Below are 144,179 nucleotides of genomic sequence, written 5' to 3' on the forward strand. Positions count from 1 at the left end.
GTGTGTGAGGAATGTTTCCTGAAAGTTTGGCCATACCTTTTTGTAACACCCTGTATATAGTACTTAACTGATTGTACAGGATTCTTCTTGGCTGCATACATAAAATTATAAACAGATAGCTATTGAGGCCTCACTTAGGCCATATATTATTAAGTGCCTTGTTGCAGGTTGCTTCCAATCAGCTGAAGGCTATGCTACTTTACTACTTGGCATTCCGACCCAGAGTGGACTTGTGCTCACTATAAACTTGATACAAGCCGCAGAGCAATGCTGGTCGCAGGTCCAACGATACTAATACGGACCGCGCTCGGTAACTGCAGCCCCTAACAAGTGTGGTATCGAACGTTGATACCACACAGACACGAGTGGCTGGATGACTGCTTAGAAATAATGGGTGACAAACACACTATGACACATTAAAATCTCACACCCAATATTCTGCGAACAATTCCAGGCATCACAAAATCTTAAAACAGAAACCACACTCACCTCATTATCAGTTAAAATAGTGGGCAATACCCGTGGGAGATCCAGATCAGCCCTAAGACTGTCATACACTAAAGAGCCAAAGAAACTGGTACACCTGCTTTCTATTACAACTACATTTAAGATTATGCACTTATACAAAAGGATAAATACACGATTCAAAATAATTAGGAGCACACATGTATCAACCTCCAGTTTGTTAAATCTGTTTTGACACAGCCGGTACCCGTCGTCTTATTGCATAGCTTGAGATCTTCACTTTCAATGTAAACAACAATTAATATCATCTGCAATCTATTGGCTGTACCTCTGTCATAGTGTTTTCTAGTGGAATGCACAGATGGTAGTCGTTATTTGCAGACTTTATATTCAACCAAGCACATGCAATGGAAAACATCAAAGCAGCCCAAGTTTCAAGAGCATTCTGTTTGATCCAAAACGGATGGACTTATGGTTGTGTTGCTGCAGATATCAATCGCACTCTATGTGTCAGCCATAGGTTGTGGACAAGCTACAGGGAGACAAGTCTGTATACAAGACGAGTTGGACAAGGTTGCTGACGCATTACAACCCCGTGTGAAGACATTTCTGGCCACCTCCATGTTGCAGTGTCATGCAGATATTGCCAGAACACTGCAATATGGTCTCTGAAGGCCCATTGAAGCCACTGCGTCCAATGACTGTAATAAACAAGTTAAGAGAATGGACCTTAAAACCCAAACATCCTGTTTGAGTATTCCACTTCACATGACATCTTGCAACTCTCCTCCATTTCTGCCATTTCCATGTCAACTGGCAACTTTGTCATTGACAAAATGTGTTATTCACATATGAGTCCAGGGATCCTCTGATTAAAGGTGATGGCCACGTTCATGTGCAGAGACCTGTGATGAGCAATACCTGCCAAATCCTGCCCAGGGAATTGAAAGATTTCCAAAGTGGGGGGAAGTAATAGTGCTGACAGCCATATGGATCTGGTCATCATCCATGGTTGCCTTACTGCCAGGCAGTACATCAAATAGATCCTGTTTGACCATGTGGTGGCTAATGTATATGGCAGCAGCCTGAATTCCTTCAAATGCCAGAGCTTATGTCATGGGCATTAGCAGGGAAGTCTTGAGAAGCCTTAGACATTGAAGTAATGGAATGGCTGGTGGCGAGTCTCAATCTAAACCCCAGCAAGCCTATGTGGGACATGCTTAACAGATGTGTTCGTGGTGGTCCTGTTCCACCAAAGACTTACCAAGGGCCATCATAGAAGGATGAAAACTGATACCACACAACGACCTCCGTAAACTTATATGGAGCATGCCACATATGTGTCAGGCAGTGACGAATGCTCATGCAGGGCATAAATGTTATTTAAGCTCTCAAAGCCCAATGAAATGCACCCAGGATGATGGGAAGAAAGACTGTCTCCACTTTGTGTTTTTTTTTTATTTTTAATTTTTATGTAAACGACCAGGGATGTAATAATGATGTCTGGTTGTGTACTTAATTTGTGAAAGATAAAGGTATAATTTGGTAACATAACCACACCTCAATTATTGCTCAATGAAGAACAGCAGTTGAGCAAAGCAATGTTTCCATAATTCTGTTGAGCAGTGTATAATGGTTGTGTGTTTGGATCTAGGTGTTCTCCTGAAGATTTGGTTGTAGTGCCACAAAAGCAGTCATGAGTCCAATAAAAAGGATTTTCATACAGATGAAATAGTTTTCTAATTTTCAAGATGCTTCATGGACATGTTTCCAATCACAGAAATACAAATTACATGAAATTTTTTCCTTATGGTTGTATCAAATTTCTGAATCCAAAATGTTGTTCATTCAATAACTCATAATTGGTTTGGTATGTAAGTATGATGCAATTACTAGGTAAAGTGAATTCCTGGTGTTGTGAGTGTTAAGGTGAATACATTATCATGTGTGTTGATCACTGACTTGTACAATATTGTGATATACTTACAACAAAACCATTTAGAGCAGCTTAGATGCAACCAGAATGGTGAAGGATTATTATGTGCAGATGGCAGTAGCTACAATGACTTTTTAAGTGTAAAGTGTGAGTGGTGAACATTGTGGTGTGAAGTATGTGCTATAATGTGTTACTCCAAATAGAGATACTGGTAGCAGAGAAAATAAAGAATTGCTTTATAATTTAATTTCATTTTGTCTGGAAAAGTACTGTAAATAGATTCACTTCAAAAATTATTTTAGGATTGGTACTTCAGCAGGAGCATGTGGAGACAGAGTTCCCAGATCCCACATGAAACACGCAAGTGACCTTGCATTTCATTTAAACTTGTGACCTATTAAATGTACAAAGATGGAACTGATATCAGTGTGTTCTGAAAGAGATGCACTGTGTTTCCATTTTAGTTTATTTTTGGCAAAAATGTTTCACTCTTTCGCAGGCGCTTTTTTTGTAGCAACTCAGCGAAGATAATTTTTTTGGTATCCTATTAGAATTTTGATCAACTAATAATATTTATTTTTTGATAATTTTATTCTGTGGTTTACGGCAAAAAACTGAGGTGGTACATATACCACCATGGCACCTTTGGGGGTATTAAAACTGTGGGAGTAAATGGATATCCCACTTACCTTTTGTGAGCTGTTAAGTGTTGCCATTACATGTAAAAAAATTAATGAACCATGTTTTCTGTTTTTATTTAATGTTTTCTTTTACTTTGTTTAAAAAATATTTGTTACCGATATTAAAGTTTACTTACCACAATGTGAAAACTATTCTTGAAACTTTATTTCACAGTAAAGATATGAGCTGATGCAGGTCATAATAATGTATATTGCAGAAGTGAAGCAATGTGTTACAACAACAGTAGTGATTCCGTGACAAACAGACACTGGTTGTTGTGGAAGTTTTCATAGACCTGGTGCAGTATACTACCACAAAATGTCAGACATAAACAGAGGTGGTAAGACACATTCCCAAAAGCTTTGGAATACCCCTAAGTTGGTGGCAACTATGCTTCTCAAGGACCACAAATGACAGCATAATTTTTTGGTAAATATTCTTCCCAGGCCTCTTCCAGAAACTACACTGGTGGTACCCATACTTCCCAGTAACCATTAAAACACTGTTATTTTGCGGGATATATACTTCTCACAGTCCTGAAGGCTGGTGCAGCACACTGCCACTAGATGCCAGGAGCAAACAGAAGTGGTAACACATATTCCCATAAACACTGTACAGAAATATATTTAGAGGGAAGTATATCCCCCATGGCCCATGAAAGGGTTAAGATGGCATACAGTAAGTTTACAAACATGCATTTTTTATGATGTTGAAGAATAAACCAAATTTTCATCTATTCTAAATTGAAATTCTTTAAGAGAGTTCTAACATGAGATAATTTGAGCTACTCATGACAAATACGGTTTTTCTGGTGCATCAAGAGCACAGGGTCACCAGTTTGATTTTCTTATGAGAAAGTGATAGTTAGGTTTACAGTTGACCTTTACTACATCTTCTGATCAGCCTATTCATTTATAAAACTACCTACAAATTAAAATTTTTGCATGTTAATCAAGATGCAAAAATGTATCTTAAATAAGTCTACTGGTATAGGAAGAAAGAAGAACAGTGACACCAGAACACTGACTAAGTGTTGCAGCAATTATATTATAAGCAGTGAGAGATTTCCTTAATAACACTGAATACTGAGATAACATCATTTCGCCTCAGTTGTCAATAATTGTCATCTTATTGCAATTTTAACATTTGCAAAGATATATTTTTGCTACACAACTACTTACCATTGTTGACCATATACTGCAAACATTCAGCTGAATCTGCCTGTGCAACATTTCTGTGACGACAATGGAAAAACTCCATAAACATGACTTTCGTCGCTATTATAAATGCTGGGAGTGTCACATTCACAGTCGTCATTTAATGAAATGATCACTATTTTTGTTTATTATTTTTTTTCACTGACTTTTCTACAATTGCTTTACTTTGAGACATTTTTCCAGAATGCACCAAATAGGAATGATAGTTGACAAGTCTTTAGATGTGACTTTCCTAACTGTTTCATTGGAAAGTGCTCAAATTATAGACAGGATAAACTATTATTATTGCGCATAATGTAACCTTTAATTTAGATACAGATCAATTATAACTGAATAAAATGGAAATGATAAGCCTAGTGACTGTACGCCTGTATGTTTTTGCCACTTCACCTATTTTATATTTGGGGAACAGTGGTTTATAGGGTGATATTACATCTACGAGAAGCACATTTTTAAAATTCTCACTTACTTTGACATTCCAATGTTGAAGCCAAAACAAAGACCTCCTCCTCTTGCTTTACCACAGTAGGTAGCTTAACAACACCAAAACAATGGTAAAGAGCATTTTCAATAATACCTGTTAATGTTTCTTTTTCCTTATTTGGGATTAGCGAATTAGTGAACTTATCACAATTCATTCCTTCAAGAGTGTCTCTGTTTTCTTCTTTAAAAAACAGGAGACAGTTTGGGAGAAAACCTAGCAAGCTGTCTGCAAGCAGAACATTACATCTGCCTCCCTTTCTGGAAGGCATTACCATTATTCCTCTTGTTATGGCATCTGTCTAACTTTGCTTGAGAATGTGGGTGGAACAGATCCATGTTTCATCAAGGAGGAACACTTCTGTTATTCATCATCTGGATCTGTCTTAAAAATTGACATCGAGAAAAATATACCATGCAGCCACATCATCTTTCTTCATTGACAGCTTACATCCACAGAAATGTTCATAACGAAATTCCAGGTTGTGAAAAACTGCATATAACAATGTGCTATACTTCTGTAAGGGTGGCCAACAATCTGCCAAGTCTCAGATATTCCCTTCTGTGACGATAATTATAGAATTGACACCACATCATATTCTCAGTAAATGAATGTATTTGGTAATCTGCTTATCCATACAACATTTCTTTTTTTTTTTTTTTTTTTTTCCATCAGAGTTACCAACTTTCACAATTTTCTAGCTTCTTCATCTTTCTCTAACATTCTCTTGGCATGTTTTACATGTTTCTATCTTCATTCAAAACCGCAGCAACTTTTCTTCCTTGAAATAGCTATCCTGACACACAAACAATTTCTCACTGTAAAGCAGCACCTTGGCCAAGAGAGTGACATTGAACTTTCTCACTCATTACATTTGATGATCTTGCTTCTGACACAATGGACAATAAACATTAGCAGTTTCAAATAAAATACTAACTCCAGTAACCATATGAAATGAAAGAAAGAGAATCACAGGAAACTGATCGAAACTGAAGCATTGTGTGAGCATGGAAAGTACATTAGTCCCTTTATATTTATTCTTTACAGTCAGAGAAAAACACATTAATGAAGATGGATGCAAGCATATGCTTTGAATGTGGAAATAATGATGTTTCAGTGATTGGATCGAGATCATATTAGATTTTCATGTTTTGTGAAAACATGTTCAAAATGCAATTAAGAAACTGAAAAAAACAAAGCTAACACTTGTGAAATGTGAAAGATCTTGTAAAACTCTGGTAAATTTAATTCACAAATTTCCAGAGAAGTTGTAAGGATCCTTTCTTGACAAACATGCTTAAAGTAAGTTTCCATGCCAGGCAAAACAGAACTGTTGACATTGACTATTAAGAGATTGCATGAAATGTAGCTGGCTGATTGAAGTAGTAAGGTGAAATTGCCTCTGTATATAGATAAAACACCCATAATAAAAACAGCATTTGATAACAGCTGTCAAGGTAAAGAACTCTGATAGTTGTAATGTAAGGTATGGTTTGCAGAATCTAAGTCCAATAGGTTTCCTTCTGATGAACACTTATATGTGCAGCAAGACTGAATCAAGACAACAACTACAACTGGATTATAAAGTATGTGAAACATAGTGATGGTCATCTAATTGTTTGCTTGCTGGTCTTTGAGATCCAATTTCTAATTAATTCCATAATGAATTCATGTGTGAGTTAACGTATTTGACAAAATATTCCACTACAGTATTTCTAGAGCAGAATCTTACTCATAGAAAAATGTGTGCACAGCAACAATCCAAAAAATATGCTATGCTAAGATTGTAAAGAACACCGAGAAGGGGGAAAAATAGAATTTTGTGCTGGCTAATGGCAAAGGCCATTGAAAATCTACAGAATATGAGGGTAGGCTGAAAAGTAATGCCTACAAATTTACATGAAAACTCTTAAAGATTTTTAAATAAAACAAGCTTCATTAGCATACTACAGCTTTCCTGCTTAATGTCAAATATTTAATTCTCAACATAGTCAGCCTGGAGACACACATTTCTCCCAAAGAGAGACCAGTTTGTTGATACCATCACTGTAGAATGTTTCACTTTGTTGATGGAACCGTAATGTCTCCTGTACCTAAACTGCTTCATCACTATCAAAATGAAGTCTTCCAATGTGTTCTTCAAGTTCTGGAAACAGACGAAAATTGGAAGGGGCTAAGTAAGGATTCAATGGAGAATGATCAATTACAGTGAATCCAAGGCATCACATTGTTGCAAATGTTGCTGTGCTTGAGTGTGTTCTGGCATTGTCATGACAGAGAGGATGCTCTGTGTGTGTGGACAGACTCTTCGAATTCAAAACTTGATTACAACAAGCTGTTTCTCATGCACTGACATAGTTAAGTTACACCCCGCCATGTTACATGCTACAATTTGGAGCCCTCCATCAGCAGGGGGCTGCAAACATGTGGACATGTACAATAAAGATGTAGAATGTTAATAATGTTTGTTTTATTTAAAAACCTTTAATAGTTTTCACATAAAAAAATTGGAGGAATTACTTTTCAGCATGCCCTCATAGTATCAGCAGGAGAAATGATTGCTGTAAGGTAGGGTGTCCATCTGTTCCATTTTTCCTGGGACAGTCCAGTTTTTTCCCCCCATGATGTCCCACAGTCCCAAAAGTTTTATTGAGGGCAATCAAATGTCCCACTTTTTTGTGATTCTGCATGGCTAAAGTGTTTTATAATAACAATTTACTACACAAGTATATACACTAGGAAGTGACACTTGTACAACTTGCTCTACATTCTTTATTTACTGTTAATGTTTTGCACTGTTGATCATACCATTTCATGTTAAGTTGCATTTTTGATTGGTTTAGATAGTAAGAACTCCCATTTCCATTGTGGTAAGCACTCTTAAGACATTATTTTGGATATGAGACTTTTAAATCTATGCCATCACTGTTTGATTATGCCAAAACGAAAGTGTAATTTTAACAATAATCTAAAAAGTGAACTTGTTTTTACCATCAGTAATGGAGAAATTATGGAATGTCTGAGTGTTTTCCTTAGTGAACTCACTGTGATCAGATGGGCAAAAAGGAATGAAAGTTGAAACAATAAAGGCATGGCTCTTTCTCAAAATGATGGCTCTTTGATGGCATATCATGTGCTCACTTTTATGAAAAAATGTCAAAACAATATACACTTCTTGGTAAAATACTTAAAACGTGAAAAGGGTACAGAACAATGACTGTAAAGTTTTTTGGGTACAGAACAATGACTGTAAAGTTTTTTGGAATCATCTGAGTGCATGATGCAAAGGTGTTCATTAATTTCTGCAAAGGCAATTTGCATCCCATTTTCTCCTTAATTGTCCAAGGTTTTTTCTAAATTTTTTAAATGTTCGATTTTATAATAAAAATGAAATGGACACCCTTATCTAAGGCCAAAATCATGCTCTACAGGAGAAATCCAAAGCTTGAAATTCAACTCTTTGAGAGAAGCGTATAGTGCATTCAACTGTAGAAAATAAGAAAATAATAAAGATTCCATATGATAAAATGTGGTGAAACATAGTAAACAGACAATTTCTTTATGTGGTTCCTTAATTTTTTGTCCAAAACCAGGAACATCACTTAGAGTTCACTTTGATTTAATGTATAGGGTTTATCAAAGTTAGTAAAAGAAACACATGCAAAAAAGTTATGAAATAAACAAACTAATTAATTAAAATGCATAATTTGAAGCACTGTAATTTAATTAACATTATAGGTTCTTTGGCTGATCATCACTGTATATTGCAAAATTTATGCCAAAACAGTGAGTATAGCTTTTGCTTGGAATTTATAATTAACTCTGAATAAATTTTTTTCCTGTGCTTTTATTTTTGGTTAAATCGATGCATTTATAAACATATTCTGCACTGATATGTTAAGCACAATGATATGACTTAGATCACAGCCAAATGCCCATATTACTAAAGTCACCAAGGATGAAACATCAGATGTGGAAGCCTGGATTTTACGACAGGAAGGAAGAAATATGTTAACAAACAGTCTGATATAATGTACTATCCTGGCATATCAGTATAATTCAAACAATAATAGTTGCTAAAAGTCTACAAAATGAATGATAAACAGACACTACAACTTTAATCACAAGTCAAGAATAGAAATTTAAGCACAGCAACTACGAACATTCATAAACTGCCAACAGAAGGAAAACGGGGGGGGGGGGGGGGGGGGGGGGGGGGTCAAAATGAAGAAATATGTTTGGGGTGAGAAAGGATTCAAGGCAGTATGGAAGAATGAGTACGTCATGAAGAACTGAATTCAACGAAAGCCATCCAAACGGACACGACAGAATGACTGATACACTCCTGGAAATGGAAAAAAGAACACATTGACACCGGTGTGTCAGACCCACCATATTTGCTCCGGACACTGCGAGAGGGCTGTACAAGCAATCATCACACGAACGGCACAGTGGACACACCAGGAACCGCGGTGTTGGCCGTCGAATGGCGCTAGCTGCGCAGCATTTGTGCACCGCCGCCGTCAGTGTCAGCCAGTTTGCCGTGGCATACGGAGCTCCATCGCAGTCTTTAACACTGGTAGCATGCCGCGACAGTGTGGACGTGAACCGTATGCGCAGTTGTCGGACTTTGAGCGAGGGCGTATAGTGGGCATGCGGGAGGCCGGGTGGACGTACCGCCGAATTGCTCAACACGTGGGGCGTGAGGTCTCCACAGTACATCGATGTTGTCGCCAGTGGTCGGCGGAAGGTGCACGTGCCCGTCGACCTGGGACCGGACCGCAGCGACGCACGGATGCACGCCAAGACCGTAGGATCCTACGCAGTGCCGTAGGGGACCGCACCGCCACTTCCCAGCAAATTAGGGACACTGTTGCTCCTGGGGTATCGGCGAGGACCATTCGCAACCGTCTCCATGAAGCTGGGCTACGGTCCCGCACACCGTTAGGCCGTCTTCTGCTCACGGCCCAACATCGTGCAGCCCGCCTCCAGTGGTGTCGCGGCAGGCGCCAATGGAGGGACGAATGGAGACGTGTCGTCTTCAGCGATGAGAGTCGCTTCTGCCTTGGTGCCAATGATGGTCATACGCGTGTTTGGCGCCGTGCAGGTGAGCGCCACAATCAGGACTGCATACGACCGAGGCACACAGGGCCAACACCCGGCATCATGGTGTGGGGAGCGATCTCCTACACTGGCCGTACGCTACTGGTGATCGTCGAGGGGACACTGAATAGTGCACGGTACATCCAAACCGTCATCGAACCCATCATTCTACCATTCCTAGACCGGCAAGGGAACTTGCTGTTCCAACAGGACAATGCACGTCCGCATGTATCCCGTGCCACCCAACGTGCTCTAGAAGGTGTAAGTCAACTACCCTGGCCAGTAATATCTCCGGATCTGTCCCCCATTGAGCATGTTTGGGACTGGATGAAGCGTCGTCTCACGCGGTCTGCACGTCCAGCACGAATGCTGGTCCAACTGAGGCGCCAGGTGGAAATGGCATGGCAAGCCGTTCCACAGGACTACATCCAGCATCTCTACGATCGTCTCCATGGGAGAATAGCAGCCTGCATTGCTGCGAAAGGCGGATATACACTGTACTAGAGCCGACATTGTGCATGCTCTGTTGCCTGTGTCTATGTGCCTGTGGTTCTGTCAGTGTGATCATGTGATGTATCTGACCCCAGGAATGTGTCAATAAAGTTTCCCCTTCCTGGGACAATGAATTCACGGTGTTCTTATTTCAATTTCCAGGAGTGTATAATGTAATATGATAGTGTTATTCCTACTCTTTTTACATAAATTTATAATTTGGAGACAACAGTTTCACAGAATGCTATGGTTTTATAACAGGAGAGTAAACAGGAGTGGTTGTAAGAAAAGCAAAACTAAATTCAACAGAATAACAAATTTTATTTTTTTCATTTTTATCTGCAATGTGTACACACTCTACCCATGCGCAGTAGAGCTACTGAAAATTTAATATAAAGTAATTTACTTTAGGAATTTATGACTAACTCACACTGAATATTATTTCTAAATTCAGTCAACTTCAGTAAATGAGCAGTCATTTGTGTCAGCCAATTAATATCGAAAATATGGCTTAATCTGTATGCTAAAAGGTATCTTCAAACCTTAGGTGAGGGTCGTGCTTATCTTCAGTTACATGGGTGTGAAAAAACTTTGGACTTGAACTGACAGAGCTTGATGGTGTGGAATGGAGGAAAGTTGGTGATCCAGATTGTAAAGACTCTTCAAGAGATCCCCGTCGCTGAGTTCCTTGTGAAATACTCATCCCTGCTCTGAGTAAAGGTGTTGGGGCAGGCTGGAAATAGTAACCAGTAGGACCTACTGCAGAAATTAGCTGAGGTGGGCCATGTGCCAAGTGAAGAAGATTTCCAGAAGCAGAAGACACTCTCCTGAATCCTGGAAGCCCTATTCCCAATCCTGTCTGGATTTGGAAAGCCTGGCCTGAAGATGACTGTGTATTATCCACAGGAACCCAATAATGTCCAGAGTCCACATAACACTGTTGCAGTTCACCATGTTCATGTGTAAACCCTGAAGCACTTTCAGTTTGAGTACTATCACTAACATGATCACCAATTGTAAAATAAACACCACCAGCCTCTGATAAATTAACAGGGTGGAAATTACGACCAGTAACAAGAAGTGGATTTGTATGTGAGACTGGGCTACCTTGGGGTGTAATACGTGATGAGCTTTGGGCTGTGTCTGCTCTTACACCAACAGGTTTATAAAGGGGGCCATGATGAGCATGTAAATCATGCCTTCGATGACTTGGAAATTCTAAAATAGGAGGGCTCATCGTAACTGGAGAAGAAAGTTGATGTTCATGATAATCAGAGTCAACCGGAGATTGTGGAGCTGTGCTGTAGTAGAAATCATCCAAATTTCTAGCAGCTCGCCTTGGGGGATACACTGAAAAAAAAATGAAGAAGACAATCAATTACCAGAAAATATTCATAATATAGGACAATAGCTGTAACATATTAAAATTCACACACACACACACACACACACTCAAATTATATAAATGAATACATAAACAGAATAATATTTACAGTTGACTGAGCAGTATATTAATAATCATCACGCCCAGCATTAGTGTAAATAGCAGCAATGACACTGCAAGTCCTCTTTTATATTAGTGAACTCATGATGTCCCTCTCCCCTTGCTACACTGCAATAGTCCACTTGAATCTGACAGCAGATTCAAGTGGCGCATTTTCAGTTACACAGGCAGCCATGGAAATGGTGAGTTGAGCCTCCGGGCGTAAAGAGACGGTGAGTTTGGAGATGACGTCACAGGACCCACTGGCGAGTTCAAATGTGGCATACACAGCTCCTTTCTAATCTCTAGTTCACACCCCTTGTATACCTTACAACGCCTAGTCCCAACACTACTAAATGCAAGCACTATTAATGCACTCTGGTCGCCATTCCAACTGTCACAGAGAATAGCAACTCTAATCATTTCATACCCACTGGTGGTGTGCACTTGTACAAATCTTCTGGATGATTTGCCATTTTTGTCAGTCAGTGTATAATGACTGTAGTTTTCTCATTTTTTTCAGAAATTTGCCGTATCAACATAGAAAGACCATGCTGGCTAATGTTTCAAGGCAAAATCATTGAATTACCCACGCCATTGACTCTGCAACTACTGAAAAGGCTGCTGCCCCTTTAAAGAAACCATAAGTTAGTCAGGACTCTGCACAGATACCCCCTCACTGTGATTGCTCTCAGTATCGTTGAGACATGGAAGCCACACCACATCGGTAAGGTCCTTTGTTCACAGGGGCAGGGGTTCCAACATATGAAATATGCCTGAAGAATATCAAGGAAAATTAACTGTGATTAATTAAAATAATGAATCTGAAATAGTGGCTGACTAATCCCTATACAGTTGCTCGGTGAGCCAGTCACCATGAGTAAACACTTGAGAACTTTAGTACAGAGATGAAACATAACATAAAATCTTAAAGCCTATACCACACTCGGCCAAAACAGAAAGCATCTCAATTAACAGCAAATGTGGCATGCTGTAAGTAGTACACAAGTATCACATACTGGTGGGTGCTCTACCCACAGAAAGAATTTATGCATCAGGAAATTTCCATTTTAAAGCAGTGGGCTGAAAAAGATACACTGTGAGATTGGCACAAAGTAGGCAATTCCATGCTCGTTAAGGGAACAGTGATGGACAGGATGCTTGGCCAGCATTAAAAACTGAAACTTCTGTTATGTTAACACCATCTCAACAGATGTTGTAGCAAACTGTAGCATTGCATTTCAGTTATCGGCTGTGAATGCTAAACAGCCAGAATCAATCCATTATTAAGTTATAGCATAGACGTAGTGCACAGCAGTGTCAGATAATCATGTTCTCCGCATGAACACAATCAGTGAATCCAGCATGATACTTTCATCATCAACCATCCATGCATTCTAGTTATTAATTATTTCTTTAATACCACACTGTGCAGATGTACACTATTAATTATTTATAATAAATTATTGGATGTAATATTCATGTTGTCTGGTACCATTCTGATGTACCTTCACTCACAATGCAAAATTGTGATAGGCGTAGAATTTTACCGTTGTCAAAAATTCCCAAATCAACCTAACAAATCATGGGTTGCAGAATAACACAAGCTGGGCCGTCATTGTGAATTTGTCACTAGTACCCACCACGAATCCTACACTGTTAAAAGTAACACTGTTGTTATTCGTCTAGCTCCAGATAAGGAAGTCTTTGAAAATGCACTTCAATGTGAGAATCTGACCCTTACGGATGTGCTCAATGTAGCACTGTCCTTCAAAGTATCATGGGCTGCAGGCAATCAGATTGCTGTGTGGAGGGGAGGTATCAGAAGTTGCTCAGTCAACCCGTTAGGCACACTGCAGGTGTTCAGGATGACAGGGAAGCCATTCCACAGTACAACTTTCAACTCACCATTGCATGGGGCAGCGTCGTTAAAGACCACAGCGGCAACAGGCCACATCACATCAGCGGCCACGTGGCCTCCCTTCTGTCTTGCTCGTATTGCTTTGTCCAACATGAGTGTGTTGCATGCCCTACACATTGGGCAGTTTGCAACAAGTGTTGAAGAAAGGCTTCGCTGCATCGGTGCATGGTTCCTCATAAAACGTGGTGGACACAGTAGTACCAATGGGCATTAACTGTATCTATACAATGACTGTTCCCCCAAACAAATTATTTATTGACTTGTGTATGTTTAATAAACCCCAAAAAATGCAAATGGACACAGGAGCTGCAGTGACTTTAGTAAACGCACAAACATACATGGACTTGGGCCCCCTCCCCTCACATAGGTTTCATGGAAGTTTGTTAGCTACAATAAACAGCAGATTTTGAGCCTAGGTCAGTTCCCCGATCCTGTCTCTCACAAACCTGTTGTTTGCCCTTGCAGCTTCCTTGTTGTGGATCATTCCTGTAACACAGACCTGTTCAGGTTAGATGTGTTTAATACTTTTGGTTTCTCCATTGCCAAAGAGGTAAATTTAGTGTCAGATCAAGTTCTGTATCAGCAACTGAAGCCCCTCTGCTCATAGTTTTCATCACCATTTTCTTCAGGACTAGGTTGTGCTAGTGAGTTTCAGGCCCAAATTACCATGAAAGAGTCAGTCTGCTTTCTTTTTTTTGGGTGCAACAGGTGCCTGTCAAACTGCATGTCTCTGTCAAGGTTGTATTAGAACATTTGACATTGATCACCATCATTCAGCCTATTTCTTCCCCTCTTCGTTAAGAAGCAGATGGGTAAGCTTTGTCTCTGCAGCAAATTTAGTGTCAAGATTAATGCATGGTCAGTGATAGATACATACTCTTTGCCCGCCATGATGACTATCTAACGAAACTGTCAGGCAGCCACTACTTTTTCATAACTGATTTGCCAGAAGCATACCTCTAGCTCCCCTTGTATGAGGCCACTGGACACCTTCTTGGTGTCAATACACCTTTTGGCCTATACCAATATCAACCCTTGTCTTTTGGCAGCACTAGTGCACCTGCAATTTTTCAGCATTTTTTAGAACAGCTGACAGCAGCTATACCCAGTGATATCGTCATTTCAGGTTCTTCCACCGAAGACCACCTTAGCAATCTCCAATCGTCGTTTCTGGTTTTGCAGTCTGCGGGCCTCAAGTGTAATCTTGCCAAATCTAAATTTTTTCAGCTGTCAACTGAGTTCCTAGGTTTTGAGGTTTCTCACACAGGGGTCGAGCTGTTGCAAGACTGAGTTCTGTTAAGGCACTGCAGGCATTTCTACGTAAAGTTGCATACTACCATAAGTTTTTACTGGATGCATCCACTGTTGCTCAGCCACCGTAAGAGCCTTAGTGTAAAAATATCCCCAGCTTGTGACCAAGTGTTCACTTTGCTTCAATCTGCCCCATGTCTGGGTACTTTTCAGCCAGTTTAGCATCTCATGTTGGCTACAGATGCCTCTCAGCATGGTCTTGGTGCAGTGCTGGCAAACAAATATGCTACTGGGTCTGAACGACCAACTGCTTACGCTTCTAAGACTTTAACTCCCACTCAGCAGTGATATTTTCATATTGAAAAAAGGGACTTTGTTGATTGTGTTTGCCCTCAAGAAATTTCACATCTTCTTGTATGGTTCTAAGTTCCATTGAATCATGGATCACAAGCCACTGGTTGCTCTTTTTAACCCTTCAGCTTCTGTGCCAGACAAGGCAGCACGTTGTTTGCAGTGGTGGGATCTCTTCCTCACCCGTTATCATTATCAGATCCATTACTGGTTGACAGCGAAAGACACAAACATCAATACCTTTTCTTGCATTCCGATCAGCTGGACCTGGTGTTTGATCAGGATGAGTTAATTTGTTTCCATGTATATACTGAGAACTAAAATGCAATCAATAGTTTTCCCATCACTAGTGCCACAACAGCATTGGCCGTCACCTTGGATCCTGTACTTAATCGGGTCCTCTTTTGTGCAGCACGGTTGACAAGAAAAACGCCCGGGCTGTGCCGCAGATCCCTTGCATAACTCTTTCTCCCTCCAACACTGCCTTTCTGGATTTGATGGGGTTTTATTTTAGCTACGAAGGATACTGCTCCCCAGGTTGGGACTCTCACTTCCTTGTACCGTAATTACTGCTGCTTCTGCATGTCGGTCATTGGGAGACCTCTCACACCAAAGGTTCTGCCTGCTGACGTGTGTATTGGCAGAGCACAGATCATTACATCACTGTGTCTTTTTTTCCCCTGACCAACATCACAGTGCCCGTGGGAGCATTTACATGTTGATTTTGCTGGGCCCTTCCTAAATCGGTATTGGCTCATTTTGCTGGATGCCTATTCCATGTTTCCCTATGTGGCACGTTGCCCGGCCACATCCATGGTGGTCACTATTTTGGCCCTGTCTAAGCTTTCTGTAAATTAGGGACTTCCGTGTACCAGGGGTTGTTGACAACGGACCCCAGTTTGTTTCTTGAGAATTTGCATCTTTTTGTCAGGTTACTGGTGTTTACCATCTCGCAGCTCACCTGTTTCATCCTCAGTCTAAAGGTGGGGCAATATGCATGGTTTGGACATTTAAAACTCAGATGCGGAAGTATGTATCTGACAAGTCCCCTGAAGCTGCTTTAACCCTTTTTTTAGTTCATAAAGTTTCATTCCAGTGGGGGACAAAAGCCCGTGGATGCCAACCATGGACACTCCTTCACCTGCTGCATCCGCCACCACATCCGCTTGTGTTGCTACCTCCGCAACGGTTTCATCCGGGTGCAGCTGTTTGGGCTTGTGGTTTCGGCTGTCGGCCGAACTGTGTTCCAGCCATCATTGAGCATCGCTGGAGCTGGTGTCTGCGTGTCGTTGGCAGCCCTGACGGGTGTACGTCCCATCACTTTGACTGGCTGGGGTTGTGGATGGCAGAGCCTGTTCCGGATGATCCACCGCCTCCCTCATCCCCATCATTGCCAACGCTTGTTTCTGTGTGTCTGACGGTCTGGTTCACACAGCAGATGGGGTCACTGTCTGGGGTTCTTGACTTAGCCCACACTCTGACTGCTGTCACCGCGGCAGCCCCCACTGCAGTCTTCATTGCTGGATCTTGTGAGGTTGTTGTCTTAGACGTCCTCAACGATGCCAACCTCAAAGAGGGCGTTGCTATGGAGATGCTGTCCCCAGTCCCACCTTATTGCCTCTCATGATCTCATGAGTGGGGGATGGCGTGCAGAGCAACCCACTCACGACTTCCGCCCCTACTTGCCAATGCCTGCCTGCCACAGAGTACATCAACTCCCGTTGTTGGGCTATGAAGGATTTCAGTGCTGTCATTGGTGTTTTCTGTGGCTTGTAATCTCTGCCAGTGCTTTTTATGTATGTGGTTTTCCCATCCACTAGATGGGATGAGTAATGCACCTTCATTAATGACGCACTTGATTTCTGAGAGCGTGTGTCCATACAGTTCACAGGCCCACTTATATAGGCCACCTGGGTTGGCCCTTGGTACGAGTGCTTGGACTATTCTTTACGCTGTATTATTGTTGTCCAGTCAATGTGTTCACTTATACTCACAACCTGCATCTTACATGTTGGTCTATAAAGTACTATGTTCCATGAATCGTGTTTGTTCTTGCTATAACATGTTTGAAACTGAAAGAAATGAACTTTTATATTGTTTAAATACTTTTATTTTAATACTATAGGGCAAATGTAGAGGTCCATATTGTTAAACATTCCATTTTATTACGTGTTAGATTTAAGAAAAACTGTAATTGGAAGGGAGACAGACTGTTGCCCACTGGCATGGACCTATAAGCGGTCGCATACGTCTAGAAACCAGCTGAAAGTGTACGGTGTGAAAAGGCGAATTCAAGTTGGATGAGTGAAGAAATAGTACGTTTGGGGAGTTGTAAGAACAGTTTTCAAGTGATGGTTTAACGTGTTCAGCATGCGGTCTCATTAAATACTTTAACAATTGTTGTGACTTTGAAAATGTTCATGTGATGTGGAACTCCAGTACTTGAGATGTGTTGTTGAGCTGAGCTTTACGAAGTTAGTATTGGAGAATATGATACATTTTCATATAAATGCACTATAGCAAGATGCACTGTGAGATTTATTTTATATTAATTATTTAAATAATTTATGTATGACCAACAGATTTAATTATCTGAAAGAGCTACTGAATGAATAAACCAATCGCTTCAGTTAAAATTTTCTTAGTCAACTACATCATTTAATTGTGATATCACCAGATATCATTTATTTTATTTAATGCAACCAGTTGCACTTTACATTATTTATTATTCATAATGACTAGCCAATTTCTGATAAATTAGGCTGTAAGATCACTGGCAACTGATGTATATTATGCAATCAAGCTAATACAGGGCATTACAGATGACATTTAGGGCTCATCCTCTATGTCAATAGCGAGCCAAATATCTAATCTGAGACAGAAATTGCCTAATACCAGTCTTCACCATATTCTTTAGTCACTATAATCTTTTTGACATTCAAAATTACTTTGGGCATCTGAAGCAACCTAGGGTTGGAACTACACATTTATTAAGAAAATTAACTAGAAGCACACATTTGGCTGCTCCATCGTACTGTGCGTGAATCTGAAAAGGCTTTGGTGCTTATGTACAATTAGCAAAATTTCATTTCATGAACAGGTGAGCAAATTTACAGTATATGGATGAATTTTGTAAAGGTAACATACTTTACAGTGTTATTACATTTAAATAAATATGTGACAAGTTGCATCTCAGGAGCCACAGTGCAGAGTCTAAGTATTTGGCTGGAATTAGTAGCAGCCATTGTAAACCTATACACTGTTTCTTAACCATGAATGGTCTTAAGATAAGATCTGTCTGCTCACCAAGACCTGTGGCTGGTTATCATAGGTTAAAAGCATAGAAAAATGTGTGAAATCAACATAAAGCATCTTACATGGAAAGCAACTACTATCTAGTAGTTGCTTTTCAATCCTTCAGCCTCCTAACCATCATGAATTTTTAGTCTTATGGCTGCTAATACTGTTCCAAGATTGGACAAGCCTTGTTTTGTATGGGGCACACTAATATGGACAGTATAGCACTTATAACAACAGGAAACAAATACACACTTAAGAGGGGGCCTTGAGGGATACTATTCTCTTGTTCCAATAGGTATGACAAGACAGAGCCGATACATACTACGAAAAAGGACTTGAGGGAACAACAATGTAAAACTCTGGAAGTATCCACTAAATGCCCAGCTGTGAAGTTATTTCAGACTATTATATCTCCAGATAGTATTATTATTCCTCCCGAAATAGACTAAAACAATAAAAACTATCAAATGTTGCCTGCATAAGAATGCCTGCTGTGTAGTCATTTCCAGTTGGGTAAGATTATTGGGTGAAGATCTTATTGAAAACAGCTAAGGAGCTGACCTAGACAAAGCACTGGTTCATCCATTACATTTCATGCATGCATATGCAGAAAATCCATTTCTTCAACTAATATTTCAGCTGTATACTTTTTGGCCATCTTCAATTGAACAAACAAAGGCTATAGTGCTTGTGTGTATCCTTTGAAATGTGAGGGCTGTGCTACTGTGCAAGCAACCACAGATGAACAATGGCCAGAAATGATGTTCAGTGGCAAAGAACTTTGTATGAATTGACTGTGTGGTCAATACATGTGAGGATATTGATGCATCAATAGGATCTACACTGCAGCAACATCAGTTGATCAGAGAAAATACTGGATTCCATGCTATGGCTACAATGAAACTATGATATATATATTAATTACCTCATTTGCCAAATGAATTTACACTGCTTCCTTTCTACCGAGTCCTAGATTGATGAAACTGCATCAAGAATTTTGACATTCACACAACACAGAGTGGCCACTGCCACTGAAGTTCTCTGCCACAGCTGATTCATTGGTCTGCAAGAGCCTGGTGTACTTACAATGTTCTGTGCATCTCTCTCATGAACTATACTTGTTAGGTGACCTATGTATGAAATGCCTCAGTCAAAGATTATCTTGTAAATCCTAGCCTTGTGGGGCGTAAACTCATCCGTGACAAGAACAAAATGTGCTGGTGTCTTCACAGAACAGTTGAAGATGGCATTAACTTAAAGCTTGGTGAGTATCTCCCCAATTTATCGCAATATACTTCCCACATACGGCAGGAAAGCTGTGGATTTAAATCTCTCTACTTCAACTTCTTATTCCATAAGTTCACCTTAAGTTTTATCTATAGCACATAGTGTATTTGTTGTGGGGATTACCCATTTGCTCCAAAAACAACTTTTAAATGAAAAAGCTATTCCTGCAGACCGCCATCATCAACAATGTTATATGCCCTATGAACCAAAGTTCAAGAAACAGTCACCACTTGGGAAGAATGGTGGCAGCTATTTGCATGTAGATACAGGTCTGTATGAGTCGGCTCGCAACAAGCTGCATGTCCCAGGTGGCATCATTTTTGTGATGAACCAAAACTTCCTGTATGCAAGGCAGCTCTCCTTTCCAATTTCTTACAGTCCAAGAGACTTGTTGGACATCAGAGGTACATACAGCTCTTAAAGAGTAATAAATTGGCTGTGGCGGAGCACTGTATCGATACTGGCCACTCTATGGTAACTGATAATGTTGAACTTCTATTGTTCATTTCATGATTCTTGCACAGATCTAAAGAAAGCAGAGGAAATGCATGTGGTGAAGGATTTAATTAACAGACAGTGGTCTCAGTGTGAACAAATCAGGGAATCTGGCACTTTCTTTAATCAACTTGCAAATACACCACCATGGTGCAGTTCATACTGATGCATTGATATCCCATGGACTAAGCATCTATCCACAATTCAGTTCATATAATTTGTCACCAATCATCATCTCTGGCTCTAGCATATCTGGGATCACGTGCGCAGTGGCTTGGCTATAAAAGGATGGATATGAGTGCTGTAGTCTCACTCTCAAGATGGCTGGAAAGGTATAAGGCCAAAATATCAGTTGAAGAAATTGAGGTCCTGTGGTTGCATGTTGAGAATCTAATGGATCATTCAACATGCTGTGAAAACACAAAGACGCAAAGTAAAGGGTATGGTTCCCTGTGGGCTCCGTGGACCTTCCCAGTTTTTAGTGTGACTTCATGATAGTTTGTAGGATATGTGATGTTTTCCCCTGGCACTAAAAGTGGGATTAAAATTGTATCCTCTATGATTTGGGGAATTGTCTTGCGAGCCAAATCTCTCACATTAGCTGCTCCTATAGAAATGCTGGCTCATTCTATAGTCTGAGTTGTCTTTAGAGGTTACTACTAAATACACATGCATTCGTATTGTAGTTATAAATGATATAGAAACTGTCAAGAGATGCTCCTTAAAGACATCCACACTTTTTAACTGATTACATCAATTGCCTATTGTGACAAGAAATTACTCAAGATCAGCAGTGGATTACAAATTTTTGATAAAATTTTCATTATCTAATGGCTGCAGTACATGAGTGAAATGAATTACTAATTACCTGTTGCATGTTCTTGTGCACCATGGTGTCACTGAAATCTTTAGGGGGAAAAACGAGGAGTTTCCAAAAAACAAATACAGAATTCCTGCCTGTGACACTGTGTAAATTCAACTGCTTATCAGTTGCGAGCTGAAGTGAATTTGACAGGAAGGCACCTGGCCGATTTGAGGGTAAAACCAGACAGTGAACAGTTCTCAAGATAAGGAACAAGAGTGGCTCTGTAAGAGGTGGCAAGCTTCTGCAAGCGAATTCACACATGGGCTCACGAAGACTAACTGTCAACCATATCAAGGTTATGCCATTCCGTCTCCCAAAGCCAAAAAATCTTGCATCGTAATACTGAACAAAGGTCAGTTACAGGGATGCCGATCTCCAGAAATGATTTCCGTGTAGCCTGTTTGGCCAGCCTGTCAACAAGTTCATTACCTGGGATTTTGATGTCTTCTGGGGTCCAGAAAAACATCACTGAATGTCTGGACCATTCCAGAACATAAATGGACTCCTGTATGGTCGCTACCAAAGGATGGCAAGGATAGCACTGGTCAATAGCTTGTAGGCTGCTCAAGGAGTCACTACAGAGAATAAACAACTTGCCCGAGCATGAACGGATGTGTTCAAGAGCATGAGATATGGCCACCAGCTCTGCAATGAAACACTGCAGCCATCTGGCAAGGAGTGCTGTTCAGTATGTCCTCCGTGAACATAGGTAAAGCCAACGTGACCATCAGGCATCAAGCTGTCTGTGTAAACTACTTCAGCGTTCTGGGACACACCAAGAATCGAGAGGAAGTGACAGTGGAGAGCCACAGGATTAACTGAGCCCTTAGGGCCATGCAAAAGATCCAAAGCTGCAGCCTAGGTTTACACCATGGAGGTGTATGTGGAAGGACCTCAAGTAGATGTGTAAAGGGAAGGACTCCAGTTCAGACAGAAGGGATTGGACATGAACCACCGCGTTTGGGAAAAGAAGACAGTAATCTGGATGCTCAGGAGAGCTATGGATGTGCGCAACGTAACTGGTGAGCAGTTGTGCAGGCCTGATTTGCAAATGAGGTATTAAAGCCTCCACCAGTATGCTGGTCAACGGACTCATCCTAAAAGCTCCTGTCACTAGTCTAACTCTACAGCGGTGCACTGGGTCTAGTAACCGCGATGCTGGGGGTGGCACAGAACCATAAACCAGACTCCCATAGTCAAGGCGGGATTGAAAAGGGGCTCTGTAGAGCTGCAGCAGTGTAGACCGATCTGCACCCCAGTTGATATTGCTCAGGCAGCGGAGGGCCTTGAGGTGATGCCAGCACTTCCGCTCAAGCTGATGATGGAGAGGAAGCCAAGTCAATCGGGGTTGAAAACCAATCCTAAGAATCGATATGTCTCTACTACAGTGAGTGGATCATCATTAAGGTGAAGTTCTGGTTTCGGGTGAATGGTACGATGCTGACAGAAGTACACGACACAAGAGTTTGCGGCTGAAAACTGGAAGCTGTGGGCTAGAGCCCATGACTGCGCCTTGTGGATGGTTCCCTGTAGGCGCCGCTCAGCAACACCAGTACTGCAGGAACAGTAGGAAATGCAAAAGTCGTCTGCATACAGAGAAGGTGAGACAGACAGCCCTACAGCTGCTGCTAGACCATTAACAGCTACCAAAAATAGAGCGACACTCAATACAGAGCCCTGTGGGACTCCATTCTACTAGATACGGAGGGAACTATGGGAGGCACCACCTTGGACATGGAGAGTAAGGAGTAACAGGAAGTTTTGAATAAAAATCGGAAATGGGCCCTGGACACCCCACTCATATAATGTAGCAAGGATATGATGTTGCCAGGTCGTGTCATAAGCTTTTCTTAAATCGAAAAACATGGCAATCAGGTGTTGGTATCTGGAAAAAGCTGTTCACACGGCAGACTCGAGGGACACTAGATTCTCAGTGGTAGAGCGGCCCTGGCACCAACTGCCCTGGCATAGAGCCAGTAGGCCTCACGGCTCCAGGAGCCAACATAACCTCCAACTCACTACACGTTCTACCAGCTTACAAAGAACATTGGTGAGGCTGATGGGCCGATAGCTACCCACATCAAGCGGGTTTTTACCAGGTTTAAGCACTGGAATGATGGTGCTTCCCCACCATTGTGATGGGAATACGCGATCACACCAGATGCCACTGAAGATGGCAATGATATTTCGTTAGTAGTGCGACGATAGATGCTTGAGCATCTGAGTGTGGATCCGATCTGGCCCAGAAGCTGTGTCGGGGCAATGTGCAATGGCGCTGATGAGCTCCCACTCAGTAAATGGAGTGGTTCACTGTGGTGTACAGTGAATGAGAGGAGTTTCTTTTATATCCACCATTTGAGGGTGCGAAAGGCTGTGGTGTAATTCTTCGACTCAGAGGCTCGAGCACAGTGCTCGGCAACTGCGTCCGCATCGGAAGATAACATGCCACTGATGCTAATGTCAGGGACACCTGTTGGGGTCTGGTACCCAAAAACACATTTGATCTTCATCCAGACCTGTGAAGGCGACGCACTGTACCCAATGGTTGTGACATAACCCTCACAACACTCCTGTTTCTGTCTTTTTATAAGGTGGCAACCACAAGCACGGAGCTGTTTAAAAGCTGTTAAGTGTGCTTATGTCGCTGTAGAGTCTGCCTACGCTCTTTAATGGCCTCAGCGATTTTCAGCAACCCTTAATGCACTGCCTTTCGCCGGGGGCACCCCAAGGCACAAGGGATCGCGTTTTCCGCCACAGAAACGATCGTTGTGGTGAGCCGTTCAACTACTACATCAATGTTACCATGTGGGAGGGATTCAACAGTGATGACAGAGGTACAAGCTTCCCAGTCTGCCTTGTTTAAAGCCTATCTGGGTAGGCATCTGGGTGAATGATGCCCGGGGAGTGACAGGAAGATGGGAAAGTGATCACAACCACCCAAGTTATCGTGGGCTCTCCAGTGGACAGATGGGAGACGTCCTGGGCTGCAAAGTGGTAAATCAATGGCCGAGTAAGTATAATGAGACAAACTGAAATGTGTGGGGGCCCCAGTATTTAAGAGACAGAGGTCGAGTTGAGACAGTAAATTTTCGACATCTCTACCATGACCAGTAAGCATGGTGCCACCCCACAAGGGGTTATGAGCACTAAAATCTCCCAAAAGCAGGAAAGGTTTAGGGAGTTGATGAATCAGTGCAGCCAATATGTTCAGGTGTACTGCACCATCTGGAGGAAGATATACTTTGTAGATGGTTATTTCCTGTGTCATCCTTTTTCTGACAGCCACAGCTTCAAGAGGGATTTGAAGGGGCTCAGGTTCACTACAGACTGAGTTGAGGACATAAACACAAACACCACCTGACACTCGATTACCTTATAGCCACAGAGGGCAGGGGTCTGCATTGCCGGGAACCACGTTTCCTGAAGGGCAATGCAGAAAGCAGGTGTAAAGCTTAACAGTTGTTGTGGCTCATTCAGGTGGTGGAAAAAACCGCCACAATTCCACAGGAGGATGACATCATCGTCAGGCTGGGAGGCATGAAGTGATAAAATAGGCAGTTTACACCTCATGGTCACCTACTGCCACAGACTGATTACTGGAGCATTATGTATCCATTGTGTCTGAGGCTCCAGAGAGATATAGGTCCTCAGCAGATGCTAGAATCTCCACCTCATCCTCAGATGCAGAGCTAGTAGGTATGGTGTGGGTGCCACCACAATTTCCTTGTTCTTGGGGGGGGTCTTCTTTTTAGATTTCTCTCACTGCTCCTTGGGTTTCTCTGGCTGAGAGGGCTTCCCTGATTCAGTCTCCAGGACTTAGGAGGATCTTGAAGCCCTATGACCAGGTGCCTTTGGGAGCTTCAGCCACTGGCGGGTGTCCTCCTTCCCACTGGTAGGATCCTGGAAAGGGTGGGACTCAAGGGACCCCTTCCTAGTGAGAGGAGCCAAAACAGACTGGCACTTCTCCGGCTGAGAAGTGGGGACTGATGTTCCCGATGGTTGGGGGGCATTACTCCCGAAGTAGGTGGTGCGGGAGCAACAGGGACAGGAGTGCCCCCAACAACAAAAGAGTGGGTGTAGTCTTGCAACTCTGAGGGCTAACCGTCAATAGCTGAACGGATGGGAATTGGAACCGTTGTTGTAGTGGCAGCGTAAGATGATGTCATGCACACAGGATGGAGCCGTTCAAATTTCCTCTTAGCCTCGGTGTAGATCAGTCGGTCCGGAGTATTGTATTCCATGATTTTCCATTCTTTCTGTAGAATCCTGCAGTATGGCGAGCAAGGGGAATGTTGCTCGCCACAGTTGACACGGATGGGAGGCGGGGCACACGAAGTATTGGGATGTGATGGACTTCAACAGTCGTGACATAAAATGCTGGAAGTACTGCGGGAAGACATATACCCGAACTTCCTGAGTTTAATGCACCACATTGGGTGAGGGATATATGGCTTTACATCACAGTGGTATACCATCTCCTTGATGTTCTCGGGTAATGTATCACCCTCAAAGGCCGAGATGAAGGCACTGGCGGCCACACACCTCGTTGCTCTAAGTTGGCGTGCAGCTTTTCATCTGACTACAAAACAAGGTCCCTGTGGAATATAATACTCTGGACCACATTTAAGCTTTTATGGGGCATGATGGAAACAGAAACATCTCGCAGCTAGTTACAGGTGAGTAATGCCCATGACTGGGCAGAGGATGCTGTTTTTATCAAAACTGACCCATATCGCATTTTGGACAATCCCTTTTACCTCCCCAATCTCATCCTCTAAATGCTCCACAAAAAACTGAGGCTTCATCAACCTGAAGGATTTCCCATCAGCTCTCGAACATATGAGGTACAGGGGCAAATAAGATTCGCTGCCACCCTTAACCTGGCATTCCTCCCATGGTGTGGCCAGGGAGGGGAATGATTTGGGGTCATACTTCTTCACATTAAAGTTATACTTTGACCACTTAGAGACTGATGGTGTTGGACCACCAGCAAGAGATGAAGTATGTTTCATGGCTTGTCATCCACCTGATGATACCCACTCCGACCAGGGGCCCTCCCCACGGGCGATACCCAGCCTCAGCAAAGGCCACCTGGCAGGATGGCCATTGCTTGGAGTCCCGATGCCCCAGGGAGATGGGCTACCATGCTGGATATGAGGTGCAAAGAAGTCCATGATCATTGTTGGTGCAGAAAACGACACTGCTCAGTGGGAGGAGGAAAACGCGTCCACGAAGGTGTCTTCACCGAACAGCTGGAGAATGAGCGGAACTGCAAAGCTATGACGATAAAGAATGCTGAAGGTCTCAGTGCACAATGGACACAATGCATCATGTAAGGTGCCCTTCCCCAACTGGCTCGTTCTTCGGAAGAATTTTGGAGAATGGAGGTCATACCTTACAGGGGACGATCACAGGAGGCCAAAACATTCGAGACTCCTTTTAATCATCTCTTACGACAGGCAGGAGTAACTCAGGCCTATTCTAACCCCTGGACCCACAAGGGGAGGGGAGGGGAGGGGGGGGGGTGTTCTGTGATTTTTACTGAAAAATTCATAAATGAATGAAGCATAACTTTGCTACTCTCTGCATGCTGCTTAAGAACAATACAGCATGGTTGTGGAATGATTAATGTAAGTATGATTTAAGGACAACAAAGAATTGTCTGTGCAGAAACTGGTTGTTACATTACTCTGAGATGTCACCACTATTCTGCCTTGCCACTGATAGTTCATGTTACATGGCTGCAACTTAACTATTCCTAGAGGAAGTTGTGGAAGATATAAAGGAGCATTAGAACATGACTCTTGCAAGCCACATTATATCCAAGCATGAGTGCAAGCATGGTATTTTGAAGAAAAAACAGGTTGTGATTATGTTTGGATATCAAAAGTTCCACATGTATATTCAGAGATGAAAGATAATGGTACTCTCTGATCACAAAGCTCTTGGATACTTGCATGAATATAAGGCCGGCCGGAGTGGCCGAGCAGTTCTAGGCGCTTCAGTTTGGAACCATGTGACCGCTACAGTCGCAGGTTCGAATCCTGACTCGGGCATGGATGTGTGTGATGTTCTTAGGTTGGTTAGGTTTAAGTAGGTCTAAGTTCTAGGGGACTGATGACCTCAGATGTTAAGTCCCATAGTGCTCAGAGCCATTTGAACCATGAATATAAACTGCTAAATGGATGGCTCATGTAGTGGGCTATGTACCTACAGCAATTCAGTTATTATATTTAATGTATAGAAGCGAGTGACAACAGTGTTTCAGACACATTATCTTGACTCCAGTTCGAAAAAAAGAGAGTTTCAAATGGCTCTGAGCACTATGGGACTTAACATCTGAGGTCATCAGTCCCTTAGAACCTAGAACTACTTAAACCTAACTAACCTAAGGACATTACACACATCCATGCCCGAGGCAGGATTCGAACCTGTGACTGTAGCGGTCTCGCGGTTCCAGACTGTAGCGCCTATAATCTCTCGGCCACTCTGGCCGGCAGGAATAATACATACAGGGAGAAACAGAAGAGCAGGAACATCAGCTACTCTCCATGAAAGAGAGAAGGAAATTCATGGGATGTGCAAAGATGTGTGTAGAGCACAGAATGCTAATTCAGAACTAAATGAATAAAACTTAACTTTGGTAGCAAAGGTTTAAAGAAGATAGCCTGCTACTACAAAACAAACAAACACATATTATTTTGTAGAATGGACAATACTGCTCTGTATTTAAGACTGTGCTTCCCAGAGGACTACGCCAAGGCACTGATTGAGTACACTCATTTGTTCTATGGTCATTAAGGAGCACAAAAATGCACAGAAATTTTGGCAGATGTGCACATCAATAAGTCTGCTCGGTGAGTTTTATACACATTTTCAGGACATATGTTAAGTGCAAAGCACTCCAACTGGGTGGAATACACACATTTGGATGCATACTGCATAGCGTGAAAAGCAATGCCATGGTCCCCACCACCACCACCACCACCACCACAAAGTAATGGCTCATAGCAAGCCCACTTGCTGATGAAGGTTATTTCAAGCAATATGTATTGAGAAATAATAAAGCTCTTTGAGCTACATCACGGATTGCTTGCAGTCTTAGAGTGTCCACATCTTAATGCATATAGATTTAACTATTCTGTATCTAGGAAGCCATTGGGACTAAAGAATGTATCCGAATTACAGTGATATGTCCACAAGTGAACTATTCATATGTGGTATATGACACTTTTATGTCAGACAAAAGTTTAGTTTAGAGCATTATTATTACTATTATTATTCTTTCTTTCTTTTCTCAGACGTTATGTCTGCTCAAAAATGGAAAGTGACGCGGACCTTGATCAAGCATGACTTCCTTTTAACTGTACGGTATATGTTATATTGCATTTAGGAACTTTCAGGTAATTGAACATGTATCAATAATTACAGATTTCTGTAGTTGTATATATAAGTTTGGATGTAGCTGTATTGCATTGATGTACTGGTGGATATTGTGTGGTATGACTCCTGTAGTTGATAGTATAATTGGTATAATGTCAACTTTATCCTGATGCCCAATGTCCTTGACTTCCTCAGCCAGTTGGATGTATTTTTCAATTTTTTCTCCTGTTTTCTTTTGTATATTTGTTGTATTGGGTATGGATATTTCGATTAGTTGTGTTAATTTCTTCTTTTTATTGGTGAATATGATGTCAGGTGTGTTATGTGGTGTTGTTTTATCTGTTATAATGGTTCTGTTCCAGTATAATTTGTATTCATCATTCTCCAGTACATTTTGTGGTGCATACTTGTATGTGGGAATGTGTTGTTTTATAAGTTTATGTTGTAAGGCAAGCTGTTGATGTATTATTTTTGCTACATTGTCATGTCTTCTGGGGTATTCTGTATTTGCTAGTATTGTACACCCGCTCGTGATGTGATCTACTGTTTCTATTTGTTGTATGCAAAGTCTGCATTTATCTGTTGTGGTATTGGGATCTTTAATAATATGCTTACTGTAATATCTGGTGTATATTATTTGATCCTGTATTGCAATCATGAATCCTTCCGTCTCACTGTATATATTGCCTTTTCTTAGCCATGTATTGGATGCGTCTTGATCGATGTGTGGCTGTGTTAGATGATATGGGTGCTTGCCATGTAGTGTTTTCTTTTTCCAATTAACTTTCTTCGTATCTGTTGATGTTATGTGATCTAAAGGGTTGTAGAAGTGGTTATGAAATTGCAGTGGTGTAGCCGATGTATTTATATGAGTGATTGCTTTGTGTATTTTGCTAGTTTCTGCTCGTTCTAGAAAGAATTTTCTTAAATTGTCTACCTGTCCATAATGTAGGTTTTTTATGTCAATAAATCCCCTTCCGCCTTCCTTTCTGCTTAATGTGAATCTTTCAGTTGCTGAATGTATGTGATGTATTCTATATTTGTGGCATTGTGATCGTGTAAGTGTATTGAGTGCTTCTAGGTCTGTGTTACTCCATTTCACTACTCCAAACGAGTAGGTCAATATTTGTATAGCATAAGTATTTATAGCTTTTGTCTTGTTTCTTGCTGTCAATTCTGTTTTCGGTATTTTTGATAGTCTTTGTCTATATTTTTCTTTTAGTTCTTCTTTAATATTTGTATTATCTATTCCTATTTTTTGTCTGTATCCTAGATATTTATAGGCATCTGTTTTTTCCAACGCTTCTATGCAGTCGCTGTGGTTATCCAATACGTAATCTTCCTCTTTAGTGTGTTTTCCCTTGACTATGCTATTTTTCTTACATTTGTCTGTTCCAAAAGCCATATTTATATCATTGCTGAATACTTCTGTTATCTTTAGTAATTGGTTGAGTTGTTGAATTGTTGCTGCCAGTAGTTTTAGAACATCCATATACAGCAAATGTGTGATTTTGTGTTGGTATGTTCCAGTAATATTATATCCATAATTTGTATTATTTAGCATGTTGGATAGTGGGTTCACAGCAAGGCAGAACCAGAAAGGACTTAATGAGTCTCCTTGGTATATTCCACGCTTAATCTGTATTGGCTGTGATGTGATATTATTTGAATTTGTTTGGATATTAAGTGTGGTTTTCCAATTTTTCATTACTATGTTTAGGAACTGTGTCAATTTAGGATCTACTTTGTATATTTCCAATATTTGTAGTAACCATGAGTGGGGTACACTATCAAAAGCTTTTTGGTAATCAATGTATGCGTAGTGTAGCGACCTTTGTTTAGTTTTAGCTTGATATATCACCTCTGCATCTATTATCAGTTGCTCTTTACATCCTCATGCTCCTTTGCAACAGCCTTTTTGTTCTTCATTTATAATTTTGTTCTGTGTTGTATGTGTCATTAATTTCTGTGTAATGACTGAAGTTAATATTTTGTATATTGTTGGTAGGCATGTTATAGGGCGATATTTAGCTGGGTTTGCTGTGTCTGCTTGATCTTTAGGTTTCAGATAAGTGATTCCATGTGTATCAGGGAATGTGTATGGGTCTGCAATGTAACTGTTAAATAATTTAGTTAGATGTGAATGTGTTGAGGTGAACTACTTCAGCCAGAAATTTGCTATTTTATCTTTTCCAGGGGCTTTCCAATTGTGAGTAGAATTAATTGCTTGGGTGACTTCATGTTGCAAAATTATCACTTCAGGCATTTGTGGTATCATCTTGTATGTATCTGTTTCTGCTTGTATCCACCGTGCATGCCTGTTATGTTGTACCGGGTTTGACCATATGTTGCTCCAGAAGTGTTCCATGTCTGTTATGTTTGGTGGATTGTCTATTTTAATGTGTGTGTTATCTATTGTCTGGTAAAATCTCTTTTGGTTTGTGTTGAATGTTTGGTTTTGTTTCCTTCTATTTTCACATTTTTTGTATCTTCTACGTCGTTTGGCCAATGGTTGTAATTTCTGCTTCTTTTCATCTAATTGCTCTATCGCTTCTTGTTGTGAGATTTTACCTAACCTTTTTCGTTTTTTTTCTAACATTTCATTTTCTATAAATTGTGTTAGCTGTCCGATGTCTTTTCTCAGTTTTTCTATTCTGATCTGTAGCCTGTGTTGCCATGCTGGTTTTGTGGGTTTCTTCTGTGTGTTGGTTGGTTCTGATCTCTGCCTAGTGTGTATATTTAGTGTAGTGAGTGCTCCTATACAAACCAGTATTTGTAACTCTTTCATAGTTGTGTTTTCATTTATTTTGTTGTGTATGATTGTGTTGATAGTTTTTATTGTTGTTTTGACTTGTGGGTTATTTGGCAGTCTATGCAAGAATGGTCTAATGTCTGTATTTGTGTTTTTGTATTCTATATATGTCAGCTGAAATTTTTCTTCTATATGTAACATGTGTGTTACTTCAAGTTCTATTTGTGCTTGTTCTGGTGGCTGTCTTAAGATTTCGTTTTCCTCTGATTGTTTAATTGATGCGTGTTGTTCTTTGTTTGTTTGCTCTGGGATGTTTGAGTCCATTACTATATTTTCTTCTTCTTCTGATTGCACATTATTTTGTTCCAGTATTATTATTATTATTATTCTCTTTCCTGTCTCAGACGTTATGTCTGGTTAAAAATGGAAAGTGACGCGGACCTCGATCAAGCGTGACTTCCTTTTAAGTGTACGGTTTTCTTCCAGATATTTATATTTATTTAATCGTGTGTGGTTTTATTTCACTGTGATTGCTAGGTTGTATTATTTGTTTATGTAATATATGTAAAATCACGTAGATTTGACGCATGTGCGTTGAAATGAGAGGAGAGGAATTGTCTTGTGTAACAGAGGGTCAGCTGGGTGACATGTTTGTGTCAAGCAGCGTGCTGTATTTCTGTTTTTTTTGTTGATTCACTATGAGTGATTTGTCATTTTGGTGTTGGAGAATTACTTTTGAGGATATATTATCATGTAGAAGTTGACGAGTTGGTATTGCTTGAGAAAGGTTGGATTAATTATTTGTTCTGTGTGGGTTACAATACAGCCAGTGTTATTTATTTGTTTAATTTCTGTAGAACTGCATTTAATTAGCACCTGTAACTAGACTAATTAAATAGTAAGCTGTTGTGGGATGCAAACTGTCATCTCAATTTGTGCCTACAGTATTGCTGTACATCAATGATTCTGTGTGCTCAAAAAGGTTCAAAAATTCTCTCTGATATAGATTGAAGTACACGAGGTAGATTAGTTTAAATTTCCTTTGGCAACATAATCTAACACTTAAAAGGAAAAGATGCTACGATATTTTTTTTTTTCAAATCAATAGCCCCAAGGTTTACTTCACTTGTCTACAAATTTACATTTGCATATTGTTATAGATTTGCACTTTGGAAGATGTCACCACCGGAATTTTGTGGATGGATTGCACAAAGGTAATAGGGAATCATGGTATGATGGTATTTTAACAGATCGTGACAATCCACCTTGAGGAATGGCTGGAGAGAAGCACAAATTTGGTGAAAAAGTGTGCAAACTGGTAATGCAGAGAGACAAGGGCTTGTGTTAAAGGAATTCTAAGATGGATGTCAGCAGTTATTGCTGAGATGATGACAAACAGTGAATTGTGAGCGAGTACAAGTGCAAAATGTACATGCTGAACAATCCTTAATTTTCGATTGAGTAAGCTCTTTTAAGGTTTAACTAATAAACATACGTAAACTCTTATTTTTAATTGTTTAATAGGTGAGAGTAAAAGGAGAAATGCGAAGAGCGTCTCCACAATCTCAATGTTGAATTCAGGGCCTGTAAGCATTCCAATGTGCTAACTGTTGTGCTATTTAGTTATGGTTGATTACGCGTTTAGTTAAGGAATTGGATACTTATTTGTTTGTTCCTTTAAAAGTCAGACTGCTTCATTTTGCCACGATGTATATACTTTTCTGACAGTGACCTGATATAACATGTTGAATTTCAATGTTGAGAGTGCTGATGCTACTTAACGTGACAATTACCAGTTAAGTGCCGATGTGATGCCAGGGCCTGGTGAGATTACACCCATTTGGCATTGTACAAATTGCTGGCTGACGGAAGAGCACACAGTGAGCCATGTTAATGGCCAGGTAGCAAGCTGAAAGTGGTGCACATTTGTTGCCACATAAAAGGAACAGGAGTGGCTCTGTAAGAGGTTGCGAACTCCCACAGGCAAATTCATATGTGGCTACGGAAGTCCAGCCCATAACAGTGGAGTGGGATACAGGAAACAAGATATTGACTGTAAAATTGATCTACATGTTCTCCACAACCAACATTAAAATTAAGTAGCCTACATCAAACTCTGTGTCAACAAGACAAATTCATTGCACCTTTGTATTCACCTGCAGGACCAAAATTGTAGAAACTGGACTAAGTTTTGTGATTGCTGCAATTATTCAAAATTAGTTAAAGGACTGGTGTATGTAAAGGCACAGAGCTCTGAACTACATCCAAACAAATAATGGTAGCAGACTGTGGTAGCTGAGGTTGCTAGACATCACAACTCAGATTTGTACTACATATATAGTTTTGGTTAGAAAGCCATTTTAATTAACATGAAATCAATTACTCAAGACACTAAAAACATATATAGTGATCAACAAGTATTATGAAAGCATATCTGTGAAGACTTAGTCTAACATTTGTACCCTTTACAATGATTCAGACTTTTAATATTTTTGATAGTTTGCAATTTGGACTCTTATTCCATCTGGCTATGTGGTTGCAGGACTTGTCAACTAGAATGCATTCAGGCTTTGTATTTATGCACTTATGTGAAATGAGAATAGAGATTCAGTTTGTATCCTATTAAACTTTATTGCATGCTGATTTGAATATGGGAATTTGTGGTGTAGTTCTCTCCCATGCTTGTGATTTTGGAATGGGCACCAGTAATTAATTGCTCTTGTTCACTGAATAAAAAACATTTGATTCAATTTAGGTTATCTTTCTTTCACTGATTTTTTTAAAGCAAACTGCCTCTGATGAATCATCTGGATACAAACAAATATAGCAAAGCTTAGTGAAAGAGTGATGCAATCCACCCTTCAGGCACCAAATATGAGGCAAGTTTACTCACAGTCTCAAACTTGGCTGCTTTCATCCGAAATTTCTTTTTAGTTTACCCCAACAGCTGGATAATGATGAGGAATTGATATTAGATAAAGAAAGGCTGGAGTATTTGGTGCATGTCTGACTTAGAACATTTGTATTAGCCTGAGTAAAAAAGCAGTTATTAAGAAAAATAAATACAGCAGGAGATCCAACTGCAGTGACACTTTTCCTGATGGTTTATTGCTGATGAACCACATACTTTGGAGAGGAACTGTGAAGCAACTAATTGAAACTGAAGGATGAGTACAATAATGACTGGTTCAGATTAAGTGCTGGAAACAGCAATCAATGTAAGTATTTTGATGATTTAAGTTGCTTTTGAGGAGAATAGTAACTATTCAATAAAGTTTAATTTTGATTCCAGAATAAATGAGAAACTTTCAATTTCCTACATTTGAGAAATTATTTTAGGATAACTGCTAGTTGGTGATTTTCCAAGAATTACTGTTTTTTTGCTACTGCTGTTTTTCTTAAGAGTTTACTTGAACTGGAATGTGAAAATGCATTCATCATCCTGAATCTAATGTGCACAACAATATCTGCAACAGATGATCCTATAATTTTCCTGTGCCTAAGCTTCGTGTAAGCACTGAGGATATGTTTAATGTCCAGCTCATGAATTTCCACGACATCTCCAGATTGTTGAATCAAACTGTACTTATTTATGTTCTTTGTTGGACAGATCATCAAGAATGAATTATGTAATATTTCAAGAATGTGTGATAATGGTGAATATTTAAAGAAATTTCCACCTACCAAGTTTAAAATTCTCATACAGGCCGAATTATCGACTTTTGATCATAAAATTATCAAGCAGGTTGTTTGGGCTTATTCAAAATGTCAAGTCTGCAAGTTTTTGTTTTACTGAATCTACTATTGTTTCAACAAATATGTTACACAAATTATTTTTTTATTTCAATCAACTCATATAATTATAGCTTGCTGTTTTTGTGCACACCTATTCATTTTTGTGTGATATAATTAAGGATGGTTACTATTGTGTGGACTTGTGAATCTGATACTGTATGGTGAGTTTACATCAGGGAGAGTTAGGTTTTGACTATAAATAGCTATCACATGCTAACAACAGAGATTGGGGTGGACTGTAGTACAAATGTCAGATAGACAGTGCTCCAATTTGCTGTTACAGTAGCTGCAAGAAACTTACATGCACTGTGCCAGGATTTTCAGTTTCTTCATTTGAGTCTTACTCCTGGTCAGGTCCCGGCACACCATGAGAGCCATTTTAATGCAGATCTTCCCTCTCTAGCGATAAAATTCTCTCAGGCTTCCAGCAATGTCAATTGGTTTAAACCACTTGACACCACTGGAAACCTGAGAAAATTTTATCAGTATATTTCACAGAGAAACTATGCATTTGTATATTCTCTTTATCTTTCCATATTTGTTGAGGAAACAGGAGTTGCTACTAAGCCCATTAAAATACATAAAGGATGATTCTTATTAGATTTTAAAAACCTCGAAGCGATGCAGATGATGCTGGGAAAAGTAATTTAATATAAGACACACAGGGCTGCAAATGATGTGAAATGGCAGATGTTGAACATCATGTGATGTCACCAGATGACACACCTTGTCACAAGTGCAGGAGTTTAGCCTATTGGTCTGTCACACATGATCATCCCAACCATAGCCAAGTATTCATGATGGTGTGTGTGTGTGTGTGTGTGTGTGTGTGTGTGTGTGTGTGTGTGTGTTGGGGCTTATGGGTGCTCAACACTGAGGTTATCAACACCCTGACACACACATTGGTGTGGCTCTGCACCTACGTGCAAGCAGTTTTTTTCCCCATTGTGTTAGAAAATTGTGTGTTTAAACAGCGCAAAGATTTAATACTTTATTTACCAATCTCACTGTTACCAACGGTTTATACCAAAGTATAGTACAACAAAAACCTGGCGTATTGCTTCACTAGTAAATGAGTATAAGCTTTTAAATTTCATCATAACCAGAAAATAATCTACGTTTTCTTTACTAAATGAAGTACATAAACAAAACCAGAAGGAAGAAAAGGACAGAAACACAAAATAAGAACAGCTTCTGCTTTGTTACAGCGAGGACAATAGCTTTTTAACTTCTACATTTACAACAGGTCGCATATAGAAAAGGTGTATTAAAAAAATATTTGTAGCCTAGAGGAGCAATGTGCAGCACTGCTCCTTAATGGTTCAAATGGCTCTGAGCACTATAGGACTTAACATCTGAGGTCATCAGTCTACTGCTCCGTACCAGAGGGTAGGATCAACAAGTCCAACCACTGCACTGCACTGCAATGCACATGTGGCAAAGGACATCATCTGGTGATGTCACATGTTCAACAACTGTTGTCCACTTCTTGGGTATTTCCCGACATTCACGGCCTCATGTGTCTTACATTAAATTACTTGTCTCAGCATCATCTACATCGTTTCAGGAGTTTTTAAATGTTTATAATAATCACTCTGTGTATCCACCAGAACATATATCCAGGAGCATCATCATCATCATCATCATCATCATCATCCAAATCAGACATGATTGGTGTTGTCAACTCTAATGGTTAGAAACCTGCTCCATTGTATTTGAGGTTTCTAAATGAATTTTTTGCCTTTAGGTGAAATGGGTGGTAAATACCACACTCTTTTAGCCATAGCTTCTTGTTACTGTTTGTATGCTGGATAATATATTTTCTAGAACACACATTACGTTTAGTGGCGTTCATAAGTTAAACAACTGGTGTACTTTTTTGAAGTAGAGTGTAGGTGCCAGTGCTAAATGTATGGGTATTTACTGACCTACCAAGCTACAGAAGTGTCCTCACACATGATACAGAAAATTTGCAGCTATTGTGATTTTTTTACTTTGTTGTATAGTACTCACAAAGTAATTTTCATTCCATGAAACCATTTCTCCAAAGTACACACATTACAATCAGAATGCAAGGCAGTGAAGTTGCCAGAACAGTGCAGAAACGAAAGCACTTTAGACACCTCCACGAGTCTGGTATTCTGGGCCAAACTTAATAAAGCACCCGATTCCAACTAATACATACTCAGGAATTCAGGGCATTTTAGATTCAATACCAATGCCATTTTATGCACTCCACCACCACCACTACCACCACCACCAAACACTTCTATAGGACATTTCACACCATGTTTATATCAGTCTCCCTTTCATCTTGATGTTTTCTAGGAAGTAAAAGGTATGGAGTGAGTAAGAGTAATGATAAAAAAGAATACAGATCAAGGTATACTGAAGTTTTTAAACAAAAAAGTAACCATTGTCTATCACTAACCTTTAACTACGGATGAAGTATCTGAAGCTAAGAATGTTTTCCAGCAGCATTTCAAAGTGAAATAAAAGCCTTTCCAATAAGAGAGTCTGGATTATTTAACTTGACAATGAAAGGAAAAATAAAGCAACAGGGAATATTCTTGAGTGTGGTCTCAGATGTGTTGTCAACTTTTGAATCTGAATTCTGGTGGTTGCACAAATAAATAAGAGTGATAAGGGGAAAATCTGCAGTGAGAAGTCTAAATTAGAAAATACTGGCACTGATTTCGGACAAAAGGTATTTTCTTCGCAAGTAAAACCAGTCAAAAGAAAGATGATTTACAAAAATCTGGCAAAGAGAACTTTCTTACAGATTTTGTAGCAACATATTAAGTAATAATTAGAGATCAGTAAATGAATCTTAAGCAGCCAGCCAGATGCAACAAAAGATTGTTTTATTCAACCTTTAACAATGGTTTTGGTGGATGAAACCCTGTCTTCTTCAGAAATAAAATTGTTGTTGTTGTGGTCTTCAGTCCCGAGACTGGTTTCATGCAGCTCTCCATGATACTCTATCCTGTACACGCTTCTTCATCTCCCAGTACCTACTGCAGGATACATCCTTCTGAATCTGCCTAGGGTATTCATCTCTTGGTCACCCTCTACAATTTTTACCCTCCACACTGCCCTCCAGTACTAAATTGGTGATCCCTTGATGCCTCAGAACATGTCCTACCAACCGATCACTTCTTCTAGTCAAGTTGTGCCACAAACTCCTCTTCTCCCCAATTCTATTCAATACCTCCTCATTAGTTATGTGATCTACCCATCTAATCTTCAGCATTCTTCTGTAGCACCACATCTTGAAAGCTTCTATTCTCTTCTTGTCCAAACTATTTATCGTCCATGTTTCACTTCCATACATGGCTACACTCCATACAAATACTTTCAGAAACGACTTCCTGACACTTAAATCAATACTCGATGTTAAAAAATTTCTCTTCTTCAGAAACGCTTTCCTTGGCGTTGGCAGTCTACATTTTATATCCTCTCTACTTCGACCATCATCAGTTATTTTGCTCCCCAAATAGCAAAACTCCTTTACTACATTAAGTGTTTCATTTCCTAATCTAATTCCCTCAGCATCACCCGACTTAATTCGACTACATTCCATTATCCTCGTTTTGCTTTTGTTGATGTTCATCTTATACCCGCCTTTCAAGACACTGTCCATTCCGTTCAACTGCTCTTCCAAGTCCTTTGCTGTCTCTGACAGAATTACAATGTCATCGGCGAGCCTCAAAGTTTTTATTTCTTCTCCATGGATTTTAATACCTACTCCAAATTTTTCTTTTGTTTCCTTTACTGCTTGCTCAATATACAGATTGAATAGCATTGGGGAGAGGCTACAACCCTGTCTCACTCCCTTCCCAACCATTGCTTCCCTTTCATGTCCCTTGACTCTTATAACTGCCATCTGCTTTCTGTACAAATTGTAAATAGCCTTTCGTTCCCTGTATTTTACCCTTTCCACCTTGAGAAGTTGAAAGAGAGTATTCGAGTCAACATTGTCAAAAGCTTTCTCTAAGTTTACAAATGCTAGAAACATAGGTTTGCCTTTTCTTAATCTATCTTCTAAGATAAGTCGTAGGGTCAGTATTGCTTCACGTGTTCCAACATTTCTACGGAATCCAAACTGATCTTCCCCCAGCTCGGCTTCTACCAGTTTTTCCATTCGTCTGTAAAGAATTCGTGTTAGTAGTTTGCAGCTGTGACTTGTTAAACTGATAGTTCGGTAATTTTCACATCTGTCAACACCTGCTTTCTTTGGGATTGGAACTATTATATTCTTCTTGAAGTCTAAGGGTATTTCGCCTGTCTCATACATCTTGCTCACCAGATGGTAGAGTTTTGTCAGGACTGGCTCTCCCAAGGCCGTCAGTAGTTGTAATGGAATGTTGTCTACTCCCGGGGCTTTGTTTCAACTTAGGTCTTTCAGTGCTCTGTCAAACTCTTCACGCACTATCGTATCTCCCATTTCATCTTCATCTACATCCTCTTCCATTTCCATAATATTGTCCTCAAGTACATCGCCCTTGTATAGTCCCTCTATATACTCCTTCCACCTTTCTGCTTTCCCTTCTTTGCTGAGAACTGGGTTTCCATCTGAGCTCTTGATATTCATACAAGTGGTTCTCTTTTCTCCAAAGTTCTCTTTAATTTTCCTGTAGGCAGTATCTATCTTACCCCTAGTGAGATAAGCCTCTACATCCTTACATTTGTCCTCTAGCCATCCCTGGTTAGCCATTTTGCACTTCCAGTCGACCTCATTTTTGAGACGTTTGTATTCCTTTTTGCCTGCTTCATTTACTGCATTTTTGTATTCTCTCCTTTCATCAATTAAATTCAGTATCTCTTCTGTTACCCATGGACTTTTACTAGCCCTCGTCTTTTTACCTGCTTGATCCTCTGCTGCATTCATTATTTCATCCATCAAAACTACCCATTCTTCTTCTACTGTATTTCTTTCCCCCATTCCTGTCAATTGTTCCCTTATGCTCTCCCTGAAACTCTGTACAACCTCTGGTTTAGTCAGTTTATCCAGGTCCCATCTCCATAAATTCCTACCTTTTTGCAGTTTCTTCAGTTTTAATCTACAGTTCATAACCAATAGATTGTGGTCAGAGTCCACATCTGCCCCTGGAAATGTCTCACAATTTAAAACCTGGTTCCTAAATCTCTGGCTTACCATCTGAAGCCTTCTAGTATCTCCAGGGTTCTTCCATGTATACAACCTTCTTTCATATTTCTTGAACCAAGTGTTAGCTATGATTAAGTCATGCTCTGTGCAAAATTCTACCAGGCGGCTTCCTCTATCATTTCTTAGCTCCAATCCATATTCGCCTACTACGTTTCCTTCTCTTCCTTTTCCTACTGTCGAATTCCAGTCACCCATGACTATTAAATTCTCATCTCCCTTCACTACCTGAATAATTTCTTTTACCTCCTCATACATTTCTTCATCATCTGCAGAGCTAGTTGGCATATAAACTTGTACTACTGTAGTAGGCGTGGGCTTCGTGTCTATCTTGGCCACAATAGTGCGTTCACTATGCTGTTTGTAGTAGCTTACCCGCACTCCTATTTTTTTTATTCATTATTAAACCTACTCCTGCATTACCCCTATTTGATTTTGTATTTATAACCATGTATTCACCTGACCAAAAGTCTTGTTCCTCCTGCCACCGAACTTCACTAATTCCCACTATATCTAACTTTAACCTATCCATTTCCCTTTTTAAATTTTCTAACCTACCTGCCCAATTGAGGGAGCTGACATTCCACGCTCCGATCCGTAGAACGCCAGTTTTCTTTCTCCTGATAATGACATCCTCTTGAGTAGCCCTGCCCGGAGATCCGAATGGGGGACTATTTTACCTCCGGAATATTTTACCCAAAAGGACGCCCCATCATTTAATCATACAGTAAAGCTGCATGCCCTAGGGAAAAATGACGGCTGTAGTTTCCCCTTGCTTTCAGCTGTTCGCAGTACCACAACAGCAAGGCCGTTTTGGTTAGTGTAACAAGGCCAGATCAGTCAGTCAATCATCCAGACTGTTGCCCCTGCAACTACTGAAAAGGCTGCTGCCCCTCTTCAGGAACCACACGTTTGTCTGGCCTCTCAACAGATACCCCTCCGTTTTGATTGCACTTACGGTACGCTATCTGTATCATTGAGGCACGCAAGCTTCCCACCAACGGCAAGCTCCATGGTTCATGGGGGGGAAATAGTGTATAGCCCTCGTTTTATGTTCCTGCCATTTAAGACTTTTTTTTCATTGCTCCCATCAAATTTCCTATGTTCACAATGTTAATTCTTAACTAATTTTGCATTAACATATTTATTACTTTCCCACAATTTACTACTCAGCAGATCTGCATTTGTAAAAGTTGGAACAATTCATGATTTTATCTCCTGCCACTGTCACGCTCTACTTGGGATAGTGGCTGTGAGTAAGTTTTCTCAAATAAAGGTACCATAAAACTGTCCCTACTGCACATGTGCATCTTTGTGATCATCGTCATCATTGCAAAACCTTTGCATTAACTCGAACGCAAATGTGAGGCTATTTCATGTGTTGACACCTTTGCACTGTTGAAATGTTTTTTGTTTAAACAGCACAATTTGTATTTTTTCATGTTTTGCAAGACTCATTTGGAGAATTTATTCTTGTTTTCAAGTGCAAATATTTATGTAAGTATTATTTTTATGTTTAACAAACAGTGTTAGTGTTTGTTTGTTTGTCTGTTGTTGTTGTTTGCAGCCTAATGGAGGAGACACAGTACTTTGTAACCTCAAAATGATGACTACAGTACAAGAGACGGAGAACAACATATACACATACACCATACAAAATACGTAAATATTTGTACAATGAGAATAAATTCTTGAAACTCGTGCTAAGCATGAAAAAATATGTAACTGGGGCAGTGGTTCATTATTTAAATAACAGATGTCAAAGGTCTTCCAAAAACATTGATTATGATGTGTAAAATTGTCACATGTTTGTACTTCCCTGACAGTTACAAGGTCCAGTTACATCAATGGCGGAACATATTAGAAAATTCACATAACCTTTATTATTTAAAAAAAAGTCCCTGACAATTATTTTGATGCCTATTATGTACATATATCATACATCAAGTGCAAAAATGAAAGAGGAGATCCTATACATAACTTTCTCTGCTTGAAATGTTATTTCCCACATTTTACAGCATTTTTGTAAAGATCCTTGAAAAGTCGGAGAGTGGAGTCTCACTGGACATGTAACCTGATGACATTTTAGTTATTGCTGTTACACTGTCTTCGTTATTACTGTTAGACTGTCTCCAGGTTACATGAATTTCTGAAGACAGGTTTACATGCACCAAAACCATGGTCAAAGGTTTATTAATACCATCTTTTGTTGCAGCTGGTTGGCTGCTTTGGATTCATTTATCCATTATGGTAAAATTTATCCTCTTCTTGAAAAATGCTGTTCTAGGGGCTGATGCTAATACACTGTTCAATGGGGAGAGCTTTAATTCATCTTGCTTTCAGTATTTAATTTAGTAAATAAAATAAGTAGCTATGTTTTAATCTATTTATCTTAACACTATTTTACATCAAGTTCTAGACACTGGATAATGATGAAAATCCAACATGACGACCACATGGCATATGGGGAAGTGGCTATTAATTTAGATCATGCAGTCTTGTTTAATTATCAATCAGGATCAACAGGCAAAATAGTCATTTGAGTAATACTGAGCTACATAAGTGTTACTGACCTGGGTGTAGCTGATAGAACACCATTGGATCTCTTGCTTGTGGGTAATCATCCACACGAGAACACCGCACACGTTTGAAGTACTCTAGTTCTGCCATGTGGTGTAGCTGTAAGGCCTTAATTTCTCGTTGTTGCCTAAAAATTAAGAAAGAGAAGAAGCTCATATTTTATTTTTTGGAATGATTCCACAAGGAATTACAAAATGAGGACTCTACTGATCTGTTTAATACTATACAATGTTCAAGTGTTATTCACTGCTGTTATTGACAACTTTACAGCCTTTGAGCTTGTGGTTTAGGCACTCAACAAAGAGACTAAATATTATTTTCTAAAATCTAGTTCACTCTCTGCCACACAGTCACATTTATCCACATATAACCATCAGAAACTGAAATCTTTTAATAGTCTGCATATAAACATTTTCTTTAAAAGGCAAGTAAAAAATTAAATGTTTAAAACAATGATTCAGAAAAAGGAAACTAAAAACTGGATGATGGATGTGGTAGTCACATTACATACATAACTAAACAAACTCCTCTAAAAGAGGAGGCAACCACATATCACATAAAATGTGTGTAAGGTGTAAGGTTGAGCCATATAGTAGGGGATTCTATCTTTATTTTCTTTAAAAAGGTTTATTTCATTTTCTTGTTACAGTCAAGCATTAGCCGACAGCTTCAGCTGCCTGTAATTTTCTCGTCCCATGGTCTGGCAGCAGCAAGTCAGCACCGAGGTGGGCAATCTCGATCATGCTCCTCCCGCGTGTGCTGATGAGGTAACACTGCTTACGTGAAGCTGGCCAGGCCATGCTTCAGAACTTTCCATGCCCGCCCCCCCCCCCCCCCCCCCCCCCCCCCCTGTTTTCTCGGCTCCTGGCCAATCAGGGAGGAGGAAATCGCATGGCTGTGCTGGAGGTTCCCTGCCACCCGTTGGCCGAAAACACTCTCTCTGCTATGCGCTCGGTGGCTGTGAACATCATCATCTTTTCCCAGTGCTGTGGCACCGAGGACTTTGTTTCTGTAGCTGCCATGCCATTCCGACTTGCCTGAATGGCAGCCACCACTTTTCTTTAACTTCGCCTAAGTTTGCTGCGAACTATGTTTCACCCACGTCTTGGCTCACCCTCGCCTCCCCAGGCCTGACTCATGCTGTCCATTTGAATTCACATCTGTTGCTTTCTCTGCCAATAAATGGCCTCATCTCAAGCAAAGGTGTCACAACAATTTCTTTCAACACATTTGCCCATTTCCTTAGCTGCTCATAACAGTCGTTTCTGCACTAACTGGCGTCAGAATCGGGGTTTGTTCCCATAGCAACTTTGTCGCTAATTTAAATTCTTCTGGCGAGGGTATATTACCAGTAGCCCCATGCCATAACATCATTAGCACTTTTCTATTGGCAATGAGTGGTAAGCTGTGGCGGGACACTTCCATTTCATTATGATTTTAGCACCGAGCATTTCACTTGTATAAAATGCGCCAGCCGGCCGCCATGTCCGCACCGCACGGGATGTGGCTGTGTCAGTAGACACACACAGGGCGTGTGCTGCAGTGCTGCAGCCACCTGAGCCAGAGATCTGAGCCAGAGAAAACCAGTGATGTGAGAGAGTCGTCATCACGCCATCTGCCGCTGATGTGAGGGGCATGCAGCCAAGTTCCAGGCGAGCCACCGTCATTGGCCACCAACACATCCACCGCCACCTGAGGGTCCAGCAGAAGCCAGCCTGCATCTATGACAGCTGCTGACGATCCTGCCATCTACCACTTCACCACGCTGTCGCCGCCGTCAGCACATCACGCCGACTCAACTTTAACGCAAGTCACAGCGTTACTTCAAACCTTAACATCGCGGGCCATCCACCGCTGGACTAGGTTATTTTGTGGCCCCTCTTTTTTTTTGTAACATTCATTTCATGGTCACTAGAGCCCCCTAATTTTGTAAACATGCCAACAGGGACTTGAGCAACAGAACGGGATACTCTCAGAGAGGCAGCTGCCTTACAAGACCCGCAAGAGGCTATCGATGCTAGAATGAACCAATTGTTCATACAAAATCAAGAGGTGATCAAGCAAAACTGCATCTTGAAACAGACGCTGGAAGTCAGCATGCAAACTTCTGTACCTATGGTTAGCTCCACACCCGTAACAACCCATGACAGCTAATACTAATTTTGTCACTAATACAACTACCACAACCTCAGCTAACATGGCAAGTGCAAGCAATTTTCCTGCGGCTTCTTTCATTTCCACCTTTCTGGAAAGTCCCATGAAAATGTGGTTATGTTCGTACAGAATATTCGTGATGTGGGTCATACTTGTGCCTGGCCGTATGATCTATTGGTTAATGTAGCCAGATTGAAGTTGACAGGGAAAGCAAGAATGTCCATAGAGACAGTGGAGGAATTGCATGATATGCGTGATTTTGAAGTTTTGGCCTGCGGATTAATTACGCGTTATTCCAACACCAGAGGTATCAGATACTACCGAGATCAGTTATCAACTCTTAGGCAGAAGCCTAACGAGGATTTTGATGCTTTTGCAGATCACATATGGGCCATATCTTGCCGTACCTACAAGCTCGGGAAAAACGCCAGTGAGAATGGGATTTTGCACTCGAAAGCAGAAGCCCATGCTATTGTTGTGTTTATTCGTGGTATTGACCCCCGAATTGGTGGAGAAGTTAAAGTGGCCTCCCCCACCTCTCTGTTTTATGATGTTCGTTTGGCAATAGTACGTAAAGATGTATTGCGCTTCTGCGTTGCCGCACCACATCTGCCGGAACCATTACCAGTATTAGCAAGGGAAGTAATTTGTCAGCATTGTGGGAGACCTAACCACATGGCAATGCGCTGTTGCGCATCTCTCTGCACTATTTGCCAGACTGTAGGTCATCTCAATAACATTTGCCCATCAAAGTCGCTATTTTCTTATCAGATGCGCGGTCAACGCCCCAATGCAAGGTCTAATCAGGTAAACGAGCAGGGGCAGGCTCTGCCACCCACACTCACCCCCGACTAGAATAATTCACCCAGTGAGGACCAGAGAGAGTGAAGAGGTGGAACATATTAGTGTAAGTGGCATATTCAGGAACAAATTAGTTAAGATTCTAATTGATGCTGGTGCACAAGTTAGTGTGTTATATGTAGATAAAAATAATCAAAGGGTGCTGTAGCCACCCCTATTTCATATTAGTGGTCTTGGAGAAGAAACAATTGTCGTTGCAGGTACGTGTGTGGTGAACCTGCAAATGGATGAGAATAGTTACAGTCAGGAGATAGAAGTAGTGAGGCTAAGGAAACGCGATTTTGACATCATATTAGGGAATGACTTCATGCACCATTATCAGGGGATAGTGAATTATCAAAAGCGAACTGTGCAGTTAGGTGAAGCAATTCATCATTTTAGCAGTGCACCAACCCATAAGACGTGAGGAAGCTGTGAAAGGCACCGTTCACAGTCTCCCATAAAACCACGAATGTGGGCGATAAGAACCACTGACCCCGTAAGGATAAGAGGCGAAAGTGTAAAAATTCTTTGGATAGATGTCAAGAAGCGGGGCCAGCCGAAGACAGACATTCTGGGGGATCCGCTCACCCAGAATGATGTGTTAGATCATCAAGTTCATGTTAAGAGAAGTATTTGTCGACTGTAAAGAAAACACAAAGGTTTTGCAATACCTGTGAGTATAGATAATTTTGCGTGAAAGATGTTATAATACCGAAAGGTACTATTGTCGCTAGTGGACAGGAGATTTTGGAAGAAGTAGGATGAGTTGAGATTCAACAAAGTAAAGACGAGAAGGGACGGAAGAAAAAGAAATTTCTAGTTAGAGAAGTGCGTTATGTAGCATCACCATTACGAAATCAGTTGTCAGAGAAGTTAAGTCATTTATGTATCAAGGTGAAAAAGATGTTACAGCCAGTGTTAGATGAGTTTTCTTGGTTGTTTGAAGAGAGGCAGTTTCTACCAGCTACGGATTTGGTTCAGCATGAAATTCCAACCGGTGAAGCTTGGCCAATTGCGCAAAAGCCATATCATTTAGCGTATCATTTGCAATCAGTAGTCGAAAATATGATTCAGCAGCAGTTAGCAGCAGAAATTATTCAGCCTTCCTCAAGCTCGTGGGTGTCTCCTGTGGTTGTCGTGCCAAAGAAGTCAGTAAATGGTGAGAAAGCCTATTGTCTGTGTTTCGATATGAGGGCTGTGAACCAAGTAAGTACTCCGGACACATATCCCCTACCGTGTATCTATGAAACCTTGGACTGACTAGGCAACTGTAAGTTTTTCACCACCCTTTATTTGCGCTCTGGATATTATCAGATCCCTGTTGCATCTCAGGATTGCCATAAAACTTGTTTCGTTGTACCTATGGGACTATATGAATTTGTAAGAATGCCATTTGGTTTGAGGAATGCATCCACCACTTTTCAAAGATTTGTAGACTTCTTGTTGCATGGACTGAAACCCACGACATGTTTAGTATATTTAGACAACATTATCATTTTTTTTAAGACCACAAAGGAACCGGCAGAGAGATTGAGGGATGTAATGGAAAGTTTGAAAGGAGCCCACCTGAGTGTGAAACTGGAGAAACTTTGCCCAATCGCAGGTACAATATTTAGGACATATAATAAGTGACGAAGATGTCAAACCGGATCCCCATTTGACCACAGCAGTAAAGGACTTTCCAACACCAACAAGTACCAAATAATTACAGTCATTCTTACGCCTTGCAAATTATTATAGACGTTTTGTGAACAATTATGCTACCATTTTTAAGCCCCTAACTAAACTATTGAAGAAGGGAGTTAGTGTCACCTAGACCAAGGAATGTGATGAAGCGATGCAACAAATTCAACTTGTTTTGACTAGAGCCCCTGTACTAGCCTACCCAGATTTTGAAAAAGCATTTATTCTGTCGGTAGATGCCTAATATTATGCCGTAGGAGTCATTTTGTCACAAGAAATCGATGGAGAGGAACAACCAATTGGTTATGCATCTTTACAGCTTAACAACGCGGAATTGAATTACAGTACAACTGAGAAGGAACTTTTAGCACTCATTTTGATGTAACCTACTTTCAACGCTATTTGTATGGGAGGAAGTTTATTGTCATCACGGGTCACGTCGCATTACAGTGGATGTTAAGTTTGAAAGATCCCAGCAGCAGGTTAGCTCATTGGGCTTTAAAACTGAACGAATTTGAATACGAGGTAAAACATAAGCCAGACAAGTTGCATCAAAACGCCAATGAGTTAAGCCAGAAGGTTAGAGTAATCATTGCCAATGATATTTCTATTGAAGAATTGAGGGAAGCGCAGCAAAGAGATGTTGAATGCCAGACATATGAAACTTTGCCCGGAATTTTGTATCGAAAAACCCCACTGGGTAAACGAGTATTAATCCCGAAAGAATTACGTCCTAAGGTAATAGCACAATGTCATGATAGCCTGCAAGCGTGTCATAATGGTCTTTGTGCCACCAATTGTCAAATAGCCACCCATTATTTCTGGAAAGGCAGATGGTGCGATGTGCAAAAGTATATACAAAATTGTTTGCCCTGTGTTAGAAGGTCATTGCCACCTCGAACGTAGGTACCTTTACAATAAGTGCCAGAAGCCACTTGCTCCCGCGTCTTAATAGCAGCAGATATTGTCGGTCCTTTCCCTTTGAGTCCTCAGGATAACAGATACATATTGTCAATTATAGATCATTTTTCCAGATTCCTAATTCTTGTCCCCATACTGGACATGTCAGCAGAAACCATAGCTCAAGCATTTGTCACCCACTTGGTGTTACCATACGGAAGTCCTGAAGCTGTACCTACAGATCAAGGCATGAACTTTATTTCAGCATTATTTACAGAAGTTTATCGACTACTGCAAATCAAAAAGTGGAGAACGACCCCGTTTCACTCTAAGGCTAACAGACAATTAGAGCGAGTCCACCACACAGTTACGCTTATGCTTTCTTATTATGTCAATAAAAACCATTCTGATTGGGACAAGTACGTCCAATACATCACGTCAACATATAATAGCCATGTCCATGAGGCCACTGGGTACTCCCCCGATGAGGCAGCATATGGCTGACCCATGAATTCACCTTCTGAAATTGACAAACTGCTCCCAGGTATTATATCCACGGACGTGAAAGCTTTGGTGCGACGTTTAAAAGCTATTTGGAAGTAAGTAAGAGGAAACAATGCAAAAGCTGCAGTTTGTCACTTAACAAGGAGTAATGAGAGAGCAATAATGCCCGAGTACAAGGTAGGAGATTTAGTGATGTTGGGCAATCCAGTAGTTAAGAAGGGAAGGACAAATAAGTTTACTCCTATGTATGAAGGTCCATAACCCATCATGCAGCTTACTTCACCGATAAATGCTGAAATTCAGTTAGCAGCATGGAAAGTGATCGTTCATTTTGACAAGTTAAAGTTGCATAAGGGTTCTGAGCCACCTCCACTTGACAGTGAAGCAGAGCCTGTTACACAAGTAGCTCCAGCCAAGAGGACATGAAAGAAAGTAGTGCAACCGCCTATAGCGTGACCCAGATATGCTCTAAGGTCAAAACTCCCCTATGTATTCTGATCCAGGTACTAGGTCCAGCATGCCATGTATTTAATTTGAAGAGTCTTTAGTGAAGCAAAAAAAATTAACTGATGGGAAACTGCAGTAATTGCAATGTATTCATTTAAGTTGTGCATGTTATTTGTAAGTATTCATAAGTATTGGCAACCATTTGTAATAGAAGTTAGGAGTCATATGTTAATGGGAAGGGATTGGAGTCTCCAGTAACGCCATTGTAGCGGTAAAGAGATGGAAACACAATCACTCATTAGTAATGGAATTAAGGGGAAAAGTTGGTCTTGTCAGTAGAATACACAAAGTAAGAATCAATTAATCTTTTATATGTCAAATGGAATGACACTTCACATGTTGGTTTAGTGAACGGTGAACAGGAACAGCTGTTAAAGCTTTGCCATAAAAGCATGTTATTAGCATGTATTTGTAACTGCCATTAGCACAAGATCATTGACAACCTGCCGCCCTCTAATTACAGTTTGGGATACACCACATTACGTGTATGTTTATGCCAAGAGCTCAGACACACATAATAACAATGTTAAAAAGGGGAAAAAAAAAACAATTCGAATATCAGGCTTGAGGGTCAGTGTCTTCAATTAACAAGAATACATATGTTCAAGTTAAACATCAAATATGTTACTTTAAAAGTAAAAGGAGCCCTCCCTAAGTGCTATTATATCGTTTCTTAATATGCCGCTGGAGAGACGACAAGGTAAGTTTTCATAATGCCAGGCAAGATAGATGCACGCAGTTTGTTTACAAACTGCAAGTCTTGCCCTCCCCGCCAAGCAAGCGGACATTAGGATTCCACCCCTCCCCACTGCCTTGTGACGCGCTCCCTCCTCCCCACAGGCCACGTGTGTCTGCCGTGGTGGAGTAAGCCCCCATGTTACACTTCCGCACCTTCCACCATATGGTTGCAATGTAACCAACAGACCCGAAGAAGATAGTTATAAAAATAAACTCACCAGCCTAATATTGCCTTACAGATTCTACTAGTTTTACTCTAGGCCAGAAATCTATTCATGTCACTTATTTGAATTTTCAGTATGGGAAAAAAGTTTTTTTTGTTTTTGTAAACATCACTTAATCCACTAAAATAGGAGACGTTGGGGTCTCAAATTGGTCTCTAGCTATGTTGTATTGCCACTCTCATGGCTAATAAACAGAGCTATATGGCGTCAAGGAAGCTGACCCTTGCCGTGGTATTTATTCCGTAAAGTGACCGCTGTGTGGGAAACATGTCAGCCAAAAGGATCGAGTTTGAAATGCCATCGTAAAATAAAGTACAGTAAAAACCAAGTTAATACCAATCCAGAATAAGAGTCCTAACTACATACCCCACTGCTAATTCCAGAAGTGATTAGCTCCGAGTTTCAAGTAAACGATATTTAAGAGAGTCAAGTCGTCATCACAGTTCATGCAGAAATATAAAATCTATCAACTACGTACATTTTAGAAGAACAGAGTGTCCAAGTGAGTAAATTAATCGTGACAGTTCTGTGAATTTTAACGATTGAGTTGTCTGCGTCCCTTAAAAAGAAGACCCTCCATTAATAAATGTCGTGAATGACAAAGTAAGCCTGGAAGAAATTTAGTAACTGCCCAGAGGAATGTAACTCAGCGTGTAGCAAGGAAAGCTACCCTGCCTCCACATACAGAGGCCCTTTTCTGCTCTCCATCACCGCCCCCGCCCCACCCCCTGTTGGGATGAAGCCCAGCCATCTGTTTTGTATCCAGCACAGGCAAGAGAAACAACTGCTAAGAAAGCACACACTCCTGCATTCCCGAAGCATCTAAGCTGTGTCACCTAGTGCAGTATACAACGATCGCTATGATAAACGCTAGCAAAAGCAAGAAGTACACGAAACATCTACACCTTATATGAGACCATTTTAACCTTCGCTAATACTACTATTACTACTACTGCTGCTGCTGCTGCTGCTGCTGAAGTAAATCTTTAATCTGTTGCAAAAGTATCACTGAGAGTGTTTTATGTATGTACTAATCAGGAGTTGTAAAGAAGGGAGCGATAAAAGCTCCAATTGAACACCATACAAGTAACTTTCAACAGAGTAATAGTCAAACTAAAATATAAAACTGTCACACACTTCAGTTGGGAAAGAGACAGTTCCTACTAGCATCGAACACATGACCTGCAAAGAGTTACTTGAGAAGTCATTTATGCCTCTATCTACAAGATTAGGTATACAAGTTACATTGGTAGTCACAATCACTGAACCCGCCTTTCACAGAGAATTATTCTGGAGTTATTTAGCGCTCGACGTCCTGCCCATAGGACGGGCCCCTACGCCGCGCATGCCAGCGTTGCTCCCGCACCAGTTAGATCCAGCCACATCCACAATGTCAGCACTCTGCAATCTTGCGAGTGCGACACCTGCTGCACCCTAGAGCCTCAAGCAGCACTGATTCTCAACATAGAATTATTAACCACTATAAGACGAATATTTTGTATAACTTTACGCTCATTTTCAACACTAAGGAAATTACCTTCCCTCCTACACACTCTACAAATGGCAAATGGACTCTGATTTTATTCAAAAACAAAAACGCTGACAGGCAAGTTATGTAGATGTCATCGAGAGGCAACCAGTATCGATGAACCGTCGTCAACGAGTATTAGGGAGCAGGCAGGTGAGAGAGTCAACATAAGAAACGACAATTATAACTCAGCTCAATTGGTTAGGAGGCTGCCAACAACCAACATTATGTAGTTACGAGACAAGGAGTACAAATTAAAGCAGGAGATATCATAAAAAAGAGGTTAACGTTTAATAATATCAAGGAGGGTAACGGCAATTATCGATCTGAAAACTGAAGGAGACGTGAAAACACTTTAAACTAAAACATTGCTAAAGGAGGAATTAACTTGACACTGTACTATTATACAGCATTACTAATAACATTGGCACACAGCATTCATGTAGGTAGACATACCAAAGACATATCAATCAGTATGGAGATATAAACAATAGCATAAAGAGAATACTAGAGAATACTTATTTTGCTACAAAATATAACTGGAGAATATGGGAGTTTTGTGTAAGGGAGATTGTATTTTGTACTTTTGCTTCTATCGCGGTTTTGCCACTACATGTGTCACTGTGATGGGTTGCCAATTACTTACGTCTATATACTATTTTAAGTATTCATTTTGTCTATGTTTTATTATCAATTATTTACCAAGGCAATCCCCTAGTTTTGCCAGCACCAGTAATTTAGTGTTTGTGTCAATGAGCCTAATGTTTCCATGTGTTAATTTGTTGCCAGAGTTATGAAGATAGCTATTTATTTTGTGTGATTTCAATTATGCCAGAGTAGGTTCCCAAGTATTGCCCATTATTTAAGTGTTTACTAATAATGTTCTAGATAAGAAACTATTTTGGAAGAGTAACTTAAGATTTAATCATGCTTTATTTAATTTATGTTTGAATGCTTATTTGGAGGGACATGACACATGCCTCCCTACTGTAGGTAATGTAAACAGAATAAATAACTCCCACAGGTCAAAAGGTTTAGGCCGTACATCTTGTTCGTTAGATAAACCAGCGGGCAATCAATCCCCTCCGGCTCTTGTGTCAAGTTACTATGTTCCCCTCTTGATGTTCATTGAATAATGAAGGCACCCTCTGCAATTTTCCACCTGAAAGTTCATTCATGGTTCCTTTGTCAACTAAATTACCTGTTCTATCTAATATATCGAATGATCACCTTTTAACGTTAATCGATGTCCTTTTAAAATGAGAGAGAGGATAAATTTCTTACGATTACCTTTTAGCACATTTAAGTGAATGGCAGTCAGCCACTAATCTACATACAACTATTATACCAAGTGTTACAGTAACCCCGGTCACTGCTATTTTTATTATTGTACTGATATGGCTATTGTATAAAAAGGGATCTTGCAAATGGTTATGACCGTCCCCTCCAATAGTTCCAGAGCCCCAGCCTTCTGGCGAATATTGCCCACAATTCGAAAGAGAAGCCTATCAAGGCATGTGCCATCCTTTAGTTTTAAGAGTTCAACTGTGTTATTAACTAATGTGAAAACTGGTGTGCCGAGGATAACGCAGCGCGCTGTGTCACACACTCAGCCTTGCCTGTAACTTCAGTGGTGATACGTATATGCTTTTAAATTCATTTAAGAAACAAAGGCTCCTGATTCAGACTATTACCTTTCAATGTGTTTTATTCACACTTGTTAACTGATGTAATTTTGTTCTGATGTTTTACAATATTTATTCCTTGTACTTGTGTAAACACAATATTCTTGAAGTGTGTAACACCCTTTGTGACCCCCTAAGAGGTCTTCAAAGTCTCTACACCCATCCGTAGTTTAATACCCCTGCCGTCTTTCGTGGGAACCTTTAACAATCAAAGAATGTCATTTTCTTTTTGCAAACTAAAATTTCCAACATTTAAATAACAATCGCGTTGAGCGAAATCACATACTTTTCCGCACCCACAGAAGGGGGAGGAGTGTAAGGTTGAGCCAGATAGTAGGGGAGTCTATCTTTATTTTCTTTCAAAAGGTTTATTTCATTTTCTTGTAATGGTCAAGTATTAGCCAGTAGCTCCAGCCGCCTGTAATTTTCTCGTCCCATGGTCTGGCGGCAGCAAGTCAGCACCGAGGTGGGCAATCTCAATCACACGCCTCCCACGTGTGCTGACGAAGTAACGCCGCTTAGACAAAGCTGATCAGGCCACGCTTCGGAACTTTCCATGCAACCCCCATGGTTTTCTCGGCTCCAGGCCAATCAGGGCAGAGGAAATCTTGTGGCTGTGCTAGAGGTACCCTGTCACCCGTCGGCCAAAAATGCTTTCTCTGCCGCGTGCCTGGTGACTGTGAACATCATCCTCTCTTCCTGGTACTGTGGTGCTGAGGACTTCGTTTCTCTAGCTGCCACGCCATTCAGACTTGCCCGAATGGCAGCCACCACTTTTCTTTTTTGCCAGTCTTGTGCCAGTTGTCAAGACATATCTACACTACTGGCCATTAAAATTGCTACACCACGAAGAAATGCAGATGATAAATAGGCATTCATTGGACGAATATATTATACTAGAACTGACATGAGATTACATTTTCACACAATTTGGGTGCATAGATCCTGAGAAATCAGTACCCAGAACAACCACCTTTGGCCGTAATAATGGCCTTGATGCGCCTGGGCATTGAGTCAAACAGAGTTTGGATGGTGTGTACCAGTACTTGCTGCCTATACAGCTTCAACATGATACCACAGTTCATCAAGAGTAGTGACTGGCGTACTGTGATGAGACAGTTGCTTGGCCACCATTGACCAGATGTTTTCAATTGGTGAGAAATCTGGAGAATGTGCTGGCCAGGGCACCATCGAACGTTTTCTGTACCCAGAAAGGCCCGTACAGGACCTGCAACATGTGGTCGTGCATTATCCTGCTGAAATGTAGGGTTTCGCAGGGATCAAATGAAGGATAGAGCCACAGGTCGTAACACATCTGAAATGTAACGTCCACTGTTCAAAGTGCTGTCAATGCAAACAAGAGGTGTAACCAATGGCACCCCATACCATCACGCCGGGCAATATGCCAGTATGGTGATGTTGAATACACACTTCCAATGTGCGTTCACCGTGATGTCACCAAACACAGATGTGACCATCACGATGCTGTAAATAGAACTTTGATTCATCCGAGAAAAATGACGTTTTGCCATTCGTGCACCTACATTAATCGTTGAGTACACCATTGCAAGCGCTCCTGTCTGCGATGCAGCGTCAAGGGTAACCGCAGCCAACGTCTCCGAGCTGATAGTCCATGCTGCTGCAAACGTCGTCGAACTGTTCGTGCTGATGGTTGTTGTCCTGCAAACGTGCCCATCTGTTGACTCAGGGATCGAGACTTGGCTGCACGATCCGTTACAGCCATGCAGATAAGATGCCTGTCATCTCAACTGCTAGTGATACGAGGCCATTGGGATCCAGCACGATGTTCCATATTACCCTTCTGACCACACCGATTCCATATTCTGCTAACAGTCATTGGATCTCGACCAACGCGAGCAGCAATGTCGCGATACGATAAACTGCAATCGCAATAGGCTACAACACGACCTTTATCAAAGTAGGAAACATGATGGTACACATTTCTCCTCCTTACACGAGGCATCACAACAACATTTCACCTGGCAACGCCGGTCAACTGCTGTTTGTGTATGAGAAATTGGTTGGAAACTTTCCTCATGTCAGCACGTTTTAGGTGTCACCACCGATGCCAACCTTGTGTGAATGCTCTGAAAAGCTAATCATTTGCATATCACAGCATCTTCTTCCTGTCGGTTAAATTTTGCGTCTGTAGCACGTCATCTTCGTGGTGTAGCAATTTTAATGGGCAGTAGTGTAGATATAATGGAGCACCAGATTATGGACAAAAGCTCACAATGTATAGTGCAATGTGTCTATAACAAAAACCAACTTTTAAAAAAAAGATTGTATACAGATCACAAATTTATAGAACTACTGTAAATAAACTGAAAAAATGTTGCACACTGTAGTTTGCATACCACAGCCCTACTGCTAACTGGTGAATTCTCTTCTTGGAGAGAGAATGCATATGTCATCATCATCATCATCATCATCATCATCATCATCATCATCATCATATTTAAATGTGGTTCGACTTACATCACGCCATCTGAGTGATTAGAATGAAGTTGGGAGGAGCCAATTGGTAGATATCACCATGCATCCTTTTATCCTGCAATCTAAGTCACTTTCCCTCCTATATACATATGGTACACTACCTTGACTGTGAAATCATGAATTGCATGGGTAGAGCTCACTGTCATATCCTGATTAAAAGCTTAGACAGGTGGTGCATCTGCTAACACATTTTCCTGAATTTCCATCCACCACACTACCCAGCACAATACAACCCCCCCCCCTCCCCCTCTGTCTTCTGTCTTTGTAGAAGGAGAAAGTCACTGTGAATATCTAGGATCTGCTTCACTCCTATGTACATGTATGGAACATAAAATTTTAAACTTCTCCGGTATTCCATAAAATTTCGGGTGAACTGCCGGGTGTCAATAACCTGCTGCCACATGTATGTACCTGAAGATGACCAGAAGAATGTGTGCTGAACTATTGTGGCAGCAAGTTACTGACATCAAGCAGCTTGCCTGAAATTTAAGGGAACACTGCATAGAATAGTTTGAGACTGCAATGACTCAGAGAAAATAAAGAACCCTTATGAAGGACTACTTCTTGTGTACAGTGCTGTCTTCTAAGCAAATTTAGTTCTCCACCAAAGACGGTGCGTGCATTTCATGTGTGTACCTTGACAGAAAATAAAAACAGCAGTCTTCTGCTTTTATCCATAGGTATAGACTATATAATTGCAAAGGTTAATACAAATTAAAAAGACAAATTCAAAACTACCTGTTGGAGTACGATATTATTTTTTATTTCAATTAATATAAAATTACTCAGCCATAGTGCCATGCAAGGCATCCAACAACCAACAGTGTAACACACTGGTGGTTGTAGGACAGATAAAATGTCATTATGAACAACATATCATGAAGGCAAGTGGCAGTTCAACAGCCTCAACCAGAGGCTGAGTATAGCACTGGCCCTATACGAGTGTTGTCAGCCTAATATCCTCAGAGTGAGCAGCATCATGGCAGACTTTTCTAGCTCACAGACAGCAGTTTGCAAACAGCCATTGCACAGATGGCCAGGCCACACCTTACATGCAGTACTATGCTGGATGAGCATGATAGGGCAACCTAGGCCATAATACCTACATCTCATCACAGGCGAGCTGACAGGCATTTGCAGGTGCTTGTGCCCCCATGGGGCAAAGATGAAGCAGCTTGATCTACAGTCTGAAATCCTCACTGACAAGTTGGTCTTATGGACTGGCACTCTTCCAAAGTCTTCATACTCCAAGGATTTGGTAGTCAGTGTGCGGACATCAATTTCTTAAAGCAATACATCGCAATTGTCAAAAACGCTTCAAAAAATTTACTCTGGAAAATTCCACACACTGTTAAATATAAAACGTGTTGAGATTTTTAACAGAGCCATCCATAGCTATGTGCATTGCATTCTGGCCATGTTATCGTGAGGTGGTTGGGCTGATTGTCAGTAGATGCAATATCTTTTTTAACTTTTCTTTGAATGTTATATTATTAAAGTTCATCAACTTTTCTTTTTATTACAAAATTGTTATACAATAATCCCCAGCAGATTGAAAATTGTGTGCCACACCAGGACCTGAACCATGGGCATTTGCTTTCGTGGCCAAGTGCTCTACCAACTGAGCTACCCGAAAACAACTCATGATCCATCCTCACAGCTTAACTTCCATCAGTACCTCAACTCCTACCCTCCAAACTTCACAGAAGTTCTCCTATGAAACTCGCAGGACTAGCACTCCTGGTAGAAAGGATATTGTTGAGACATGCATTAGCAACAGCCTGGGGGTGGTTTCCAGAATGAATTTTTATGCTGCAGCAGAGTGTGCACCAATATGAAACGACCTGGCGAACTAAAACAGTGCGCTGGACTGGGACTCAAACCTGAGACTTTCACTTACTTCCTGGCAGAACACTTGTCCACAAAAGGCAAGGAACCCAGGTTAAAGTCATTGTTTGGCACACATTTTTATCTGTCAGGAAGGTTCATATCAGCACACACACTGCTGAGGAATGAAAATTCACTGTGAATACAATATTTGTTAATTAAGGAATCAGTGTAACACTTACTCCTAAAATTGAAGTGAAAAAGAAGTTGTGCCCACCACAATGTCTCCTCATGAGAAACACCATCATGCGTGCACTGACCAGTTGAGAAACCTCAGTGGCCTTGCAGAATTGTGTACAGATATTTTAAGATGTCAAAATGTAGAAATGTCTTGCCTTCGGATCTCTCATGTGTTGCAAGCAATTTAGTTTCTTTTCAAAGAATTAGCACAGAAAATTCACTAATATTTTGACAGTGTTTCTGTTACGCAGTTAGTTCAAACAAATTAGAAAATATTTTGTTGAGCCCAACCTACATAGGTAGGAATGATCATCAAAATAAAATAAGAGAAATCAGAGCTCGAACAGAAAGGTTTAGGTGTTCGTTCTTCCCGCGCGCTGTTCGAGAGTGGAACGGTAGAGAGATAGTATGATTGTGGTTCGATGAACCCTCTGCCAAGCACTTAAATGTGAATTGCAGAGTATTCATGTAGTGTAGATGTAGAAACATTGTAAGCAGAGTTAAACCTCAACAAAATAGTATCCTCTGGAGAGAATCTAAAAAAGTGCAAGAACCTGAAAATTTTTTATGAGTAAAGAGAAATGCATGACACACTAGCAAGTAAATTGTTTCACCAAAGGCAAGTACTTTTAAAACAGAATCATGAGGGATTAATTTGTTTGTAAACATTCTGCAACTACATAATCAAGCTGGTAACTAAAATCAAGTGGAAAGAAGAACCTAACAATGACGACGGAAAATCCCAATACCAAGGTGTCTCCAAATATTATATCTTCTGGTAGTTTTTTGCACTTTCATAGGGTCAAAAACAATGTTCAATAAGTGATGTCTACACGGAAAGCCCTACTGTACAGCTGCTTATATGAGGTATGACCAAAAAGTAATGGGAATTTTTGTTTTTCTTGAAGCATCTTTATTTATTTATCAACATCAACTTTGTCCCCTTCATATATAATACACATGTGCCAGCTTTTTTCCAATCTTGGAAGCACTTCTGGAACTTACTTTTCATTACGGTGTTCAGCTCCTTTAGGAATTCTGTTTTCATTTCATCAGTGGTGGCAAAACAATGTCTTTTCATAGTTCTCTTCAGCGTTAGGAATAGAAAGAAATTGCAGGGGGCCATGTTCAGCAAATACAGTGGCCGGACCAACATAACAGTTTTATATTATCAAAGTTCATCAACTTTTCTTTTTATTACAAAATTATAATTTCCCAGCTGATTAAAGCTGTGTGCCACACCAGGTCCTGAACCATGGGCCTTTGCCTTTTGTGGCCAAGTGCTCTACCAACTGAGCTACCCAAAAAATCACGAACAAGCATTGAGGTGTCAGTGGGGGCATTATTGTGATGCAATTTCCCTTAGTGGTTTTGCCACAATTCTGGTTTTTCTTTGGATTGCTTCACGCAAATGGCACATAACTTCTAAGTAGTATTTTTTTATGACTATATGCAGGAACTCATGATCATGATGCACTATCCCATTGTAATCAAAGGAAACAGTGAGAAGAATCTTCAAATGTGATCGAAGTGGTCAAATTTTTTGGTATTGGTTCTTCAGGCAGTTTCCATTGGGACGGCTGGGCCTTGGTTTCAACGTCATACCCATATACCCATGTTTTGTCACCTGTTATAACCGCCTTTAGAATTTCTGGATCACCAACGACTTCATTTAGCAATTCCCAAGCAATGTCTCCACAATGTTGTTTTTGGTCAAAGTTCAACAATTTCGAAAAAAACTTCACTGCCACACGTTTCATGCCCAAAACATCCAAAAATACTGCTTGGCATGAGCCAAAAAATATGCTCACATCATCAGCAATATCTCTGATGGTGATTCAGTTATTTTCCAGAACAGTTTTCTTTACTACTTCCACATTTTCATCAGTAACTGGTGTGCTAGAGCATCCAGGATGTGTCTTCAACATCTTCTCCCCCTCTTTGAAATGTTTGTATCACTTGTAAACTCTCATCTTACTAATAGTAAATTAGCCAAACACCACCGTCAACACTTCAAATACAGTGCTGCACTTTATTCCATTTTCCAAGCAAAATTTAAAGCAAATTCTTTGGTCCATCTTTTTAGTACATAAAATTCACTGAGCACTCTAAAAGATGTATAACCTTTTCGACTGTCAACAATAAACCAAACATTCCAAACAGCTGAAAATGCAAGCACACATAAGAAACATGTGTACAAACTATATATAAAAATGTTTTGAAAATCAGATGTATAAAGCCTGTAAAGAATTTCCATTTCTTTTTTATCACACTTCCTATGTGGGAAGGAGTAGTGGTAGATATCTACTAAATTACAGTGGCAGCAACTTAGAGGCATTCTGATCCAATAAACTTAAACAATGCACAGTATGGCTGTACACCCAAGGGGTTTTCCACTCAATGGGCTTTCTAATACAGCTTTTTACTGTGACAGTAAAGTGCTACAGAAGCATAGTAAAGTAGCTACACCATAGTAAAGTAGCTACACAACCATAGTAAAGTAGCTACACAACCACAGTAAAGTATCTACACAAGCATATACACCCTTACCCTGGTTAACATTTAATTTGGGAACATATACTGTCAGATTAATCTGTTTAACACGTATGAAGCTGGTAGGTTAGGATAGGATAGGTTAGGTTAGGTTATGTTAGGTTATGTTCACATGACACTCATCTTTGTTTCCCCAAACTTTTTGTAAATTTCCTGTCCCAGAAAGCTGTTCCACATGAACACCATTACTGAAGGTCACAATACTGCATAGCTGTATAGTGAGTGCATATTTCACTTTTTGTACGGAAAAGACAGAAATATATGTTTAAGCAATGTGTGCCTTAACACACAGTTGCTTTACTGATTTGAAAGTGTAATGTATTTATAAACTGAGTGTCACTCAAATAGTTTTCAGACTGCTTTTTTTTTTATTAAAATAGACAGCTTACAACACACAACTTGTGTTCTATGACAGAAATATTAAATTCAGAATTGCATAACAGCAAAATAACCTCCCATCTTACAGTTGCACAATTAATTTACCTGTTTCTGGCCTAACTGCACTGCAATTACTGAAGAACTCTTCACAGGTTACAAACATTTTTAAAATTAAATGTTTGCACGGACAGCAGAGTCCACATTGCAAACACCTGTTGTCAAAATCAGAAGTTTGAGGAAGTGATATAAGTGTACCCACTCCAATTTTATTTGAAGGAATTTTCAGTAGAATGGTCCAGAATAATAGTTAAATACCAGAGATATATGAATTACATAATGGGAAATTAATTCACACAGAAACAGTATGTCATAATTATGGAATCTTACGTGGAACAATAGGCAAATCTAAGTCCCCAGCAGGCACAAATGATCAGTCAGAGCTGATCAGCCACAAAGTGATTTATCTTGAGGATGCAAATTTTTTTTATGGCAGTATCTTCTTTATAGCTTGGTTTATTTGAGGTGGGGACCAACCAGCAAGGTCACCGGTCCAACTTTATTGCACTTACGCTTCATTATACTTCTACCATTTCTTTATAGTTTTTTGTCTTTTCTAATATCACTAAGGAGGCATTAAAACACTTGTTAAATTGTACTGAGTGAAGGAAGTGGTTCTCTCCTTACCACAGATTTTGCTAAAGAACATGATTATGTATCACGATAGCTTCAATAATTGTAATTTCAAGACTAAATGAACACCATTTTCCTATTTAATAGCATATTTCAACCAGAAATTTGGTGTTTTTTGCAAGTTAAAATTTTTATACCAATGTAGGCATAATTTTCAATAAGCTACCAATGATGCTTGTTTGACTGTTACTCATAACAGAAAACTCACAAAAATTGCTGACACGTCTTCTGTGACTTTCACAATGTGTGACCCCAATTTCTCTCATTTGCTTACATTAACACTCCATTAGATGTTTCTATTAGTCACCCCCAGATAATAAAAATCTAATGTAACACATTCCACTGACGTATGTGGAGACACGTGATCATAGAAAGAACTAAAGTTATTGATGGCATTTTTCAAAACCGAATTTCACGACTTCTGAGCTCTACTTTATAAGAAGCAGAAAATTGAAACATGCCCCCCCCCCCACCCCACCCCCCACAGGGCAGAGGGGGAGGGAGATGGGGGTGGAGAGAGAGAGGGAGAGGGAGAGGGAGAGGGAGAGGGAGAGGGAGAGGGAGAGGGAGAGGGAGAGGGAGAGGGAGAGGGAGAGAGAGAGAGAGAGAGAGAGAGAGAGAGAGAGAGAGAGAGAGAGAGGGGCAGTTCACTCTACTAACAAACCAATGAGCACAATTTGCGTTGCAGCTTTTAAACTCACCTTTCAAGCAATCGTTGTAGGGCAATATTATCATCTTCTCTTAGAATTTGAGGTTCACTGGCTGCTGGACCCTATAAAAACACCACCAACACAATTTCAATAACAATTTGTGATTAATAAATCAGCTGATTTAAATGTATAACTTAAAAATATGGTGACTCACATTCCTAGTGGATAAATAACAGAGGGAAGATTAGAGTTCGATGAAACACCAAAACCAAAGGTCATCTGATACTGACCACAAGCTCAAATTGCACAAAGATAGAGAAGGAAAAATGTCATGACATTTTCAAAGTATCCATCCATATATTTTCTGACCAATGATGAAATATGTGTTAGATGTGATTGTACTCTGATATATGCCACATAATACAACAACTTACATCTTGTTTCAACAAGCATGAACACTTCATAATGACATTTAAGCCTTTAAACTAATTGTGATTAAGATATTAAAGAGTACTGTGGCAATATTATTTCCTGAAATCCAGACATTTGTTTTAAAGGATTAAGGAGACTCACAGAAAATGTAAATCTGGATGGTCAAACAAGGGGCATTAAACCCACTCATTCCAAATGCTAGTGCATTGTCTTAATCACTGCTCTAGATAGACCGTCAGTGACAGAGCACCCCGTGTTCCTGAAGCTAAGAAGGCAAGTACACCATGTGTTTGTTGTATATTTTTTACGAGCTTCCAGCAGGAGTGACTTATTTATTTACAGGTACCTGTGTAGTTACTAGATTATTTTTGTAATTTCTTGCGCGTTCGAGTGCCTACTAGGCACAAGCTTTTATTTTAATAACAGTGTAGCGTACTGTGCCGCCGTTGCTACTGACCCTTATATTGACCCTCAGATCGAACAGGCTTTTGTTTGTTTTGGTTAGGGTATCTCTGTGTCATTTAGACCATTAGTGAGAGAGCACTTCGAATTCCTGCTGCTAATAAGCCAAGTACATCGTTCATTTGTTGTATATTTTTACAAGCTTCAAACGAGAGCACCTGCAGTAATGGATAAACACTGTGATTGCTGTGTACAGATGCGAGCTGAGTTGGTGACCCTTCGCTCACAGCTTGAGGCTGCTGCCAAGGGGATCATTGTGGGCGGTCAGATGCGGGGATGTGAGAGACGTCGAGCACGTCCCATGTGTCACCCGATCAGTTCACTGCTGTGGCCGCCCCAGGTACTGCCTGCACTGAGGTTGACCCCTCACCTGTGGTCGAGTGGAATATTATTCCAAAGTCTGGCAGGCACCAAAAAACTTTCTGAGGGGCCAATCGCATGGTCTCCCCGGTTCGTTTGACGAACAGGTTTCGCGCGTTATCTGAGGCTGACAATATCTCTGAGCTGGATGCAGTCGTTCACCCTGTTCCAGAGGAAGCTTCTCGACTCGCAAGGTCTGGGCGTTCACAGAGGGTGGGTTTGCTGGCAGTTTGGAGCTCCAACGTTAGGCAGGTAATAGGGCCCCTTAGGAACATGGCTACCAAGGAGGGGAAGGAAGCCAGTGTGCACTCCTTGTGCATACCAGGCGGTTTCAGTCCGGATGTGGAAAAGCTGCTTCCGAATGCCGTGAAGAGTACAGGGTGCAGCCAGCTGCTGGTGGTGGTGGCTCATGTCAGTACCAATGGAACATGTCGCTTTAGATCAGAGGAGATTCTTTCCGGTTTTGGGCGGCTAGCGGAAATGGTAAAGACTGCCAGTTTTGCTCGAGATATTAAGGTGGAGCTCACCACCCACAGCATTGTCGACAGAACCAACTGTGTTCCTTTAGTGCAGAGCTGAGTGGAGGGTCTGAATCAGAGGCTCAGGCAGTTCTGTGACTATGTAGGCTGCAGATTCCTTGACTTGCGCCATCGAGGTGGTTGGATTCCGGATTCTGCTTAATAGGTCAGGAGTTCACTACACACAGGAATCGGCTACACGGGTAGCGGGGGCTGTGTGCAACGGACTGGTCAGTTTTTTAGGTTGGAGAGCACCAGGGAACCACAGGAAGGGCGTCCGCCTAAAAGGGGGTAGGTAAAACACAGCAAGTTAGTTGTAGAAACGATCAGTATTATAGTTGTAAATTGTCATAGCTGTGTTGGGAAAGAACCAGAGCTCCAAACCCTAATAGAAAGCACTGAAACTCAAATAGTTATAGGTTTAGAGAGCTGGCTAAAGCCGGAAATAAGTTCAGCAGAAATTTTTTCTAATGATCTAACAGTGTTCAGGAAGGACAGATTAAATACAAATGGTGGTGGAATATTTATTGCTGTCAGAAGTATGAGGGTGAGTCAAATGAAAACCTTAAATTTGTAATAACAAATCGGAATTTCGCGCCGTTACCCTGTAAGTCGGTAAGTGTGCTACGAACAACGTGCAGAATGGCCCGTAGGTGGCAACATAGTGCAGATGCACACATACCATCGCAGTATCAGTATAAAGATGGATGTCCCATTTGCGACTTGCACCAGGGAAGAACAGTGTTCTGTTATTTGGTTTTTGTGTAGTGAAGGTGTGAAACCTATTGAAATTCATCAATGAATGAAGGTTCAGTACGGCGATGCATGTTAGTCACAGCAGCAAGTCTACGAATGGAGTAAGAAGTTCGCAAATGGTGTGACTTCAGTGGAAGATGCTCCTCGTGCAGGTCAGGCACAATGAGTTGTGACTCCACAAAACATTGCAGCAGTTGAAGCCACAGTGAAGGAAAACCGTCAAGTGACACTGAATGACATTGCAGCATGTTTACAGATTAGTCATGGGTCAGCACACCACACTGTGCATGATGTGCTCCAGTTTCACAAAGTGTCTGCAAGATGGGTGCTACGGCAGCTGACTCCTGAAATGAGAGAATGACGTGTTGATGCTTGTGAAGAACTTCTTCAGTGCTTTGAACGAGAAGGTTTGATGGCTTCCTTGAAAGAATCATTACTGGGGACGAAACCTGGGTTCACTTCCACAAACCGGAAATGAAGAGAGGAAGCAAGGAATGGTGCCATTCCTCATCAGCAAAACCAAAGTAGTTTCGAACAGAACCATCAGCAGGGACATTCTTTTGGGACAAAAAAGGGGTCATTTTGGAGCATTACATGCCTAGAGGGACCACAGTCACCAGTGCATCGTACACAGATCTCCTAAAAAATCATCTGCGGCGTGCAATCAAATCAAAGTGACGTAGATTGCTGTCAGCAGGCGTCCTTTTGCAACATGACAATGCAAGGCCCCACATTGCCCGTACAACAGTTGCAACAATCACAGACCTGCATTTTGAGTGTCTTCTTCATCCACCATACTTAGCAGACCTTGCCCCAAGTGATTTCCACATGTTTGGACCACTCAAAGACGTAATGGGAGGAAAGAAGTTCTGTTCTGATGAAGAGGTAAGCCACGCGGTGCATGAATGGTTGTGTGGACTACCAAAAGAATTTTTTTCTAAAGGAATTTATGCACTTTGTAAGTGCTGGAGGACTTGCACTGAGTGTGGGGGGGATTATGTTGAAAAGTGATACAGCTTTGTACCACTTCTGCACAATAAATAATATTTTTAAAAAATTTAAGGTTTTCATTTGACTCACCCTCGTAATTTGCCTTGTAGTGAAATTGAAGTATATAGTTCCTGTGAAGTAGTATGGGTAGAGGCTATACTTGATAATTGGACTAAATTATTAATTGTGTCATTTTACAGACCCCCTGACTCAGAAGATACAGTTGCTGAATGGTTCAAAGAAAACTTGAGTCTCATTTCAAATAGGTACCCCACACATACAATTATAGTCAGTGGTGACTTTAATCTACCCTCAATATGCTGGAGAAATTATACGTTTAAAGCCAGCAGCAGGCATAAAACGTCATCCGAAATTGTATTGCATGCTTTCTCAGAAAAGTTTTTTGAACAATTAGTTCATGAGCCCACTCAAAGCATAAATGGTTGCGAAAGCGTACTTGACCTGTTAGCAACAAATAATCCTGGACAAATAGTGAGTATCATGATGAATACAGGGATTAGTAACCACAAAGCAGTAGCTGCTAGGGTGAATACCATAGCTCCTACAACCATCAAAAAGAAAAACAATGCATATCTAGTTAAGAAAGCTGATACAAAAATCTCTTAACACCTTTTTAAGAAACAGTTTGCACTCCTTCAGATCTGATGATGTAAGCATAGAAAAGTTGTGGAATGATTTCAAAGAGACAGTATCGACAGCAATTGAGAGATATATACCACATAAATTAATAAGTGATGGTACTGATCCCCCATGGTACACAAAATGGGTCAGATCGCTGTTGCAGAAGCAGCGAAAAAAAGCATGCCAAATTTAAAAGAACGCAAAATCACCAAGATTGGCAAACTTTTGTAGAAGTTCGAAATATAGAGCGTGCTTCAATGTGAGATGCTTTCAGTAATTTCTGCAATGAAACTCTGTCTCGAAATGTGGCAGAAAATCCAAAGAGAGTCTGGTCATACATAAAGCACACCAGTGGCAAGACGCAATCAATACCTTCACTGCGCAATAACAATGGTGAAGTCACTGATGACAGTGCCACTAAAACAGAGCTATTAAACATGATTTTCCGAAACTCTTTCACCAAAGAAGACAAAGTAAATATTCCTGAACTTCAATCGAGAACAACTGCCAAGGTGAGAAACATAGAAATAGATACCCTCGGTGTCACAAAGCAGCTTAAATCACTTAATAAAAGCAAGACTTCCAGTCCAGATTGTATAGCAGTCAGGTTCCTCCCAGAGTATGCTGATGCAATAGCTCCATATCTGGCAATTACATACAACCACTCACTCACAGAGAGATATGTACCTAAAGACTGGAAAATTGCTGAAGTCACACCAATACTCAAACAGGGAAGTAGGAGTAATCCATTGAATTACAGGCTCATATCACTAACGTCGGTTTGTGGTACGGTTTTGGAACATGTACTGTATTCGAAAATTATGAAGTATTTCGAAGAAAACGATTTATTGACACATAGTCAGCACGCATTCAGAAAATATTGTTTTTGCGAAACACAACTAGCTCTACATACTTATGAAGTAATGAGTGCTATCGACAAGGGATGAGAAATTGATTCCATATTTTTAGATTTCCAGAAGGCTTTTGACACCTCACAAGTGTCTTCTAACCAAACTGTGTGCCTATGGAATATCGCCTCAGTTGTGCAACCGGATTCCTGATTTCCAGTCAGAAAGGTCACAAGTCGTAGTAATAGACGGAAAGTCGTAGTAATAGACGGAAAGTCAGTGAGTAAAATGGAAATAATATCCGGCGTTCCCCAAGACAGTGTTATAGGCTCTCTATTGTTCCTGATCTATATTAATGACATAGGAGACAATCTCAGGAGCCGCCTTAGTTTGTTTGCAGATGATGCCGTCCTTTACCATCTTGTAAAGTCATCAGATGACCAAAACAAATTGCAAAATGATTTAGATAATATATCTGTAAGGTGTGAAAAGTGGCAATTGACCCTGAATAAAGAAAATTGTGAAGTTATTCACATGAGTACTAAACAAATCCGCTAAATTTCGATTACTCGATAAGTCACACAAATCTGAAGGCTGTAAATTCAACTAAATACTTAGGAATTACAATTACAAATACCCTAAATTCAGAAGTCACACCCTAAATTGGAATGATCACATAGATAATGTTGTGGCTAGAGCCAACCAAAGACTGCGATTCATTGGCAGTACACCTAGAAAGTGCAACAGGTCTACTAAAAAGACTGCTTACACCACACTTGTCCGCCCTTTTCTGAAGTATTGCTGTGCGGTGTGCGATCCGCATCACGTGGAACTGACAGACGACATCAAAAAAGTACAAAGAAGGGCAGCTTGTTTTGTATTATCATGAAGTAGGGGAGATAGTGCCACAGACAAGACACGTGAATTGGAGTGGCAATCATTAAAACAAAGGCATTTTTTGTTGTGATGGGATCTTCTCATGAAATTTCAATCACCAGTTTTCTCCTCCAATTGCGAAAACGTTATGTTGGCAACTACCTACATAGGGAGAAACGATCATCATGATAAAATAAGAGAAATCAGGTCTCGCACAGAAAAATTTAAGTGCTCGTTTTTCCCGCATGCCATTCGAGAGTGAAACGGTAGAGAGACAGCTTGAAGGTCATTCACTGAACCCTCTGCCTGGCACTTCATTGTGAGTAGCAGAGTAAACACATAGATGTAGATACAGATGTATGTTGCTCAGTGGGATTAATAAATTCCGCATCTTTGTAGCTCCGTATCAAGAAACAGAAGTAACAGCAGCAACATAGGTTTACTCAACTGTATACTGTTCATTATAAATGAGTTCACATAGCATTGCCGATATGACATTTAGGTGAGTTGTTAACAACCTGAACCACCGGTGAAAACTAGTAACACACCAGCTGAGCTGCAGTTCCATTCTGTTTGTCACCATAGTGCTCTGCAAATTGTGATTGCTTGTATTTGTTACTAGACTGTTTTGAACTGTTACAGCAGTTTTCAGAGCTTTTTCTACACAGGTTAACAACTTATTTTTCTGCTGAAGATCTCATCATATTTCATCACTTCATAACAAAAGTTCTGTTATTCAAGTTGATTTCAGGTGACGAAACAGCTTGAGATTTCGTCCCTTGCTTGAAAGCAAATTGTTCAGTCTTCCTTAGTAATGTTTGTGCTTTCATTGTCAGTCGGTACAGCATCAAGGGACTACTACCTGTGATTACCAGTAATGATCACCTGAACATGGACACTGATATGACGAAAGCAGAAAATTGACGAGTTGAATATGACAATAAGATCAAAACAAATCTTACTTGGAATCGAACACTTCATGTTGTACAATATTTTAATACCTTTTTTGTGTACAGAATATTGCATATGTAAACAGTAACTCTACAAGGAACAGGAAGACAAATCACTACAAAAATGGGACAAACAATGAAAGCTAAGGACTTTATGAAAGAAACACCATATATGTATGATAGCATGTAGAGGATATCTGATACATTGGTGGAACAATTTAAAAAAAAATGCTGTTTAACTTATTTGAAATATTAATATTTCCTCATTGTCATTGAGTTAATTATCTGTTCTTGTTTCTTTGTTTCGTTTTAGAGTGCAAAAATATCTAGGGTCATACGTGCCCATGTCAGAACTGTAGAACACGAAGACAAAGCGAGGAGTTAAAATTGACTAAATGTTAATCCCAATTGACGGAAGAGAGGACAGCTAAAAACAGGGATGAGGAGAAAGGTCTATAACATACGCCATAGAGAAATGGAGGTCCTGAACTAATAATTAAATGGTCTTCGCCATGTTGATGTGATGGATAAAAAGTAAAATGCCATTGACTGGCCGCGCGTCATTCACTAAAATGGCCGAGATCACAGACGGTCAACACAAATGAGAGTGCAAGTGGTTAAAAAAAAGGGCATTCCGCCAGGAAATGGCGGAACATCAAAGGTTGAATGCAATGAGCACAAAGTGGTGGGAGAGCACCACTTAAGAAATGGTGGTGGCTAAAAAGACAGAGCCCAATACACAACCTAGCTAAAATGATCTCATAACAGCGAGAGGGCCAAGAGGTGGTCGTCCAAGCTACAGGACGAGGCTTAATAACCCAGAGCTTGTTCTCATGAAGGGAGGACCAGTGGTGATGCCAAATTGATACCACCTGCTGATAGATGGCAACAAAGAGATCGTTGGAGGGAATGGAAGAACTAGCGGGCTGAGGTACAAGGACTGCAGCCTTGGCAGCAGCGTCAGCAGCCTTGTTTCCTGTCAGATTGACGTGACCAGGAACCCACATAAACATCACAGTGGTTCCACCAAGAGTGAGCAAGTGACAGCTATCCTGGACCCATTGCACTTAGAGATGGACGATGTACAGCAGAGAGAGGCTTTGAAGGGAACTGAGAAAGTCGGAGCAGCTGATGCAAATGAAAAGCCTGTGTCACCAGATGTACTGCATGGCCTGATACAGGGTGAAGAGCTCTGCTGTAAATACTGAGCAGTGTTCTGGAAGCTGAGACCGAAAAATGTCAGCGACAATGACAAAGGCACACCCAACACCAAGGTCTGTCTGAGAAACATCTGTGTACACAAAGGTACTATCGCGAAGTTCCATGCGAAGGTCTTGAAACTGAAGGCGATAGAGTGAAGCTGGAGTAGTGTTCTTAGGACGCAAATGAAGGCCAAGGCGAACACAGGCCACCACATGAAGCCAAGATGGTGAAGGGTTCACACCAACCGTGAACGTTGCAGGTAGTGTGAAGTTAAGCTGCTGGAGTAAGAGCTGAAAGCCAACTCCAGGAGGCATAGGATGGGCGGCCACACATGGCAGATGAATGTCGTGCATATCTACTGAGGAGAAGTCATATCAGTAGGACCACGGTAGTTCGGCAGCTACTGCATACAGACTGTCAACTGAGCTAGTGTAAAAGGCACCAGTGGCCAAACGGATGCCACGATGGAGGACAGAATTGAGATGGCATAAGAGGGATGGATGTTCAGATGCATAAACAAAACAACCACAGTCTAGTTTCAAATCAACAATGGACAGGTACAAATGGAGGAGGGTGGCTCAATCTGCTCCCCAGGAAGTACCACTGAGGACACGTAGGATATTGAGGGATCCATACAGGGGGCTGTCAGACAAGACACATTGGGAGGGCCAAGAAAGTTTCCTATCGAGCATGAGCCACAGAAATTTCGTAGTTTCAACGAACAGAAGAGCAATGATGTAAAGACGGTGGAAGAAACCAATTGTGCCACCAGAAATTCATACAAAAAGTTTTGTCAGTGGAAAAACGAAAGCCATTGTTGATGCTCCACGAGTGAAGATGATCGAGACATCGGTGAAGATGCCATTCAATGAGACAAGTATATGGAGAACTGCAATAGATGGCAAAATTGTCAATGAAAAGGGAGCTGCAGATGCCAGGCAGGAGACTGGCCATAATAGGGATAAAGGCGAGAGCAAAGAGGATGACGCTCAGGTCGGAACACCGAGGCACACCATTTTCCTGGATAAAGGTGTCTGACAAGGCAGAATCCACATGTACCTCGAAAACTCAATCTTTTAAAAATTCCAGAAGGGAACAGGGCACGTGGCCATGGAAGTCCCATTTGTAGAGAATACTGAGGATACCAATCCTTTAGCAGGTGTCGGCTCTCTCCAAATCGAAAAACACAGCTACAGTGTGGGATTTATACAGAAAACCATTTATGATATGGTTTGACAAAGTGATAAGATGGTTAACTGCTGAATGGAGTGCTTGAAATTCACACTGGGCAGTGGTTAGTAAGTTGCGACACTCGAGCCACCATACCAGCCAGGCACGAATCATATGTTCCATCTCCTTGCAAACACAGCTGGTGAGAAAAATGGGGCGATAGCTAAAAGGTAGGTGTTTGTCCTTACCAGGCTTAGGTATGAGTATGACAGTGGCTTCATGTCAGCATCTGGGAAACTTGCCCTCTGCCCAAATGCGGTCATATGTATAAAGCAGAAAGTGCTTGCCCACAAGAAAATGACGTCGCAACATCTGAATGTGAACACCGTCTGGCCCTGGGGTGGAGCATTGGGATGAAGCGAGAGCACGATCTAGCTCTCTCATAGTATAGGCAACATTGTGGCACTCATGATTCTGAGAAGAGAAGGGTATTGCCCAAGTGTCCTCTGCTCATTTCCGATGGAGGAAGGCAGGATGATAGTGGGAGGAGCTCAAAATCCCTGCAAAATGGCAGCCCAAAGTGTTGGAGATAGCAATAGGGTCCATTATGACATTGTCTGTCACTGTCAGGTCAGAAATTGGGAAATGGATCTTGATCTCAGAGAGCCATCATAATTATCTGTTCTTGTTCAAACATATTTAAACACCATACAGCAATGAAGTTTCTTATTTGAACTACTACAATTCACACCAATGTTGCAGAACAAGACTACTATGCGATACTGGAAATGAATAAAACAAATACAAATATTAGAAACAAACTCATGTTACACAACCTTCAGCACTATTTCCTTATATAAAAAAAGAACTTCACCTGCATACGGGGAATTCCTGTCATATATGGAGGAATGGAACCAGTAGATTCATCTGACACAGTAACTGCTGCAGTTTCTGCTCTCTGAGGTGCTGCGACATCTGAAATGAAGAAAGTAGGCATGGAAACATAAATCCTTCTGGAGAAGGTTAAGAAACACTGACCACAATAACCAACAACATTCAGCAACTTTGTATTTAATTGAAATTCCATTCAAATTATACGTGTAACTCAAATGAAAATGAGATAGATGGAAAAAGTACATAAACTGTTTATTACTTCAATACTAATCACAATAACTGTTAATAAATTTATCCCACTGTGAGACAAGTCGGTCAGTGCCTTCATGGAGAAATGTTAGTAGTTGCCTACAGAACCACTGTTGTACCTATGCATGGACCTCTTCGTCAGAAGCAAATTGATGGCTACAAATGTTTTTCTTCATTCCTCCAACGTTATGGAAATCACACAGGGAGATATCGGGACTGTGCAGAGGACATGTAGGGGCTCCCCAGCAAAACTTCTGTAGCATAGTTGAAACAATAGGCATATCAGCTACCAGAAAGTCATGGTTAACTTTTTCTTTGACTGCAAGGGCCAAATGCTCATTGACTTTCTGGAACACAGTGGCACAATTAATGCACAGTGGTACATAGACACCCTACAAAAATTGAAGTGCCCCATGAAGCCCAAGTACTCAAGAATGTTTGTGAACAGCATCATTCTGTTGCAGGATAATGACTGCCGACATGTTGCCAGGGTTGTTTAAACTATGCTATGTCAATCCTGGTTCGTAGGTAACTGGTTACATTTTTCCATGAAGGAAATGACCATCTTGTCTCATAGTGGGATAAATGTATTATCAGTTTTGGTGATTGCTTTTGAAATAATAGATAGTCAGCTTAAATTTTCCATTTGTCTTGTTTTCAGCTGACTGTCCCTTATACATTTACAAAGGGCATTAGGGAAGTTTTGGAATATAGTTACAATTATGTTATACTTTGTAAACAACACCTGCTGCTATCAGTTTCTCACTAACCTTCAAAACCACACAGAAAACTGGTCTTCAAACTGTCTTTGTTGGCAGGGCACTTTTAATGTTAAAAATTGTAGCAGCTCTTTTTTCTGCATAGGGGATCAGAATCTTTTCACCTGTATTTTCGCCTTTGGAAAGCAACAATAACATCAGACAAAGCCTGAGCTACAGCCGGTTGGAGATGGGGTTGGTTGGGGGATTCTGAAGAACTCTTAAGCAAGCAACATACTCAGTACAAATTTTGCTTTCCCTCAAAGTCAGAGCACTCCCATAGGTCTACCTAGGACTTCTTTATTTATTTATTTTTATTTTTTATTTTTATTTTATTTTTTTTTTTTTTAGAAGTTGGACTCTTAACAATTCAAAATTAGCCTTACAATGCAGAAAACTTCCACCGTTACTGACAGTTAGTTGTTTTCAGACTACTACAGGTGTGCACAATTGCAATTAAATACACACTCCTTGTTTTATCACTTGGTTAGAACACGATGTAAAGAATCCAAGCTTCAGGTAGTGCACCATTGTTAGTTATATAACTTGATGCACTGCTTTCCGATTTTTTGAGTGTGTATTTTTGCATGAAACCTTGCCATCTCAAACCAACAGGATGGAAACACAGTTGAACACTTAGCAGACCCCTATGTCCATCAGACATATTTGTGAGCAAACTTGCCCTCTGCCCAAATGTGGTCATACGTATAAAGCAGAAAGTGCTTGCCCACAAGAAAATGACATTGCAACATCTGAATGTGAACACCGTCTGGCCCTGGGGTGGAGCATTGGGAACCCAAATGGTCGGCCTGGTGTGTGTGTGTGTGTGTGTGTGTGTGTGTGTGTGTGTGTGCGCGCGCGCGCGCGCTCACACATTTTTTGGACACCGCATGTGCAATAAAAACAGAGGGTTTTCCCTGTTATTGGTAGTGCCCATGAGAGTGTTAGAAGCCTCATGAAATATGGTGAAAAATAACAGGAAGTGTATTTACGGTTGGCCACATTAAGTGTGAGCAAAAACTGACAGTTTTGTAAGTTGAAATTTATTCTTGAAATTCAATTTAACTTTATTAGGGAAAGATGTACTTCATAAAGCTACATATAAGAATTTTTGCTGGACCAGGACTCGAACTCTGATTTCCTGCTAATCATGAGTGGTCACCTTACCACTTATGGTATCCAAGCATGTTCCCCGGACTGACCCAAGCTGCCACTTGTCACACACCTATCTATCTCATAGATTATTGATTCATTTACCCACATCTGCACATATCGTCATACCTGTGCAGGTTTTATAATCAAGACAATGAAAAATTATAGGCTATCATTGTGATTTCCGTCCTAGGTCCATCTTTGATGATGCACAACACTTTAAAATATTGAAATTTATTACTGAAATTCTGTAACAGGTATTGATTCTAAAACCAGATGGGAATCATGAGATGTGTGAGTGTACGTAAATCTATTAATTATTAGTGAGAAGAAATAGATAGGTGTGTGACGTGAAAGTTTGCATTGGTCTGGGGAGTATGCTCGGCTAGTCTAAGTGGCAAGGCGACTGCTCGAGATAAGTGGGAAATCCGGGTTTGAGTCCCAGTTTAGCACAAACTTTCAAATGTCACTTTAGGTAGTATATCTGTACCCATTACAGTTAAGTCGAATTTCAGGAATAAATTTCAATATTTGAAACTCCAGTTCATTATCAACTATAAAGATTTTGTAAGGGTTATAAAGTGCAGCCTGCACGGCCTTGCTATACTTCTTGTCAGTGTTATATTTAATTTAAATACAAGCACTAGCACAAGAATTTCTTTTTGTGCCCAATAAGGTTGCCTCAAAATTCTAATGTTAGATGTGGAGCTCCGTGGTCCCTTAAGTTAGTACACTTATTTGCTATCTAGCATAAGTGATACCTGTGGAAGTCTTAAGCTGTTATGCTGGTCTGTTTTAGAATAAATCTACCTTAAGACACATTAAGCTATTTAAATTCTGTTGCCTGGGAAATTACTTGCTTGGGCTCCTGATGCTTTGGCATATTGAGGGCATAGTGTGTTAATGCTGTACAGTCAAGGCAGTGCATCGTATAAGGTACCCATTATTTTCAAACCACATTTATTTCAGATTTTTCAAATTTATATTTTACACCAAGTTGACAAAAGTCATGAAATAGTGATACACAGACGGAGGTACAGGGTGATACATGGGAGACTGACGGTTTGAACTGTGTAGTAATGAGAGCACGGTGGTGGGAGGTGGTCATGGTGGGGATAGTTCTGATCCACACAAGACGCCATTTCATTTACTAAGTCACTACGGAGCAGTGGGACTTGCAACGTCGAATGTTTGTCTATGACAGTTTCATGGAAAGTGGTGAATCTATTACTGCTACGCAGCAATTGTTTTGTGTGTGGTATAATGTCGGTCGACATGGTGCTGTTCCGAACCATAACACAATCCTCAGATGGGTGGAAAACTTCAGATCAACTGGAAACATACTGGATAAGAAGCATCCTGGCCCGAGGCCGAGAGTAACGACACCAGAAAATGTTGAAAGAGTAAGGCAAGCAGCAGTCAGAAGCCCAGGACGGTCAGCTAGACGTCGTGCTAGTGAGTTAGGAATCAATCGTGAATCGGTTAGATGAATTTTGCATAAATAATTAAAATTCCATCCCCACAAAACGCTTATTGCCCAACAACTTAAGGAAACTGATTTTGCTGTACGAGAAGACTTCGCTTACAGAATGCAAGTGATTTTGGGATCAAATGAAAATTAAATTTTATTGATGAGCGATGAAGCTCATTTTCATTTAAACGGGACCAGGAATAAGCAAAACCTACGTTACTGGGCCCCGGAGCATCCACACCTTATCCACCAGCAGCCTCTACACTCAGAAAAAGTAACAGTCTGGTATGCTCTTGGCTCTGTCGGCATTATTGGACCTTATTTTTTTGAAGAGAACAGCACCACAGTTACTGTTAATTTGGTTCATTACATTCGTATGCTTGAAACATTCTTGAAACCAGAACTAAGAAAACAATGAATCCCTTTACAACACGTTAGGTTCCAGCAGGATGGGGCAACATCGCATACCGCAAACACTTCAATGACAGTTCTTAGATGCATGTTTCCTGGCCAGATTATCTCACGTTTTGGCAATGTTCCTTGGCCTCCCAGGTCTCCTGACTTGTCAGTATGTGACTATTTTCTGTGGGGGTACCTTAAGAACTATGTCTATAACCACAAACCATGAAATTTGGACGAGTTGAAGAATGCAATCATTCAAGAAATTGCTGCCATTCCTGCAGAGATTTTAGTCCGTGTGATGGAGGATTTTAAGAAGAGACTTGAGTCCTGCATTCGATAGGATGGACATCACTTTGATGACATTATTTTTCACAAATAACTTTGTTAACTAAAATGGCAAATAATGAGCTTTGATTTTGTGTAAATAAACATGCATTAATTTTAAAGTTGGCTGAGTATTATTTCATTAAAAACTGTCCGTCTCTCGTGTGTCACCCTGTGGTATTGCGTACACAATGTATAAAAGGGCAGTGCATAGGTGGAGCTATCATCTGAGCCCAGCTGAGTCATGTGAAAAGATCTTCAATGTGATTATGGCCGCACGGCAGAAATCAACAGATTTTGAATGCCGAATGGTAATTGGAGCTAGATGCATTGGACATTCCATTTCGGAAACCATTAGGGAATTAAGTATTCCGAGATCCACAGTGTGAAGAGTGTGCGGGGAATACCAGATTTCACGCATTATCTCTCACCACAAACAATGCAGTGGCTGACCGCCTTCACTTAACAACTGAGAGTAGTGGCGTTTGTGTAGAGTTGTCAGTGTTAAGGATACAGGGAACTTACAAATGGTGGAAAAAAATCAAATTTTTTTATGACTTTATTCTATTCTATAGTCTTTCCTGATTACATTGATATATACATTATACGGTTTCAAATGAATAATGACCTATATATACCAATTTTTAAAGTTACGGTCATGCACACTGCCAAGCCCCCTTTATTTCTGTTACAGAAACCAGTATTATTCTGAAAAGAACTGTGAACTTTCTGTTTCCAGCAATTATACGTATGATACATTGTATATGTTGGTAACAGTGCAGATTTCTAGCGTCTGTAAATGATTATCTTTGCTAGTATTTACTTTTGTTTCACTGAAGCAGTTTGTTCACGTGTTACTGAATGTTTGTTGCCAAAGTGCTACATATATTTATGGAAGTATATCCTTTAGTGTGCAATAGGTACGAACTATGCCATGAATCAAGAAATCCAGTTAAAGGAAATTCCGTGGTAACCAGTTCACAAACAAAGCAAGCCACACTGTTGAAAGTAACCTATGTATCAGTTCTTCAGGGAAGAAAATCTCACATGGCACGCCGCCTAGCAATTCAAATTTTTGTATTAACAATCACACTGTTTGCAGTGGATTTGTTGTTGTTGATGTGGGCATCTTATCTTCTTTGATAAAGCAAGTGGAGAAATGTGAACAATGTGATGGCGTAGGCTGTCTGGAAATAACAGAACAACACAGTAGCAGGAAGGGTTTAGTATCAAAATTATTTGTTCTGTGCAGATCCTGCAATAAATCTACCTCGAAAATGACTTCAAACATTGTCCATAATTCATATAATGTGAATTTGAAATTAGTGTATGGAATGCGTGCAATGGGAAAAGGAAAAAAGGCGGCTCAAACGTATAGTGGTTTGATCGACCTTCCTCCTATTTGAACAGTTCTTGGGTATCCGACCAGATAGCGTTGTAATTTCTCCACGATATTTTGGCAGACGTACACGCTGCTATCTTCAGGTGGTTCCTGACGAATGTTGTGCTGTTCCTCTCGGCACCCTATATATACTAGCCGTTACCCCCTCCACCGTTCCTCTCCTGGTGTCTTTGGCGCGGCTGGCGCAGCGGCTACTGGAGGTGGTGGGGGAAGCGGTGCCTGGATCTGAACTGGGGTCTGCAGTCTCCCTGCTGCTGCCGTCGGCAGCGGTCCTTGATCTCTGAGACCGCATCTTTCTCTCCATGCTGAGTGTAGGGTTCCAATCCTGACTAAGTTGAAGGCCACTGTCTTTATTAATTAGATCATCCTGTAGTCAGATTTCGGTGGCCTCTTTAGTAACCGCGTTACTAAAGAGCCATCGGATGCATTACTGCGTTACTAAAGAGGCCATCGAAATCCGACTACAGGACGATCTAATTAATAAAGACAGTGGCCTTCAACTTAGTCAGGCTTGGAACCCTGCACTCAGCCTGGAGAGAAAGATGCGGTTCCAGAGATTGAGGACCACCTCCGACGGCGGCAGCAGCAGGGAGACTGCAGACCCCAGTTCAGACCCAGGCGCCGCTTCCCCCACCACCTCCAGTAGCTGCCGCACCAACCGCACCAAAGACATCAGGAGAGGAACGGTAGAGGGGGTAATGGCTAGTATATATAGGGTGCCGAGAGGAACAGCACAGCATTTCTCAGGAACCACCTGAAGATGGCAGCGTGTATGTCTGCCGAAATATTATGGAGAAATTACGACGCTACCCGGTCGGATACCCGAGAACTGTTCAAATTGGAAATACGCCGGGAAAATTTCAGATCGCACACCTTCCTCCCTCTAACAGTATGTTCAGCAAGTATATAAAAATACTTTTAGGTGCCTTGATGGGTGTATCTAAAGGATCTGTGAAACATGCAGTAGGAGAAATTGTAAATATTACTGGAACCAAGGACACTGCTGTTGCACTTGAAGGGACATGGCAATGTCGAGGACATCGTTCCTTGAATGGTGTTGTAAGTTTTACTTCTCTGGAGAATGGCAAAGTTGTTGATGTTGAGTGCTTATCTAAGTACTGCCACACCTGCCATGGTAACACTGAAGGACATATTGAACATCAGTGTTCTAAGAATTATAATGGTTACAGTGGAGGTATGGAGTGTGATGGAGCTCTAAAAATATTTCAGAGGTTGGTGCCCGTTTATAATGTTAGATATACAAAATACCTAGGCGATGGGGAATCTAAAGCTTTCAATAAAATTAATGAGTTCAATGTTTATGGTGATACCTTGGTAACAAAACTGGAGTGTTGTGGACATATGCAAAAGAGGATGGGTGCTAGATAGGAGAAGCTATGGAGACAAATGAAAGGAAAGTTACTATCTGATGGAAAGTCTCTATTTGGCCTAGGCAGATTAACAGAAACTAAAATAGACTTTCTTCAGAGTTATTATGGACTAGCCATTAGATGAACTGTGCCTCTGAATGATGTTACAGCAATGAGAAAAGCTGTATGAGCCATCTGCTTTCATAAGTTGTCCACAGATGACCACCCTACCCTAAAGGACCAGATTCTTGGTGTGGTTACCAAAAAGCGAAAGAAAGTGGTCAAATATACCATTATAAGCATTCTGTTCCTGAGTCTGCTATGAATCAAATAAAAACAATTTTTAGAGACCTGAGTGACCCTGTTTCGCTCAGTAAATGTATTCATAGGACACTCAGAATACAAATGAAAGTTTCAACAATTGCATATGGGAAAAGATTACCCAAGAATTTTTAGTAAGACTAAATACTTTAAAAGTTGGTGTACTAGATGCAGTGATATGTTTCAATGATGGAGTGAGAGGAAGGTTGGAAGTCCTGATAAATTTAGGCATAAAATGTGGCTCTAATATGGAATATCAATTGCTTGGGTGTGACAGACAACGGGTGCACGAAGCTGAAAGATTTGCTCTTCAAGTTACCAAAGAAGCAAGAAAGGATGCCAAGAGGAAGCTTGAAGATGAAGAAATGCTGTAGGATGAAGACTATGCTTCAGGAATGTTCTGAGGCACAGTTTAATTGGACTCATATCTATATTCACAATTTCCTGCAAGCTGTATTTTTCAGAATTCAGGTACAAATATTTCCTAAAGTTTATAAACCATATACATATGTAGTAGACCTAAGCTTTATTGCAGAGCAACTAAATTATGGAAAAAGTATCATTTTCACTAGGAAAAAAATTATAAAAATTAAAATGTAGGTTGTGATATTTTTTTATCCTTGTAATATACATAATAGGTGGAATTAAATAGGTCTAGTACCTCAGCCATCATGTTATGCATATATGGTAAAAATTTGGTGTCCTTCAAATGTATAAAATTGGATTACATGGTACCGCAATTTGAGGAAGCATTTTGGAAAAAAACTGCAACAATTTCTTTGTAATTTTTTAATAACCCTAAGCAAGTTCAAAAATATTCAAAATACTACTAATTTGTTTAGAAAGTGTGCTACATTACCTGGTATCAACAAAAAATCTGTAAAACACATACATTATGAACAGTGCCTGAAAGAAATAGGTGTTGATTTTTACATAATATTGAGCCGCAAAAGTACCCTGTATCCTTAACAGTGTGATGTACAATGAACGTATCCGTTAGGACAGTGTGGCGAAATTTGGCGTTAATGGGCTATGGTGGTGGATGACCGACGCTAACAGCATGACACTGCCTGCTGGTCATGTCCTGGGCTCATGACCATATTGGTTGGACCTTGACTGGAAAACCTGGCACGGTCAGATGAGTCCCAATTCAAGGTGGTAAAAGGTGATGATAGGGTTGAGTGTGGAGAAGACCCCACAAAGCCATTACCCAGACTGTCAACAAGGCATTGTGCAAGCTGTGGTGGTTCCGTAACAGTGTGGGCTGCATTTACATGGCATGTACTCGGTCCTCTTGTCCAACTGAATAGATCATTGACTGGAAATGGTTATGTTCGGTTACTTAGAGACCATTTGCAACCATTCATGGACTTCATGTTCCCAAAAACCTATGGACATATGGATGACAATGCACCATTTACTGTGCCACAATTGTTCAGGATTGCTTTAAGAACATTCTGGACAATTTGAGCGAATGATTTGGCCACCCAGAGCATCCGGCATGGGACACAATCGAGAGGTCAGTTTGTGCACAAAATCCTGCAGCGGCAACACTTTCACAATTATGGACAGCTGTAGAGGCAGTGTGGGTGAATATTTCTGCAGGGGACTTCCAATGACTTGGATGAGGCAATGCCACATCAAGTTGCAGGACTACACCAGGCAAAAGAAGGTATGATATGGTATTAGGAGGTATCCTATGACTTTTGTGGTATCCCATGACTTGGGTCATCTCAGTGTTTATCAGGTCTGTAGATATCAGAAGCACTCAATAAGATCAGGCAGCACTGCAGAATGCGTAGCAGGGAGTAAGGTTTCACTTCTCATGCTGGCAGAAGTGGCCGCTGGAACATCTGACACTGCCAATAGACAGTGGGATGGGCTGTGGCTGGCTGCGAGGAAGACAGCATACAATATGTAGGAAAACCACAGCCATTCTGGTGCAAAGCAAGTAATTTTGTTTAATAAATATTTACTAATAAAAGCCACTTTTTCCACTGCAGATATTAGGAGAAGCCTCTGGTCATAAGCACAGTCTTATGACGATATTACAACGCAAAAAAGCAGTCATTTCAATGAATAGATGAATAATGTTTAAGATAATGATATTACACAAACAGCAGTGATGTTTCATGGTTATAAGTACAAGATCTAGACTGTGCGCTGCAGTCGTCAGTCACCGACAGATGCCTTTCAATTTAGTTCTGTCATAAGACCATTCTCTCAGAAAATAGCTAGTTTTGAGTTAAAAGTGATGGAATGTTTCATTATTGTCAAGTAGCGATGTTTTCATAAATAAACGCATCATAAGGGCACCCAGGAACATTATGTCAACTAATATAGTTTCTCCACTTTCATCACTTAAGAAATTACAGGCTATAAAATTGCATTTTCCAGAAAATCCGGTGGCACTGATACCTCTTCTGTGAGGGACATCAACAAAGAGAGCTTTGGAGAAAACAGAAAGGAGGAAATCCTACGCAACAACTCACAAAGATAATCCATGGGCAGCTTGTCTTAATATCTGCAAGTCCTTGATGGGCAAGTACAGTCAGTCATAATGTACACCTCTTACGTCATTGCCTGCACACTCACTAACTTAACTGAGAAACTTCTGTAGGTTTAGTACAAAGGGAGGTGGGTGGGGATGGGGAGGGATGGGACGAGGGGGGAGCACGATATCTTACAACTGGGCACTGGTAGTTCTGTGTTGTGTGTGTTGCGTCCAGTGGTGATTGGTGCCCATGGTTCGTTAGTTGCTAGATGTGGTACATTTTTATTGTGAGGTGACAAGGACAGACTAGACAAATTAAGAATTGATTTGCTTTTGAGTACTTTATGTCAGAAGCCTGTTAAAAGGCAAAGTTAAGCATTGACATTACTCATCAAAATTTGAGAGTTTACTTTCATACGATTAAAGTTTAATCTTCCAAGTATGATAGCATTTGGAGTTGGTTTTGAAATTTCTTATTAAATGAGAATCTATGGATTTTAGAGATTTTTTGATATTCACTCACAACCTAACCTGTTAATAAACATATCCCTCCGTTCTCAACCATTAAAAACTTTGATAAATTGCAAACTGAAGAGCAGCAGCATGGCATCACTAACTCGTATGCAGCTGATCCACATTCTACACTGGTTGCATTGAAAGTGAGTACAAGGTTATCACAATGAAATCAAATAGGGGCAACGCTGGAACAGTACTAATAATGAATAGGAAATAAGAATGCACATGAACTATAAGTAACGTTAATGTGAACACATTATCATAGACAAACCAGAAAGAAAGCCAAGACCAATCATCAAGGCTATTAACTCACCAGATAATTTATTAAATTAAAAAAAGAATTCTGACTGTTATGGGAAACAAAAATTTAATTGTGATGGGAAACTGGGATGTGATACGAGGAAAAGGAAGTGACTGTACAATCACAGGAGAGCGGTGGCTGTGAGAAAGGAATAAGTGAAGTCACTTTGTAGAATTTTGCACAGAGCACTATTTGATCACTACAAACACTTGGTTTTAGAATAGTAAAAGAGTGTTGTATACTTGAGAGGGACCTGGAGACACTAGGAAGTTTCAGGTAGATTACATGATGGTAAGATAATTCAAAACCAGGTTTTAAACTGCAACATTTCCAGGGGCAGATGAGGAGTCTGATCATAATTTATCGACTATGAACTGCAGATAATGACTGAAGAAATTGCAGAAGGATAGGAAATTAAGGAGATGAGACCTGGATAAATTTAATGACTCAGACGTTGTTGAGAGTTTCAAAGGAACCAATAGAGTAACAGTTGACTGAAACAGGGGAAAGGAATATAATGGAAGATGAATGGGTAACTTTGAGAAATGAAATAGTGAATGCAGCAGAATATTAAATTGGAAAAATGCGAAGTCCAGCAGGAATCCATGACATTGACAGATAGTGCAACCAGCAAAGAAAGAATGGCTAAAGGAGAAATACAAAGCTGAAGAAGCCATGAGAAGGATAGATGCCATCTATAGGAAAACTAATGAAATCATTGGAGGAAAGAGAAGCAGTTGCATGAATACAGAGAGCTCAGATGGCAAGACAATACTCAGCAAAGAAGGGAATGCCGAATTGTGTAAGGGATATATAAAAGGAAATAAACTTGAAGACAATATTACAGAAAGGGGAAGTAGGAGGAGACGAGATGGGAGATGATACACTGTGAGAAGAATCAGATGTAGTACTGGTAGACCCACATCGCAAAACAAGGCATCCAGAGTGGACAATACTTCCTTAGAATTACTGAGGTCCTTGAAAAAACATACCACAACAGTACTGTTCCATCTAGTATGCAAGATATATGAGATAGTTCACAGGTCTATACAGTGAGGTCATGAGATGGTCCATCTGGAGTTAGTGACATCAGACCGAAGTCTGATCGAATTGCAGTAATAAGTAGAAGCATTAACATCGAGGCACTGAGAGAGGTATTGGTGACAAAGATGAGAAATAACTGCACAAGAGATGAACGTGATGGGTTAAACCAGTCTGCAAGCCAAAGAGCAGAAGAGATCCCATTAGAGCTAGATCTGACAAGAATTGATATCCTGTACAACTGAAAAAGAATATGTCTGAGTTGTTTGGCTACCAACAAGTTCCAGCCATATTTATTTGGCAAACCATTCACTGCTGTGATGTATCACCATTCTCTATGTTGGATGACTAGCCTATAGAATCCGTCGAGTCAACTGGTGAGAGGCCCTAAAATTTCAAGTGTTGTTATTATTTTATCCTTTTTGCAGTGCTGACAAAATCTCAGTCATTGCTACACTAAATGACACTGCTGCTAAACAAAGGGAAAAATTCAGAATTGCTGAAAATCACATAGGCCTTGAAGAAAGAGGAATGGTGAACACAGAATTCTGATTAATAAATAGAACACTGTATAAGAGGAACTGTGATCCAATGGGGTGGAAATGATTGCTTGCCATTCCAGCTCATCTGTGGCCAGCACCTGAAGTATTTCCACGATGATTCAGCATCTGATCACATGATATTTGTGAAAATCTACGCAAAATCAAATGCTCAGGTCTCTGCTGATCTATTAGATACTATGAGCCACTGTAAGGAAAGGCAACAACCGATGCACATACCTCAATTACATCTGGGGTATGTAGTACCAATGCCACCTGTACTGGAATCAATTTCTTGGGGAGGTTCAAGAAGTTAACAAATGGGAATTGATGGATAATTGTCTGCACTGATTACACTGTCTGTAAAGTTATGCTGACTACCAAAGGTCCAGAAATTGCAACATTCCTTGTAGAAGACATCATTTTGAAGCACAGGGCACCCACTTGTGACAATCCCTGACCATGGAAAAGCTTGTCAGTCAAGACTAGTATTAGTGATAATTTCAGAGTGCAGCATCACCCACAGGATGGCAACTGCCTACCGCCCGTCAAGTGACAGCCTGAAAGAATGCTTTAATAAAACATTGGCAGGTATGTTCTCGACATATGTTGACATCAAACAGAGAGACTGGTATACAATACTTAATGTAATGACGTTCACATTCAACACAGTGAAGCAAGACATTACAGGTTTCACAACATTCTTCATGCTCCTTACTGATGAGGCTGAAAAGATGATGTATGCACTGTTCCCGTTTCAACCACACAATACTAAGGATGACTACATGAAACATTTTATCACCAGGACCTAAGATGCATATAGACTCCGGACACCCGGGAGAAAGATTACGAACACAATAAGGCCAAGTATCGGCAAGGGAGGTACAACCCAGAGACTTGGTATGGTTCTTTATGACTTTACGGAAAGTAGGACTATTGAAAACATTATTAAAGCACTACTTTGGGCACTATCATATCCTCCACTGCTTGACCAATAACACAGATGACAGGATTACAACCCTTCGTCAAGAAGATAAAGGCACATCCATGTCACCCGTAGAATGCTTCATACTAGGCATCAGTATATAATGGTATAGTGCGTTACCCAGATAAATTTTGGCATCAAAGTTAAAAACTAGTTTTCTCCATTTTATCGGAAATAACGTAATGGTGAAAGGGTGAAAAAACTCGAAAAAATCTTCAAACATCCTCAAGGACATCACCCCAACTGCCTCATGCAATTCCAGGAACTCAGGAACACACCTCCAACCAACCAATTGAAGATATGAAACAAGAAGACAAGGGTACAGTGTCAGGTGCTGAGAATGATTTGAGAAGGAAAGCGCCTGTTGATGGTGACAAGGCTGATGACTGACTGCACAAAAGCCAGATTGTGTAAAGTACTATGCAGATAAGTTCACATGCTCCCATTCCTGATGCACATGGTCATGTGAAATATGTAACTGTGCTTAAGAACTTCGAGTATTTACTACTGGGAGTGCTGTTCTCATTACTCAGTGACTCTGTACATAGCACACATTTGTTGTAACTATATTCAGTGTGCAGTATGTATCAATTTTGTCCTACAAATACTGTGTTTTTCTTGTATGATGTATTGCATATATGTGCCATTATCTTCAGGAGATGTGAAATGTCTGTATAGTCTTTTACAAAGCAGCTTTTAGTAAAAGAATGTTGTTCTCTAACTATTTTGTTATGTGAAAAGACAGCAATCAAATCAGTGCTGCTGTTGAAATGTTATAACTCGAAGTGGGATTTATACATTCTGGGTAACATTATGATTCAATATATACATATTGAATGACATCATGATTCAAAAAGGAAAAACTGAGCCTTTTATGAAAGTAGTTTTTTTTGAAGTGTTATTTTATACCAGTGTCTGGCACTACTTTCTTTTTGCAGTGTTTCTGATGTGATGATATGTCCTTTATGTGTGTTTATGTATTTTCGTAGTTTTTCTCTGTTTTATTTGAAAGAGTTCTGTATGTTTTATTGAAAATGTAGTGTTTTCAATATTTTGTTACTTTGTCTGTACTTTATGCTTATCTCTCTTTCATTCTAAATATGTTATTTATGCCCTGTAATTGGTTGAGAACATAAATAAGATGAAATTGTAAAGTAAATAATGTTTTAGCTTGTCATCATTGCAGTTAATACTCGTGGAAGAGTCAAGAATAATTATATTGTGTCTGTTGATTTGCGGAGAATGTTAGAACTTCAAGATGTAAGTGGTGAAAGCAACAATATTTTAACATGTTGCAGAATGTTAAACTATGTAGAGAGTTACTCAAAGAGAGCCTCAGAGTTATATTTTCAGTTTCCACTGTCTCAGTAACTGTGAATGTGCATGTTTGAGAAATGATATGTAACATATATGTTGAGGAAGTAACTAAGCTGTACAGTAATATATGTTGCTTATTAAAGCAATTTTCATAGCAGACTAAGTAATTGTAAAATGAAATGCTGTTATAGTCATACCAAGGTACACCACATGTATCTGAGTGGGAATATATTTGGAAGTTAAATAGATCTGTTTGTATTTTTCATGTAGCCTTTATTTTCTTCTTTCTCAAGATTCGTTGACAAATCTAATTTTCAATCTGAGAACATTTTATCACAATTATGAAGTGAGAAGCTAAAAATTAAAGTTTTCTTGTTGATGTTGTTGTTGTTGTTGTTGTTGTTGTGGTGGTCTTCAGTCCTGAGACTGGTTTGATGCAGCTCTCCATGCTACTCTATCCTGTGCAAGCTTTTTCATCTCCCAGTACCTACTGCAACCTACATCCTTCTGAATCTGCTTAGTGTATTCATCTCTTGGTCTCCCTCTACGATTTTTACCCTCCACGCTACCCTCCAATACTAAATTGGTGATCCCTTGATGCCTCAGAACATGTCCTACCAACCGATCCCTTCTTCTGGTCAAGTTGTGCCACAAACTTCTCTTCTCCCCAATCCTATTCAATACTTCCTCATTAGTTATGTGATCTACCCATCTAATCTTCAGCATTCTTCTGTAGCACCACATTTCGAAAGCTTCTATTCTCTTCTTGTCCAAACTATTTATCGTCCATGTTTTACTTCCATACATGGCTACACTCCATACGAATACTTTCAGAAATGACTTCCTGACACTTAAATCAATACTGGATGTTAACAAATTTCTCTTCTTCAGAAACGCTTTCCTTGCCATTGCCAGCCTACATTTTATATCCTCTCTACTTCGACCATCATCAGTTATTTTGCTCCCCAAATAGCAAAACTCCTTTACTACTTTAAGTGTCTCATTTCCTAATCTAATTCCCTCAGCATCACCCGACTTAATTAGACTACATTCCATTATCCTTGTTTTGCTTTTGTTGATGTTCATCTTATATCCTCCTTTCAAGACACTGTCCATTCCATTCAACTGCTCTTCCAAGTCCTTTGCTGTCTCTGACAGAATTACAATGTCATCGGCGAACCTCAAAGTTTTTATTTCTTCTCCATGAATTTTAATACCTACTCCGAATTTTTCTTTTGTTTCCTTTACTGCTTGCTCAATATACAGATTGAACAACATCGGGGAGAGGCTACAGCCCTGTCTTACTCCCTTCCCAACCACTGCTTCCCTTTCATGTCCCTCGACTCTTATAACTGCCATCTGGTTTCTGTACAAATTGTAAATAGCCTTTCGCTCCCTGTATTTTACCCCTGCCACCTTTAGAATTTGAAAGAGAGTATTCCAGTCAACATTGTCAAAAGCTTTCTCTAAGTCTACAAATGCTAGAAACGTAGGTTTGCCTTTCCTTAATCTTTCTTCTAAGATAAGTCGTAAGTTCAGTATTGCCTCACGTGTTCCAGTGTTTCTACGGAATCCAAACTGATCTTCCCCGAGGTTGGCTTCTACTAGTTTTTCCATTCGTCTGTAAAGAATTCGTTTTAGTATTTTGCATCTGTGACTTATTAAACTGATAGTTCGGTAATTTTCACATCTGTCAGCACCTACTTTCTTTGGGATTGGAATTATTATATTCTTCTTGAAGTCTGAGGGTATTTCACCTGTTTCATACATCTTGCTCACCAGATGGTAGAGTTTTGTCAGGACTGGCTCTCCCAAGGCCGTCAGTAGTTCCAATGGAATGTTGTCTACTCCGGGGGCTTTGTTTCGACTCAGGTCTTTCAGTGCTCTGTCAAACTCTTCATGCAGTATCATATCTCCCATTTCATCTTCATCTACATCCTCTTCCATTTCCATAATATTGTCCTCAAGTACATCACCCTTGTATAGACCCTCTATATACTCCTTCCACCTTTCTGCTTTCCCTTCTTTGCTTAGAACTGGGTTTCCATCTGAGCTCTTGATATTCATACAAGTCATTCTCTTATCTCCAAAGGTCTCTTTAATTTTCCTGTAGGTAGTATCTATCTTACCCCTAGTGAGATAGGCCTCTACATCCTTACATTTGTCCTCTAGCCATCCCTGCTTAGCCATTTTGCACTTCCTGTCGATCTCATTTTTGAGATGTTTGTATTCCTTTTTGCCTGCTTCATTTACTGCGTTTTTGTATTTTCTCCTTTCATCAATTAAATTCAATATTTCTTCTGTTACCCAAGGATTTCTACTAGCCCTTGTCTTTTTACCTACTTGATCCTCTGCTGCCTTCGCTACTTCGTCCCTCAAAGCTACCCATTCTTCTTCTACTGTATTTCTTTTCCCCATTCCTGTAAATTGTTGCCTTATGATCTCCCTGAAACTCTGTACAACCTCTGGTTCTTTCAGTTTATCCAGGTCCCATCTCCTTAAATTCCCACCTTTTTGCAGTTTCTTCAGTTTTAATCTACAGGTCATAACCAATAGATTGTGGTCAGAGTCCACATCTGCCCCTGGAAATGTCTTACAATTTAAAACCTGGTTCCTAAATCTCTGTCTTACCATTATATAATCTATCTGATACCTTTTAGTATCTCCAGGGTTCTTCCATGTATACAACCTTCTTTCATGATTCTTAAACCAAGTGTTAGTTATGATTATGTTGTGCTCTTTGCAAAATTCTACCAGGCGGCTTCCTCTTTCATTTCTTAGGCGCAATCCATATTCACCTACTATGTTTCCTTCTCTCCCTTTTCCTACACTCGAATTCCAGTCACCCATGACTATTAAATTTTCGTCTCCCTTCACAATCTTAATAATTTCTTTTATTTCATCATACATTTCTTCAATTTCTTCGTCATCTGCAGAGCTAGTTGGCATATAAACTTGTACTACTGTAGTAGGTGTGGGCTTTGTATCTATCTTGGCCACAATAATGCGTTCACTATGCTGTTTGTAGTAGCTTACCCGCATTCCTATTTTCCTATTCATTATTAAACCTACTTCTGCATTACCCCTATTTGATTTTGTGTTTATAACCCTCTAGTCACCTGACCAGAAGTCTTGTTCCTCCTGCCACCGAACTTCACTAATTCCCACTATATCTAACTTCAACCTATCCATTTCCCTTTTTAAATTTTCTAACCTACCTGCCCAATTAAGGGAACTGACATTCCACGCTCCGATCCGTAGAACGCCAGTTTTCTTTCTCCTGATAACGACATCCTCTTGAGTAGTCCCCGCCCGGAGATCCGAATGGGGGACTACTTTACCTCCGGAATATTTTACCCAAGAGGACGCCATCATCATTTAATCATACAGTAAAGCTGCATGCCCTCGGGAAAAATTATGGCTGTAGTTTCCCCTTGCTTTCAGCCGTTCGCAGTACCAGCACAGCAAGGCCGTTTTGGTTATTGTTACAAGGCCAGATCAGTCAATCATCCAGACTGTTGCCCTTGCAACTACTGAAAAGGCTGCTGCCCCTCTTCAGGAACCACACGTTTGTCTGGCCTCTCAACAGATACCGCTCCGTTGTGGTTGCACCTACGGTACAGCTATCTGTGTCGCTGAGGCACGCAAGCCTCCCCACCAACGGCAAGGTCCATGGTTCATGGGAGGGGGGGGGGGGGGGGGGGAGTTTTCTTATAAAAAAGTAATTAGAATTACACAGAATTACATTTTTAAAAGTGCCAAGGAGGCTGTTGACAACCAAATTAATTGTAATATACTGAAAATTGTAAATTGAAGGGAAATAATTGTATCACAAAGTAAAATAACACCCAACATTTTGAGTGCATGTAAAGCAATTTGTGTCAATAGTTTTCCTGTTAGAACCTGCTCAAGTGCATTGGGCCTCACCCATGCCAATTTCCTTCAGTGCAGCTGTAGAGAGACAATTGGTTTAAATTGAGGTTACATCTAGAAAACCACTGTGAATTTGTGCCATGCACTTGGGATAGGGAGGATGAGTGGCACAGCTGGGGCACACGTGTTCATGTATGTCCTGTCCCTGACGTACAAATTCGGAGGTTGTCTGAAAATACTCATTCATCGTCATCACAACTATTTCATTTCACTGAAAATATTTTCCAGGTACAACTTTCTATAATGGTGGGATATGTAGAATTGTGTGTGCCAAAATCTAAATAATATGGTGGATACACTAAAAATTTGTTCCTCAGTTTTCCTACTACCACTGCACTTTTCTGAGCTGAAGAATTGTGCTAATGAAAGATGATAAAAGTTTATTTTATTTCATCCAGTTGGGCAGGCATATTGGTGTAATATTCACCAGTCATGGTTGTATTATTTGAAAAGGTAGCTGATGAGAAGCTGATGACAACTTTTCCAGCTGTTGAACTTAACTCCACATTGTTTTTGTGTGAATCTGCCCACTTCTTCGACTCCAGTTTAATTTCTTTACTCGTGTTCAAAAGAATATATGACGCACTTGATGTAGCAGTTTAAAACCCCCTAGGACTTGATGGCACTGTCACAGCACAAGCTTCATGAGTGTCTGCTTCCTGCATTGCCACCAGGCATTTTTTTATGTGGCATATACAAGAGTGAGATCTGCTATTGCCATATTATTTACTAAAAAGTCTCATAAATCTTGTGAAATTTTCTAGAAGACTTTGAACTCACCATTGTTGATATTGGGATACTCTTTCATCGAAAACATTATGATGACAACATAAGTTTACTGAACTGAAATTTCAAAACAAAAAGAAAATCTTTGTTCAAAGTGATCACATCTTAATATTAAATTACATCAATGATTTTTTTCTGTTTATTTTTACTCTAGTGAACCCCTAGATCTGACACTTAGTGACAGAATTTCCAATTGCATCTATCAGAAAGAGGTTATGAATAAGGAAGAATAAAAGCAAGTTTAGCATTTAACATTCAATCTCCAACAAAGTGGTTAGAGGTTAGAGATGGAGTGCAAACTAGGATTGGGGAATTAATTGGTGGGTTTGTTCTCTCTCTCTCTCTCTCTCTCTCTCTCTCTCTCTCTCTCTCTCTCTCTCTCTCTCTCTCTCTCTCTCCCCCCCCCCCCTCCCTCCCCCCTCCCTCCCCCCCTCCCTCCGCCCCTCCCTCCCCCCCCCCCCCCGTTTCAGGTGAACCTTCCCTGCACTGCCTAAATCATCTTAAGGAAAACCACAAAAAATATGGAAACTTGAATTACTGAACAGAAATTTCAGTTACTGCCACCCTGAATACAAATCCTGTATCTTAACCACTGCACCACTTTGTGTGGTAGCTCGTTAATAAAATACCTAACCTATACACACATATCAATAATAAACACTAAGCTGATTTTTACATGGAAGAGTCATACCAATAATTAACAATCAGAATTTCTAATGTTCCAAATTTTAATTTCATATAATACGTAGAAAATGACAGACACAGAATTTAATATAGTATTGTTTTACATTTATAGATACTTGTCAAAAAATGACATATCAAGATTGAAATATGCAGAAGACTCATATTTTCCTTATGTGAACAACTTTTTTTAAATTAATTTTTGATGCCTTCTGTACATGGAAGGATTTTATACTTATGTCATTAAAGCTGATAATGGTTTTACATAAATAATTATCAACAGCAACTGGTTGCAAAGTTTTTCTCTAGAATGCCTGTTTTATATATTTTATAAATTTGCTGTATGTGGGTTGAATCAATAAGCTTTTCAATTTTGAGCTCAGTTATACTGATGTGAAATATGTAATCATAAAGTAAAAATGGGCATCCATTGAGCAACTTTTTCTTCATTCTTGAAAGATATGTCAAAATACAGTCATAAAATCAATGAGTAAAATAACCTTTTTGTCTGAGATTTAATGAGATGTCATTATGGAACTATAACAATAACAAAAATTAGTTATGAGAAACTAGAAGTTACATCTTTTTCTAGTCTGAGAGAAAACAATGAAACCTTGCTGTCTAGAACTGTTGTAGTTGGAAGACTGTGGAAATAATTACATTATTTTATCAAAAGCTAAGAAGTAATTGTGTATGTGATTAAAATGAAATAAGGCTTTTAGTATAAAATTCATTGTCCAATGTTTTCAAGGGATGGAAGAGACAAGGGAGTTACAAAAATCACCTAATGCTCTCCTACATGGCTGAAATAAGATTGTGAAGGTTAAAGTACAACCCTGTTTCAATACTTAGCCTTGAACCATCACTGCCCATACACGCTTGAATGGATTTACCTCTGGAGACTTTACAGCCAGTTTCAAATGCTAATGCATCTAAGTACCTATTCAGCCTAATTGTTTTTTAGACTATGCATGTTGCTGTCGTGCACAAAGTGATTGGTTAGGCATCTCATATGCTGGCTAAATATTTTGAGCAGTTGGTATCTGAATGTATTCTTTGGAGTCCATTGTGGATGAAGTAATCCAGTTCTCTCACCTCAGATGCAATCACCCACTCCCAAACAACCAAACTTATCATTCCTTGGGCAACAATGCACTTTGGACAGCAGTGAGTGTTATCTCTGTGAAGAAAATCTTCCATCCTTGTCCAAAGAAAAAAATCTTTGTCTTTAGGGCATAAAAAGTCCCACAGGTACTTACTAGCTGGGAGGAACTGGGGACAGAATGCTATGGCCACATTTCAATGATGACATACAGTGTCTCAATTTTGTGCGCATTTATGGTTATATGAGCTGACAGCATATTGCCACTGACAAACAGTAATCACACTCACTGGCGGATATGGCTTTGATCTACATTTGTGCGTGTATTCTTGACACAGGCATCTAAACTCTCTCAACGTAAGTCCCTAGTTGTTGTTTTTGGCCTCCATACACTTTACAAAGTACAATCACCTTCTTCGCCCTCCTCTCAACATCTTCCCACCCACATTTTTGCTGTTACCTCTGAGATACCAATTGCTTTCACAGTATGGGCAATCAGGTGACCGCAGTATCATGTACTTACAATGCAGCCCCTAGTTAACTCAGTCAAGTAAGGCATGATTTGAAAGGTATTGCTCCCTATTACTCATTTCTTCATTTTTATGTTGCTTTGATGCAACTCATATGTAATACTTAAGGAATTTTCTCACTCCAGTATTGGAAGTAATGAGAGGAATTTGAGCAGGGAGAAGGGTGGTCCACAGTTGCAATTTTAGCTAGCTGATACCAAAAGCTACATTTGATCATTACTGTATATCTAAATCTATAACCTGTACACCACTGTACGGTGTGTGATGGTAACTAGAAATTGAAACAGGCGTGTACATGAACCTTCATAATCCATATTCTAGTCATGTTCAAGAGCTTTAGGTGGGTGATACCATAATTTTTGTAACACCCTTGTTTCTTCCATCCCTCCAAGACTCAACAGAACTTCAGACAAAGAGGGACCATGAATTTTTATCATAAAAACATTTCATTTTAAATTTAATCATTTATAGAGTTATTATTCCTATCTTTTGATAATATAATGTAGTGATTTTCTCATCCCTTGAATTCCAACAGTTCTGGACAATGAACATTGACGGTTTTCACAAATATGAAAAATACTGTATTGTAAGAATGACTGCCACTAGGCCTCTGTATGTGTTCAGACTTCTTTTATTTTTTTGTTGTCAAGATCATTTTGTGAAATGCATGTATGTGGAAGTAATATGTTGTCAGTCTCTTCTCAGAATGTATCTGCTCAGAATTTTCGTGGAAACATCTCTGTGATGCATAGTTCCTCTCTAATAGTGCGTGCCATTGGAAACTGATGAGCTTAAAAATCAAACCCATGACTAAATGTGGTGCTATGCTTTGCACTCTCTCTCTCTCTGCTATTAAATCTCTCATTGAAGGGGTGTAGGCAGATAAGCAATACTCAAGAATCAATCAAACAAGGGTTTCATAAACTGCACCTTTCATGGTATCTACCTTTCCTACAACTAGGTTTTGTGTTCAGTACAGAACATTTTGAATGCTTACTCCTAGGTATTTTACAACTGTTTCTGTTTCCATTTATGCCTCACAAGTCTTGCAATCAAACAGTAATGGGTCTTTCCACCTGTTTGTGTGTGCTACATTACACTCAACATGTGTCGAAGGTCGACTACCGGTCTGTGCGATGAGCATTGATCTTCAGCAGCTTTTCCTACATTTTTCTACAGTTCTCTGACATAGCAACTTTCTTGTATAAATCATCATCATGTGCAAACAGCCTCACAGAACTTCCACCAAATGCTTATATATGTCGTGAACTATAGTGGCCCCAAAAACACGTGTCCCATCAGGTCCCTCTGTTGAGTGATTTCAGTTGATTTTCTGATCCACAATCACTTATCTCAATATCTGTCATTTCAACATTTGTGCCTGAAAATTTCACCCCATTAAGAGAGAGATGTTCTACATCTACATCTACATTTATACTCCGCAAGCCACCCAACGGTGTGTGGCGGAGGGCACTTTACGTGCCACTGTCATTACCTCCCTTTCCTGTTCCAGTCGCGTATGGTTCGCGGGAAGAACGACTGTCTGAAAGCCTCCGTGCGCGCTCTAATCTCTTTAATTTTACATTCGTGATCTCCTCGGGAGGTATAAGTAGGGGGAAGCAATATATTCGATACCTCATCCAGATACGCACCCTCTCGAAACCCGGCGAGCCAGCTACACCGCGATGCAGAGCGCCTCTCTTGCAGAGTCTGCCACTTGAGTTTGTTAAACATCTCCGTAACGCTATCACGGTTACCAAATAACCCTGTGACGAAACGCGCCGATCTTCTTTGGATCTTCTCTATCTCCTCCGTCAACCCGATCTGGTACGGATCCCACACTGATGAGCAATACTCAAGTATAGGCCGAACGAGTGTTTTGTAAGCCACCTCCTTTGTTGATGGACTACATTTTCTAAGGACTCTCCCAATGAATCTCAACCTGGTACCCGCCTTACCAACAATTAATTTTATATGATCATTCCACTTCAAATCGTTCCGCACGCATACTCCCAGATATTTTACAGAAGTAACTGCTACCAGTGTTTGTTCCGCTATCATATAATCATACAATAAAGGATCCTTCTTTCTATGTATTCGCAATACATTACATTTGTCTATGTTAAGGGTCAGTTGCCACTCCCTGCACCAAGTGCCTATCCGCTGCAGATCTTCCTGCATTTCGCTACGATTTTCTAATGCTGCAACTTCTCTGTATACTACAGCATCATCCGCGAAAAGCCGCATGGAACTTCCGACACTATCTACTAGGTCATTTATATATATTGTGAAAAGTAATGGTCCCATAACACTCCCCTGTGGCACGCCAGAGGTTACTTTAACGTCTGTAGACGTCTCTCCATTGATAACAACATGCTATGTTCTGTTTGCTAAAAACTCTTCAACCCAGCCACACAGCTGGTCTGATATTCTGTAGGCTCTTACTTTGTTTATCAGGCGACAGTGCGGAACTGTATCGAACGCCTTCCGGAAGTCAAGAAAAATAGCATCTACCTGGGAGCCTGTATCTAATATTTTCTGGGTCTCATGAACAAATAAAGCGAGTTGGGTCTCACACAATCGCTGTTTCCGGAATCCATGTTGATTCCTACATAGTAGATTCTGGGTTTCCAAAAACGACATGATACTCGAGCAAAAAACATGTTCTAAAATTCTACAACAGATCGACGTCAGAGATATAGGTCTATAGTTTTGCGCATCTGCTCGATGACCCTTCTTGAAGACTGGGACTATCTGTGCTCTTTTCCAATCATTTGGAACCCTCCGTTCCTCTAGAGACTTGCGGTACATGGCTGTTAGAAGGGGGGCAAGTTCTTTCGCGTACTCTGTGTAGAATCGAATTGGTATCCCGTCAGGTCCAGTGGACTTTCCTCTATTGAGTGATTCCAGTTGCTTTTCTATTCCTTGGACACTTATTTCGATGTCAGCCATTTTTTCGTTTGTGCGAGGATTTAGAGAAGGAACTGCAGTGCGGTCTTCCTCTGTGAAACAGCTTTGGAAAAAGGTGTTTAGTATTTCAGCTTTACGCGTGTCATCCTCTGTTTCAATGCCATCATCATCCCGTAGTGTCTGGATATGCTGTTTCGAGCCACTTACTGATTTAACGTAAGACCAGAACTTCCTAGGATTTTCTGTCAAGTCGGTACATAGAATTTTACTTTCGAATTCACTGAACGCTTCACGCATAGCCCTCCTTACGCTAACTTTGACATCATTTAGCTTCTGTTTGTATGAGAGGTTTTGGCTGCGTTTAAACTTGGAGTGGAGCCCTCTTTGCTTTCGCAGTAGTTTCCTAACTTTGTTGTTGTACCATGGTGGGTTTTTCCCGTCCCTCACAGTTTGACTCGGCACGTACCTGTCTAAAACGCATTTTACGATTGCCTTGAACTTTTTCCATAAACATTCAACATTGTCAGTGTCGGAACAGAAATTTTTGTTTTGATCTGTTAGGTAGTCTGAAATCTGCCTTCTATTACTCTTGCTAAACAGATAAACCTTCCTCCCTTTTTTTATATTCCTATTAACTTCCATATTCAGGGATGCTGCAACGGCCTTATGATCACTGATTCCCTGTTCTGTACATACAGAGTCGAAAAGTTCGGGTCTGTTCGTTATCAGTAGGTCCAAGATGTTATCTCCACGAGTCGGTTCTCTGTTTAATTGCTCGAGGTAATTTTCGGATAGTGCACTCAGTATAATGTCACTCGATGCTCTGTCCCTACCACCCGTCCTAAACATCTGAGTGTCCCAGTCTATATCTGGTAAATTGAAATCTCCACCTAAGACTATAACATGCTGAGAAAATTTATGTGAAATGTATTCCAAATTTTCTCTCAGTTGTTCTGCCACTAATGCTGCTGAGTCGGGAGGTCGGTAAAAGGAGCCAATTATTAACCTAGTTCGGGCAGGCCTTCCTAAAGTTGAGGTACATAGCATTAACCTGGGTGCCATTATCTACTGTTGTCCAGATCTCATGTACAAAGTGAGCTGCATTTCTCAATATCTCTATTGGAGGAATCTCCTCCAATTTTTTTTTTTTTTTTTTTTTTTTTTTTTTTTTTTTTTTTTTTTAACTGAGTGGATTTGGGTCTCCGAAGATGTGATAATGCATGAGTATAATACATTTTATGATTGTATTACAGATAAACATTAGTGAAATACATCTATTACTATAGACAACTGTCTAATGTTCTTTCTTGGAGACTGGAATGATTTGCAACTTTTTCCAGCAACCTTAAATAAATTCCTGCTAGAAGAGGAACAAGTGCCTTCACATAATCTATATAGCATCATACAGGTATCTCATCAGGCCCACTTGAGATATTTTCTAATACAAAATCACTTCTTGATATGTGTCATTTTGGTATCTACGGTATGAGTAATAGAAGGGTTGTATTATGATCTTTCACAACAAAAAAGTTTTGGATTCACTATTTAGGTCTTCTCTCGGTCGTCTTGCAGTTCAGTGACATGATGGTCACTGAGTGGCTATAAATGAGTTTGATCCTTTTAGTGGATCAGTACATCCTAGGGTTTTACTTTCAAATTCATTGACTGCTTCTCACCTTTCTTCTATTAAACTTATTTTGGATTTGTTCTGATTTTTTGTCAATGAGGCTTTGATTTCATTTTAACCTGTAACAAATCTTTGCTTTTTCAATGAGCTACTGACAAATGGCAGGTCTTTCCCATCCCTCACAATTATGCTCAGTATAGGCACATTTATGTTTATAACATAATGTGAAATATTCTAGAATTTTATCCATTAACACTCCAATTCTTTATCTTCAGAGCTGAATGTTTAATGTTGACTGGTCAGATAATTTACAATCTGATTTCTGTTCCTTCTAACGTGTGTAGTAGATGCTGTAACAGCTTTTGCCTGTAAAATAATGAAGCACTTACATTAGGATACAAAATATGGACATCAAAATGATAAGTAAATTACAATTGTTAGATTACTGTAAGAAGCTTTAGAAAGAGAGTGAAGCAAATGGAAACTTAAAGGAACAAGTTGTAACACCTGATTATTTAGTGACAACACTCCATGTTGATAAGCAAATTCAAAAAGTGATTTTTTAATTAAATATAATTGACAAGAGCTATAACTCAACAATCTCTCCCCAAATACCAAAAGTCATAGCTTCTGATTGCTGATACCCGGTCCCAAGAAAAATTGTAGTAAATGACCAGCAGCGGAAGGAATTCAGCTACTTAGGAAATACCATCTCCTTCACAGTTATATTATTGGGAACATATGCAGATTACTGAACAAAAAGGAGAGGAAAGAAGCTCTAATAAAGTTCTATGAATTCATGGCAATATCATCTGTACTTTATGGCAGAGGTGTGAAATAGTTTTGGCTCAGGGGCCACTTTGTATGAACAGAGGTAAGCAGAAGACTGCACCTTTTAAAATGATTACATGCATTAGTTAAATTTGCACTTCAAACATGGTATAAATTGTTACATAAAAATTCTGACTGTTTTGGTGGGCAAAAAAATAAAAAACTATTAGTGGGCGGCCTGCGGGTCACTATTTGCCCACACCTGCTTAATGGCAATCAGACATGGGCAATAACAGCTGGAAATGAACAAAGGATACAAACTGCAGTAATGAGGTTTAAGTAGGGCAGCTGGCTATAGTGTGTCTGATATGGTAAGGAATACAACAGTTGGACAAGAATTTATATAAACAAGTCAAAGAGTATAAAAAGTGGAAGAAACATGTCTCAAGAATGAATGAAAACAGAATGTGTAAAATCATAGTAAATTATTGCCCAACAGGGAAAATATCAATAGTTAGACCAAGAAATAGCTGGAGAGTTCAAATAAAACTAACCACAGATGAAGAAGGCACTGAACAAGAGGATATAACAAATACCTGACACTTGAAGAAAGAAGAAGAAGAAGAAGAAATTTATGAGCAGATTCCTTTTTATTAGTGTGTTTAGTTACCACGAGATTTGAGATGTGTGCCCTTCATGAGTCAGTTCTCTAGTCTGCTGAAAGGAATTTTCAGAAATGATACTTGGAACAATCTCACATGAATCCTTGTCTCTGAAACTTGAGCTAGGTGACTGTTGGTCAGTAGCTAACAAGTTGAAATCTCCCCATACTACCAAAACGTAATCAGGAAACTTGTGCACAATATTCTTTGATACCAGTTTAAAGCTATTGGATTTCCAGTGTGGTGATATCACTGAAATGACATGATATTTTGATGTGTGTCAATCCCATTATCTTCTGGGGAAGTGTTGAAACGGTGTGACCAGGAATCAAACCCGGGTCTCTTGTTTAATAGGCAGGTACTAAGCCACTTTGGCACAGCAGTTCACCCAACTGCACGGATTACCCTGGCACACCCCCTCCTCAATCTAAATTCTCATTGCCACCCCACTATACTTTAAATTGCGCCTTACACACGAACAGTATTGCTGAGGCTCTGCATGTTCTGGAATAGCACCTCCAGAACATGGAGAGCCTCGGCAATTCTGTTCATGTGTAATGGGGAATTTAAAGTATACTGGAGCAGAACTGAGAATCTGGATTGAGGAGGGAGGCATGCCAGGGTAATCTTTGCAGTTGAGGGAACTGCTGTGCCAAGGTGGCTTAGTGATCTGCCTAGTACACAGGAGACCCATGTTCGATTCCCAGCCTTGGTACAAATTTTCACTCACCGGTTCAGTCTGTACACATGAAATCGTATCTGTATGAGACCAGTAATGTCTCTAAAGTTCTGTAATTCCATTTGTACAAGTGTCAGGGTCGTCTTTATATTGAAATTGCCAGGGGACAATCTGTCCCTCCCAAGGCCACAGGATGGCTATGACTGAATTGAGGGGTGGAGGTGGGGAAGGGAGGGATTATTCTGGAGTCCCACTGTGGTCAGTTTGGCTCCTCCTTGCATGACATGTGGATGTGCCTCTGCTAGAGGCACTTGCAACATTTTATAGCCAGTAATAGGTCCCAAGCAGAGTTCAGTGGGCAGATTTTGTGTCTGTTCATGAGACTGTCAATGAGAAGATGGATTTTTATCAAAGAAATGTATGATTTCCCATTTCAGTATTAAATCCAGATTTTTCACTTGTAGCATGATCATTTTGCAGTGTGTTAATAAACATTTCAATAGCCTTCAAATGGTATTTAAAATGTGTATGTAACACAGTGGCTATCAGGATTTAAATTTTTCAGCTTTTGTAGTAACTTTAAATTGTTGTACATCATTTTTGATCATTCAAGTGAATCTTTCTTGTGACCTCTACTCTTCACACATCCTGGTGTAACTTGTTGAATTTTCTGTCGATCACTCAGAAATTGCTGTACATGTCTCAATACTGTGAGATGCCAATTTAAAGGCACATTTAAATTAGCATCCAAATGAAACCTTCTGTCTTTTACTATCAGGCTTAACATTCATTTGACTCTGTGCCCCAATATAATTCTCAGTCTCAGATATACCAGCAGTTTATGTAAATGTGTCTACACCAGATTGTGCTCTGTGAACTGCAGCAACGTAGTGTATGATTACTTTGATGTCACTGATATAACTGGAGACTGGAACAATTTGATCACAATTGCAATGTAATTAACAATAGTTTAAAACAACACAATCATCAAGGAGTTGCATTAACCAAATACTACCGTTAAATAGAGAACATCAAGCATATAACCTTAAGTCTCAGTCAATTCTTTCATTTTGTTATTTATCATCTACCAAAACACAAGAAGCAATAGCAGTTATTGAAAACGTACAAAAAGGCAAAATCGGAAGCAAATAAGCACATTTTATATGATCAGATTAGAATCACATGGTTATTTATATCTGATGGTATAAATAATATAAACATGGATTTTTTTACTTTTACAGCACAAATATATTATTTTTTCTGCTTTTGACCTCATATAGAATAATCAGGACATATTTTAAGAAACAGCATGAAAATAAACTCTGATGCCAGCTCACATCTAAAGAAAAATGCCCTTATATGTGCCCAGTTGCTCATGTCATTGAGAAGACAGATGGCCAATGTCACAGCTGTCATTGTTGCTGATGGTGACATGGGTTCAGTGGGACTGTGCAGTTCTGAGTAAATAATCAAGCACAGATGCTCTAGGTGTCCCTTGTAGATCTTCATGGTTCTTGGTGTAAAATACCTAACAAAACAAAACAAACACAGATAATATTATGCTCCTGGGAAATCAATGTTTGCCTATCTATTTGGTTTGCTCACTGAGTAGTGGTCCACCTAGTGATGGGACAACAGACTGTTTTAGCAACTGTTTCGCCAAATGTTTTTTTTTCCCCCATTCAGTCAGTTTTTTCAGTCAAATCAAACAACCAAATGAAACTAACCTCTGTGACCATGTAAGCTGTATGAATGTTTTCACTCTCTTTCTGGGTTTGAGTGGTTTCACTTAGTGTCAGACAGCCAACTGACACAACTCTCTGACAGCTACGTTAGTTGTATGAATATTTTGACTCAGTCTTCAAGTTTGAGTGATATCATTACACAATTTTTTCAGTTATACATGAACCATGACATGTTGCTGACTTTTTTTTTAGAGACAGATAACATATTTTATTTTGTGGAGAGGTGAATAAAAAGTATATTTCTAAAAATGAAGTATTTTCAAAATTTGTGTATTTACTTAAATATGACTTTTTAACTTCACATTAGAAACAGAAACTAACACACTACACTTTCTAGATCTCACCATACAAAAAACAAACAACACACACAACTTCACAATATTCAGGAAACCGACAACCACAAGCACCACCATTCACAACCACCCATTGACACATAAGCATGCAAACTTCAGATTCATGCTCCACAGATTAAACAGAACACCCATGAACAAACAGAACTACACACAAGAACTTACTTACTTACTTACTTACTTACTTACTTACTCACTGGTCGTACCGGACTCGAGAGTCCATTACCACAGCAACGTATTTTCGCCATCTGTCCCTGTCTTGGGCTATTTCCTTCCATTCACCTTCAATACCTAGGCTCCTCAAATCAGCCTTCACATTGTCCTCCCATCTACGCCTCGGTCTCCCCACAGGACGTTTTCCTTCTAGCTGCCCTACCAGTACTCTGCGCGCTGCCCTGCCCTCATCCATTCGAGCTACGTGACCCGCCCATCGCAGCCTATGTGATTTAATAATACTGATTATGTCAGGGCTTGAATAGAGTTCGTGAACCTCTTTGTTATGCAGTTTTCGCCACTCTCCGCTAATGTCATCCCTTTTTGCTCCAAAAATTTTCCTCAAAATTTTGTTTTCAAATACTCGAAACGGCTTTTCATTTTGCACAGTGAGAGACCAAGTCTCACACCCATACAGCATAACTGGTAGAATAATAGTTTTGTATATTCTAATCTTTAAATTCCTAGACAATATCCGTGATGAAAGTGATCTATTCAGTGAGAAGTAGCACGCATTTCCCGCCCGTAATCTCTTCTTCAGTTCGGATTCAATCTCATTTCTCGAAGTGATGTCCACGCCTAGATACTTAAATATGTTCACTTTTTCAAACTGCATGTCTCCAACTCTTAACATTTCCTGATCTACTGCTGTTGGCATTCTAGTAGTAACCAGGTATTTAGTTTTGTCTTTACTTATCCTTAGACCTACATCTTCACTAGCCTTGTTTAACGCATTCGCATTTGCTGTTACAGATTCTTTCCTATCGCTAATGATGTTTAGATCATCTGCATACCCTAATATCTTAATATTTCCATTTAACTCCACACCCTCTGAATTATCTGCTGCCATTCGTACAATATATTCTAGGACTAAATTAAAAAGTAGCGGAGACAGGGCATCTCCCTGCTTAAGTCCGTTCTTTATTACAAATTCTTCTGACTCCAATTTCCCCACATGTACTCTACCTTTTGTGTTTTTCAAGCTCACTTCTATAAGTCTAACATACTTCTTTGGTATTCCAAGTTACAAAAGAATTTGGTACAATTTTGACTGAAATACTGAATCATATGCTTTTGTAAAATCTATGAAAAGATTATGAACTGGTTTATTGCATTCCCATTTCTTTTCCAAAATTTGACGCAGGGTGAATATTTGGTCTATAGTTGATCTGTTCCTCTGAAAGCCGGCTTGGTAATCTCCCTCAATTTCATCTGCATATGGTGTAAGGCTGCTTAGTAGAATATTCGAAAAAATTTTGGAACATACTGGTAATAGCGATATCCCTCTATAATTACTACAATCCATTTTGCCACCTTTCTGAAAAATTGGGATCAGAATCGACTCCAGGCACTCTTCAGGTATCATCTCTGAGTTCCATACTTTAGTTAGCACTTTGTGAACTATTTCCATCAATTTCTGTCCCCCATTTTTAACTAGTTCTGCAGTTATGCAATCTGATCCTGGTGCTTTATGGTTTTTCAATTTGTTGATTGCATCTCTTACTTCCTTTAACGTTGGCTCAGGTATCTGGGGTTCTGCTGTATGTATTTCGTATGCCTGCTCATTTCCTGCTTCCTGGCGTACATTTAATAGATGCTCAAAATACGCCCTCCATTTACTGAATATAGCACTGGGGTCTGTCGGTGTTCCCCCAGCATCTCCTCGAAGTGCATTTGTCCTAGCCTTGAAGCCCTTCCTATACCCATTTATGTCCAGGTAAAGTTCCGTAATGTTTTTTGTTTTACTGTTTGTTTCCATTTTTGTAACTTGATTGTTCAAATAACCCCTCTTCTTTGCCCGTAGCCTATGACCAACTTCCCTTCTCAAGTTCAAGAACTCCTCTCGTTTTCTGTCTCCCATTCTATCCCAATCTAATCTCGCTTTTCTCCTTTCCTCTACCAATTTCTTGCATTCCTCATCAAACCACGGTTTCCTCCTGCTCTTCTTAATTGCACCTATTGTGACCTTCGCTGCCTCTTTGATATTATTCCTCACAGTGATCCACTGTTTATTTACATCCTCGTCTTGATCTTCGTGTGTCCTGAGAGCATCAAACCTATTTGTAATTTCTATCATGTACCTTCTTCTAAAGTTTTCATCATTTAGCTTGTCAGTGTCGAACCTAACAAGTTCTGCATTGTGACACCTTGATGTTACTGTAGATAGCCGTTGGTGAACTTTGGCAACTACAAGAAAATGATCAGAATCGCAGTCTGCTCCCCTGAAAGTCCTAACATTTTCTATACTAGTGTGCCATCTCCGATCTACAAGAACATGATCAATTTGGTTTCGGGTGTGTCCATCAGGAGAGACCCAAGTTGCTTTATGAATGTCCTTCCTCTTGAAATATGTGCTCTCAACAATTATGTCTTTTGAAACAGCAAAATTAACCACCCTTGTGCCATTATCATTCGAAATGTTATGCAAACTTTCTTTCCCAATTGTAGGCCGGAATGCTTCCTCCTTCCTTATCTTCGCATTAAAATCACCTATGATTAATTTTGTATCATACGAGGAGAGCTCATCCCACAGTTGATCTAGTTCTTCATAAAAGCTGTCTTTAACAACCTCTTCAGTGTCCTCCGTTGGTGCGTGTACATTAATTACTACTAGTCTATTCCACCTGCCGGACAACACTATAACTGATAGTTGGTCACTAATGAACCTTATATCTCTGATTGCGTGAAGCACTTTTCCCTGTATTGCGAAACCTGTTGCAAAACTGTGAGCTTCCGCACCTCTATAGAAAAATGTATAGTTACCCCTCTTTATGCTACCCTCCCCCTGCCACCGAGTTTCTTGAATAGCTGTAATGTCTACATCATATCTATCTAATTCGTCTAATAATGTCTGGAATCTTCCTGGCCTGTTCAAACTTTTAACGTTCCATGTTCCCAACCTGAAAGTTCCTTTCGGCCTGAATCTCTTCGAAGTAGGTTCTGCCCGGAGATCCGAATGGGAACCTAGTTTACCTCCGGAATATTTTACTTCAAAGGGACCCATGGCCATTAATGTTGCTGATTCTTGATGAATAGATTTGCTAGGAAGAGAAGAAGAAACAGGGATGGTTCATCACGCCATCGCCTGCATGAACACAAGAACTAAACACAAAAAAACAAATAGCAGTGGAAAATGATTACACTACCCATATGGTAGGCAAGTTAAACCAAAAACATGTAAACAGTACAAAAATGAACCCACCACACACACACACACACACACACACAAATCCTTACCCAGCACAGAACAACACAAAACACAAACAATGACCACACACAAGCCACAAAAGAGCAACAACACACACACAAAACAAAATGGCACATACTCACCTACAATAACAAGATTGTTCACAGAATAGGCAACATATTAAAGAAACAGGGACTCCAAATAGGATACAGGATGGAGAACACAAGACAGAAAAAGACCAGAACACAAGAAACACCCCTGGATAAATTTAACAGGTCAGGAATATATGAACTCACATGCAACACTTGCCAGTCAGTATACATAGGACAAACATGCAGAAACTTCAAAACAAGATATTCAGAACATCTCAGAGCTTTAAAAAGCAACAGCTCCCATAGCACATTTGCTGACCACCTTATAGCCAACAACCACCACCCAACCACAATAGAAGCAGACTTAGAATACTAAAACCCAGCCACAGCCTATACAGCAAACTGACCATTGAGGAAAATTTCCATATAAAGAAGGCAATAGTGGAAGGAAAACAGGTCTTAAACGAATACACTACACTCTGCAAGGGCACACTATTTAACACATTAAAAGGAACTTTACAAATGAAAACAGCACAAACAGATAAAGCCTACACACACACACACACACACACACACACACGAAAAATAAATATACTAAAAAGACGCACCATTTGCACACAAATAGGAATACAATATAAAAGACAACAAGCACAGCTAAGAAACACACGCAAAGATAAAATGCAAATAAAATTCAAATTTGGCGCCAAACTCTCTGGTAAACAAATGAACACTGACTGGGCTGGGACACACAACAAATCACAATCACACTGTGTTCTGGTGTAGTGAAAAGCGTTTTACTACGTAATTTGTGGGAAATACTTGCTGTAGTTACGTATGCATCACAACATCTCAGCATGATGCGGAGAATGGAAGTGCTTGTCACACGAAAACGAAAGTAAATACGAAAATAGGCGCGAAAAACTAAATTACACTCTAGAATATAGGTTAACTCTCAGCAAAAAACTTTTTCATCAACATCGTTTGGTTGCAGATGACAAGCTACCTGTAATAATTAACACAAGAGTGGTCCAGTAAATTCATGCTCACCAAATGTAAAGGTATTTACAAAAAGAAACGATCTGTTGTTTGAACTAAAAATGCACTTAATTTTATAATCATGTAACAAAAACGTTCACATTGCAGAATAAATAAAAACGAAAACCCACAGATGATGGCACAGTGATGCCGAAACATGTTTGGGTACTGAGAAAAACGGTGCTTTGCGTATCAGGCGGACCTCAAATCCCAAAAATGTTAACTGCAAACACGGCCAATACAAGGAGCTGCAAACCAAACATGGATATGACTTTTTCATTCTACTTTCAATCAATTGGGACTTTTTAAAAGAGCTTAGTAATTGGTACTACATTATAAATCTATGTTTAAATAAATTAACAATTACTTTTCTGTTTAAATTTATTGAAGCTCTTCTCCTTTTCCTGTTGGTTTACACCCACCACCGATAATTCTATTTTGGTAATGCTGAGGTGACATGAGGACAAAGCATATAAGATACATTTTTTTAATTGTTTAGTGATTTACTCACTTGCTTTTAAACCATATACTGTAGCTTATTGGAAGTATTTTATTAGCAAGAAAAATGTGTCATCATTAATTAATTTTCTTTGAATTTTTTTAGTTAATATAGTTTCATAATATGAATCATCCTTGCAAATACTGTATGTCACACTTTGGAACACTCCACTTGTCACCCAGTATTATCCTGGTCTTGAATGTATCAATCAGCTTCTTCGCCAAGGCCATGACTTCCTAAAATCATGGACTGAAGTGTGATCCATTCTGTGTGAGGTTTTGGCAGCCACACCTAGAATAGCTTTTCGTCACCTGGTCTCCGCAATATCCTTGTCAGACCCTATGCTCCTTCTGCACCCATCTCCCTACCCTGGGGCTCCTACTCCTGTGACTGTCCCCGCTGCAGGATTTTCCCTATGCACCCTCCTACCACCACCTATTCCCACCATGTAACTGGCAAAAATATACTATCACAGGGCGAGCCACCTGTGAAACAACACATGTCATATACCAGATGTTGTTTAAACACTCTTCAGCCTTATACAGTGGCATGACTACTACCCAGTTATCAGTCAGGATGAATAGACACAGGCAGAGGGTGTATACAGGCAACAAACAATATCCTGTTGCAGAGTGTGCTGTACATCATGACAGTCGTGATCTCTGCGCCTGTTGCACCACACAGGTACCAGTTTCTCAGAACTCCACAGGTGGGAACTAGCAGTACATGTCCTTGGTTCTCACAATCCACCTGGCCTTAATTTACATTAATTCCTTCCATCTCAGCATTTCTTTCCTGTAACTTGTCCTTTCTTCACTCCATTTTAGTTTTCTACATGTTCCGTTTTCTGGCTTGTTTATTATTTGCTGTCCTGCCTGCCACCCCTGTTACATACAATGCACTTAGCTTTTCACTTTTGTTAAGGCATGCATGATGTTTTAGTAGTAACCTCTGTCTTGTGTATTACCCTGCCTTCCATCTTTAAGCTCCCAGATTTTCAAATCTTGCCTGTTACAGTCCCCAACAATCAGTCTTTCTTTCTCATCACGTCCTGCAAGTCTACCCTGACCCGAGGTTCTGGGTGACTTTTCTGAACTATACCTGTTTCCCTAAATCTCTGCAGTCCTTTTCCTTCACCTCTCTTCCTTCCTCTTCAACTCTTCTGCCAGAAAATGGAGCCACTGGCCCCGAAAGCTTGTAAAAGTTAAATCCTGTGTGTGTGTGTGTGTGTGTGTGTGTGTGTGTGTGTGTGTGTGTGAGTGAGAGAGAGAGGCAATAACAGAGTTCAGTCAACTGTAATAACTGACTCATAGAGGGATGATCAACAAAAATATAATAAGTCGTCTGGGTAAGAATTTTAACAAGGAAAGCCTGGAAACCTAGATGGAGATGTATCGGGCTTAATGCTTTCACCAGACAAATATGAGGTCACAAGCATTAAGAAATGAGTAATGACTAAATCATGAAAGGATTGCCAGCAAAAAAGTCATCTTGGTAACAATTTTAACAATTACAGTCTGGAAACCTAGGCAGAGATGTACAGTGTTTGAAACTTTAGCGATATCAGTATGAGGTGACGAGCATTAAGAAACCAATAATTTCAAGCTGGCTGGTTGCAAATTGTGGGTAAAAATGTGACATGATCACGTATCATCTATAAGCAAACAACCGCAACACAGTATAAAGATGCCACCAGTTGACGAGCAGGACGGAGTTGATTCAAGAGTTCCTGACAGCAGATGAGTCTTGGGTGACCATCAACTGACAGCAGAGAATTATGCAAGGGAAATATGCGTATTCAATTAAGCTTGTCTCCTAAGAAAGACTTGCATTCTTGCCTGTACATACCTGTGGGTAGTTCGTCTATCATGGCTTACTTGTAGCTATGACTATTGTCATTTAAAGTGTGATGTATACAGGACCTGAGGGTTCAATTTGAGCAATAAGAAACTGGCTCCCTTTCATGATTCTAGTCTAAGTGATAGGGCAGGCAGGCTATTTGTTCTAGTAATTTGAGTGTCTAGTAAGCCTCATCTCTGTTCTCCACTCATTAAAATTGTGACCCAGTGACTGTGCTCTTCAGCATGTTCACGTAAGCTCAGGAAGAAGCAATAAAATCAGACCAAGGTACCAAACCAGAAGCTCATTTCTTCATTTGTACCTCCCTAGCCTTATACCCGAGTTTGTATGCTGTCTCCAACCATAGAGACCTGATAAACCTCAGCTAAACCCTGAACCCTGTTGTCAACTTATTCCTTTGCATGAAGCCTCTAGTGTGCCAAAGCATTGGTGGATCTGAAAAATCCCACACCACTTGCTATCTAACTGAGGGATTCATGTATGTATGTTGCAACCTCCATCAGGGTACAACACAACAATAATGCTTTAACAATGGCAAATTGATTGAATGTGTCTGCTCAGAACTGAATATGCTGGTCTGCATTGACGGTTTTCATTTGGTTGCTCCCACATACTGGTTTCACTCAAAAGACTGAATGTTTAGTCCAATCAGTTCGTATAGCTACAACCGACTGATTAAATTGTTTTCATTTGTTTTCTCACATAAAGTAGTTTTGCTCAAAATAATGAATGAATAATTCTGCTGACACGTGAAACTACAACCAAATTAGATGACTGTTTTCCAGTAACCAACTGAATCAATTGTTTTTTCATTTGGTTGTTCCTGTCACTAGGTCTTCCAATGCTGCAGTAGTCCAATGTGGTCTGACTACACAAATAAATAAACTTTATAAAATTTCACTTTTGTTTGTAAACTACTCTTTATAGCACAGTCACACCAGTATGTAGTCACACATACTACAAGCATTACTCTGAGACAGCAAGAGTCTCAATTAGTTTTTTGACATTTAGCTGTATGGAATGGTTTGTCCTCTTCTATCTTATCAGCAAGTGATGCATTCTTACTAATGTGCCATGCTGTCTCATACAATCGGTGCTTTAATTACTATCAAGAAATTTGTAACTCCATGAATCATGATTTACCAGTCTGCGCGAGTCGACCGAAGCGTCCGATCCCACCCATCGGCTTTGACCTGTGACGTAAGGCTGTTGTTGTGTATGACGTCACGATGGCACGGAATTTAGTTAGTGAGAGTGGCGTGTTTGTAGGTGTCGTTTTGATGCGATCGGTGGTGCTCTCTGGTGGTGTGTTAGGTGATGTTTTTGGTTTAGTTTGGGAGTGTGGCGTCGTGTGAATTTTGGTAAATTGCTTTTTTATGTCTTTGGTAAGTATGGATATGACTGACAGGGTCAACAGTTTTTGGTTGTCAGCTATGATGGGGGACAGTGCGTTGTCTCTAATAAAATTTCTTCAACTATTCGGATTTTTGGATGAAGTCGTGAAGTGTTCGGTATGCTGTGAAGAAATGAGGCTTACTTAAAGTTCCGGCGTCTCGGACTAGGGACGGCTGTATGTGGAGATGTTGTAAGGATAACAGGTCAAGGGAAGTGTTCGATCCCAATGTGTGGCTGGGAATGTTGGTTTTGGTATCGGGAGATGTTTTTGAGCTAGATAGGTCAAGGGAAGTGTTAGGTCCTAATTTATGAGATCGGGAGCTGCTGTTGAGCTATATAGGTCAAGGGAAATGTCCAATTCCAGATAATATTGTGTTTAGTGGTATTTGGGGAGTTTTGTGATGTTGGTTTTTTTCCTCATTTTGCGTGGTTTTGTATGGGGGTGGATGTCTAAATTTGTTTGTATTTAGTTTGTCCCCACCCAAAAACCCCCTATTTCCTGCGCCTGTATGTTTGCTTTTTGATGTATTTTCGTCCACATAATGTGTACGTAACTACTTTATATGTGCCATATTGGAATCGTGGTTTATGGTCGTTTCCGCCATATTTGTGACGTCATGGGTCAAAGCAGACGGGCGGGATCGGATGCTTCCATATTTCCATCTGCGCTTCTTCCTTCAGACCTCCTCTCATGTCTACTGAATTGCTTACTTTCTGTTGAACATCCCAGCTGCGTACTTGAGGTTTCCTATATTTTTAAAATGTTTTGCAGATGCATACTGTGTTTTAGACTCTTTGTTGATGTGATTACTGCCATCTGAATTTTTACAGAATTCTTTCTTATATTTTCGTCTTCATACTTTCTGTTTCTTCCCAGACATTATCCTTCTTTATGGTCATCAATGGGATGTTAAAACCTAATCTTCATTTCTTTTTTCTTATTTATATCATCTCCTTGTTTTGCATTAGCCTTCCTTCTCCTTGAGTGACAGGGAACAATTACTTCTATTTCGATCTCCCATTCATTCTTTTGCATTTTATTCTATTCTGCCTGTAAGCAACCAGTCTTAGTACTTGCACTTTTTCCCTTCATATTAATTTTGTGTGTCATCTGTTTGTGCCTGTTTCTTCTGTGCTTGTATTACGACAAACTGTTCTAGCTCAGTGACCATATTGTCTTGACATGCAGCGTCAAGTAAATATAGTATATTCCTACATAAATATAGAAGAGAACGTAGCTTACTTGTTTTAACTGTCCAAGTAATTAACAGTGTAAAGTAGAGATACTGGTTTTAATTGGATAGTTGTTTTATATTGTAAGGCAGAAGATAAAAGAGGCAAAACTTACCCATCAAATATAAAGTGCACATGAAAAGGAATTATAAGGTACAGTCTTCCACATTGAATTCAGCAATACAGAGTATTCTGGATTGAGTAGTAAAATATGTACATGTACTAACAAAAAATGTATCCATTGAAAGAACTGTATCTTCTCCAATAAAATGTTGAGCAAAGTAAAACTGTGCAAATTCCTCCACTATCACATGAATGACATAAAACAGTGTGTTCCCATCTAGAAATAAACAGTCAACTATGATGAAAGAGCTTAAAATTGTAGAAAGGTACTTCAAAGAGACCAGGGCATAAATTGTCGAATTGCAGAATTGAGGTTTTACCATATGCTGAACACAGTTCAATAAATACAAGTTGAATGGCTTTAGAGGTTTCCCAGAAATCTCTTAAGAGTTCTGCAAATTCCTCCCCCAACTGCAACAGGTTCCTAAGCACAATGTAAAGGGGAGAATGATACCTAGACTACATTAATAAGATTGTTCCAGTGTTACCGTTGAACACGAACAGGATCGAGATCCATATGGAAGGAGCGAGGATACAAATGCAGGTAAAATCTCCTTGCATTTGTCTCAAAGAGATGTATTGCAACACTCCTGTGGAGAGTGTTTGCACCATCCACAAAAAAGGATTAACTTACTTACAAGAGAGCTGTTAAAGGGTTAATAGCTTTACTTTTCTTGTTCTTCTTCTTTTCCCTTTTCCCATTTCTTCTACAGGGTCAGTATTTATAAGTGTTTGAGCAATGTTAGTGGTAAGTGTTGGCCAGATGCCCTTCCAAATGCCCCCCCCCCCCCCCCCAAGATAGAATTGGTGTACCCCACCTACCACCTGCATCTAGATTTATGTTCAAGTGTAAGAATGTTTTGCTAAAAGTTTGCATAGCATGTAGCTGAGGCAGAATGTGCATACCAGACCAGCATTTACCTCGTTGGGTGTGGGAAACAGTCTAAAAACCACATCCTGTCTGGCCAACTCAGCAGCCCTCATCATTAATCCACAAGTCAGATTAAATCTGGATCAAGCTCACCACCTCACATCCCAGAAGGGCTGCTTTAATATGCTCAGCTACCTGGTTAGGTAATACCTTTATTAATAAAGTGATGAACATCATGTCTTACTTGTTCTCCTCATCACAGATTTGCAAACAATTTCACTCATTATATATGTTTATGAGAAGGTAACAGTATGCTCACTGCAGCTTCCTGTAAGTTGTTCTGTGGATTGGCCCTATGAAAGTATATGTCCTCTTCCCTTTTTGTCATCAGCAGGTCATATCAGACTTATGTTTATTTTCATACGACAGGGTGATTATAATTAAAGTTCCAGGTTCAAAATGCCATAAAAAAAGAATAGCTACTCAGACCGATGTCAAATTTGAATGGAATATTATCAAAGAAATGGGAAATTGTTGTGACTCACTGATCTTTCAAAGTGCCACCACGCAGTTATGCGCGTCCTTTACATGCGGTGCTGTCTGCCAGCCATGCAGCAGCAGCGCCACCTAAGCGGCCAACCAGCCAGCGACCGCTAGATTTGGACTCAGTTATGATTTGACTGTTAAAGTTTACACACGTCTTACTCTGTTTACTTGATCTGTGACTTTCATGTAATGCGTCTTCCTTGAAATATATTTGTTCAACTTGAAGTTATTACAGTTGGTGATGAGGTAGTGATTTTTCTTTTCCATCGTTGATCCACATGTTTCCTTGGCTACTTTAGAGCAACTATTGCAAGGTCTTATAGAACAGCAAACGCTTCTCACAAATGCGATTCGTGATTTCGTCGCGGCATCAAATGCGGGGCGTCTCTCGCCGTTGTCTCTACCTACTTTTCCTCCTTATGACGAAACGGCGGCAGACTGGTCTGATTACGAAAAACGTCTTTGACAGCACTTCTTGGCATTTCATGTCGTGGACGAACAAACTTGTAAGTCTCTGTTCCTTTAATGGATTTCACCTCAAACGTATCGGTTGTTGTCGCAATCGGCTCCTTGGAAAGATCCTGCGTCTTTGTCCTTTGCTGAAATGTGCTCACTTCTGTCCGCCTATTTTCAAAAGCATACGCATGTGGTAGCCTCTCGTGTTGCCTTTTATCGTTGTCAAACACAACCAAATCAATCCTATCGCGCTTGGGTTGCTGAACTTCACGGCCTCAGTAGAAAGTGTCAATTTGTTACTGAAGTTCACAAAGAGTCCTACGCCGATTCCATGGTACGGGATGCTATTATCCGATCGGCGCCCGACATAGAAGTTTGGCAACGTGCCTTCAGCTGGCAAATCCAACTCTAGATGAAGTCCTATCCATCGCTCAGTCTTTTGAAATTCCTCGCATTGCTGGAGCGCAAATAGAGGCCTGGGGTGACGTCGGGGGAATACAACCTCTGTGCACTGTTGACGAAGCGTGTGGCGTGTCCCCGCCGGCCGACGTGGCCGCAGTACGCTCCCAAGCGCAGCCTCGGCCTAACCGTAAACAAACCTCTAAGAAACTACAGCAAAACCCACGGCAACTTCCTTCATGTTCGTGGTGTTTTACAAAACATTCACGAGAAGATTGTCCACAACGTTAGGCCGTGTGTCACAAATGCAAAAAAAACGGTCATGTGTCATCCGTTTGCAAATCCGACCGCATATATGATGTTCATGAACATGACACTGATTCTGATTCTGTGTTGTCTGTCAAATGTACTTCTTCCCTTTCAGGGAAGTTATTCCTCACTGTCCAAATACTTGGTCAAGATGTTCGCATGCAGGTGGATACTGGTTCTGCTGCCACTATCATCAATTCTCAGACGTATCTTCAGTTGGGTTCTCCAATCCTGTCACCTGTCACTAGGCAATTACGGACTTACAATAAACAGAAGATTTCTCTCTTGAGACAATTTGATGCTGAGGTATCTTACAAATCTGTCGTTCGCACTGTTCCCATATTTGTGGTTGACCATAGTAACGCAGAGAATCTTTTTGGTTTCGATGCCTTTCGTGTTTTTGGGTTCACCATAGATGACTCGTCTCTGATGCTATTCCTTATTCTCAACTGGATACCTTGTTGACGACATTGTCGTCCCTTTTTTGTCCTGGGTTAGGCCATGCAAACGACTTTGAAGCTCATATCACGCTCAAACCCACTGCACGGCCTAAGTTTTTTCGGGCTTGACTCATTCCTGTGGCCCTTTGTGATCAGGTCAAATGGGAGCTGGATTGTCTCACTGCTTCAGGGGTCTTGCTTCCTGTCACTTCCAGTGAGTGGTCCTCTCCTGTCATTTTCGTTGCTAAGCCAAATGGTGATATTCGTCTCTGTGGCGATTTCAAAGCCACTGTAAATGCTCAATGCCTTATCGACACTTACCCTATGCCTCGACCTGAAGAATTGTTCACTAAACTTGCTGGAGGCCAGTATTTTTCTAAACTTGACCTGTCAGAAGCTTATCATCAACTTCCTCTCGACGCTGCTTCCCGGCAGTTTCTGGTCCTTAACACGCCTTTCGGCCTCTATCAATACCAATGATTGCCATTCGGGGTTGCCAGCGCCCCTGCTTTCTTTCAGCGATTCTTGGAACAATTATTGCTCACTGTAATTGGGTGTATAAATTACCAGGACGACATTGTTGTCACTGGCTCCACCACTGACGAACATCTTCAAAATCTCCGCACACTTTTTCATGTCTTACAGACAGCCGGTCTTAAGTGTAATCTTCAGAAATCGAAATTTTTTCGGGCATCTATCACGTACTTGGGGTTTCAACTCTCTCGGGATGGTATTCATCCGCTTCAGCAAACTGTCAATGCGATCAATGCTCTTCCTTGCCCTACATCTGTTAAAGAACTGCAGGCCTTCTTGGGGAAAATAGCATACTATCACAGGTTTTCACCATCTGCTGCTTCGGTGGCTCAGCCGTTGCATCGCCTGTTGCATCTTTCAAAGTGCGGCCGCGCAGTTACGCACGTCCTCTACATGCGGCGCTGTCTGCCAGCCATGCAGCAGCAGCACCACCTAAGCGGCCAACCAGCCAGCGACCGCTAGATTTGGACTCAGTTATGATTTGACTGTTAAAGTGTACGCACGTCTTACTCTGTTTACTTGATCTGTGACTTTCATGTATTGCGTCTTCCTTGAAATATATTTGTTCAACTTGAAGTTATTACAGAAATGTGATGGAAACAATAAAAATTTATGAAAATTTTCCCACTATATGGTGCTGAAAATGTCATAACGTAAATGGATTCAGCTACAAATTACAGAAGAATTGCAAGATGAAAGCTATGGTGTGAGTTCCACATTAAACGAACTGTACTGTGCAATGTGTATCACTGCTCAAGTGTGACATTTGACAGTAAAACAGTGGAAGTGGTCAAAAGACATCCGTCATATTTTTTCCTTCATTGTCGTATCTGATTTATTTACTTCATTAACAAAATCAAATGAATTTTCCTAATTTTTTCTCCTCTTTGCAGTCATGTATTAGGATGCAGAATATTTATATTTTTTTCAACATTTCATTCGATATACCTAGAATGGCGGAAGGGGTCAATTCGAACCCACTGTAATTTCCTTTTTTAATGTATGTAGATCATCCAACAATGGAGTGGCAACAGTCAGCAGTCATGCAGCGCATTTGCTTCTCAGTATTGCAATTTGGCACATGTAAATTCCAGTCAACCATAGTTTATATCTTTTTTGTCCACAAAGCACGTTTTCGAACATGTGTCATCAGCGTAGACTTTCTGATGAAAAAGTGTTACATCTCTTATTTATTTATTTCTTACTTCATTGATCCAACTGTGACAAACTCATGAGGGTATAGAGTGTGTCAGTAAACAATATATACATAGGTAGTATTAAAGCAGTCAATCATACTAAAGTAATATTCCATGTTTGCATTACACATATGTGGTTAGAATGACAGATTACAGCAAACATTAGACACAGTAAGTGGAAAACAAAGAAAATTATGAAGTTGAATTGGAAATTGACTTCACTGACGAAGATGATGATTATGTACATGACACAAGTTTAGATGAAGACACTGTGAATAAGGAGTGATAAGCAGAAGAGGATTCATATGCTGATCTATGTCAATCATCACTTCTTTCATTACAGCAGGCACAGCTGCACATGTCTGCAAAGATAACTGCTAGCAATGGAACCATGTGAGGGGTCGTGTTATAACTTCAAGTTGAACAAATATATTTCAAGGACGACGCAATACATGAAAGTCACAGATCAAGTAAACAGAGTAAGACGTGTGTCACTTTAACAGTCAAATCATAAACTGAGTCCGAGTCTAGTGGCCGCTGGCTGGCTGGCCGCTTAGGTGGCACTGCTGCTGCATGGCTGGCAGACAGCACCGTGTGTAGAGGAGGCGCGTAACTGCACGGTGGCACTTTGAAAGATCGGCGAGTCACAAAACTTTCCCCCCCTTTGAAGTTTTTGCACAGGTCTTGATGGAGGTGGCCTGTAGATTGCTAACATACATAGGTGTTGTTTGACCGGCCGTAAATTCTTGAGGAGGAGGCTTCCCGTACGGACGGAAGTGTCCCCGATGATAACGGGTCGAGATGACAGGAGACGTGGGGGTCGAATCTGCTGGGGCGCTGTGCACCAATCTGCCCATTGCGGCAAGTTCGGTTGTTATAACAGGAGACATGGGTGATGTGTCCGCGTCCGTGGAAGGAGGAGGTGAGTAGCGTTGCTCCGACAGATGATGGTCATCTGGTTCCTGCATGGGCATGTCTCCTGTTGGCGTCAGTTCTTGTGCTGGCACCGATATGATGGTGAGAGGACTGCGTTGTGAGCAATGAGAGATTCCAGGATCCCGAGCGTCAGGTAGAGCCGAAGGTGGTGTAGTGGCATCCGGAACAGGTGTCGTCGGCACACGAGGCTGAAGCTGGTCCGAATGACGCACTGCAACACCCGTGTCTGTCTGGATTTCATACAGGCGTCGGCCATGGTGTCGTAAGATGCGGCCAGGACTCCATTTTGGCCGCTTGCCATATCCCCGTATCCATACAAGGTAGCTGGCGGTGAACCGGTCAAGCAAAGGCACCTGCGGACGTGAAGTGGAAGACCGCAGAAGATGAAGTAGCGTGCAGGGCTGTCAGCCGTGTAAGAGCTCAGCCAGGCTGTGGTCGCCCATGGGGGTGAAACGGTAAGAAGCCAGAAATTGGAGAAGGGCATCGTCAGCAGCAGAAGAAGTCAGGAGTTTCCTCATCTGAGCTTTAAGTGTGCGAACAGTCGTTCAGCCTCACTGTTTGACTGTGGATGGAACGGAGGGGCCGTGACATGCATGACGCCATGACGGGCACAAAAATCCGAAAAATCGGAAGAGGCAAATTGTGGACCATTATCAGTGACAAGAGTAGAGGGAAGGCCTTCCAAAGAGAAAATGCAAGCTAGGGCATTGGTGGTTGCTGCGGTGGTAGGCGACGTGCAATGGACAATGAAAGGAAAGTTAGAGTAGGTGTACCTAAAAAAGGTCCCGCGAAGTCAGCATGAATACGCTCCCAGGGCTTCTCAGGCGAAGGCCACAGTGACAAAGATGACTACAGGGTGGCGGCCTGTGACTCACAAGGGCCGCAGGCAGCGACCATGTGTGCAATTTCAGAGTCGATGCTGGGCCAGTACACATGACGGCGCGCCAGAAATTTTCTGTGAGAGACACCCCAGTGCCCTTGGTGAAGGAGGCGCAAGACCGAAGCACGCAAAGACGCAGGTACCACAACACACAGAGAAGCATTTTCGGTGGAAAGGAGGATAACACCATCCCTAGCCGTGAGGCGGTAACGCAAAGTGTAGTAGTTCCGCAAGATCAGAAGTCTTAGCGGATGGACGATCTGGCCAACCCTTCTGAATACAGCGTAAAACCCAGGAGAGGGTAAGGTCAGAACCCGTAGCAGCCGCCAGCCGGTTCCCAGTGATGGGGAATCCGTCCACAACCCGCTGCTTGGCAACATCCAGGTGGAAACACAAAAGTTCGTCCCTATCAAATGCCAGATCAGGACCCATGGGAAGGCGAGACAGTGCATCAGCATTCGCATGTTGAGCCGTCGACCGGAAATGAATCTCATAATTACAACGAGACAAGTAAAGAGCCTAACGCTGGAGGCGGTGTGCAGCCTTGTCGGGAAGTGATGTTGATGGATGAAACAAGGAAACAAGTGGTTTGTGATCCGTAACAAGATGAAATTTGGATCCATAGAGAAAAACACCAAACTTATGAAGAGCATAAATAATGGCCAAAGCTTCTTTTTCAATTTGAGAATACTTTTGTTGGGCATCCGTGAGCATTTTGGAGGCATAAGCCATGGGTTGTTCAGAACCGTCAGAAAAACAGTGCGCAAGGACTGCACCAACCCTGTATTGAGAGGCGTCCGTGGCAAGAACAAGACGTTGGCCAGGTCGATAAGTAGCCAGGCACGAGGCCTGTTTCAGCATAGTCTTCAATTTCTGGAAAGCCGCATCGCATGACAAGGACCAGTGAAAAGGCATGTTTTTGTGCAACAGGCAATGCAACGGCTGAGCCACCGAAGCAGCAGACGTTGAAAACCTGTGATAGTATGCTATTTTCCCCAAGAAGGCCTGCAGTTCCTTAACAGATGTAGGGTGAGGAAGGGCACTGATCGCAGCGACAGTTTGCTGAAGCGGATGAATACCATCCCGAGAGAGTTAAAACCCCCAGTACGTGATAGATGCCTGAAAAAATTTTGATTTCTGAAGATTACACTTAAGACCGGCTGTCTGTAAGACATGAAAAAGTGTGCGGAGATTTTGAAGATGTTCGTCAGTGGTGGAGCCAGTGACAACAATGTCGTCCTGGTAATTTATACTCCCAAGGACAGTGAGCAATAATTGTTCCAAGAATCGCTGAAAGAAAGCAGGGGCGCTGGCAACCCCGAATGGCAATCATTGGTATTGATAGAGGCCGAAAGGCGTGTTAAGGACCAGAAACTGCCGGGAAGCAGCGTCGAGAGGAAGTTGATGATAAGCTTCTGACAGGTCAAGTTTAGAAAAATACTGGCCTCCAGCAAGTTTAGTGAACAATTCTTCAGGTCGAGGCATAGGGTAAGTGTCGATAAGGCATTGAGCATTTACAGTGGCTTTGAAATTGCCACAGAGACGAAAGTACCAGTTACTGTGAAACTACAATACTTTTTACCAACAGTAGGAAGCGCAGTTTTTTGCTTCATTCAGAAATTGTTCCCTAATGCCACTCTGAGTAAACTTTCCTATGATCCGGTTGTAGATTCTCTAACTATTATGACCAACAAGTCAATGTAGTGGCAGCTAGGTACCATTCTTTCATTACAAGAACAGGTCAGAAAAAACTTATCGTCAGTGTGTAACAGATTTGATGAGTATGACGAAGAAATGCACATTCAAATGTGCTTGTGGTGCTTTATTTTTCTGATGTTATGTTATGTGATGCGATCGTGTACAATGTAACTGATGTCAGACTTAGAGAACAGATTTTGAAACAGTCATATCCATCCTTTCAACACATGCAAATACAAGATGAGTATGATTCAGGTACAGTGTTCGCCGATAAATTTGAGCAGCCAGGTTGAGTCGTCCCTTGCTCGTGACTGGCTCTTTAGGCAGAAACAGTTCATGTGCACCATGCCATGTAAACAGCTCTCTAAACAGGTTAATAGATCCCCTGTGGGTGTGGGGGTTAGAATAGGCCCGAGGTATTTCTACCTGTCGTAAGAAGTGACTAAAAGGAGTCTCACACTTCTCGGCCCTATGAGTTGAGGTCCCTTTCTATAGTTTGACCAGCCACTTTCAAAATTCTACAGAAGTGCAGGCCATATGGGGAATGATGCCTTATGTGGTGCATGAGTTATCCATAGTGCCCTTAGATTCTATCTCCTGAATCTCTTGTCATGGCTTTGCATCTCCACCAGCGATTCAACTATTTGGGTGTGGACACTTTCCGGAGAATGTCATCTTCTTCCATTGTCTCCTGTCCTCTTTCACCCTGTAACAATATTGGATTTCTCTGCACCCAATATCCAGCATGGTAGCCAGTCCATTGTGGTGGGGCTGTCATTTACCCATTTGGTGGTAGCCTTCTGACAACAGAGGGATCACACTGCTGATGCCTGAGCTGTAAACTCCCTATGTATGCTGAGGAGTAGATGCCTGCCTTCCTGGGCCATCAGGACTCCCGGCAATGGCCATCATGCCAGTTGGCCTTTGCTGTGGCTGGGTGGTGCCTGTGTGGAGAGCCCCTGATCAGAGTGGGTGGCATCAGGGTGGATGACCCCCAGTGAAGTGGACTAAGTCATTTCTTGCTGGTGACCTTATGGCCCTAGCAGTCTCTGAGAAGGGCAGGATTGAGTACAATGCCAACAGGTCTCACCCTAAACCGTTTCCCTCCCTCACTATATCATGGGAAGAACGTTGGGCTACAGAACGGACAGAGCCATATTCGCCTCAGTTTTTAGTCTGGAGCAGAACTGAAGGGGACTCCTTTCTACCTATGAAGCCTCAATTTTTCATTGAACACCTTGAGAATAAGTTTTGAGAAGTGATAGCACTGTCCAAGGTTCAAAATAGTGCAGTTGTGAATCAGACAGCATCCCCTCCCCAATCCCGAGTATTACTCGCCTGTGACATGCTGGGTGATATTCCTGTTTCCATCACTTCCCATAAAAGCCTCAACATGGTCCACGGGATCGTTTTCCATTGCGATCTCCTCTTGCAGTCTGACAATGAGTCCACATCAATTTAGAGTGGTGGGGTGTTCATTTCACCTGGCGCATTTACAGGGGACCCAAAGACAACAGGGTTGCTACCGGTGCCTTCATCTTGGCCTTTGAGGGTGATTCATTGCCTGAAAAGGTCAAGTTGATGGTTTACTGCTGTGATGTTAAGCCATATGCCCCTCCCCCTGTGCAGTGCTTTAAGTGCTGGAAGTTCAGGCACATGTCTTCCCGCTGCACTTCCAGTGCCACATGTCGAGACTGCGGATGTCCACTGCACCCACGTACTCCATGTGCGCCTCCTCCCACTTTCATCAACTGTGGAGAGCACCACTCTCCCTGCTCGCCAGACTGACCAGTACTGCAAGAGGGCTGGAAAATTATGGAGTACAAGACCCTGGACCGGTTGACTTACACAGAGGCTTAACGTAAATTTGAAAGATTTCACCCCATTCAGCTGATGTCAACATATGCTGCAGCTGCATCACCATTGCTATCCAAAGTGTCAGTGGTTCCTCACTCTGTGCCACGAACAGTGGGCCCGCTAAGCCACCAGAATACATCTGCCCCCTTTGTGGTAGGAGGCAAATCTTCCTCCATTGCTCCCAAAGCACCTACTTTGGGATCAAGACCCCCCTGAATGCAGGGGATATCGGTCTCTTCCCCCCTGCCAGAGAAGCGACAGCCTCCTTCGGCTCCTCTTGTGTTGTGCAGAAGGGGTCCCTTGGGGCCCTCTCTCCCAAGGTCTCCAATAGTGCCACGACGGATACTCGCCAGTGGCTCAAGGAGCCAAAAGCTGCTGAATGAAGAGCTTCATGGTCTTCCTCCGTGCCTAAAGCTGCTTTGGAGACAGCTTTCCAGCAAACTCCTAAAGGGAAGCGAGACAGCAAGCAAACTAAGAAGAAGTTTGCTAAGAAACAGGACTCACTGGTGGCCGCAGCACCACCACTCCCTACCAATTCTGCATCTGAGGATGCAGTGGAGATCTTACCATCCCCTGTGGACATGGATCTCACTGACGCCTCATCCACCATCACAATGGCTACAAATACACAATTGGTGGCAGTAGGTGACCCTGAGACATAACCTGCCTCCTTGCGCTCTTCATGCCTTCCCAGCCTGACTATAAAATCATCTTTCATTGGAATTGCAGCGGTTTCTTCCACCACCTGGCTGAGCTACAGCAACTCTTAAGCTTTACATCTGCTTTCTGCAATGCCCCCCAGGAAATCTGGTCCCCAGCATTACAAGAACCATAGCGACTATAACAGAGTGTCAGGTGGAGTTTGTGTCTATGTCCTGAACTCAGTATGCAGTGAACCTGTGCCACTTCAAATCCCTCCTGAAGCTGTGGCTGTCAGGATAAGGATGACGCAGGAAATGACTGTCTGAGACGTATATCTTCCTCCACATGGTGCAGTACCCCTGAATGCATTGGCTGCACTGATTCATCAAGTCCCTAAGCCTTTCCTACTTTTGGGAGATTTTAACACTCATAACCCCTTGTGGGGTGGCACCGTGCTTGCTGGTCAAGGCAGAGATGTCGAAAATTTACTGTCACAACTCGACCTCTGCCTTTTAAATACAGGTGCCCTCACACATTTCAGTGTGGCACATGGCACATATTCGGCCATTGATCTCTCAGTTTGCAGTCCTGGCCTTCTCCCATCTATCCACTGGAGAGCACATGACGAGCTGTGTTGTAGTGACCACTTCCCAATCTTCCTGTCACTGCTCCAACGTCAGGCCCACAGATGCCTGCACAGATGACCTTTAAACAAGGCAGACTGGGATGCTTTCACCTGTGCTGTCACCGCTGAATCTCCCCCACATGGTAACATCAATGTGGTGGTTGAGCAGGTAACTACAATGATCATTTCTGCGGCGGAAAACGTGATCCCTCGTTCTTCAGGGTGCCCCCGGCGAAAGACAGTCCATTGGTGGTCACCGGAAGTCGCTGAGGCAATTAAGGAGCGTCAGAGAGCTCTACAGAGGCATAAGCGACACCATTGCCTGGAGCACATCATAGACTTTAAACGGCTTCGTTCCCACATTTGCCAGCTTATCAAAAGACGGAAACAGGAGTGTCACCTTCCCAAGTCTGGGAAAAGATCAAACGAGTTTTTGGGTACCAGACCCAAACAGGTGTTCCCGGTGTCAACATAAATGGCGTGTTATCTACCAACATACACGCGATTGCTGAGCACTTTGCTGAGCGCTGTGCTCGTGCCTCTGTGTTGGAGAATGACACCCTCCCCCCTCCACAGCCTTTTGCACTCTCAAACTATGGATGGAAGGGAAAGTCCTCTTGTTCACTACACGCCACAGTGAACCCAATAATGCCCCATTTACAGAGTGGGAGCTCCTCAGTGCCCTTGCACATTCCCCCGACACAGTTCCTGGGCGAGATCAGATCCACAGTCAGATGACTAAACATCTCTCATCTGACTACAAGCGACATCTTGTGATCTTCAACTGGATCTGGTGCGATGGCATCTTTCCCTTGCACTGACGGGAGAGCACCATAATACCAGTCCCCGAACCCGGCCAAGACCTGCTTGATTTGGACTGCTATCAGCCCATCAGCCTCACCAATGTTCTTTGTAAGCTGTTGGAATGTATGGTGTGTCGATGTTTGGTTTGGGTCCTGGAGTCACGTGACCTACTGGCTTCCTGCCAGGGCTGTTTCCGCCTGGGTCGCTGTACCACTGATAATCTTGTGTCCCTCAAGTCCGCCATCCGAACAGCCTTCCCCAGACGCCAGTACCTTGTTACCGTCTTTTTTGATTTACGAAAAGCATATGACACCACCTGGCGACATCATATCCTTGCCACATTATGCGAGTGGTGTCTCCGGTGCCTGCTTCCGTTTTTTATCCAGAATTTCCTGTCGCTTCGTACTTCCCGTGTCCAAGTTGGCGCCTCCCATAGTTCCCCCCATATCCTGGAGAATGGTGTCCTGCAGGTCTCTATATTGAGTATATCTCTATTTTTAGTGGCCATTAACAGTCTAGCAGCAGCTGTAGGGCTGTCTGTCTCACCCTCTCTGTATGCAGACGACTTCTGCATTTCGTACTGCTCCATCCGGTACTGGTGTTGCTGAGAGGCGCCTACAGGGACCCATCTACAAGGCACAGTCATGGACTCTAGCCCATGGCTTCCAGTTTTCAGCCACAAAGTCATGTTTTATGCACTTCTGTCGACGTTGTACCTTTCATCCGGAACCAGAACTCTACCTTACTGATGATTCCCTCACTGTAGTGGAGACATATCAATTTTTAGGACTGGTTTTCGACGCCTAATTAACTTGGATTCCTCTCCTTCGCCAGCTTAAGCGGAAGTGCTGGCAGCACCTCCACTGCCTGAGGAACACCAACTGGGGTGCAGATCACTGTATGCTGCTGCAGCTCTGAGAGCCCTTGTTCAATTCTGCCTTGACTATGGGAGTCTGGTTTATGGTTTGGCGGCGCCCTCAGCATTGTGTATACTCGAGCCAGTGCACCACTGTGGCGTTCGACTAGTGGTGGGAGCTTTTAGGACGAGTCTGGTGACCAGCGTCCTGGCAGAGGCTGGTGTCCCTCTATTGCACGTCAGGCATGCGCAACTGCTCACCAGTTACGTTGCACACGTTTGTAGTTCTCCTGCTCAACCAAATTACCATCTCCTTTTCCCACAAATGGTGCTTCATCTCGCACATCGGCAGCCCAGGTTAGGGCTTACAATTGCAGTTCGCGTCCAATCCCTTCTGTCTGAACTGGAGTCCTTGCCTTTACCACCTATACCCAAGGTCCATTCACATACATCTCCATGGTTTACACCCAGGCCGCAGCTTTGCCTGGACCTTTCGCATGGCCCATAGGACTCAGATCACCCCGCATATCTCCGCTGTCACTTCCTCTCGATTCTTGACATGTACCGAGGCCATGAAGGGGTTTACACCGATGGCTTGATGGCTGATGGTCACGTCGGCTTTGCATATGTCCATGGAGGACATATTCAACAGCATTCCTTGCCCAATGGCTGCAGTGTTTTCACTACAGAGCTGATGGCTATATCTCGTGTTCCTGAGCACATCTGTTCAGGCCCTGGGGAGTCATTTCTTCTGTGTACTGACCCCTTGAGCAGCCTACAAGCTATCGACCAGTGCTAACCTCATCATCCTCTGGCAGCAACCATGCAGGAGTCCATCTATGCCCTGGAACAGTCCAGTCATTCAGTGGTGTTTGTGTGGACCCTAGGACATGTCGGAATCGCAGGCAATGAACTTGCTAACAGGCTGGCCAAACAGGCTACACGGAAACCACTTATGGAGATTGGCATTCCAATTACTGACCTGCGTTTGTTTTTGTGCCACCAGGTTTTCCGGCTTTGGGAGACGGAATGGCATAGTCTTAGTAACCACATCAAACTGTGTGTCATTAAGGAGACTACGAATGTGTGGCAGTCCTCCATGCGGGCCTCTCACAGGGACTCTGTGGTTCTATGCTGGCTCCACATGGGCCATGCTTGGGCACAACTACCTCCTGCACCGTGAAGACCTGCCTCAGTGTCAGTGCGGCAACCGGTTGACAGTGGCCCATATTCTGGTGCACTGTTCCACTTTGACTGCCCTGTGACGAAATCTTCGGTTACTGGACTCGTTGCCACTTATTTTATCTGACAGTGCCTTATCGGGTGGTTTAATTATACTTTTTATACCTGAGGGTGGGTTTTATCATTTGATCTAAGTTTTAGCGCATGTCCTTTGTCCCTCCGTGTCCTCCACCCTAGTGCTCTTAGGGTGGAGGTTTTAATGTGCTGCAGAGTGGCTGGCATCTCATAATCTGCTTTGTCGTTTTAATATCTTCTAGCTATTTATTGTGTTTCTGTGGTTTTCTTGTCCCCTTTTGTCCATTTAAGTGTTTGTCGCCCTTTGTTCATCCTTGTGGTTTTTCCTTTCTCTTCGTTTTGTGTTGTCAGTCTCGCTTGTTTTATTCTCATTCCTGTGGCATTGTTTTATTTGGAACAAGGGATCAATGACCTAGCAGTTTCGTCCTTCCCCTCTCTTTTAAACGAACCAACCAACCTGGCAAATAGAATTAAGTCATACCTTCGGTGCTATTCGTGGCACAAATGCCAAGACTGCCCACCCAGACAAGCACAGTGTTGCACTTGGAGCGAGAAAGGTCACGTACAATCCGTATGTTTGCAATGGAACAAACAAAAGAATTCTGCCCACTCACGTAATCAATGCAGTGTATTCAAAGCCTGCTGCAGTCATTAGCAAAACTAGCAAGCAAACACTTTCTTCAGTGCTGTGCCAGTCCAACAAACTTTTTGTTCAATTGCATATAAGTGGGAAGCACGTGAAATTTCAGTTGGACATGAGTGCCTCTGTTACATTGCTGAATCGTGACACATATGAACTGTTAGGCTCCCCACACCTTTCTAAAAGTAGCACACACCTCACAGCTTATAATAGACAAGACATCCCTGTTCTCAGAAAATGTACTTTGCCTGCCATGTATCACTTGTGTACGCGAACTATGACTTTCATGTGCTACAATCATGCGATTGTGAGAACATATTTGGCCTTGATTTATTTTATTTTTTTGGTGTTAACATTCAGGAAACACTGTTGTCAATGACTGCATTCAGTGCCAAAGACAGTGTAGGTAGCTTGCTGAAAAAATTCCCTGAACTTTTTCTGAAGCTTTATTCAAGGCTAACAATTTTGTTATTTTATTGCACATATTGCTATGAAAGACAATGCTCAGCCGAAATTTTGCTGGGCAGAACTGTTCCCATTGCATTATGGGACAAAGTGTCCACTGAACTTAAAGAATTGCAAGATAGTGGAGCTATTGCGCCCATACAAGCTAGTCAATGGGCAAGTCCACTGGTTTTGCTCCCCAAACCTTCAGCTCACATTCGCCTCTGTGTTGACTTTAAATCTACAGTCATCCTACAAACTATGATTGATAATTATCCATTGCCACCCCAGAGGATCTCACGAATGGATTAGGCACTGGTCATTACTTTTCAAAAATTGATTTGCGCGATGCCTATCTTCAAATACTAGTAGACGAAGCATCTCAAAACATGTGTCGTGAACATTCATTTGGGCTTGTTTAAATATTTGCATTTGCCTTTTGGCAGTGCTTCTGCACCCACCATTTTCCAACAGTATTTCGAACAGCTGACTGCTCAAGTACCAAACTGTTCAAACTATTTGGATGATACTGTTGTAGCAGGTCATACACCTGAAGAACACACTGAAAATTTGTGTAGTTTGTTTCGTGTGTTATCTGATGCAGGACTAGAGTGTACACTGGACAAGTGTGACAGTTTTAAACCTGAGTTGGAGTATCTTGGTCATGTCATAAACAGTCAAGGTGTACATCCTCTTTAGTCACATTTGTTAGCCATACAGGACCTGCCAGTTCCTCACAATGTCACAGAATTGCAGTCAGTCTTAGGGAAAATGAACTATTATGTTCAGTCCATATCAAATGCTACGCAAATCGCAGCTCCATTGCATCAATTTCATCGTAAGAACATCCCCTTTGTTTGGATAGATGAGCGCCAAGAAACTTTTAAAAAATATAAAGATGTATTTCTCAGTGATCACTGCTTGGTACACTTTTATCTTGACCTACCTGTTGTGTTGCAAGTTGACACTTCCGCTTATGGAAATGGTGCAGTGCTATGGAAACGGTGCAGTGCTTTTGCACAGATTTGGTGATAAAGACAGGCATATTGCTTTTGCATCAAAAGTGCTGTCCAGATCTCAGTGTAACTATTCACAAATAGAGAAAGATTGGCTATTGTGTATGGTGTCACCAAATTCCACCACTATTTGTATGGCAGAAAATTCTACTTAGTAAATGGATCACAAGCCACTGCAGTCCTCGTTTTATCCTATGAAGCTGGTTCCTGTACAAACTGTCCAAAAATTGTAAAGATGGCCTTTGTTGTTGTCTCAATAACAATATGAGAGAGTGTATCGTCCAACAGCTCGACATGGTAATGCAAATGCAATTTCACGTCTTCCGATTGACCCTGATACAGACTTTGATGCTTCTGCTGCATCTTGTTGTCACATCAATGCTCACAATTCTGAATTGCTTCAGTCCTTTCCTCTGAATTATAGGAAAATTCCTCAGGCCATGGAAGCTCATTCAAATTTGAACATTTTGCTAAAATATATTCGCACATCTTTGCCTGACTCATTGCAGTAGCGCGCTGATACTTTGCATGTCGGCATAGCCTCGCTATACAGAAAGGAGTGATTCTTGTCCAAAATGACAGTGGACAGTCACATGTGCTGATCCCCAAAGCTTTGCAAAAAGAAGTATTGCAATTACTTCACCAAGGACACTGGGGGATTGTTTGTATGAAACAGTTAGTATGTCAACACTGCACTTGGCTGGGTATGGACACCCAAATAGAACAGATTATGTCACAGTGCCATGCATGTGTGGAAAATCATTTTGCTCAGCCACAAATGTTTTCTGCTTGGCCTAAGTCACAATCATCATGGCAATGTGTGCACATAGACTTTGCGGGATCTTTTTGGAACACTCGTTGGTTGATTGGGTAGACTTTTATAGCAAGTTTCCTTTTGCTGTGCCAGTGAACTCAACAACGTCACATAGCACTTTTTAGGTGTTGTCCTCAATTGTTTCCTTTGAAGGTTTGCCTAAATTCATAGTGTTGGACAATGGTTCTCAGTTCACATCAAATGAATTTGAATCATTCTGTGAACACAATGGCATACAGCACCTAACTAGTGCACCATTCCATCCACAGTCGAACTGTTAAGTGGAACATTTTATCAGAATCAAAAGAAGGCTGGAAGTATCGCTTCGAACTGCATGGTTTTGTGTTTTATGGGGTTTTTAGCAGCAGCAGATGGTGGGTGCAAGGCAAGATCCTTTGTCGAATTGGCCTATGCATGTATCTCATTTCAGGCCCAGATGGATTGCAGCACCGACATTACAATAAAATTCACCACTGCCATGTGCATGGTTATCCTTCTGTATCTCTTCCCCCAGATTCACAGATCCCGAGGACAGTGTGGCCACAGCAGCTGCCAGAGGGTGTCATCACAACACCACAGGACAACCCCATCCAGATGGAGCCTTTGCCTCCTCTGCCTGCTCTCGTCCTACCAATGGAGCTGGACCCACAAATGCCGCAGTAACCAACGCCTTCTACGTTGTGGTATGGGCCTCAGGAGGTGGACACGTACCCTTCTGGATGTCTTCCGGGGGACATTTCCACCAGTGCACAGGCCAGATAGTGGGGTATGACTGGAAGTCTCATGTCCCCTGCAGCCACAGCTTCCAGTCCATTAGTGTGTCCACCCTGCTGCCTCCCCCACTGTTTTCGTGCTCCATATACAATGACAGTCCATCACCTTGGTGGGGAGCAATGTAACGGCATAAAGTCAAGCACCAGCATGCTATTTGGGAATGATAGAAAAGAGGTGGCTGTGAGAAGACGTCAGCCAGTCGCACGCTGACTGACCCCTCTCCAGGATGACTACACGACAACAGCAGCCCCTATGTCAAGAGGACATAAGTGCCATGACTGACTGGTGATGCTCCAGTTGAATAGCCACTTCACAACCAGCGGCTGGATAAAAGCGTCAGTGCTCATTACTTTGCTTGTACACTCTATGTAACACAGACATGGGAACTGTTATACTGAAGAAATTGCTTATTTTGTATGTCACTCTTTGCTTGTGACACATCTGTGTAATTGTCAGATTTAAGTATTGTCTTTTAATTTTTTGTAATAAAACTCATTAATATGATTTGTTTGAATTGTTTTTCTAGTGAACTGAGTAGGATTCCTGGACTTCACACATTTGATGACAAACTTAGAGACATAATGAAATTTGCCAGTGATGGTAGAGGTAACAGGACCTCCACAACCCATCTCCTCAGAAAAATACAGTCCTATGTAAACAATGCTGTCAACCTGCACCATACTGTTCACTTTGCAGAATAAAGAGATGACAGCTGATGTGGGAGCAGATTTTCCACTGACCATATTCTGCAGTTCTGTGTACTGACACGTCCTTAGAAGCGGAAATGGGCTTCATCTGTCCACAGAATGTTCCATAGTCATTCATTGTCCACTTCCATGCAAGTAAGAAATTCTAGAACAAACATTTGTCTTACTGCCAGGTCAGTATGAAACAACTCCTGAACATGAGTAATTTTGTATAGCAATGCAGGAAGTATCGAAGAATTTCATGCACCATGCTCAAAGGGGAGCAGATTTTCCACTGACCATATTCTGCAGTTCTGTGTACTGACACGTCCTTAGAAGTGGAAATGGGCTTCATCTGTCCACAGAATGCTCAAGAGGATGTCGTTATCAGGAGAAAGAAAACTGGCGTTCTACGGATCGGAGCGTGGAATGTCAGATCCCTTAATCGGGCAGGTAGGTTAGAAAATTTAAAAAGGGAAATGGATAGGTTGAAGTTAGATATAGTGGGAATTAGTGAAGTTCGGTGGCAGGAGGAACAAGACTTCTGGTCAGGTGACTACAGGGTTATAAACACAAAATCAAATAGGGGTAATGCAGGAGTAGGTTTAATAATGAATAGGAAAATAGGAATGCGGGTAAGCTACTACAAACAGCAAAGTGAACGCATTATTGTGGCCAAGATAGATACGAAGCCCACGCCTACTACAGTAGTACAAGTTTATATGCCAACTAGCTCTGCAGATGACGAAGAAATTTAAGAAATGTATGATGAAATAAAAGCAATTATTCAGATTGTGAAGGGAGACGAAAATTTAATAGTCATGGGTGACTGGAATTCGAGTGTAGGAAAAGGGAGAGAAGGAAACATAGTAGGTGAATATGGATTGGGGGACAGAAATGAAAGAGGAAGGTTTAAGAATCATAAAGAAGGTTGTATACATGGAAGAACCCTGGCGATACTAAAAGGTATCAGATAGATTATATAATGGTAAGACAGAGATTTAGGAACCAGGTTTTAAATTGTAAGACATTTCCAGGGGCAGATGTGGACTCTGACCACAATCTATTGGTTATGACCTGTAGATTAAAACTGAAGAAACTGCAAAAAGGTGGGAATTTAAGGAGATGGGACCTGGATAAACTAAAAGAAGCAGAGGTTGTACAGAGATTCAGGGAGAGCATAAGGGAGCAATTGACAGGAATGGGGGAAATAAATACAGTAGAAGAAGAATGGGTAGCTTTGAGGGATGAAGTAGTGAAGGCAGCAGAGGATCAAGTAGGTAAAAAGACGAGGGCTAGTAGAAATCCTTGGGTAACAGAAGAAATATTGAATTTAATTGATGAAAGGAGAAAATATAAAAATGCAGTAAGTGAAACAGGCAAAAAGGAATACAAACGTCTCAAAAATGAGATCGACAGGAAGTGCAAAATGGCTAAGCAGGGATGGCTAGAGGACAAATGTAAGGATGTAGAGGCCTATCTCACTAGGGGTAAGATAGATACCGCCTACAGGAAAATTAAAGAGACCTTTGGAGATAAGAGAACGACTTGTATGAATATCAAGAGCTCAGATGGAAACCCAGTTCTAAGCAAAGAAGGGAAAGCAGAAAGGTGGAAGGAGTATATAGAGGGTCTATACAAGGGCGATGTACTTGAGGACAATATTATGGAAATGGAAGAGGATGTAGATGAAGATGAAATGGGAGATATGATACTGCGTGAAGAGTTTGACAGAGCACTGAAAGACCTAAGTCGAAACAAGGCCCCCGGAGTAGACAATATTCCATTGGAACTACTGACGGCCGTGGGAGAGCCAGTCCTGACAAAACTCTACCATCTGGTGAGCAAGATGTATGAAACAGGTGAAATACCCTCAGACTTCAAGAAGAATATAATAATTCCAATCCCAAAGAAAGCAGGTGTTGACAGATGTGAAAATTACCGAACTATCAGCTTAATAAGTCACAGCTGCAAAATACTAACACGAATTCTTTACAGACGAATGGAAAAACTAGTAGAAGCCAACCTCGGGGAAGATCAGTTTGGATTCCGTAGAAACACTGGAACACGTGAGGCAATACTGACCTTACGACTTATCTTAGAAGAAAGATTAAGGAAAGGCAAACCTACGTTTCTAGCATTTGTAGACTTAGAGAAAGCTTTTGACAATGTTGACTGGAATACTCTCTTTCAAATTCTAAAGGTGGCAGGTGTAAAATACAGGGAGCGAAAGGCTATTTACAATTTGTACAGAAACCAGATGGCAGTTATAAGAGTCGAGGGACATGAAAGGGAAGCAGTGGTTGGGAAGGGAGTAAGACAGGGTTGTAGCCTCTCCCCGATGTTGTTCAATCTGTATATTGAGCAAGCAGTAAAGGAAACAAAAGAAAAATTCGGAGTAGGTATTAAAATTCATGGAGAAGAAATAAAAACTTTGAGGTTCGCCGATGACATTGTAATTCTGTCAGAGACAGCAAAGGGCTTGGAAGAGCAGTTGAATGGAATGGACAGTGTCTTGAAAGGAGGATATAAGATGAACATCAACAAAAGCAAAACAAGGATAATGGAATGTAGTCTAATTAAGTCGGGTGATGCTGAGGGAATTAGATTAGGAAATGAGGCACTTAAAGTAGTAAAGGAGTTTTGCTATTTGGGGAGCAAAATAACTGATGATGGTCGAAGTAGAGAGGATATAAAATGTAGGCTGGCAATGGCAAGGAAAGCGTTTCTGAAGAAGAGAAATTTTTTAACATCCAGTATAGATTTAAGTGTCAGGAAGTCATTTCTGAAAGTATTCGTATGGAGTGTAGCCATGTATGGAAGTGAAACATGGACGATAAATAGTTTGGACAAGAAGAGAATAGAAGCTTTCGAAATGTGGTGCTACAGAAGAATGCTGAAGATTAGATGGGTAGATCACATAACTAATGAGGAAGTATTGAATAGGATTGGGGAGAAGAGAAGTTTGTGGCACAACTTGACCAGAAGAAGGGATCGGTTGGTAGGACATGTTCTGAGGCATCAAGGGATCACCAATTTAGTATTGGAGGGCAGCGTGGAGGGTAAAAATCGTAGAGGGAGACCAAGAGATGAATACACTAAGCAGATTCAGAAGGATGTAGGTTGCAGTAGGTACTGGGAGATGAAAAAGCTTGCACAGGATAGAGTAGCATGGAGAGCTGCATCAAACCAGTCTCAGGACTGAAGACCACCACAACAACAACATGCTCAAAGGCATGTCCAGAGTTTGGGCAATTCCCTGTGCACTGCATATTTTCACACCACTTCTCGACCCCTCCTGCAATGTTGTGGCCACACCTTCTACTGATGTTGGATCAATTGTTTTCCTCCCTGTTGCAAACTGCAGTTCAAGCAAACCTATCTTTATGAATTTGGCAATCATATTCTCCACATCCTTGCCAGACATTGGACCTGCACCTTTTTTTCATACCCTTGAGTGCCTGAAGGTTCTGCAGAACTACTGGTGTACGGTCAGTCACAAAAGAGCTTTACCAGCAGCAAACGATCCTGCATTGAGAGTCATGCAGAGCATCTCAGATACGAACTGGGGAACAGCTGTATACCTCCCATCTTTTATTTTGCATATTCTGCTGTTTACTGTGACACATAGTGGTAAAATTTTCGTTGAGATTTTTTTTCCGTAACATTTCATCCTCCTTTAATAATATTCTGTTCAAATTTGACATCTTTCCAAGCACTGGTCCTTTTTTTTCTACAACTTTTGTACTTGGAAGTTTAATTATAATCACTCTGTATAACAGTCGCCATATTACATTGACAATTTTTCTAATTTTTTCAGCATAATATAAAAGTATAAAAATGTAAATACATTTCTAAAAATACAAAAACATGTTCAAATATAATATACAGAGGATGGTCAGAAACAGTCTGAAAAGCTTGCAGGTGTCCCAGGATAGGTTGTGCTGAGAAATAATTATTAAGGAAAAAATTCAGTGTGTTGCACTGCTTCCTAGTTAATTAGTATTGAAGTTAGCCAATCAGGCTGTTGCATGTGCAAATTCAAGTGGCCCACCAGAGATGGTGTCACAAAATATGTTCTTCATTTGGTTTCCCCAAACCAAACTAGAGAGCTTTACAAAAATTGGAAATGGGATGGTAGTAAGGATCGAACCCAAACCAAAGGCTGAGCAGTCACATTCACTATCAGCTGCACTCTGGGAACAACTGACACTAATTGTAACTGGTGGACTGCTTGAATTTTCATGCATGATGCCTTGATTGGCTAACCTCAGTGCTATTTAACTTTGAAGTGGCACAACATATTGAATTTTTTTCTTAACAATTATTTTTCAGCACAACCTGCACTAAAACACCATTACAAGCTTTTCAGACTGTTTCTAATCACCTTGTACAAGCCTTCATCATCTATGAACTTGAATACTAGTGTCCTGTGGTTTTATGCTGGCCTCAGAAAAACTACAGTCTTGGCACATACTTTGTGGTTCATAACTTGCTTTTCTTTTTTGTTTTATCATCTGTATGATGCATTGTTTTTGTGGAATTTGATAGAATTAAAGTACGATGTCCATGTGAAATGCCACCTCTTCAATTTCCTCATATTTGATGTTCCAGTAATGTAGTATATTTCTGTTGTCTAAAGTTATCATATAAAGAAAACAACAATAAGTTACTAATAATGCTTTTGCTGATGTAGTTCCAATGCTACAGTTAGTTTTAGAAGCACATCTCTCTGCATATGTCCAAGGTGTCCTTTTGCATGATCACTGTGCAACTGTTTGGCCCGCATGTTTGCTGCAAATGCAGCAATGGCGCTACTATATAATCTTTTCACTGGAATTGATAGTTCATGTCAATTTCAGTCTGAGCTACCTCATACACAGTTTTGCAAGCTTTCTTAGTTACTTTACTTGAATAATAAAACAATAATTTTCTTGTTAAAGGAAAGACCAAAATATTAACACACATGGCACCAGCAAATTGAAATTCCTCCTACTTTAGTGGTAGGATTTATTGTTTGGGACTAGCTCTCCAGCAGTAGTAAGTAGGTTATATTTGTGCACAGCTTCTGTTGAATTGAATTGAATTGAATTTTATTTGATCCTGTAAGATTACATTGTGTACAGTAAATGTACGTGTAGTATAGGACATGTCAAAGTATTAACATTCTTTATCACTTATTTTTCTACACCTTTAGCTTACATTTTTACATCACTGATAATGAGTAACAATATATACAAATTTAATGGCATAAGTATTCTGCAACACTGTAAAACTCTTTTTCAATGAGATAGCCTTTAAATTTTTTTGGACAGTCATTATAAAGTACACTATCTTGCAGGTCTTTGGGCAGACTTCTTAGTAGTCTGATACCAGAGTACTGGGGTCCTTTTTCTAGCATTGCCAGTCAGTGGGGTATGCTCCGTACGTCATTCTTCCTTCTTGTATTGTGGGTGTGTACACTAGCATTTGTAATCCAGTCCTCACTACCTTTTGTGATGTACATTATTGTTTTGTATATATACAACGATGAAAAAGTTAAGATACCTAAATTCTTGAAACAGTTTCTGCATGTTTCAGAGGTCTTTCTTCTTAAAATGGTCCTAATTGCTTTTTTTTGTAATGTGAACACTCGCTTTGTCTCTTGTTTGTTTGAGTTTCCCCACACAGTCACTCCATACTGTAAGTATGGTTCGAAAAGTCCATGATACACTGTACACAGAAGGTTCTTGTCTGAATACTGTGATAGCTGCATCATTAAGAATATGACAGAGCTCAGTTTCTTACAGACATTATTAATATGTTTTTTTTCCATTTCAGTTCATTATCCACAAGAATATCTAAGAATCTGCATTAATCAGCAAAATAACATTTGTTGTTTTTGCCTCCAGCTTTTCTCTTGTGTTTCCTGTGCCCACATCCAGTATGTGTCTTCATATGTGGCAATTGTGTCTACATTACAATTCCTGTCCAGCAATGTCAACAGGGGGATACAGTTCAGTCCCAAGAGGGAAGAGTTTGGTAATGCACCAGCTCACCTATAACTGCCCAGCTTTCTGCTCGGTACCTTGTCCTGTATAGTAACTGTTTTAAATATATTTAGGGATTTCGAGAGCTCTTAAGCAGGTAAACATCAGAAGCCACCAGAGATTGTTGAATGGGCTTATACCGTTTTCCATTATAGAACTACATACAAGGGTTGGAACTTTAATGCTGGCAACTATTTATTTACAGCTCGTACAAAATAGATACGTGTTTCAAAGTTTTACTGGCCTTCAAAGTCGTCAACAGCATTGTGCATAACCCATTGCCAATGATGTGGAAGTTGTAGGATACTCTTAGCAGTGCCAGTTGTGTTGACCGTTCGAGCGGCACGGTCTATTGCCCAACGAATTTGTAGCAGTTCTGAAGCAAATGCTGTGAAGTGTTTTCAGTTTAGAAATTGAGTTGAACTTATGAGGGCAGTAGGTGGTATAGCACTTAGCAGCCCCATCAGTCAAAGAAATCAATAACAGCTTGAACTGTATGTGCTTGAGCATTGTCCTGCAAAATGATGGTCAGGTCCTGCATCAAGTGTCATCACTTCTGTCTCTGTGCTGTTCGTTTTTGGAACACAACCTTTGACCAGCTTACAGACAGAAGTATTGACACTTTCTGCAGGACCTGACCATCATTTTGCAGGACAGTGCTCAAGAATGTACAGTGCAAGTATGGCGAGAGTACTTAGTTGATATGACTATTTTCACATCTTTTGATTCATAACACGTTAAAAGTGCAAAATTATTTGCTATTGGCAGACTAGTGTTGTTATCATTACGATTAGCATGATGGAACTTTTTGGGCCTAATGAAGTTATCATTTTGTTCGGTTATGACAATTTCACTACACTTTGAATAGTCTTCTGTTACTTTATCAGACTTCTCTATATACAGCATAACTAATATACCATATTTTAATAAGGCAGTCACACTTTCCTCTCGGTATTCCTGTTGCAAACATAGAATATCATGAAAATTGCAGTGCACATTTCCACAGTCACGGATTATGTTTCTCTCTTCTAAGGTATTTAAACATTTGCAATAGATCCAATTTTGGGACCACAAACATAACTTGACATCACATTTCATCTTATTACAATGTTTCACACACACACAAGGTTTAAATTAAAAGTCATAGTTTTCTGCAAATCTGGTAATTAGTACGCTTACACACACGGTCATGCAGTAAGGAAAAAAGGATGGGTGCAACACAGGTTGGGCGGTAAGTATTAGAACAAAACACGATAAATTTTTTAGCAGAAAAGTAATGACTGTTATTTTTAAGGATATAGGGAAACAACCACTAACAAACATCCAGTTTATAAGAGAATTTAATGAATGTGCTATTATATCCTCAGTTTTTTTCTCTCGAAAATAGAGAGTCCATAAATGTCTTCTGATTTTGAGTAACTTAGTTTTGCTATTGCACTTTTATTATTGGTTACTTTTACCTCTTATCTTTTAGTGCCAGGAAGTAAATCTTCAATATTTTGTAGGAAAAGAGTTTTCATGTTTTGAGTCATGGATGTTGTCATATTTACGATTGTGTTCAGCTGCAGCAGTGTTATTCATACTGCCAGCATGAACAAAGAATGTGTTGAAATCATCTGGTGTGATACCAGCATCACAGGAATTATTTTTGCTAATATCTTTACTTCTGCCCACATAAGTCCTGACAACAATTCAGGCTACTTTACATTTATTTTGCAACTTATTAATATAAACGTCATTAACATTGCACTTGCTTAATCTGACTGATTTCTGCCTTATATTTGTTTTTTAACTATATGTGGCTTGCTCTTTCTGCTCCGCTATCCCTTGATTTGTCATAGGAAATTATTAACAAAGTTAATAGCTTTCGTAGATAGTGTGTGAACCGGTAATGCACAGATGTGAGACCATATATCCTGTCAGTTCCCTATTTTTTCTCACTACTTTAGGGCAATTAGTTTTAAATGTATCTGACAGTGCACTGACAGTTAATGTAAATGCATTTTCAATGTGAGTAGGCCTGCTTCCAAGCAGAATGCCATTCCAGTTTGTTGTCTTTAGCCAGGTTCTGGACTTAATTTCACTGGAATCAGATATAGACTTTTTAGTATTTAATTTAACTGAACACCTTTATGCACTGACATAATGTGTATTGAACAACCCTACTTGATAACTGATTTGTATCAACATTAGTAATTACATTGTCAAGGCAAGCAGTTTGTCTTGTCAAGTGATCGTTAATACAGAACAGGTCATGTGATCATAGCATACTGAGTAGGTTAATGTGTATGTGTCCTTGGTCTTGTATTAGTACTCAAGCCACCAAAAATTAAAATCGTATATTTAGGCCATTTCTCAAAGTGTACAATCAGTTTCTGTAACCTGCACAGATATACCAATATCACTATCTGTTGTGCAGTTATACACGTACAATTGTAAGATTTTACATTGACAGAACAACACTACTGTTTCCAGTAAATTTTCTGTACAGTAATCATACACAGCAAGGGCACTGCAATGCAAGTCTATGCCACTACTAACATACATTGAGCACCCCCCCCCCCCCCCATTTTCACAGTTTTGTATCCATCTACAGTAAACTATTATTAAGTCAAACACTGGTTGTACATAATTATAACTGCAATTGATATTCGCTTGCCCAGTGTTCATTAATCTGTATTACTGTAAAAAGACAAATCTGGAAATGTACTTGACTGATTTACTTGAAATGTTTGCACAATACCCTAATAAATGCTTAGATGGATATAGGCTACATTTTTTTAATTGTATATAGTAATGGGAAACATTGTTAGCAGAAATCTCAAAAAGGTCTTGACCAATTTATTTCAAATTTTTACATGATACCCTTATAAACATTCAGAGAGACACAGGCCATATATTCTTTTAAAGACCAACTACCAGTTTTCTGTTAAAACTGACTGTGCCAACGAAAATGTTTGCCATGCTCTGCTGTGAACATGTATAGTTTTGTTTTCTTTCTCACAATCAGTTTCAATTATGATAGCTGGGCACTTAAACTGCTAGACAAATTATTTCTTCCATATATGTTCTACCTCATTATATATATTTTAAATGCAAACTGTAAACACAAAACTATACTGTTTGTTTTATTCCTTGCAATCTGTTTTCACAGGAAACAGGAACATTGTATTTATGGTTTATGATTAGAATACTACTATGGAAACTAAAATTGTAATAACAAGCAAGGCTCAAGCTCAGAGAGAGAAGGGGGAAAGAAGAGGTGGCCATTGGCAGGGAGGGAAGAAATGGATATAGAGAGGGCAGAGGAGGAGATGGACAGAGAGAGGGGGAAGGAGATGGTAGGCGACAGGAGGAAACAGAGATGTAGGGGAGAAGGAGATTAGGATGTATGTCCAATTCCCATACATATTTAGCAATTGTGAAGCAAAACAAACATGCAGTAGCTTGTTTGCTTTCACACATTGACTGGATACTTCCTCTTTTTTTTTCCGTATACAGCTTGATTATTTTCACACACTGACTGACAACTTACTTTTAGTGTCTTAGCTCGACTCTTTTTTACACACTGACTGGTCACTTGTTTTCAACAAATTCACATGCTCAGGATATGTCAACTTGCCGTTTATATGGATGGGTGAGAATGTTTAGTTTCTTTTCTACAGTCCACCTGTTACAATCTTTTGCACCAGAATATAAAACTCCCTTTTAAACCAGGAGAAGTAAATTATTTCTACCTGTAGTACTGTGGTTGTGAATTGCCGAGTTCATTAAAGTTTCTGTTGTCCACAAATACCGTTAGGGAATATATGTATTGGCATTTAAGTATAAGAAGCCTGAAGAGGCTTCAGCTAGATCTTCAGTTATCAGCTTTAATCTTGGTGACATTGAGTGCAAATAAATGTTTATTTATGGATGAACATAAACAAACATCTTTCCTCTACCGACCATTTGAATTTAGTGGACAAATGATGTAGAGAGTGTGTTGGATCCCACTCTTATATGACATTTGGGGTAAAAACAAACAGGAGAATGTTTACAGAACTTGGCAATGTTAACACAGCAGTAGGCCTATTGCTTTGAAATTTCTACGATTGTGGTGAGATGGCCCCATCTCCATAACCAAGGTTGCTAACAAAGTTCTGTGTGGTGGCTCTCAACTTGGATGCAAGTCATCCTGGTGGTGGAAAATTTTCAATGCCAGTATTTGGGTGACAAAGGGATGAGAGGTGATGGCGTAAAGTTCGTGATCACATTTTGCGCTAATGTCCTGGATTACATTTGTACCTTCTTTCACTGTCTCATGATGTGAAGGCATGTGACACTTTCTGTTCTTCAGATTTAGAGTTAAGCTCAGCAGCCGCAACGTACTTTTTGAGAACAGTAGGCCCATGGACCAGCACTGGGTTTCATCCTACCGCAAACCAACTCCATTACAACCTCACCGAGTGCAGTGACACTTGATTCCTACATCTGCTCTTCTGTGCTCATTTCCTGAGTGTGTTACAACTTTCATTTTGATGATGAACACAAGATTATCATCTGACATCTATACATCGCTTTGTTTTTGCAGCAGTTCAGTGCGCCAGTCTTACCTGCAAGAAGTTTTACCCAAACTTATTTACCTGCAGTTGCAATGAAATTTATTGCACTAAAGTACTTCCAAGAAAGATATTTTCTTCAATATTACAACCAGTTGTACAGCCAAACTTTTTAAATATATCCTCAAGTATTAGGCCTACACTTCAGCTAACATAATATACAAATTGTCAAATTTTTAACTGGAATATCTGTAAATCCCACTCTCTTCCTTGCACCTAATCAACCTCAATACATCTAGATATACATCTGACTGGATGTAATCAGTCTTAATGCATCTACTACATCTACAACCACATATAAGGAAATCATTACTAATTACTACAAGGCATAAGATTTTGTGAGATTGTATGTGTTTCACAAGACAAATAGAATTTTCATTACCAGAACAAGTAACGCAAAACATTATCTATAATCCCTCTCAGATCACACTGGCAACTCGAGTTCAGATACTCACAATCACTTTGAATACTTATGCTTCAAGTTATCGCTGTTTTAAACAGAGTATGCCTACTCAGGCATTCCCTACAATCTACGTCTGCAGGATGTTCTCTCCCAGGTAATGTAGATACTTAGACACGGAGGGAACTGCATCTGGAAAATCACAAGGATTATTATAGCTTTCCAGTAGAAGTGGGCAAAGCATATAGACCTACGTGTTATCAAATATTTTTCACAACTGTAGACCTATTTCAGGTAACTTGCATTATTTAATCACTGACTTCCTCTAAAATGTTCCTACATAAAAGGAGAGTAAATGCTTCAACACAATAGCAGATACAACATCAAGATTGAGAGAGAAGTATCACAGATAGTAAATGGGGATAACAGCAATTAATAAAGACAAACATTGACTTCTACATTTTTTGTTTTCGAAGTACACAGCAAAATTGATCTCTGAACTGTCAAACAGCTTTAAACTTGTTCTTCAATTTCTCCTTAACCACATTTATTCTTTCAGTACAGATAGTCTGTTTTCAATTTTTGAGATACATGTAAATCAAAATTGGTGCAAATTTACTTAATATATACTGTTCAGAAAAGTGGGCTTTACAAATTGTTATCCCTTCTGGAAATCAAGACAGTGAATAGAATTTGTATTCCAATTTTTCTGGTTGTCCACTAAAAATGCATACAAGTGACTGTGGACATCTGTTAAAAAGGATATCGGGCTGCCACTTCCATACAATAATTTTATGTTTAAGGTATCAGATGCCCAGAAACTTTTAAATACGTGATCCTCTGTGATTGTTGATGAAAACAGTTGTTTTACAGTCATCACAGTTGATTTCAGGTATTCCTCCCATGTTTTGCAAAATGTAATCAGCTACATACGTTAATGCTTGTCTGTCATTGCTTACATCAGCCTCTTCACCATCACTGACACCACTGCTGCATTATCAGCAAGGACACTATATAAAACATTTTCATCAGTTATGAAAACATCTTTTGTGGAGTCAAGAAAGCTGTCATGTAATTGCCTTAAATTGCATAATGGCATACAACTAACATATTCACAATTATGTAATGAATTTATAGGTAAGGATAAGTAATTGTTTGTAACTGTTTTCAGTGTTGCTACGGACTGAAGGCAGGTTGGGTTGGTGTTTGAAACACCGTGTTGCCTCATACTACAGAAAACATTCTCCAGTGGGTCTTGATTAAAGGTCCTCATGCTTAAAAAATTGAAGCCATTAAAAAAAAAATCTGCACTAAATGAACATCAGTGATTATTGTAGTTTGCCACCCACTTATGAAACTGGACATTTTGTCTTGCCTCTCCCTGTTCCTAACTGCAACACTTTCTATTTATCCAATTCCTTTAATACACTGTACCACATTTCAGTATGTGGTGCCCCTGGAGAGAGGGCACGCTTACAAAATTTAATACCTTGTGGATAATAATGGGAGCTGTCTAGTGAATTGAACAGGCAATCTATCTTTTCAACAAATTGTGCAGTGTATATTAACATCTGCAGGTAAAATATTAAATGCTACATAGGTCTCAATAACAGCAGCAATTCTAACTAAGTTGGGTTGCATGTGTCGTAACTTCCATTTTAGTAAAAGAATCCTTAAAGTCAAAATG

The 144,179-nt window shown here is 40.7% G+C and overlaps 1 protein-coding gene and 1 long non-coding RNA gene across 2 annotated transcripts; one reads left to right on the plus strand and one right to left on the minus strand.

Annotated features, from left to right (window-relative positions):
• Positions 1–10,712: 10,712 nt before the first annotated feature.
• LOC124722315 lies at positions 10,713–72,830 on the minus strand. The gene is made up of 4 exons (XM_047247495.1): positions 72,708–72,830; positions 62,678–62,748; positions 42,999–43,132; positions 10,713–11,725 (listed from the first exon to the last, which is right to left on the minus strand). Exons 1-4 carry the CDS (start codon positions 72,828–72,830, stop codon positions 10,899–10,901), a joined length of 1,155 nt encoding a protein of 384 aa, XP_047103451.1. The 3' UTR covers positions 10,713–10,898.
• Positions 72,831–107,384: 34,554 nt separating this feature from the next.
• On the plus strand, positions 107,385–131,280 carry LOC124723215. The gene is made up of 3 exons (XR_007006540.1): positions 107,385–107,532; positions 107,629–107,695; positions 130,517–131,280. It is a non-coding gene; the product is annotated as an uncharacterized LOC124723215 (long non-coding RNA).
• Positions 131,281–144,179: the final 12,899 nt, after the last annotated feature.

Source organism: Schistocerca piceifrons, chromosome X, assembly GCF_021461385.2.
Source record: "Schistocerca piceifrons isolate TAMUIC-IGC-003096 chromosome X, iqSchPice1.1, whole genome shotgun sequence".
Taxonomy (NCBI): Eukaryota; Metazoa; Arthropoda; class Insecta; order Orthoptera; family Acrididae; genus Schistocerca; species Schistocerca piceifrons.

Coding starts and splice junctions, on each gene's coding strand:
- LOC124722315 (XM_047247495.1), bottom strand. CDS start 72,830: ATGCCTACTTTCTTCATTTCAGATGTCGCAGCACCTCAGAGAGCAGAA. Junction 62,749..72,707: donor CAGGAATTCCCCGTATGCAG/GTGAAGTTCTTT, acceptor GTGTTTTTATAG/GGTCCAGCAGCCAGTGAACC. Junction 43,133..62,677: donor CTACAACGATTGCTTGAAAG/GTGAGTTTAAAA, acceptor CTTAATTTTTAG/GCAACAACGAGAAATTAAGG.